At 50.5% G+C, this 142,800-nt stretch overlaps 1 protein-coding gene and 1 non-coding gene across 3 annotated transcripts; both read right to left on the reverse strand.

The window, feature by feature from the left end:
- Positions 1–6,255: 6,255 nt before the first annotated feature.
- Positions 6,256–88,584, reverse strand: Myh9 (myosin heavy chain 9). 2 transcript variants are annotated; one of them, XM_051159900.1, is made up of 41 exons: positions 88,401–88,584; positions 57,450–57,801; positions 53,025–53,181; positions 41,547–41,574; positions 40,698–40,791; positions 37,012–37,104; positions 36,467–36,530; positions 35,615–35,713; positions 35,238–35,381; positions 34,335–34,430; positions 33,462–33,580; positions 32,101–32,253; positions 31,150–31,323; positions 29,765–29,938; positions 28,046–28,160; positions 25,881–26,074; positions 25,639–25,760; positions 24,574–24,643; positions 22,495–22,655; positions 21,592–21,700; positions 20,432–20,563; positions 19,516–19,722; positions 18,888–19,025; positions 18,202–18,325; positions 17,516–17,687; positions 15,792–16,004; positions 15,155–15,299; positions 13,612–13,818; positions 13,335–13,439; positions 13,011–13,163; positions 12,594–12,842; positions 11,589–11,801; positions 11,286–11,498; positions 10,877–11,038; positions 9,917–10,045; positions 8,976–9,064; positions 8,773–8,896; positions 8,262–8,470; positions 7,677–7,785; positions 7,148–7,320; positions 6,256–6,450 (listed from the first exon to the last, which is right to left on the reverse strand). In XM_051159900.1, the coding sequence occupies exons 2-41, from the start codon at positions 57,780–57,782 to the stop codon at positions 6,333–6,335; spliced, it is 5,883 nt and encodes a 1,960-aa protein (XP_051015857.1). In that variant the 5' UTR covers positions 57,783–57,801; positions 88,401–88,584; the 3' UTR covers positions 6,256–6,332. The 2 variants fall into 2 exon arrangements, with proteins under 2 accessions (XP_051015857.1, XP_051015858.1); XM_051159901.1 differs by lacking the exon at positions 88,401–88,584 and adding an exon at positions 65,323–65,417.
- Positions 87,128–87,229, reverse strand: LOC127201936 (U6 spliceosomal RNA). The gene has a single exon (XR_007832271.1). It is a non-coding gene; the product is annotated as a U6 spliceosomal RNA (small nuclear RNA).
- Positions 88,585–142,800: the final 54,216 nt, after the last annotated feature.

A 142,800-nucleotide genomic window follows, 5' to 3' on the forward strand; every position in this document is an offset into this window, starting at 1 on the left:
GGTTGCTCCTCCTAAGGAGTCCTTGATGACCTCTTGGGGTCAAGTTGAATCCCTTTTAGTCAGCACTCCGGTCCTCAAGCCTGTTGCAGCCCCTCCCTTCCTCCCACCCAGTCGGTTTCCACCCTACACCTTCAAGGCCATCCTGCCTCAGTGACCATGACACCCCCATGTCTTTGCATAGCTCACCCTGTGGTGCATTTCCCAGCCCTCAGTGAGACATGTCTCTTCTTCCTGCTCCCTCACCTTCCCACTGTCCCTGAGGCTCCTGGCTCTCAATGCCTGCCATCTCCTGCTCCCACTACAGAGACTCCAAACCCATCCCATCCCTCTGGGGGTCCACAGCACAGGTGATCTACCCCTCAGCTGGAAGCACAGGTTCTCTGTGGGCAGAATGGAGACCAACACCGGCCCATTTGCTCCGAGACTGACGCATGAAGTGTCACCTTAAAAAGCCACACTGGCGGCACAAACCTAGAATCCCAGCACTCGGGAAGCTAAGATGAAAAGACATGTTTAAAGCCGGACTAGGCTACATGGTAAGTTCCAGGATAGTCTGGGACTAGGGAGATGCTATCTCCAAAAACAAGAAAACAAACAAAACAAAAAGCTGAGTTAGCCTGTGCCGCCTCGCGTTTAGTCTCTCCCCACACCCACAGTCTACCCAGAGATCTTAGATTGCAGAGCTGGAGTGGCTCTGTGGATATGCTTGGCAGTGTGCCCCTCCCAGTCCCCACACCTTGTCTCCTTGCCCATCCAGACACGCAGGACAGCTTCAGCTTTCTGCCTCTGTCCCCTACATACTGATGCCAGCCAGGAGTCAGGGAAGGCCCAAGCCTGTGATCCAACTGACTAGTCTAGAACCTCTGGCAAATCACCCTACTCCTGGACCCTCAGTTTCCCCCCACAGGACCTGAAACAGAATAGATGCTCAAAAGGAGGGCTGAATAAGAACCCTCTGGCCCCTTTTGGACCTCAGGAGCCAGACTTGGTCCCTGTCAGACAAGCAGGGTCAGAGCCAAGCTTCAAACTAAGGTAGACAAACATTCTGACATGTGACACTTGTGACATTCCCCCCCCCCCTTTTGCTTATGGTTATTTTGGGGTAAATTTTTTTCTCTATAGCTTCCCTTTCACCAAGCCTTCCCCTTTTACCAGAATTGACATTCATATTAACAGCCGAACAAAACTACCTCAAGATTCAGAGCCTATGTGAGCAGTGGGCATGCAGTGGTGGAGACCTCCTGGTCAGAGCATAGAGCAGAGCACGGTCTCTCACAGGATCTTAGGTGAAGCAGCCAGGACCTCACTGCAGACTCACCTGGCAGGGTAGGGCATAGAGGTCTTGAACCTCAGAAACTCCCAGATATCTGAAGATCCGCTGACAGCAGTTCGGCTTGACTGGTGACAGCCAAAGCAAGGCTCCCAGGATGTCTGCCCCGTGCACAAGGATCAGCATCTCAGCCCAAATCTATGGCAGTTACAGCCGTGGGATCCTAACTGCAAAGGAAACAACCCTGAAACTGCAGAGCAAGTCAGGCAGGGTGCAGCACCACCTAGTGGAGGGTGGAGGGATCAGCAGCCACAGCACCAGGCCACCAAGGCCACCCCTATCTCAGCACACATTAGCTAGGACACTTTAGGCTCAGATAAACTGAAAGCTACACTGGATGGCCCAGAACAGGCAGCCACCTCTATACTCGGGGGGAAGGGATCTTCCAACTGAGCATGTGACACGGCACTTTTGAAGTACCTAGGCTGTCAACCTGCCAGGACTGCAAAACACAGGAAAGGTAAACCATATCATCCACACTGACAGCCCTGGATAACAGCCTGGGAGTGGAAAGGGAAGCCACTGCTCCCAGCCACTGCAGCCTGGCCACCAACCTTGTGCAGAGAAGAACAGTCCTGTCTTTACTCAAATGGGCTACCACATCCCCAAATGTGTCGGCTTCAAGGTTTAAAACTAAGTATAAAGATGCCAGGATCTAAATCACGCCATGATAACCAAACTTTCGTGAGGCAATGCAGATAATGCTGCCCTCAGTTTGGTGTACACATAATGGTCAGGAATACCAAACACATTTGCTGAGTGAACACAGCAGCTTTGGGATTGATTTCAAACTGGACACGCAATTGACCCAAGGGGTTGTGGTTCACCTCAAGACTCTGAGTGCTAAGGACATTGTTGGTGAGCTTTAACCAGAGAATCCAGCTTCGAGCTCAGCAGACTCCCAAAGAGGAGAGGGGAAGAGAGCTGGGGAGCCGCCCCACTAGGCAGCTCTGCAGCATGTGCTCAGGGTGTCACCACAGAGGGCTGGACTGTCATGCCACAGCATGGCCTTGAAATTCCTAGCACCTGGCTGCTATACCCAGAATGGAGGGTGCAGTGCGACATAGCTGGGCTTTGTTAGTTCGTGGGTTCTTCTTTTTCCCTCCCTTTATTCCCCTGGCTTCACCCCCTATCACTAGATAGGGGAGGGAGGGGAAGAGAGGGAGAGAGGGAAGGGGGCAGAGAGAAAGAAGCCCTAAATCTAATTTCTTTCCTTTAGTTTCTTCTTTGAGCACCACTAATGCCACCAAGCCCCTGAACAACCACCAACCTCACCTATTGGGGCCCTAGCATTTATAAACCCTCTGGAAAGTTTCCTGAATTCCAAGCGCCAATCACTGAAACTATCTGCAACCGGCAAAACCTTGTCTCTGCCAGAGCACGAGAAAAATCATAGTCAGCTGCTGCAGACAGTCCGAAGCCCCATATCCCACACCTGGGATTAAAACAAAAGCATTCTCATTCTCATTCTCTCCCTCTCTCCCTCCCTCCCTCTCTCTCTCTCTCTCCCCCTCTCTCTCTCTCTCTCTCTCTCTCCCTCTCTCTCTGTGTGTGTGTGTCTAAAGAAACCCGAGTTGACACTACCGTGGGATATTAACAGAGCTTGTAAATTAAGAATCTAGGCTTATTTATATGGGTGGGCCTTAAACCCAAAGTCAAGTGTCCTTTTAAGAGATACACAGGGGCTGGAGAGATGGCTCAGAAGCGAAGAGCACTGGCTGTTCTTCCAGAGGTCCTGAGTTCAATTCCCAACAACCACCTATAATGTGATCTGATGCCCTCTTCGTGCCTTCAGGTGTACACGAAGACTGAGCATTGTATACATACTAAATAAATATTTTGTTTGATTGTTTTAAAAAGAGATACACAGAGGGACTGGCAAGATGGCTCAGTAAGGGCACTTGCTACCAGAGAGACAGACAGACAGAAGTAGAGTGGGAAGGAGGGAGAGGGAGAGAAAGAGTCTAATTTTAAAATGTTTCAGGGTCTGGAAAGCTGGCTCAGCGGCTTAGAGTACTTGTCTTGCAGAGGACTGCCATTCAGTTCCTAGCACCCCCCCGCCCCCCGATGTGTCACAACCATATGTGACTCCAGTTCTGGGAGCAATCTAATGACCTCTTCTGACCACCGTGGCACTAGACATGCAAGCGAAGCACAAGCACACATGCAGACAAAGCATTCATACACACACACAAACTTCTTTTAATCTTTAAAAAAAATTAAAGATGGGGGTAGGGAAGCAAGCCACATGAAGGCAAAAGAGATACTGGTGTGATGCTGCTACAAGCCATGGAGCACCCAGACCCGCCAGATTCCCCCCTCAGCTTTGAACTTGAGAGTAGCCTGCTCTCTGTTGTAGGCGACCTGGCATGTGGTACTGCTCCAGTTACCCTAGGGAAGCAGCAGCGCAGGCTGGTCTGGGAAGTAGGACTTGCTATTATTTATTTTACTCAGGAAGGGAATGGAAGCACCCATGGGGTTAGAGCAAGGGTTCCCATCTCTATCGTCCAGGCTGGACACCCCTGCAGGTCCCACACCAGGCTCTCGGAGCCTGGCATGCACCTGAGTCATCTGGAGCGCTGGTGGCATCCTGGGTGCAGATCCTCTGAGGTAGCAGGTCTGCCGTGGCTGTAAGAATGTACACTCTCAGAGGCCTGGAGCGATGGCTCAAGAGGTTAAGAGCACTAGCTGTTCTTGTAGAAGATGGAGATTCGATTCTCAGCACCCATGTAGTGGCTCACAGCTACCCTTAACTCCAGTTCCAGGGGATCTGATGCCCTCTTCTGACCTCCATGGGGACTAGGTACATTCATGGCAAACAGATATACATGCAAGGCAAAACACTCATACAGTAAAAATAAAGACAAAAAAAAAAAAAAAAAAAAAATTATTATTAGATACCATGCAGCCAGGCTGGGGCTCCACAGAGCTTTTGGCTCCGTCAGGCCAGTGCTTACCCCCAAAACTTCCTTCACAAAACTTGACAAGCAAAATCAGCACTCCACTCGAAAAGCCACACTTAGGAATGAGCAGAAGACTGGTGAAAACAGTGAAGATGAGCATAAAAAGCATTAGCCAGGCAGTGGTGGCACATACCTTTAATCCCAGCACTTGGGAGGCAGAGGCACGCAGATCTCTGTGAGTTCGAGGCCAGCCTGGTCTACAAAGGGAATCCAGGACAGCCAAGGCTACACAGAGAAACCCTGTCTCAAAAAACAAAGAAAGTGCATGTAAATCTAGCAGGATCCAGGCTGCTGTTGCTGTTGCCATCGAACGGACTAGTCTGAAGAGTGGCCCCAGGCCTTCGGCTTCTCCAGAGCACTGTTGGTCTGACACGTTCTGGGTCCTTTCCTTCTCTTACAGTTTCCTTTCCTGTAGCGTAGGGCGACATGCACCCCTGAGCACATAGCGCCCCTCCCTGGAGACTTCTGCTCACTGCCCACGCCTCCCCACTTTCTGCCTCCAGAATCTGCAGCGCCTCACTCCATAAGCTCCTTCGGCCTAGAGGAGAAAGGTGACCTCCGCATGTGCAAAGGGAAGCATGCCTGAACCATGGCTGCCTGGATGCTTAGCCTGCACGCAAAGTGGAGGCTCTCGCAGTGGAATCACATGTGGGCTTGTGAGAAGCTTGTGAAAGCTGGCCCAGCCCCTCCAGACCACCTCTGCTGTGGACAGACACCCAGACACCAGAGGGTAGGACATGGTAGTCTTTATTGTGACGCTCAGTGGAAACATCTGTAAACCAGCTTACTGTAGTGGTGACAGCTGCGACACATGCTAAGGCACTTTTATTATATAAAAAAAAGGGTGTGAGTCCCACTCACTCCTTTGTGACACCAACTGGGACCTGAATTCAGAGCTTTTCTGGCATATGTAGCTTCATGATTTGACTGATTTTTTTTTCTTTTAAAAAAAAAAAAAAAAAAAAAAAAAAGGCTTCTTGCCATAAGGGAGTCTAAATGCAGCATTTACAAACCAGTGAGGCGCAAGAAACTAAGCAACCAGTGTAGACCGCTGTAGGACAGGCTACTCTTCTAAACATGGTTCTGTGGCAGCGGCAGTGGAGACACCCAGAACTGCAGCACTTACTACAAGAAGGGGAAAAAAAAGAAAACCTTTTTTTCGTCCCCCTCTCAAAAACATCCACGTAGAAGGCAGATCTGAAGCTGGGGAGTAGGCGGCGCAGCTCAGCCACCCGTGGCCCCAGTCCTAGGAGAGGCACAAGAGCGCACAGTGGGGCCCAGCCCTTGGATATTCTGGCTACCAGGCCTGCAAGTCCCTTAACCATTAAATATATTTGGTCCCCTAGAGTGTTGGGAGAGGCCACGGGAGGCTGTGGGCCTTTCCAGAGTGGCCCTGATGCCCTGTCTGGTTTGCCCCAGTGCCAGGACAGTCTGCCGTCGGCAGGGGAGGGGCACTGCACTGAGACATTTTACAGAAGGAGCAGAGGCACCAGTGATACCCATAAGGGAGTAGGGGGAATTCCCAGAGTGCCCCATGTTCTATACCCAGCAGAGGCATGTAAGCCATATACTGCTCCTTCTGGACCAGGAAGGGCCTGGGGAAGGGGGCCATAGGGCAGGCATGAGGTCACCATGTGTGATTGCCAACAGCAGAGAAGGGAGTGGGGAGGAGCTGGCAGCAAAGGTTGGGGGAAGGTAACAACACTTCTAGAGGGCCTGAGCTATCAAAATCTTTATCTGAAGAAAAAATAGATTCATAGAAAACTCCTGTGCTCACTCCCATGGCCACCCGCCCTTGCCCACCACCTGGGCCTTCAGCACGTGGGGCATGACCTTGCGGGTCTTCCGGGGGAGCCAGCCTGGACTCTTTGGTATCAGATTCTCGAAGGGGATGGAGGACCGAAAGGGCTACAGCAGAGGAAACCAATGCCCTCAGTGAGGCCTGGGAGGAGGGAGCAGTCTCGAGGCAAGGGTGTGGAGGGCTAGGGAGGGGAGGTGGAGCCATCTGTCCATCCAGTCTTGAGCAGCAGCAAAAGCTTCTATTCAGCTGCCTTAGCCTCGGCCCCGTCCGCTTTGCCGTCAACCTCCTCATCTGAGCAGTCGCCAGTGCCTTTCCGGACAATCCGGCGGGTCATGACAAACGGCAGGTCCCCACGCCTGTGGGCAGAGGCAGAGGGTCAGTGAGGGCCAGCTAAGGAGGGGTCTTTAGAGGAAGGAGGCCAGGGATGACCCCTGCCAGGGGAAGAGAGCCATGAGAGCCATGACAAGCCTCTACCTGCCAGGTGTCTTTACTATAGATCACCAGCAGAGGGCGGGCGAGTGGAGAGGTGGAGCTGCCTTCTGCACCAGGTGCTTGTGCTCAAGCCTCTTGAACAGGTGGGGTGAATTCCAAGTGGCTCCCCAGTCTAACACATGTGGGACCCCAAGTTCTGTCCCAGCACAACAAAACTAAAAGAAATAGGTGGACCCAGCCTAGCTTTCCTTCATGCTGCATAGTGACCCCAGCACTCTCTCTTGGACATCTCCTAGGAGCACACTCAGGCCAAGAGGCCTCCAGCAGCCAATTCAAAAGGCCCAGTACGGAGACGCCCCATCAGGCATGGAGTTGCAACTCGGACTATTAAAAAAGGCTGGGAATGAACTGCCAAGAATCTGCAGTTCACTCAAGAGCCTGGCTAAGCCCGAGGCAAGGAGACCCTGAAAGGGCACACGAGGGTGCCCCTAGGCTTCTGTCACTTCACACACTTAAACACACCACCTTGCACACTGGCTCTAGAAGGAAAGGACTTTTTGACATGCATTCAGAACTAGCCTGAGAAGAAGAATAAGGTGCGAGGACGGTAGGCTGGCTCACCTTAATTTGTTCTTCAGGGAGCTGACCTCTCGGTTCATGGCATCGGCTGTCTCTGTGGCATCCTCCAGCTCCCGCTGCAGCTTCCGGCGTGAGGCGTTGGCCCGCTGGGCCTCCTCTTCAGCCTCCTCGAGCTGTCGCTTAAGCTGCTTCAGGCGGGTGGACGCCTTGTCGGCCTGCAGACAGGTGGCCAGGGGCGCTGCTGAGCGGCTCTGACAGCGCAGCCCACCCAGAAGCGAGGCTCTGCCCGCGTACAGACCTGGTCCACCCAGAAGCGAGGCTCTGCCCGCATACAGACCTGGCCCACCCAGAAGCGAGGCTCTGCCCGCGTACAGACCTGGTCCACCCAGAAGCGAGGCTCTGCCCGCGTACAGACCTGGTCCACCCAAAAGCGAGGCTCTGCCCGCGTACAGACCTGGTCCACCCAGAAGCGAGGCTCTGCCCGCGTACAGACCTGGTCCACCCAGAAGCGAGGCTCTGCCCGCGTACAGACCTGGTCCACCCAAAAGCGAGGCTCTGCCCGCGTACAGACCTGGTCCTTGAACTGCTCCGCGTTCCTCCGCTCGTCCTCCACTTGCAGCAGCACGTCCTTCAGCCTCTTCTCGGTCCGGCGGACCTGCTTGGAGGCTGCCTGGCGCTCCCTGGGTAGGACAGAAATGGTGGCTGAAGGGGGACACTCTCCACCAGATAGCACAGCCACCAAGATGGCAACTGGAACCTCGACTTCCTGGGGTCACACAGAGGCCTGGGGACTGAGATGCTAAGTCTTTTCTGGACACCCAGTAGCTGTGGTCTCAGGATGGGACCTGGGCTGGCCCGTGAGACCACTGACGAAGCCTGTCTATGGAGAAACTAAGGCTTGGGACCCAGAAAGATCCCATGACCTCCAAGCATCAGTTCTGCTGAGCGCAAAGACAACTAGACAGAATCTCTCACTAGAAACAGCTCACAGAGCCCCCGGGTTCTGGGTGTGAGCTATGGGTCTCGACTCAAGCTCCACATATTTCACAGAGCAAATAAAGATGGCTTGTTGGGCCTGGAAGACGGACCTGGCTCCTGACCCAGCCTGAGTCCACAGAAGGACCACCATCGTGCCCTCGGCCGGGTGGGTACCTACTTGGTCTCGTTGTCCAGTTGTTCCTCCAGCTGTGCAATCTTGGCCTCCAAGGCGGCGATGGAGGCCTTGTATTTGGACTTGACAGCGCTCTCCATTTCCTGCAGCTTGGCCTTGAGCTCTTTGTTTTGGCGCTCTAGCTGCTGCCGCATGTTCTCGTTCTTCTGCGCGTGGCTGCGCTCCAGGTTCAGGTCGGTGTTGATTTGGTCGATCTGCAGGAAGGGAGTACAGTGACCTCAAGCAAGGCTGGATCCCAGATGCAGGAGCATGCAGGGCCTTCTCATACACTAGGACCAGCAAACAGCCCAACACTCTCGGGAAGGGATCTGCCCATGAAGAGGACCCAGAAACTTCCTGAAACCTAATCTTAAAGGCACAGGCCTACATAGGGTCAGAAGCAATCAGAGAGCAGCAGGCACCCATATTTCGGCCGGCCGTGGCCTGCTGCACCACAGGGAGCACAGGTGCAGACAGAGAGCCTGGTGTGCAGGCCGGCCACTGTCCCGGTGCTCACCTGCAGGTTGGCCTTCTTCAGCCGGTCGTTGATCAGCTCCGTGTTGCCCTGCTCCTCCTCCAGCTCCTCCTCCAGCTGGGCGATGCGGGCCTCCAGTCGCCGCTTCTCCTCCAGTGCTAGGGCCCTGGGGAGGACCCGGAGAGGTGAGTGCTCGTACAGCGGGGAGGTCCTCCAGCACCCCGTGCTTCCTCCCTCTGGCTCACCCTTTGCCACTGCTGTTGGCGATCTCGTCGGCCAGCTCGTCCCGTTCCTGTTGGGCCTGGCGCTTCGCCCGCTCTGCAGCTGCCAGTTCCTGCCACAAGGACCCCAAAACATGACCCACTGGGACCAACACAGCCTCTAATGGCAGCAGCCCACACATATCCTCTCTGGTCTCTTAGCACATTCCTCTGCTCCTCCATAAAGCCCGTTCCCAGGGACTCTAGCTCACGAGGTCAGCTCCACCCTGGGGTGTACTCAGCTATGTGTTTACTAAACCCCTGTGCCTAAGTACTTGGAGTCAAGCCAGGAGCCAGGGCTGTAAACAGGAAACACCCAGGCCTAACAGGGAGGGCTGTGCGAACAGGCCTGCAGTGATGGTCCCTCCGCACATGCTCAGACAGACACTGAGAAGGCTTACGAAGCAGGCCTGAGTCCAGGCTGGAGTCGGGGATTCTGTGCCCACCAAGGGCAGCAGAGCAGCACCACACATGATGCTGGAAATGGAGGGAGCCACTCTAGACCCAGCAGAAGGGAAAAGCAGAGGGTCCGGCTGAGCAGTGACGGCCTCTGTGGCAAGTCCACCAGACCTAGACACACTACCCCACCCCACCCTGCGCACCGCATGCTTCCTGTGTAACCAACAGCAGCCCAGGGGCACTAAGGCCCCTCCTTGCTGGGAACAATCGATAGAAACACATAACCAACACCATGTCAGTTCATGAAATGGACTGGGGACGCGACAGTCACATGTCTGTGCCAGGTTCCTGAGGGCCGAATCTCATTGGTCTCCAATTACAGACGCGTACAAGCATGAACATCCACACTGCACCATGCCACGGTGTGCAGCTTAAGGGTGACACGCTAGAGGGACCCATCTATAACTGCCTTGCCCTCACTGCTGACCCCGCTGACAGGAAGGCCCGAGCCCTGACAGCTGGCCCACCTCCTGCAGCTGCATCATCTCAGCCTCCATGCTCTTGAGCTTCTTCTCATTCTCCTTGGCCTGCGCCAGGATCTCCTCACGGGAGGCGCGCGTGTCATCCAGCTCCCGCATGCAGTCTTTCATCTGGGCCTGTGTGAGGGACAGGTTGGCATCTCCACCTACTTTGTGCTCAGGCCCTCTATGCCTCAGTGATCTCATCCCCAAAAGGGACCTGCTCTAAGCCTAGCTTAATTTTAACCATCCTTTCTCTAAAGGGGCAGAAACTAACCAAAGTGGCTCTGCAACTATGTCTTCCTGTCTGGACTTACAAGTGTCTTGTGACAGCACACACCCCTGGATACAGTATAAGCTGTGCCTTTCTTTCTAAAACTTCTAGTTGACTTGAAAGTGATGCCAGTAACACCATCCAGTGGCAGCCGTGACGTGGTCAGTGACCAGGTAAGTCTGTTTCCTGGCAGGTTAGGCAACAACAAGGCAGAAAACCTGGTCCCCTCTGTTCCCATTCTGAAGAGGCTCCGTAACCAGCCCTTTTTCTTCTGCAGACAAATCTCACAATGGCACTCTCAGAGGCAGAGTGGGCTCCTGTTACATGCGGCTCTTATGAATACCATCAACAAGATGATGCTCTACACCTCACAACCTGGCCCACAGAATACTGAATCTTACTGCTAACAAACTGGGCATGATGGGCCAGCCACCCAGAGCTCTTTTTATCCAATATTAGTCTTTAATCACTAGTGAGTGACAATCCCCACACTCTGAGCCACTTCTCAGAACCATTAGCTTAGACAGTCTGACACCCAACACTGTCGGCACCCGGTTTCTTCTAGAAGCCTGCGCTTAAGTGAGCACCATCCCTGACTCTGTGCCTGTCCAGCTGTCCTCTCCCTGTTTAACATGCTCAGTCCCCTCTTGTCAGACAGGCCCTGACTCAGCCTCTGCCAGCCCTGCCTGCCTCACCTGGAGCTTCCGCAGCTGTTTAATGGCCTCCTCCCGGTTCTTGTTGGCTGTGTCGATGTGTGCCTCCAGATCCTTCAGATCCATCTCTAGTTTCTTGCGTGCTGCCATGGCCATGGAGCGCTGTTTCCTCTCATCCTCCAGCTCTGCCTCCATCTCGCGTACCTGAGGAACACCAGTGGCTCAGGAGGCGGGGCTCATGCTTAAGAGCTCACTGCCAAGTGCTGAGCACGGCCAAGCTCAGGCTAGTTCTGGGTTATCCGTGGGGCCACCAGGGACAAAGCACAAAGTCACTGAGCCCTGAGACAGACAGCTGAGAAATGAGTCCAGAAGTCCCTCCCAGGCCTAGGTATCATGCAGGGAGGCAGAAGGCAGTCTCTGGTGATTGCCGAAGTGGGGAGGCCACACACACCTGTCTGACCAGCTGCTTCTTCTTCTCCTCACTCTGTTCATCCCGGCCCTGCAGGTCCCGCTCAAATTGGGCCTTCATAGCCTGCAGGTTCACCTCCAGGCGGAGCTTGGCGTCCTCAGTGGCCTGGAGCTCATCCTCCAGCTCCTCCAGCTGGGTCTTCATCTCCTCTACCTGCTGCTCCAAGGCCCTCTTGGACTTCTCCAGCTCATGGACCTACCAGAGAGCCGAGTTAGTTACAGGGCGACAGCAAAGGGCCCTGAACTCAGGCCACACACACCCTGCCTCTCCTGAGCCCAGACTCACACTCTTGCCCACGTCATCCTTGGAGCTCATGAGGTCCTCCATCTCTGTGCGGAACTGTTTGTTGAGGCGTTCTAGCTCTGCCTTCTGCTCCATGGCCTCCTCGAGCGCCCGGGCCAACGACAGTGCCTTCGTCTCCTTCTCACGAGCCTCAGCCTCAGCTCTGTCACGCTCCTCTGCGTACTTGGCAGAGATGGTCTTCTCCTCTGCTAGGAGCTGGGGAAAGAGGTCTTAGTGTGAGGCGGAGACTTAAGACCACTGGGGTCCTACAGGCCAGACCCATGACAAAACAGGCCCCAGGCTGCTACCCAGGAACTAGCTGGCTCCCAGGGTGCCCGGCAGAAAAAAGACAAGAATTCCTCTAGCACTGTCCTTGGACCTTCACTGCTAAGATTTTTAAAGACTTATTTTCATCTGTGTGTGTCTATATGCACATGCGTGTGTACACACACGTACACACATATATGTGCATGTGCCAATACAGGCCAGCAGAGTGCGTTGGATTCCATAGAGTTACAGTTACAGGCAGTTGTGAGCTGTCTGGCTTGGGTCCTAGGAATTGAACTAGGGTCCTCTAGAAGAGCAGTAACTGTTCTTAATAGCTGACTCATCCCTGCAGCCCCTCATTTATGTTAGCTGGTGGCCCTTGGAAGAGAGGAGAGGCACAGGGGTTGGGGAGTGGGTGTTGTCACCACCCACCCTGAACGTGGCAAAGTCTTGATGCATGCACACAGTCCAAATAACTGAGGGTAAAATATATACAAGGTTCCAAACATGGCAGCACGGTTTGTCTATCGTGTGTTGACCCTGATGCTTCGGTCACTCCATCTGGACACAGTGTCTGCATCTCTATGGTGGAACGAGGACCGACTACAGTCTAAAACCTGCCCTAAACCCTTTCCTGGTTACTTCCTCGGCCCCTCACCACGATGCAAAGGGAGGCCTGGGTGAGCCCACCGCACTCCTCCATAGAAGAGAAGACATAAGGAGGTGGAAGGGAAGCCACACCTGGTCAAACTTCTTCTGCTTCTTTTCCAGGCTGGAGACGCTCTGGCGCTGGTGGTCGAGGTCCACCAGCAGGTCGTCCAGCTCCTGCTGCAGCCGTGTCTTGGTCTTCTCCAGCTTGTCGTAGGCAGCCACCTTCTCCTCATGCCGCTGGCTCAGGCCTTCCAGGTCCTTCTGGAGCCTCCGCTTCGCCTCCTCTGCGGTCTCCAGGCACCCTACCCCGTCTTCCATCTTCTTCTTCATGTCTGTCACCTGGGCACGACAGGGAAGTTAAGCAAACGCACCCAGTCTGGACACATCGTTCTCCAGGACAACTGAGGAGACAAGCCTGCTGCGCTCCAAAGGGGGAACCAGGATCTAACCCAGTTTTGGATCCGCCTCCATCACTTCTGTCTTCCCAGAAGGGAGAGGGCACCGTACCTGGGCATGGAGGGTGGCGATCTGCTTCTCCAGGTTGCGCTTGGCCTCCTCCTCCTCCTCCAGCTGCTCTCTGAAGGAGTTCTTCTCATCCTCCATCTGCTTGAGCTTGGTGCTCAGGCTCAGCTTCTGCCGGTTTTCCTCCTGCAGCAGCTCCTATTCAGAGGACAGAGGACAGGGGGCTGCTCAGGAGGTGCAGGGCCACAGCCCCGAACACCCCACCAGCCCGGTGAGAAGAGGATGTGTCATCAGGTGTGTCTGCAACCAAGAGGCACAGGTGTGGCAGCCAAGGCTCTTGGGACTTCTGGCTCCTGACACCGTCCTCACCTGCGTGTCCTGAAGCTGGGACTCCAGCGCAGAGAAGTCCTTCGTAAGCTTGCTGGACTTGCTGTCCGACTGGTTAAGGAGACCGGTCACACTATCCAGTTCAACCTGCATACGGAGGAGATGGGCGATGAGTGCCCAGAACGGTTCTGGCGAAGCTGGATTACTCCTGAGCGGAACCGCGCGGGCCTGGCTGAGGAGCCAGTATGAGGAAGCACACTTAGGGGGTGGCAGGTGAGGAGGGTCCACGCCCAGGCCCAGGGTCCGGCAGCAGCCTCACCTGCAGCTTGGTGACCTTGTCAGCCAGCTCGGTGCGCACACGCTCTCCCTCGCTGAACTTGACCTGCAGCTCCTGCAGCTGGGCCTCCACCTTCTTGCGCTTGTGCTCTGAGTCGCCCTTGCCCTGCAGCAAGGCCTTCACCTCATTGGCCAGCTCTCCTCGCTCATTCTCCAGGCTCTGTTTGGCCTTCTCAAGGGTGGCTTTTACCTGGGAAGGAGGCAAAGAATGAGCATCCAGGGTCTGGGATGTGCCTGGACTTTCTAAAGTCGCTGAAGACGCGGGGATGCTAGGTCCAAAGATGGCTGCCTCTGACTCAAGAGCCCTGGAAAAGGAAAGCCTAGGCTGCACCTATTCTCATATCCGTAAGGGTGGGTGACAGAACACTGCCACGCTTTCCCTCTCTGAATGGATGGAATATTCTAGTATACGAAGTTTCATGGGCGATCTCTAGGGATTTTAGCAAAATTCATAATACAAGGAAAACCAGTTCCTAAACTTGAAATCTGATGTTCAAAGCAATAAGACGACACCTTTCTAAAAACTATGAAGGTGTCCGGTGAGCGGCGTGCGCCTCCAACCCCAGCACCCAGGAGGCAGAGGCAGGAGGACCTACGTGAGCCCAAGGCCAGCCTGGACTACATAGTGAGTTCTAGACCAGCCAAGGTTACATACATAGTGAAACCCTATCTCAAAAAGCAAACGGAGCTGGGGACGGTGATGCATGCCTTTAATCCCAGCACTTGGGAGGCAGAGACAGGTCTATCGATGTGAACTGGAGGCCAGCCAAAGCTACACAGAGAAGCCCTGTCTAGAAAACCCAAAACCCAAAACAAAACAAAGCCAGGAGAGCACAGCTTATAATGCAGATGCAACAGTGCCTGTCCACACAGCACTGAGCGGGCTTGACAAGGTCAGGGGATCAGCGCCCTAAGAGAGTACAAAGCCATGGAGTAAGAACACTGGAGAATGGACCTCACAGTGCTGGAGGAGGTATGCTTCTGAATATTCTAGACTGCCACCGGAAGAAACTCTAACCAATAGTGTCAGGAGCTGGAAGCCAAAGAGGCGCAACAGTTCTCTGGAAGGAGCCGCCAGCTATCAACTGCCTGGATGGACAACACCAGGGTTTCCAAGTAAGACACCAGCTAAGTATTTGCCACGAGTGTGTAAGAAAGGGCCTCCAAGTCAGAAGAGACCACTGAGGCTCTGTAGGTTCAGGGTTCATGCTGTCCCTTGAGCATTCTGGTCAGGTAGGGGGTTACAGATAAAAACATTTCACTGATAAAGCATCAATCATCTAGACGCTTTGTAGTATGATTAATCCACCCTTAGATCATCACAAGACAGAGCAGCCACCATCCTCCTTTACTGGCAGGGAAACTGAGGCATAGAGACACTTATCTGCCCAGGCCTTCTGACAAAGCTGGGTCTATGGGTCAAAGGCAGCCTGACACTGCACCGCTCTCCTCTGCAGTGGTTTAGATGCAAAAGGCCCATTGGTGCCCTCCCCAGACACAAGCTACCTTTCCCAGAGTTCCCATACCCGCTTAGTCTGCTCCAGCTGCTCAGCCAGCTCCTCCACGGCCTGCGAGTGCTTCTGCCTCATCTCCTGGATCTGGGCATCATGGGTCCTGGCCTCATCCTCGAGAGTCTTCTTCAGGAGGCTCACTTCCTGTTCACGTTTTGACCTGGACAGAAAACACGCTCAGAGTGGAGACCGAGCAGCCCTAGGGGTGATCCTGTCCCTTGGCTCATCTCTGACTGCAGAGGCCTGAAAGGGACAGAATCACTTCATATAGGCCCTCCCTCATTGTTTTTAAAGACAAGTTCTCATGTAGTCCATGCTGGCCTTGCACTCTCTGTGTAGCCAGGAGGGACTTGAACTCCTGACACTTGTGCCTCCATCTCCCAAGTGCTGGATTACAAGTGTGAGCCACCACACCCAGACTCCCAGGATTCCCTACCACTGGCCTCCCTCCTTAACCTCAGGTCCAACCTAGCATGCACAAGCAGAGACTTGTGCCTTTTCAGCACTAGGGTCTACCCTGTCTCACCAGGTTCTTTGACGGGGCTTCTACTCGGTGGAGCATACACACTCCCTGGTTCATGCAAAGGCAGGCCAACCACCATGTGTGTACAGGCCTCCCAGCTTCAGCACGTCAACCCGCCAAGCGGCCTACCTCAGCTCCTGCTGGGCAGCTGTGGAATCCAGCGTGTCCTCCAGCTCCGTCTTCAGTGCCTCCAGCTCTTCTCCGAGATCCCGTTTCTGCTTCTCAGCTTTATTCCTGGAGGCTCGCTCAGATTCCAGGTCTTCCTGGAGCTCAGAAATCTGAGCTTCCAGTTCTCGGATCTTCTTCAGGGCCATATTCTTCTGGGCAGCTTCTTCCTCCACTCTGCCAGGGAGGTCAGTGACATCAGTATGAGGCCGCTCTCAGCAGCAAGGAACAGAAATGTGTGGAAGAGCCTTGGGAAGGTGCAGCCAAAGCGGCAGCTGGCAGTCACAGCCATGGCCTGAGGATCAACCTCAGCAGAGCTCAGCCACCAGGGTGTTTAAGAGCTGGAGAGATGGTTCAACGGTTAAGAGCACTGGCTGCTCCTCCAGATCCTGAGTTCAATTCCCAGCAACCACAAAGGAGCTCACAACTGCCTGTAACTCTTGCTCGAGAGGATCTGATGCCTTCTTCTGGACCCCAAGGGGACACACACACACACACACACACACACACACACACACACACACACACACGTTAAAAATATATATTAAAGAGAAATACCAATTAAGAATTGGACAACAAAATCACTTCATTTTCTAAATTAAGATTGCCTTAAATAGCGAGGCACAGTAATGTATGCCTGTAATCCCACCATTTGGGAGGCAGGGGTAGATGGACTGCTATGAGTTCAAGGCCAGCCTGGGATAGGACAGCCAAGGCTACACAGAGAAACCCTGTCTTGAGAAAAAAAAAAAGCAAAAAAACAAACAAATAAAAGATTTAGACAGGTGGTGGTGGTGCACACCTTAAATCTCAGTACTCAGGAGGCAGAGGCAGATGGAGCTCTGTGAGTTTGAGGCCAGCCTGGTCTACAGAGTTAAGTTCCAGAACAGTCAAGGACACAGAAAAAAGAAAGAAAGGGGGGGGGGGGGGGGGCGGTGAAGACTGCCTTAACTATAAAAAAATTCAAACATTTACTGAAAATATACAAAGAAATAAAACATAGGTCATGATGACTATAAGTACAAATGTGGGTGTGCTATATAAATTTACATGATTAAGAGCTGTTAAAGTCACCAGCTGAAACCACTGTACCACAGACATGGCAGAAGGAGGGAGGGAGGGAGGGAGGGAGGGAGAGAGGAGCTGCACATATGGGAGCAGAGCATGTATGAGAAATCTCAACCTTCTGGTCAATCTTGCTGTAAATTTAAAGTTGCTATTTAAAAAGAAAAAATAATTTTACAAAGAAATGTATACAGGGTAGTATGGCTCAGCAGGCTTGCAACCAACCCTGATGACTGAGTTCAATCCCTGAGACCCACATAATGGAAGGTCACTGACTTAGGCAAAATGTCCTCTGACCTCCACATGTGCACCATAACAAATAATGCCTGTGCCTCCCATCTCCCCAACAAATAAAGTAAATCAAAATATTAAAAAGGGAAAAGTATTTTGAATGTATGCCTATAGCCACAAAATGAACAAAGAAGGAAAGAGCAGGGGACAGAGAACGGGCTGTGGGTGGCTTGTTTGAGGATTAAACACCCTGGACCACACTGCTTGTGGGTCAGAAGCATCTTGCCATGGGCCAAGACAGAAGCAGAGAGCAGGCTCATGGCTCACTGCAGCACTAGGAGTGGGGCGGGAAGGCACTGCACAAGTGATAGCAGCCAGTAGCAGGGCCTCACCTGGCCAAGGCGGCCTGTAACTCCTCCTCCTTCTTGGCCAGCTGCATCTTGAGTTCCGCGATCTGCGCCTGGAGCTCGGCGATCTGGTCGCTGAGGTCGGTGGAGTCTCCCTCCAGCTTGCGGCGGGTCTTCTCCAGCTCCTGCCGCTGCTTCTCCTCCCTGCGGAGGCGCTCTGCCGAGGACGGCAGGAGGGGGCAGGGGCCTCAGTGGCCACAGCCTGTCTGCTTGCTCTTAGCTACTTGTATAACACCAAACACTGTGCACTTGTAGGACACACAGACAGTTAAAGGTGTGCGTGGACATGCCCACACCTAACTCTGAGATGAAGCAGACCCCAAGCTACCAAGACCTCTGTGTTCTCACAGCAACACAGCACCTGGACTTTGCTTCCCTTCCTTCTTCCCTTCTCAGCTGTCAAGAGTTCAACAGCTTCTGAAATAGCTGTGCCCGACATATGCCATATCAAACCTTCCTGCTCATCACTTCTCACACAGGCAACCGTCCTGCCATGCCGCAATGCGTCTGCAGCTATACTCCCAGGAGAACCAGATACTGTCCCCTGAAGCCCAATGGCCCCATCTTACGGCAATGACCTAGCCCTGGGCTGAGCCCAGCGTGCCTGTGAGCCGTGTACGGCTCCGCACTCCAGGTGGCTGGGACTCTCTTGGCCAGCGAGCATGCCTCACCTTCCAGGTCGGTGATCATCGCCTCGTGTTTGTTCTTGAGCTTGGCCAGGCTCTTGGACTTCTCCTCCTCTTCCATGAGGTTAGTAGTGAACTCGGCTACTCTGTCTTCCAGCAGCTTCTTCTCCTGAAGGTGGAGGAAGGTATCAGCGGTCATCGTGGGCTCACACCTTAGCTCTTCCAAAGGACTCGACCAGAAATGTGTGAGTCAAGGGGTAGAAGGCTTTAAACACCTGGCCAAGTTCATGAGGATTTACCAAACCAAAGAGATGGCTGATAAGTCACTAGCTGACCTGAGACATTTGGGTAAATTTACATCCTTAGACACTAAAAATCGAGGCGTCCAAGACCTCCCTGGGCTCAGGTAAGAAAGACTTCTGCATGTCAACCAGTTTAGGGACGGGACAAGAGGTCCTGCCCCTACCTCTCTAAGAGGCTGCCACATGGTGTTTCCTTACTCCCAAAAGCTGGTAAAGAGCTTTACCAAGGAGAAACGGCAAGCCTTTCCCCCAGCCTCCTCATTCATGAGAAACCCCTTGGTACGTGGTGCTGGTGCCCACAGGCCTTGGGTACCTAGGAGAAGCAGCTCACTGCTGAGCAGAGCCACGCCACTGCATGTCCACGGGCAGGCATGTCCTGGCCAGCTCTGACCGGCCCTCCCCGTGACTGCATGGAACACCAGGCCCCACCTTGGCCAGTTTGCAGTTCTGGTCCTCCATGATGATCTGGTCCTCCTCCAGTTTCTTCAGCTTGGCCTCGGTGGTCACCTTCTCAAGCTGCAGCTTCTGCCGCGCGCTTTCCTCCTCCTCCAGCTGCTCCTCAAGTTCCTAAAGGGAGAGGCGATGTGAGAAGGGCATGTGACTCTCTCTCTCACACACACACACACACACACACACACACACACACACACACACACACATACAGACACACACACGCGCGCGCGCGACTGGCCCCTAGTCCGGGAACCTGTATGTGAACCGGGGCACACGACTAACAGCATCACACTGTTCCCAGGGCTGCTTGAGCCAGCATGCCACAAAGAGAGCCATGTTAAGGCTGACGGGGCAAGGACCACAGAGAGAAGCTCAATGACCTCAGTGTTCAACTGTGTGGCACTCATGTGAGATGTGAGACGTGAGACTTGGATGTTGTGAGTGACCATTGCAGACAGGAAGCCTCCTCAGAGTTGCCCAAGTGGACAAAGTGACAACTGAATCTTTGTGCCTGCCTTGTGCCACTGGTTGCCCATAGCTGGCGACACAGCCCTGGTGCCCCGCCCTGGCCGGCAGGTGCAGGAGCCAGAGCTGCAGGTGGTACCTGGATGTTCTGCTGCATCTTCCTCTTCTCTGCCTGCAGGTGCTGGCAGCGCTCCTCCTCCTCCTCCACCCTGGCCTCCAGGTCGTGACAGATCTCCTCCAGCTCCTGCTTCTTTGAGGTCAGGCGGGCCCGAAGCTCCTCAGCCTCCGCACACAGCTCTGTTTCTGCCTGCAGCTGCTCCTGAAGCTGCATCTTCTCTGCCATTAGCTGCAAGGAACACATGCAAAGGCTGTAAGTCCCCTGCAGCTCCCTGGTAGTCCTGAAGGGAAATCTCCCCGAGACAGACACTATAGGCTTGATTGCCGGTTGATGTCACTGTTAGCAGCTGGAAACTTCAGAAGCAGAGACCTAGTTCAAGCAAGAAGGGGGGAGGGGGGGTGACGCACACACATCTTGGAGGGGATACTGAGGCCCTGGACCCTTCTTTCTCTATGCTTCCTTGGGACAAAGGCGTGAGCGACTCTGCTCCACCACACTCTCTCCGTCATGGCGTTCTGCCTTGATAGGGGCCAGAGACCACAGGCCAAATCTCTTCACCCCTTTCCAGGTTATTCATCTTAGGTACACTGTCACAGCAACAGAAAGCACATCCAGGGTGGGTGCTTAGGGCTCAGGCTCCCGGCCTCCTAGAACACGGACGAGAACAGCTTCCACGCAGAAGTGCTCGTGCGCCCATGCAGCCCCTACCATCCTTTACCATCCCCTAAGCGCTTCGGATTCCCAGAAAGCGGGCTGAAGGGTTGGTTATATGGCAAGCTGGGAGCCTAAACCAGCACTTCTGCGCTCTCCACTCCACTCTGCTCTCCCATTGGACTGCAAAGTGTTTTCTAAGCTGAAACCAGTCTGCAGGCTGCAGGCCAGTAGGGGGCAGCACTGAGAGTAACTGAGATTGATGGGTGGAACCTCTGACACCCACCTGGGACTGCAGAGTCTCCATCTCTGTCAGCCTGTTCTCTGCAGCCAGATGCTTCTCTCGAACCTTCACCAGTTCCTCCTCCTTGGTTAACAGCTCATCCTCATAACGCTTTGAGTTTAGCAGGGGCTTGACCTGGAAGAGAAGACAGAGGCAAGAGTGAAGGCAGCTGGGGGCTGCCCAACCCTAGAAGTTCCCTCACCTCTGGAATGCAAGTTCTAGAGATGAGCAGCAACCAGACCTGCTATGTTGGGGAGTGCAGGCCCAAGTGTACAACCTTTCTAGAGGTTGGTGTGGTGCTATCTTGGGGACTGCGGGCCCCAAGCATGTACAATCTTCCTAGAGGTCGGTGTGGTGCAACACGCCACAGACCTCTGACCCACTTAATTACATTGCAGGGAAACCATCTTTAATGTGCATAAAGATGCTCATGGCAGCATTGTTTATAATGCCAAGATTCAGGACTGATACACAGCTCCATCTATCCTCTAGGGAATGGTTCCAAAAAGCTGGTCCTGATAGGAATTTTAAATAAAAAGTGAAAAATACAAGACTATGTACACAAGTCAAAGCTTAGCTATGTAAGAATGCATACAGTTTACATAACTGAGATTTATTGTGAGTGAAAATAAATACTGAAACATCATGGCGTTGGCTCAGGGTGAAGCCTATGAGTGAAGTTTTATGTTCTTCCTGATGCTTTCTGTATTTAACATATGCTATACATTACAAGCTAAAGGAGCCAGGACAAGTTGCACAGGAACTTTTTTTTGGAGACAGGATTTCTGTGTAGTCCTAGCTGTCCTAACTATGCAGACACAGAGGTCCACCTGCCTCTGCCTCCTGAGGGCTGAGATGAAGGCGCACGCCACCACGTCCGCCTTGCAAAGGCACTTTTAAAGACTGAGGATGGAAGTAGAACGTCTGAGCAGCTAGCTGCTATGGGGCACCTCAAAAGGCTAGTGTCTCTCACACGGGGCCAGGTGTGACAGGCCCTTACCTACAAATGCTGCTAAGTCCCAGGCCAGGCATTGCCATCCACAGCAAACAACTGGTGCTGCTGGCACACACTCTGGACAGGACCAGGTTAGGCTCACACTGCTATAGAAAGGCAACAAGCCCTACATGAAGAGGAGGGGGCTGAGTTGCTCCTGGAGACCCACCTTGGTGAAGAGCCTCCACCACTGCCAGTTGCGCAGCCTGAGGTAGGCAGCGCAGTTCCTCTGTAGGACCTTCATGGCAGTCAGCTGCTGCTGCCTCTTGGCAAAGGCCCTACAGGTGAAGGGAACAGTCAGCAACTCAGGAGCAGGAAATTCATGCATGCACGCATGCATGCACACACGCCACACACATGCACGATGCACACACACCAGCAACCCTGGCTCACGAGTCACTGCACACACACTGGATGAGAAGGGCTCGGGTCATTCAGCCACTGCCCTCCACTGAGGCACTCATAAACATAAAGGGCAGTTTTTAAAAAAAAAAAAAAAAAAAAGCAGTGACAGACCCTGCTCAGTACAAATCTATCTGTGACCTTGGCCAAGATTTCCATCTGTGCACAGGGGGCGTGGGCTTAGGCTATTCGCCTCTGCTGCCTCCCTGCCTGAGCTGCTGGTGGTGCACAGTGTCAGCAGCAAATGTGCTGCAAAGGTGGGTAGAGAGGTATGCGTGGGAGAACTCCACTTCTCCGTGCACCACAAACTCATGCTTGTCTTCAGAGCTCATTCCGGGACATGCCCTGAAGCATGAGCAGAGACTCGGGGACCAGGATGCTGCTATTTTGCCTGCCACCCTGCAGCAGGGGAACTCTGAGCACAGGATGCCTCTGTGGAGCATAGAACTCCATGAAGACAGGCATTGACAGGCCAGGGCATCCTTGCCCACGGGGTGAAAAGTGAGGATTACAATAAGTAATCTTGGGACAAATCTAAGCTGTTGGCTGACTCCCACACATCTCTCTAAACTTCATAACAGCCATTTCTACCCATTGACAGGAGAGACTCAGGAAGCAAACAGGCAGCAAGAGCTTAGGGCCCATCCCCAGACAGGTCCCTGCAACTTACTTCCTGGCCAGGTAGCCCCGGCAGCAGGCCTGGAAGCCAATGATGACGTCAGTGATCTTCAAGTCCCGCTCCTCCTCCAGGTGGGCTAACACTCCTGCCCGGAAGAACACTTTGCTCTGGCCAATGCGGTACAAGTTGCTGTCAAGCTCCAAGGCTTTGATCTAGAAGGAGAAAAGCAGACTGTGCCACTCTGTACACTGGGAGGAATGGCCAGGACCTGCCTCAGCCCAGCCTTCCCAAAGTGGCTGCACCTCCTCTAGGAGCCTTCTGCCTCAGGACCCGAGAACACGGGACACAGGGACACTGAGAGCAGAAATGGCATGGGGCAGACTGTCAAAGAAACAGGGGCCTCCTCTGAGACTTCGTCTATCTCCTACCCCTGCACCCTGAAGTCACACCCACAAACACTCCACAGGACGCCCTCCACTGTGAAGCAGCTAAAGTTCACGGCACCAAGGTCAAAGCAAGGGCCCTCCTGGGCCTCAAGTCCCAATAACACCTGGAGACCCTCGCCTGTACCCTCTCTGAGACCATTTCCCACAACTGGCAGGGCTGTGGGCACTGCCCAAAGCAAGGCCAGAAGCACTCAGCACAGTGCCAAAGCACCCAGTGAGCACCAGGACAGCTTTAGTCAACATGACAAGTTTGAATAGCTCCAGCCAGGCAGCCCCGCTCCTTAGAAAGCCTACATGGTAGGTAGGGTGCTCTCTGCTGCCAACTGACTGGGTTTGAAATCACCCAGGAGACTCAGCTCTGGGTGTCTGTGTGAGGGTGTTCCCAGAGTTCACCTGAGGATGGTACAGGTAACACCACCCCACAGACTGGGGTCCTGAGGAAAAGGGGAGAAAGGAGGAAGCAGCAGGTGCCACTCATTTCTCCTGCCTAGTGCACATGTTGTGTCTTCCCACCACATTTTTTCCTCCCTCGTGATGGACTCCACCCTCAAAACAAGAGTCAGAACAACCGCCTCTCCCTGAAGTTGCCTTCGGTCAACTAACACAGGTAGATACGTGTACCAGTCAGTCAGCTTGCCTGCCTGCCTGCCTGCCTGTCTGTCTTGGAGGGATTTAGAATTAGCTCCCACTGGCATTGTCAATGAGTATTCTGTGTTGGTTCTGGGAGACACCTGTTCCTAAATAACCTTGTTAGTGTGTCAAAAACTCCTGGTATAAAGTCAGAAAACAAGGGATGGGGGTGGGCCTGTCCCGTGCCTGCCCCTAGCTCTCTTAGAGTGTGATGAGAGCAAGGAATAGTCATATCCATCTTCCCTGAAGACAGAGAGAGAGAACTCTGGTCCCTGGAGGAGGAACATAGCCCACCCCACAAGAGAGTGGCTAAGGGCCCTGGAGAAGAGGTAATCCAAACCCCAGGGAGACATCCCCCAGCCCTACCCTGCCCCCTACTGGCTGGCAAGCATCTGAACAGCAGGCAGCGTCCCCCTGCCCCACTTCCTTCCCCATCTTAATCCCCAAACCACAGCCCCTAAGCCTTCTGTACTCGGGAAGTGCTGAGATTTGTTTCTCTTCCAATTCCTTGTGCCAGCAGCCCCACCTCCATGGCTCTTCTGAGGCAGCAAGCAGCAGCTACTCACAAAGGCCAGGCTGGGAATAAGAAGAAGCATAAGAAATACAGCAAAGGGTCCAGGCTGGGCTGAACCCCAAGTGTGGCTATGGGCCACTGGGACCACTGGTCATGAAACCAAAATCCAGAGTGGGCACTGCACATCACACCAGGGCAGGGGAGTGTAGGAAGGAAAAGTCCAAAGGCACAAATTCCAGATGTTGGGTCGACCCAGGACCCATCCTGGCTGTTGAGCTGAGCACACTGAGCACAAACGCCAGAGGAAAAAGGCCAAGAAAGCAACAGAATGTTCCCCGAATAGAACAGACCAACTCCTGTCAGAATCCAACCTCCTATGGCCTAGTACTTGATTGCCCTGGTTCCAGCATATCCCTCACCACCCTCAGGGCACGGCAGAGACCACATGGCACAGACATCCACAGGTCAAAATGGCTATGGGACCCTTGTCACATGAACAGCTGTGACCCAGCAGCCAAAGGTTCCCGCCTCAGGACTCACCATGAGCACACAGGCCTGCTTCCCATCCATGAAGCCCTTTGGGATGGAGTTAGGTGTGAGGATCTCATACCTGAGGAAGGAAAAGAATAGCTGCTCTTCTACCCATGATTCACTGCTGCATGGACTAGAGCTTAGTCAAAAGTGAAGGCCGCCCTTCTGGAGTAGCAGGTAGCAGTAGTGCTGCTCCCTGAGTCTCCCAAAGAAGGAACCCATCCCAGTCATGCCCTGCTCCTTCTCTGGCTAAGTGTCTGAAAGGAGATGAGCTTAGAACGGACCCTGGAATAAGCTGCGGGGCTATGCTCTGCTCCCTGCTAACTGCAGTCCTCATCTGGGACCCAAGGACAGCCATGCTCACAGGTTCCCTGGGCACCGCAGATCAGCCCAAGGGATAAATAGCTGCATCGTGACAACAATCAGAACTAAACAGCAGGAAGCTGCAGCACTCCCCACCCCGACCCCCATTCTATAAGGACCCTCGGTGGCCAAGTGTCTGGCTGCTCCCTTTGTCACAGCACCAGCGACCATCGTCCCTGGGAATGTGGCCGTTCCTTCTACTCTCCTCACGACAGTGGTTGTGCTAGGCCGAATGGGATATCAGCTGGATTCTCACCACCCAGCTGGTGGCCCTGTTTGGGAAGCTTAGGAAGTGCGGGCTTGTGAGGAGTGTGTCACTGGGGATGGGTTTTCAGAGCTTAAAGACTTGGTGCCATTTCAAGTTTGCTGGGAGCTCCCAGTTTCCAAGTCCAGTAGGGGCCTGCCTGCTGCCATGCTTCCCTGCCGTGGCGGGGATGGTGATGACTCTTACGCTGAAACTGTAAGCCCCAAGTAAACCTCTCCTGCTTTACATTGCCCTCATGGTATTTTGTCACAGTTAACAGAAAAGTTGGGGAGACGGCAGTGGTACTAAGAACCATCTCCCCACAGGGCACAAAGGAAGGGTGCACAGAGAGCAGGCCAGACCCTACAGTTGAGAGATGGTGACAGCCCAGCTGAAGGGTCCTTCAGGAAGCAACCACCTGTGGCTCACCCCACATGTAGCCTGGGCCAACCAAAGGGCCGACTCACCTCTGCCGGAACTCCTGGAAGACCACTCTGTTGGGAAAGCCCTGGCGGCAGATGCGGATGCCCTCCAGGACGCCATTGCAGCGCAGCTGGTCCAGCACCAAGTGTGGGTCCAGCTTGCCAGCCTGGAGAGGAAAACATGCAGGTGGTCTCACTGCTGTGACCGGGGTCACAAGAACAGGGCAGGTGAACACTGCTGCTAGGGGGTCAGCTGCATCCTGCCCCGCCCTGCCAAGCATCCTCACCTTCTTCTCATGGTTGGGAATGATACAGCGGACAAAGTTGGGGTTAGTGTTCCTCAGCGTGGCCATGAGCTTGGCCAGCTGCTCCTTGTACAGCTGCCCCACAGTACGGAACATGCCCTTCCGTGTCTTGAAGGCACCGGGTAGGGCTGTCTCAGACATCCCGGCCACCTGGTCCAAGCCAATGATTCGATCCACTGTGAAGGACATAAAGCTTGTGAGTGCCGGCGCCACACCGAAGGTTCCCGGGGCACAAGAGAGACAGACGCCAAGACAAGGAGGAGGGTCTGTAAGGAGCTGCAAGACCCTTCTGCTCGGGACTGAGAAGTCAAAGGTCTCTGGGGAAGACACACCTGACCTAGACACAGGCACAGGGGGCGACAGCAAAGTACCAAGGCATGTCTCTAGTGCACAGTCAAAGCTGACCTGACCTTATGCTCATGTCCCCTACCCTAGCCAACTCTGGAGGCCACTCCTCCCAAGGAGAAGCAATGAAGTTGGTAATGTGTTTGGAATAGAAACAATCCCCTGAGGCTGGCTCTGGGGAGGTGTTAACCCTGGCTCAGAGCACATGTAGGTTCCTCTGGTCCCAGCTGCAAAAGAACTAGTATCTTGAGTTCACCACAGTGACCTTTGCTCCACAGGAACCAAGCAGTGGGATGTCCAGATATGTGAGTGCATCATAGCCAGGATCAGAAGATTCATTACATATAGTCCTCCCCAGCAGAGACCTGTACAGCAGGGCCCAGGGCAGCCCACGGTAGCACTGGAAACAGTTCTGAAAACCAGTGCTGGCCCATAATACTCCCAAGGGTCTCCCTGCAACATTTACACACTATCATATGGTACTTGGGTGCAGCCCGCGATCTTCATCCTTCAGATCAACCCCAAAAGACATGGCTCTTATCTGCATGGTTCAGGCCCAGCAGCAGTGCAGTGAACTGCTTTCTCCAAGGTAACAAAAACAAAAAACAAAAAAACAAAAAAACCACAACAAAACAAAACGAACCAAAGCAAGGAAGAGCCACAAGGATCAGTTTTGCGCAAGGACTAGGGTTAAATCTGAAGGCTTCTGTCACTGGAAATAGGTTATGCACTCTGTGGCAAAGACCAGTTTCTACTATGTGACCAGAGCTCTCTTATTTTGCATGAGGATAGTTTAAAAACAAAGCAAAACAAAACTTGCTAAAAATGGAAGCCACAGTGGAGCTGCAAGCCATGTGACCTTGGTGGCCACCAAAGCCTGGAGGTGAGAGGCTAGAGGAAACACTTGGATCCTAGAAAGGAAGGGGAATGTGGCTCCATGGCCGGCTGGTCCCTGTATGGACTCTGCTGCTGACAGACATGGCTAGTGCTCTCTGGATAACTGTTGAAGGATCATATAGCTGCCCTCAGCTAGACACGGAGCAGCACACACTGCACCTGACCCTCATGCAAGACACAGCTGTCCAAGCAGAAGACATGGCCTCTAGGGGGAGCTCTAAGGAGGATGGCAGCCTTTTCATGGTCTCCCTACATGTGAAAGTCATGCCAACATCCTTAGAAGCCTGGCTTTCTATTGGAGAGAGGCCTGCACCAGGCATACTAAGGCAGGAGCCCAGGGCAGCACAGGGAACAGGCATAGCCAGGCAGGAGGAACCACGGGGTGAGAACGTGCACGGCCCTGGGTACGCCACACAAGGGAGCCCACTCGGGGCAGCCGGTCACCTGATTCTAGGTGGAGAATGGGAAAGCGGCGATAGAAATAGGCTCTCTGAGTGCTCTGCATCTCTGCAACAGAGAGGTTAAAGCAAGACCCAGGCAGAGGAGAGGGAGAGAATGAGAGACAGAAGAACAGCTTCAAAGCAACCAGCCTACCAAGAAGGAGAGGAAGAAATGTACAGATGCTTGGGGACTGCGGACCTATATGGCAAGGTTGGGGCCGCCTGGGGATTGGCCACACGGGAGAGGTTCCTGGCCAGACAGCCAGCAAAGCCCCAAGGGGCCTCTGCCATGGAGGAGATGGCTAGGGTGCCGGTCAGGGGAAACTGTCCCTTTCAATTCAGACAGGCCTTCCTTATGAGAGTCACAAAGGACAAAAGACACCTGGCTGGTGTCAGGGGCCTCTGGATGATGGCTGGGTTCGGACGGGCCACGCGGGAGGCAGGGGTGGAGGGCAAAGGGCGTACCATCCTTCCACAGCTCCGAGACGAACTTGTCCGAGGACTGGTGAAGCAGTGTGGCGATGTTGTCGTTCAGAGGGTCCATGTTCTTCATCAGCCACTCGTCCGCTTTATAATCCACCTGCAAGAGGCAGAGACCAGACAGACCCTCCTGACTGCTGCCAGGGACACACAGACCCTTTGTGCAGACACCCTCTGACCTGCTGCTGCCATCCCCGAGAAGCAAGTGACAGAGGCCAACAAGGTATTGACAAGCTGTTCTCTGAGGTGTTGTCAATGGAGCTGACCATTAAGACCAACAAGGGACAGCTGAGAAAATGGTGTCACAGCTAGCCTTAGAACACTGTCTCCTTTAAAGTAGTAAGAACTTAAGCAAATATCCTCTTTATGCCGACATCAGAACAAACTCCTTGTTAACTAACATTTCTTTGTAGTCATAAGGCAAGTTATTTGTGCTTTTTCTTGTCTTCTTGGAACACCCACGTTTTCTATAATTGTGTTTATTGTTCTAACCTCTTTCAAATACATTCTCAATAATACAAGTTCTACTTTCATTGTAGAAGGTCCCAGAACAATACAGGCAGAGCAGCAGGCATCTTTGCCTCCCTCCCTCTCTCTAGCCCACATGGCAGTGGCTGCCACTGAGGAACAGGGTGGCGCTTCCTTTGTCCTAAGACCAGCACATACATGCTGTGAGATGGCAATCCAGAGCAGGTGCTGAGCAATACCACTGAGCACAGACATGGCCCAGCTAATTTCATCATTCAGACCCTGGGTGGCAGGCAGGGTGTCCCCTCCCATGTGACACATCAGAGGGCAGGAGAAGCATCCTGTGAGCCTCTGAGCTAGTAGTTGGGCACTGCTGGGAGGTGGGAGGGAACATAAAGCCAGGAAGCCTTCCGTGGGCAGCTGGGTAAACAGTGCTTTGGATTTTACTGTATTTTTCTGGGGAGTTTTAAGAGAGTTGCTTCAGCAGCCTTAGGAACCACACAGCCAGGCAACACAGGCCAGGAGAGCATGGGAAAGGCTTGAGGTTACCACTGAAGAGGTGCCAGCTCCATCCAGACTATGTGCCCCAGCTGGTACTGAAGACTGCAAAGAGCAGCTTTAGTCTCAGCAGAGTCTAGGTTAGGCTGAGGCCCCAGGAACACACAGACTAGGGTGAATGCCAGCCAAGGGGCAAGCAAGCGCAGCTCTACCACAGACCAGCTGTGCAGCCTCATGACAATGGCTGCTATCTACGGCGGGGACAACTCCCTTCCCCCTGGAATAGAACACAACTGATAATGTCTGGAGACACTGTGGGAGGGTGCTACAGCCAGAATTCTTGCAGGAGAAGCCAGGGGTGCTGTTCAACACTGCAGCAAGCACAGGCCAGTGTCCACAATAGACAACTGGGCTGCTAGGGGCACAGAAACCTTGCCTGGGAGTACTGACCCACAGGAGCTCATTTGATCCCTGTCTGCTCAGAGAGTAAAGCACTTTACCAAAAGCCGCTCAGTTCATAAAGTATCAGGGTCTCATTTCAGCTCCAGATTATAGCCACAGCCCTCCACCCCTAAAACACATTACGCCACAGTCTAGACACCCCAAACATATTCTACAAGTTTCCAAGACCACAGTTAGGCCTGTGTGCAGGCTTACTACTGCTACCAGCCCATTACCAAAGCTGTTTGGGCCACACCTCCACCCCAGAGCTGCCCTGCTTCTATGCTCCTGCCTCACCTTGCCAGCATAGTGGATGATGCAGAAATCAGCCTTATCCTTCAGCTGCTTGGGCTTCTGGAACTTGGGGTGGGTGCCCTGCTCCTGAACCACCTTCTCCACAAAGCTCTTGTCGGTGGCTTTAGGAAACCAGCACTCCTCATCCAGCAGGGCCAGGATGCCTGGGGGACCCGCCTGGAGAAAGAGGCACGGGTGAGCAGGGTGTAGAGTTATACTCAACCGTGGAGAATCCAGGGTGGGTGAGGCAATGCTCAGGCTTCTTACACAGAGGAGGGGGCATTCTCCAAAGAGGAAAAATAGTGTCATTAGAGAAAGGACTTGAGTTAAGAACGCTATTTCAAGACACTTCTGGAGTCTGGGCTCTGGCTGAGAAATAACGCACTGTAGCAGGTCTGCAGCAGTGGCAGTCACTAACAAAGCCACAGTGAGGCTAACAAGATGCACAGCTGGACTGCCACCCGCAAGTGTCTGGTTCTGGAGTGTGCGGGGTCTGCCAAAGTGACTGTCCCTGGACTAAGGGACCCTCCGCCTGAGCCCTAGCCCCCAAGCTGTGTCCACACTGCTGTTTAATGATGAGATGAAAGGCCGAGGACAGCTCCTTGAGGAGGAGAGGCCCCAGAGACCCAGGAGTCTTAGGTGAAGGTTACTCAGACACCTCTGCGAGCGTATGACACTTTGGAGTCAGTTGGGCTCCTGAGAACTATAAATTAAAGAAAAAACAAAAGCCCTCAAAAGGCCAGCATTACCAAAGTATGTGTTTCATGTTCTTCGGCCCACTGCCACTAACAGTGACCAGATTTTCTCCTGGGCTTTCTGGTCATCCAATTTTCTGTGTGACTCAATGGCCCAGATACTACAACTATTGTCCAAGCACATTCAGGAGGTGGCCCAGAGTTGGAAACAAGTCAGGCTTTGGTACAGTGCAAAAACCCAAAAGTCCAACCAGGTGCCCTAAGCTCCACCTGGCAGAAGCTATAAATATGACCTGCTTTATGGAGAAGGAAAGCTTCTTCTAGCCTCAGCCATCTCGTCAGTCAAGGCCATGGGATAAATGCTGTGGGGCTGTGTCAGTCCTGAGCAGACAAAAGCTGGGTTTTATGTGTATGGCTGCACAGTTCTGGGCTGTAGCAGGTGGGGCTGGGAGGATCCTACTTCACAGAAGCATGCAGTTTCTTTAAGACAGACAGGCCAGCATCTGCTAGGCCTGAGGAAAATGGAAAGCTCGGTCCCAGTCACCTCCCTACTGGATCAAGGCGACTTTGATGAGGGAGGCCTCCCAGGCTGTGAGCTCTCCAGACGAGACTGACAAGAGAAGGAACTAGATGCCCCACAACCAGGCACTGCAGAGAGGAGCGAAGATCCAGGCAGGCCAGCCTGGCTCTTACCGGCTTCTCAATGAGGTCGATGCAGGGCTGCAGGTCGAGGCCAAAGTCGATGAAGTTCCACTCGATGCCCTCGCGCTGGTACTCCTCCTGCTCCAGGATGAACATGGTGTGGTTGAACAGCTGCTGCAGCTTCTCGTTGGTGTAGTTGATGCACAGTTGCTCGAAGGAGTTCAGCTGCGGGGAGAACGAGGCATCAGAGAGGTCCCTCCTGCAAGGGCCCAAGGCCACAGGGAAGGAGAGCAAAGGGAAGGGATGCTGTGGACACCCCTAGGCACTGCCTGTAAGCAGCGTCCAGGATCTGGCATCCATGTGCCCTACTCCACAGCAGGAGACCTTTGCCGTCTGAGGGCAGCAGCGCTCTCCAGCAGGCTGACAAAGCCCTGCTTGGGATGATGTTATGAGATCATAAAGAGACTTAGCAAGAAACGGTGTTTTGCTGACTACGTTAATCAAAACACCAGGATGTGGCCATACACCTGTGCTCCTCGTGAGCAAGGGTTAGCTGTGGGCTTCCTCTCCAAAACTCTGACACACAGATGAACACAAGTGACAGCCTCAGATCCCTATGACTCCACTGTGATGTGGCAACACCTGGCATCTACTGCTGACACCACTGTGGGCAGCAATGCAGGATCTCACCAGCTCTCCTACTAGGTCGCAAAGCCTTCACGGACAGACACAATGCATGACCTCAAGGTGCGAATTTTGCCTTCGAGAACAGGTGACCAGGTATCTGTTCATGAAGTCTCCAAGAGCCTGACTCGGAAGGCCCGCCACTCTAAAAGTCTTTAACACACATACCAACAGTGTTCCAACGCAAAAAAGATTTGCCAGTATGAGCAGCTATGAAACTATGACAAAAAAAAAAAAAAAAAAAAAAAAAAAAGACTCAAGGAGATGGCAAAGAAGAAGCCAAGGGGACATCCAAGGGGTGTGAAGGCCAGAGCTTACATCAAAGATCTCGAAGCCAGCGATGTCCAGGATCCCGATGAAAGAGGCGCCCTGACGCTTTGTCTTGTCCAGTGCTTTGTTGATGCGAAGCACCAGCCAGCGGAACATTCGCTCATAGGTTGCCTTGGCCAAGGCCTCAATGGCAAAATCAGCCTAGGGACAACATCCAGGGGCACTGGGTCAGATGCAAAGTCTGAAGGCTGCATGTCCTTGCCCCATAACTCCACTGCAAGGCTTTCCCCAGAGAAACAGCCTAGGCACGGAGGATGGGGAAAGCGTCACACGGATCTCACTGCAATGCCGTACAATGACAGCAGCTGGAACGCCTCTATATCCCACAGCACGGTGGACCCAGATGTTTGCAAAGACCTTCGTTAACTGAGCAGTGGCATAAAACATTTACAGAAGTGCTAAGTTCCCAAGACCAGCTTCAAAATAACGCGGCTGGGAAGGAGGGTAAAGACTGACCAAGACTGGCCATCTGCGGAAGCTGCCTCGGGACAGGCACAACGGGTCACTCCATTGTTCTCTTGTTTTGCATGTTTCGAAAGCTCCATAATAAAAAGCCAGAATTGAAACTAAGTTAAAAGGAAAAAAAAAAATAATCTGCAGGAAATAATAATCCTCATGGGTTAAGACAATAAACACTGTTGCTTCTACTGCCTTCGCTGTATTTTCTAAAGTGTTTGTATAGCATTTTCTAATTGGGGGGAAAAAAAATCAAGGTTTCTCCTTAATTATTACGAACATGAACAGTTGGCAGCTATTACACACATTGGCTTTTGAAAACAGCATTCTTGTCTTTCCTACAATGGCCCTGTCCACGGGCTCACAGCTATCCAGTGGGATCCCTTAGGAAGAGCCTTGATGATAGATGCCATCCTCTAAGCGTTGGTGCCATTAAAACCCCACGACCCATGGATAAAGCCAGAGGAGGAGGTCTGGCCTCTGAGGGCACCAGGCCCAGGAATGACAAGCACATTTGCTTGGCACAGACAGGAAAGCCCTGCTTGTCTCTCAGCACATGTAGCAAGGCAGCAGGTGGTAGAGGAACATCTTGGACTGAGTTCCAATGATGAAGGAGCCACTGCTGGCACCGGGAAATCACACTACAGAAACAGTTGCCTCGTTCTAAGCATCATCTGGAACACCAGGCAGCCTAAAGTAACACTTTCCAAAGGTGGCCTTGGGCATATCCCTCTGCCTCTGATGTTCCCAGGAGCGCCACCGTCATCTTTGCCCTATTCAATAATGTCCACACGGTTGGCAGCCCAGAACAGGCCTTGCACTACACAGCTGTAAGATCATCTTCCCAGGAAATGTCCAAGTCGTGTGACAGAGAGAGACACACAATAGCATACCTGCTCTTTCGTCTGTGCCTTCTGCACATAGTCTCTCCCCACCTTGATGCGTGGGGTTAGGATGCCTCTGGTGAAGTCGGTCACATTGATCCCCAGGAGATGGGACACCTTTTGAGCAGCTGATATTTTCAAGAAATAAGGAAAGGAGTGAGAAACGGTTTAATTGAACCCATATGTAGCCTGTGTGCAAAGAAAAGTTGCAAAGGCAAATGCAGACTCACTGACTGAATCTAGCCACAGCGCAGGCCATGGACTCTTGGCCCAAACCAGTGTCACCGGAGATGTGTGCCCAGAACAAGAACTTCAAGGGGACAGCCCTGCCCAAGGCACAGCAGTCCACAGTGCCACAGCACAAGCCACACCACCCACGTCAATGTGTTTAGGAGGCTGTAAGACAATGCTGTGAGGCTCAGCAACTAAAACAGGAAACGGTAGTGGCTGAGCAAGCTGAGTTACATGGTGTCACATCCTGACCGGGGCAAGGACAAGGCTTGGGTTACTTTCTCTCTCAAGCAGAAATGGCTTTTAGCACCAGGACAAGTGGTTTGACTTCAGAAACAGAACTCAGGCCAGGAGAGAAGGTCCCCTAGCTCACTGCCACTTGTTGTGTATTCTACACCTGTACAAATGGCTCAGCTGGAGGAAGGCACAACAATGCACAGCTGTAGTCCCAGCCACTAGGACAGGTGACAGCAGAATACCACCAGCTCACAGCCGGCCTGAGCAACACGGTGAAATCCACCTCAAGAAAGGCCCAAAACCCTAAAAACAAACACCAGGGGACTGCACACCCACACACACAGACAAAGTTAAAAGGGGAGGGATCGGCTCTCTCCTAAGCATGACCAGAGTCCAGATGGGAGCTCGTGTTACCTGTGTTGTCTGGCATGGACGCCTGGTCAGTGTTCCGTTCCTTCTTGAAGACAATGTTGCCAAGCTGAAGGACTCCCGAGATGACTCGCAGCAAGCCTTTGTTTGGGAAATACAAGTCAGAGTGGACAGAGGTTAGAGAAAGCCTCAACCAACTAAGGGTAGCCATCCTCAAGGGATCCGTGCCTAAGCATGCGTACTGCGCTTCCTGGGAAGCCAGCATACAAGGTCTCATCTCCTGGTGTGGAGGTTACTGCCTTGGGGGCTCACTACCACTGAGGATGGCCTGTCTCTGCCAGACCTCAGCTGACAGCACTATTCAGACACAAGCTCTGAAAATATGTTTGACCCACCTCCCTGCCCCTCCTCCTCCCCCCCCCCTTCCCTCCCTCTCTTGGTTTTCAGGACAGGGTTTCTCTGGTTGTCCTGGACTTGCTTTGTAGACCAGACTGGCCTCAAACTCACAGAGACCACCTGCCTCTGCCTCCCGAGTGCTGGCATGCACTGCCGCTGCCACCACCTGGTCCATGTTCAACCTTTCTAAACCTACAGTAAGGACATGTTTCTGGCCCAAGACCCAATGTCTGCTTATATGAATACTGTTTTACTGGGATAGTTATACCCATTTGTTTAAAGATTGTCTGCAGCTAATCAGATGTTCTAGCCCACAAGCCTCTTCCACCCTTCATGGAGCCCGAGCCCTGTTTCCTTTGCTTGCCTGTGTAAATGCCTGTGGTGTCTCATGGAGCAAACCCTGAAGCCTACTCCTTAAAGACTGCCTTCCACTACACAGAGATCCCTAGGACCAAAGCTAACAGGAAGTTCTCCTAGGGCCCCTCATCTGCCTCAAGGCCCCAGTGACAGGACACCTCTCACCACCTCTGGCACAGGAGTCCCTGCCCTTACCCATCTGCTCATCCTCTGGGATGCCCATAATCCTCATGGCCTCCATTGTCTCCTGAAACATGTCTTTGTCCTGCTGCCCAGGGATGGTAACGTGCCCATTGGACAGGAAGCGGTATTTGTTGTATGGCTCTAACAGGAGGTCAGCTGTGAGAAGAGGAAGAAAGGCATGGGTTAGTGAGGTGTGAGGTGCACATGCTGCGGGCAATGCTGTGACTCCAAGATGTGATCCGCCTGGACCACTCTGCTGACTCTGCACGTGCCGCCAGCATTTACACAACGCAGAACATCAAAACTCTGAGACTACAACTCTGCCTACAACGCATGCCTCAAGACAGAAGCTTCTTCCCCTCCCTCCCTGCAGCGGGACCCTGACTCACTCTTGAGGTGCTCCCCGGCCCCAGACAGCAGGTAGTAGAAGATGTGGAAGGTTCGCTCCTCCTTGGCCTGGCGGATGGCACGAGATTTCTCCAAAAGATCTTCAAGTATGTTAAAGAACAACACACGCCTTTAATCCCAGCACTCGGGAGGCAGGGGCAGGCGGATCGCTGTGAGTTCAAGGCCAGCCTGGTCTACAAAGTGAGTCCAGGACAGCCAGGGCTAACACAGAGAGACCCTGTCTCGAAAAACAATAAATAAATAAATAAATAAATAAATAAAGAAAGAAAGAAAGAAAGAAAGAAAGGAAGAAAGAAAGAAAGGAAGGAAGGAAGGAGCAACACACCCTGGAGGAAGTAAGGGTTGCCTTGCTTCTGTTTCCACCAAGAAGAACTGGCTGTCACCAGGAAGGAAGGGTAAAAACAGCAAAGCAGAGCAGAGCCAACTACCTTGCCTCCAGCCTTCAGACAGCCTGCCAGACTAACAGTGCAGTTCACACTCTGAGGGAGCCATGTCTGCCTGAGGAGACCCGGCTGATGAGTTACATCAGACTGAAGCACTCACAAAGGCCATAGGATGGTGCAAGGGAGACACAAAACAACAGTCACCATGTGACTACCACTCTAGGACCCCACGGTGATTTTCAGTAGTTCTCTCCTAAGCCAGGAGGAACCTGTCCTCTGAGCCCCGTGTCACATATCCAGTCAGCTCCTCCTGAGTCAGATTTTCTTGATGTTGTCCCAATGCCACACAAGTAGCAACACAATAAACCCCAGGAGGGAAGGTTCTGCGTTCTGTGAGGGCTGCCACCTCCCCTAGTGCCCCTTCTCTTATTTAGTCAGCCACAAGGATACAAGTCTCAATGTTGGCACCGACGATGTAGCCATTGACATCAAAGTTGATACGAATGAATTTACCCTGTGGAGACAAATACAGAGGAGACAAATCTCAGAGAGGGAACAAGGGGCCCCACCCAGCCCTGCTCCTGTACCCAGAAGGCTGAGGAAGGCCACAAGCTGAGCCAACACACAGGACTTAAAGGCACTAGATTAATCAACGTGTCCAGGCTGGGGTGGGTTCCTTGCACGAGGGAAGGCAGAGAGGAGAGGCCTGTTATGGGCAGTGCTCGTTCCCACGTGACCTGACCCTGGGAACCAACAGACAACACCCCACTTCCTCGCTGGCTTTTCCCCGTCTTCTGTGAAGGAAGTTGTGGCCATTATATTAAGAGGGGGAGGGGGCAGGCCACGCTGACAGGAACTTGTACACCAACAGGAGGAGGAAGCGACAGACTCAAATCCTTGTTTAGGGTAAAAGCAGCAGGTGGGAAGTCATGGTGCCAAAACATCTACACGGCGCCTTGTCCCCCAGCAACCCAGGCAGCACGGGCACTACTCACAAATCGTGAGGAGTTGTCATTCTTCACCGTCTTGGCATTTCCAAAGGCCTCCAGGATAGGGTTGGCCTGCAGCAGCTGCCGCTCCAGCTCCCCCTGTAGGAACCCAGAGTCTCATGAAGGCCAGGCAGCAGCGTAGGCTGCTAAGGCCAGCATGCCAGGAACAGAGGCCTGCAGGATCTGGTAGTTGCCACTCTGGCCTCCTTCCTGCTGGACCTTTGCAACAGGATGATCAGAAACTGACCTGAGAGGAAATCAGGAAGCTATCAGCTCTGGGAACTGACGCTATTAGAGTGTTGAGAGTGGGGAGATTAAGCCACAGCCTATCTCAGGACAGTCTCGCCCTGTGCCCACTGGCCTTCTGTCCCCTCCTTGTATCTAATCCCCACATTTTCCCTTCACATACAAGGGAAGGTGTCAGGTCCACAGAAGGCACAGAGGGTCCCATGCAGAGTGCAGTCGGCTGTACTATCCCTAGCGGCTCCTACCTCCAAACCTTCCTTGACATCTACACGCAGGATCAGTGAGGCAGACTTTAAAGCCCCAGACAGTTATCAATCATTTTCACAGATCCTATCTGTGGAATCCTGGTGTTTGCTGGGCACCAGAAGACGCCCTCGTGCATCTCATGCCTGGACCTATGGGGTTTAGTTAGACAGAGAGCTGCCCTGTTTCACTGACTCAGGAGCTGAAGTTGGGGAAGGAAGGACCATCTGCTCAAGATCATCCAGCCACGAGTCAGCAAAGCTGACAGGCAAATTCAAGACTTCTCCCTAACCATCGCTGGTCACTTTGACATCCCCTGACCCTGCCACTGTCCTTCATGGGGGAATCTGCAATGCCAGGCCAAATCAATTCTGCAAGCAGTGGCCAACAACTGAGACTGGCTGGGGACATAGGGCTCTGTCCCTTCAACTGTTCATCAGCCAGGCTGATGTTTCTCAGCGGCTAGAGAGTGGCCAGGACTTTATGGAAACAGCAGCCACCTGGGAGGAATGAGAGCAGTGACAGCAGCTCTCCCAGGAGAGTCGGCCATACACCTGCCCTTCTAGCATGCCTACCACAGGCACCTGCAAGGTTCTGGAGTCCACCAGAGCCCAGAAGTGAATCAGGCTAAGCTTCCCTCTCCTGCCACCTGAGCCAAGGCTCCGCCTTCCTTCTGCAGAAGCTTCCATGGTCCAGTCAGGTAACTGGAGGAATCACTCTGCCTTGCTCCCAAGAAGAGGGTCAGTGAGGTCAGGCCAAAGGGTGAGGGCAGCCATGCCCTCAGAGATGGCTCCACATGTGCACTTGGCACCAATAGTCACCAAGCCACAGGCTCCTCCCATAAGCCTGGTGCTGGCCTGGGGATCAGCCCACAGGCAACCTACAGAGCCAGACTTGGACAGGAGCTGCTCCCTGCCCCGTGACACACGTAGCAAAGCAGAGGACAGGCTGACAGGATGGCTGGGCCACTCCTGTTCCCTCAGACAGTCTCTACCTGCCTGACTTAGATGTAGAACTCAGGCAGCTATCTGAGCCCACACATAGCTGCTGTGGAAAGTGAGTTCACTGGGCCAAGTAGGAGCAGTTACAGAGCCCTGCTGCCAGTGGTGATGGCGTGCTTTCAGGACACCTAACTGGGCACAGAAACTTCATACACAATATAAAATGTACAATGTATGATCCTAAGTTTGGATTGCTGGTGCAGTTTCTGAAAAGCTCTTCCTGGGTGGCATTTCAGCCAGGAGGCTCCAACTAGTACATTAAAAACAACTGAGCGGGACAGGGTCGCTGCTCAGACTTCAGATGTCCACCCTGGCTGTCCTCTCAAGAAAGTTCAGTTCTGAAAACCCAAGGCCAAGGCCACATGTCCTGTCTGGTGGGCTTGCGGGGGAGGCCTTGAGTCAATCACCGCAGGTAAGAGAGCTTTAGCATTATAAAGCTAGCCTGCCAAGTGTGGAAAATCACTGTACAGCTTCAGGCATGGTAAACAACTACACTGGTCAATGGCCTTGGCTGTGACTGAATGACAGAGGCAGCCAGTCAATCACTCTAGCCGGAGAAGGAGCCAGGCACAGAGTGCCCACCACATTTTGTGTCTTCATAGCTTTCCTCCTACTATCCCCCTAAGACTCTAGTTATTTGTATGTCTGAGGCCTGCCTTCCCTCTAAAGTTGGGACCTAGACATGCAGCACATGGGGCCATTTTACTGCTCTCCAGCTGGGGTCCTGTCTCCTGTCCTCCAGGGCAGAGACTCCACTGTGACCTCCTAAAAACCAGTCACATACCAAGCATTCAATAAATAGCTGAGATATAGATTCTACTCCAAATTCAGAGCCAAAAAAGAACACTGCCAGAGACCTCCTAACCTCATGGCCCTGGCTTTTAAAATAAGTCTCCTATAAAGAATGGAAAGTGGGAGGTGGAAAAAGAAAAAGAAACTTTATTAGTTTCTAAATATAACTCCTGACACCCCATGGAAAAAGTTTCAGAAAGTCTCGAGAAACTTGGCTGTGGAGAGTTGTTCCTGGTCTGGTTCCAGAAGGTGGGACACGGATGCCGTGCGGCTGCACCCCTTATGCATGCAGACACACCCCAACTTACTAGTGAGCACAGTGCATGGGACACCAGTGTGGTGAAGGCAGTGAGGGCTATAAAGCACCCCGATGACCTTGGGATGCCATCACCAACACACTGGGTGATTCAGGGAAGCCTAAGTATATAAGTGGGGTGAGGGGTAGGGGGACACTCCTCAGCCATGCTCAACACTAACCAATCCTTTCCCCAGGAAATTCCACTCTGGGACCTCCCAGTATCTCTTCCCAGCTTGTGCCAGGAGATGAGAGTCCAACCGTTTGTGACTAGTGTGTACCACCAAGCAGGTAGCACTCTGGGAAGGCAGGTGCACACCTCACCGTGCCGAGATCAGGACTGCACAGGGCCCAACTAGAATTCAGGCAGGTCTGGAGCTCTGAGAAAAGCCATGTGATGAGGCCGAACCCAGTCAGGAACTGCCAAGTGCGTCACACCCAGCCCTCCTCCCGAGACAATCAGTGAGCGGAGCCTCTAAGAAAAGTTCTAGCTGCAGAAAGTGACAATGTGTGGAGTGAAAAAGCTGCTCAGAAGAATGTACAGAACCCAAGGGCACACGATGGCAGAACACGCATTCCCGGTGCAGAACGTGCAGTAAAACGTGCATCTCACCTAGCCAGGGCACTGCTGAGTTCCACCAAAATCCACCAAGGGAGGAGGGAAAAAAGGAAGTAAGATGACTTTCCAACTGTCCTTTCTCCATGAGGGGGACTGTCCACCCAGAGGCATTTATTCACACAATGGAACAAGGATATGGGACTCAGAGGCAGGTCACCCCGAGTCCTTCTGGCCCCCATCAGATTGAGAGCCATGTCTCGGGCCGTCTCTTCCAGCATCCGAGATGGAGTGCATGCAGCAAGTAGCTGGCTGCCATGCCAAGCATTCTGCTAAGTAAAGCCTGGGGTGGTTCCAGTTTTCATAGTAACTTGGAGAGTTCGGAGGCCAAGAATGAAGTGGACCTGCTACTGCCTAGCCACTCCCAAGGCCACTAAGTGCTGCCTAGGAAAGCAGAATGGGCCTCTGCTTCAGTCCCAAGAGCACCCTCATTTAAAGCTGGGCGCCCCTCACCCCTTACCACCCTCTGCCAAAACCCTGCAGGGCACCAGGCACTCACCTGGTCCTTCTTGCTCTTGTGTGAGGAGGCCACATGCGCCAGGTACTGGATGACTTTCTTGGTGTTCTCTGTCTTGCCTGCTCCAGATTCACCCCTGCCAAAAGAGTTGAGGGAGTCCTCAGTAAGAGGTGGCTACGTCCTCAGCCTCCACCCGACTCTGCCCTTCTGTGGGGTACCCATGATCGAACCAACACAAAGAGAAAGCAACAGCAAGCCAAATGTGAAGCTTTGGAATCTTCTCTCAGTCTGTTTCCCGTGGCCCACCAGAGGCCAGGCAAAAGTTGATTCATAACCACTGCCTGCCTACCCTGGTCACTTGGCAGCCTTCAGAGCCAAATGTTTTAGACGTAAGGGGAGGCAGCTGTTGACCTGAGAGCCAAAGGCACTTCTATGTGTTCCCCTGAAATATCCCTGGGAGGCAGTTTCTGTTCCATAAACCACCCCCCACCTCCTTATTGAGATGGTAAGTGACCAGTATCAGACTAAATCAGATAAGAAAGGCCACCATTCAGAGCCAGAAGGCATGCTGGGAGTTCTGGAAAAGGCAATTGGTGGCTCTTACTCAAGTCTATGGTGGTCCTCTACTGTCACCCACCCACCCACACTTGAGGAGGGCTGACAAAAGCTCCCTGGGAGCTCTGAGCAGAGGACACATGGCCCTAGGTCCTGTCTCCAGGCAGGGGGAGGGGTCTAAACTGGGAATGAACCTACCAACCTGCTTCAACAGGATAACAATATTCTTTCCCCAAGAATAAGGGACAAGTTCAATCCCCAGCACCAAAAATAAAAACACCAGAGCAGTAAACAAGCCCCCTCCCACCCCCTCACACCCACTCAGAAAACACTCACGTGCACAGAATGGACTGGTCTTCCCGGTCTGCAACAAAGAGGACATTAGGTTACCTTGGATGGGAAGAAGAAACTCTCTCTTCCCACTTCCATGAAGAGTTGCCAAGATAAGGAACATAGACTTAAATGCTTCTCTGAAGGGACCCTTCCAGGCCTCCAACCTGGGCTGGGGCATCTGCAGTGGCAGAGTGCCGGGAAGCTGCCTGCTCCTAGCTCTGGCTGCACACCCATGCTGCCCACTCCATCCCATAAATATCAGAAAAAAATGCAATGGCAGAAACTCCCAACACTGCCTACATTTAAGCAAGGACTGCTGTTTAAGGGGCCAGAAATCAGAGTAGGCTCAGTAACAAGATATAGCTTGCAATGGGGTGGTCCTGGAATGGGACACTGCCTCCCTGAGTTTAGGACCAAGGACAATGAACAGCTTTCACTGAACCCCGTGCACTCCTCCAAGTTGTGAGGCAACGCATGCGTAAAGGACACACAAGAACACTGCGTGATGCCTAGCTCATGTAAGGTACACATTGATGACAGGATAGAGGGCGCTAGGCATGAATGACAGCTTCTGGCATGTGTCTGGGACAGCCTGCTCTCTCCACCAGGAACCTCCAACAGCCACCCTAGCTTCACGAACCATTCAGCGAGGAGGGATGGGAATGTTCTCCTTCGCATGTGGGCACTCTGAAAGCTAAGCTAGATGCTCACACTCGAGGACAATCTGCCAACCTCATGCCCTACAGAACAGCATCAGGATATTGGCAACAACAGAACTGCAGTGAGATACCCGACTGTGGAGTAAGCGCCACAGCACAAGGAACACTGGCTACTCATCCCGTTTCCTGATTATTTTGATAAATATAACACATAAAACAGAACTAGTGCTGACCCTGTGGGAACAGTCAACTCCTGAAGGGCCCCCTCATCTCCGTGATGGAGCAGCAATGGCAGAGGGGGAAAAGCAGAACCAATCAGGGGGCCTGCCTGGCTCTCACTGTGGCTGCCGGCCCCATGTGACAAGCTGCTGAGAATGACTCATAGCTTTCTGTGTGCATGGCCGCAGGACATGGAATTAGCCATCCAACACCCAGACTGACCAGGCAGATCACCTGCCCTCCTGTAGGTGAGCTTTATAACTCCACCCCACCTCACTGAGAACCACTCAGGGAGAAGCCAAGAAGGGGGCATGCAACCTTTCTCCCTCTTGCCCTGTTTCCAAAAACATGCATTTGTCAAGGCAAGGACCAAGATGGAGCAGAGCAGAGCCTCGGTAAGATAGCAGGAAAAAGGAAAAAGCAGGAGATGGCTGCAGACAGGCTGGAGGAGGGCCGTTTCCACTCTTTCTTGCCCACCAGCAGTGTGGCCCATGAGGCTGAAGCAAGCATTTCTGTCATCCCAGGCCTGCCCTTCCCCAGCAGCTCCCTGTGGTCGGCCCCAGCTGTGGCTGCGGGCGGGCATGTTTAGTCACTGCTCCAGAGCAGGCAAGAATGTACCTGCGTGTGCTGGCAAGGCATGAGCAGAAAGGGCCTGGTGCTACCATAAAAGGAAACATTCTCCATTCCTTCCAGAAGGAACTGTTTCCCAGGACTCTCCAAGCCCAGTTTGTGGATGACTGAAATTCCATTAACTGTGTGAGGAGGAGTCAGAGACTTCACTACTGACCAAGGATCAGGGTGGCCAACACACATGCACACATAGACACACATACACAGAAGTAGAGATGTGCAGGCAGCTGTGCTCAGCCCTAAATGTACATAGCACACTTGCATACACATGTGTGTGCCCTGGTGCACAAGAATGTGTGCACAGACATGTGAGCAGAAACATGAGTGCACAGAGCAGAACATACAGACGCTTGTGTATAAACAGATCTACAGCATATGTATGTACATATGTACACACACATACACAGAGGCCTACACACACTCCAAAAGCTTACACTTCAGCGCCAAACGTACCATGAAATGTCTGCCTACCCACTATCCCCAGCTCTTCCCCCTTGACCTGTCCTCTCCACATGCAGAGAGAGAACACTTCCACCACCAAACACTAGTTCAGAGGAACCCCCAACCTGATTCATCAGACTAATGAGCCACTGCTTTCACAAAGAAGACACAATGCCCACCAAGAGGCCGCCTCCCCACCTCAGGTAAGGCCCCCAGCACTTACCATGGCAGAGCCACCTACTCAGAGGGACTCACACACAGCCTCTTAACTCCTCAAGACCCTTACACTTGCTGGACAGTTCAGCCTGCCACCTGCCCTCCTGGAAGCCAAAGACAGGCCTCACCAGGCAGCTAAGGCAGGTGTGACTGCCACTTTGTCTCTTTTCATAGCAGTGTGTTTAAGATTTGCTCCTGAACTCAGGACATCCCTTACAGATAATGGCACAAAGTCCCAGTAGGTGGTGGCCCTGAGCCAGTTCATCCTGCTGCCTGCCGGTCTGTATGGTTCGGGCAGGGAGCAGGCACCCTCCTTGGCACTCATGCAGCAGCCTTGCCTCACACTGTCATCCCAGTGGCTGAGGACACTCGCAGGCAGATGAAGCTATTTGTTTCAGCTCAAGTCTTTTCTTGATCCTATGGGGTCTAACAGTTTATCTGAAATGCCCTTTTTCCTTTGTTCTGCCCTGGGACCTGGGGAGTTAACAGCCAGCAGCATAACCTTATTCTGAAATACAGGCTCTGAAGCACACAGGCTCTCATCTCAGCGGATGTGGGTTGAGGCAGCGCTCTGGGTTTCAACCATGGCTTCTAGAACTCTCAACAGCCACAGCCTTTCCTTAGTCAGAATCTTGACAAAGCCCTAGGGAAGAGGCAGTGGCTAGTAGAGAGCAGTTAGAGAGGAGGCCATTAGCTGTGCCCCTGGAGCTTTCAGTCCTGCCCTTGACCTCTGGGAATGGCCAAGGTCTGCTCTGAAGACCTGCAGAAATAAATGCTTGAGGCCCACTCAGGATGCTGTCCTTAACTATCCCCGTACTACAACTCCAGGCTCCCAGTGGAGCCTTCCAGAACCACAAGAAAGGCTCTCCTGAGTTAAACACTCAGCACTCAAGCTCTTCCTGCCCCTGACTTGACTTTAATCCCAGAAGCCCCAAGGCTGAGTCCACGGAGTGAGGTCACAGAGCTGATGTGGCCACCCTGCGCAGACAGGTTTCTAGCCAGCTCAAAAGACTGCGTGAGGCCTGGCTGCAGGTGTTTCATCCCAGGCACTTAGATTCCTATACAGATGGGGTGGGGGTGGGGGGAAGAGAGAGATACACACACTATGGCTCACTTCCTCTGTGAAAGGAGCTATGGCTGATTCTTGTCCATAAAAGGCATGAGGCTTGAGAATGCTAGCACAGTGGTGACATCAGCCAGACAGGAAGTACAGGAGGAAGGGCGCAGGCCTCTACTAGAACTGACTCATGGCCCGGCTCAGAGAGTACCTCCCCGGAGGAACTGTCATATGGCCCTAGCTGGGGGAGTGCCTGCATGAGGGACTGACTCCCAAATCCAGGCCCACTGGGTTCTCTGGAGCTGAGAATTAGATATGGTCAAGGTAGGCCAAAGTAGATGGCATTAGAGTAGGCAGGCAATGTGTCTACCTGACACAGGACAGTGACAAACACCCCTCCTGAAATGTGCTCTGGAGAAAATTACACAGCAGACCTGAGGGTGGCTTACTGTGTGCAGACCATGTGGGCAAGGTGATTTCTACACTGGGTCACGCTGGGCAAAGACTGAAGCTGCTCTCACGTTTCTGAACAGCATCTAGGTCTCAGGAAGCCACAGCACAAAGGATTTTTGCGAAGCATATAAAATGCAGGGGTTCGAGTTCAAAGCTAGAATTGGGAAGGCCTTCGTGAGTCTGGAGCCAAGGCCACAGGGCCTGAAGAACCTGAGGCTTTGATTCCAGTCCAGAGCTGAGGAGAACTCCGGTCTCTGTCCCAGTGACAGTGCCAACACGCTGGGTCCAGCCCCTGTGCAGAGAGATCATGATGAGAAGCCTTTGGATGGCTCTGATGCCATCTCCACAGCAGGCCCAGCCCCGGCCTGGGTGACAAGTACTTGGGAAGCAGACAGAAAGCTGAGAACAGAGGGTGCAAAGTACCACTTCCTACTTATTAGCAGAGGCTTGCAGACAGCTGAACAGAGGTCTTTAGCAGTCTCCAGCAGGCAGCCCTTTAAGAAGGAATCCCCTTGTCAGGGCCCCAAACATACAATATGGTGCTGGACACACAGGACCTGCTCACTCAGCAGCAGGGCCCACTTAGAGACACACGGACTTGGTCCCATGGCCGGTGCTCCTCAGGAAGACCTGGTCCAGGAGGCCAGGACCCCAGGAGCAGAAGGAAGGAGTCAGGCAGCCCTCCCTCCCTGCCCGCCAGGCCTAGATGATTAGAACAACGCTGCAGGGATGCCTCTTGACCGGCACTATGTTGAAAGTAAGTAAGCGAAGCCCCAAACAAGCCTTCCCTTTGACCAGATGCACCAGGGAAACCCAGGTGCACAACAAGTGGGCTTCCCACCTCTCTGCCAGCAAGGCCGAGACAAAATGGTCTAGGCTGGCAGTTCACCTAGGACAGGCAGCTCCAACAAGTTTGTGGCCCGGAAATCCAAAACCACATGAGTGCACACTACCCATGGCAAACACCTCTGGGAAACACTGCTATCAGCTGGGCATTGCTCGTTTCCAACAGGTCCCTGGGGAAAAGTAAATGTGAAGTGGAGGGGGGGGGGGTGGGGGTTGCTGAGTCCCAGACAGAGGGTAGGGAGCCACAGTGCATGGCTCTGCAGAGCTGTGCTCTTGGAGAAGGAACAAAAGGAGAACAAGACAGACGCAAAGTAGGACACACAGGAGCCAGAGGGGCACAGCCAGGCAAGACTCCGGGAGAGCTGATGCCCAAAAGACAACAACTCCACTGTGCCCGGGATAAGCCCAGGAGCATCAGTGAGAAGAGTGACACATGGCATGAGGGTGGTGGTGATCTTGAAGATGCCAGGGCCTCTAGCAACCTTGCCAGTCTAGTAAGAGGTATGCTAGAGGCTGTATTTCTGGGCCAGCTGAAGGTGGACGGACTATGACCCCCAAGCTGTACCATCTGAATGCTAAAAACATCTTAGGTCCTTGGGCGTCAACCCTGAGCCAGTGCCCCGGGTCAAGATTACAGGAACTTTGTGTGTGCAGGACCTAGATATCACAGGATCTTCTTTAGAGAGCAGAGCCTAGATTGAGAACAATAAAACTAGTGGGATTATAAGAAGGGAGCTCACTCCAGGAGCAGATCTGCCATCCAGGAAGCAGCTTGGAGCAGCTTGGAACAGCATGCTAGCTCCAGAGCTAAGTGGGAGAAGTGGGTGTGTGGCTGTGCATCTCAGTGCCTCTACTGACCCATCGGCAATGGGGAAGAAAGAGAGGCCTGGAGCGAATGGCACTCTCCTAGAAGACCCCAAGGCCTTCCTGCTGCAGGGCTGAAGCCCCTCTGAAGTCAGTTCTGTGCCTGTGGCTCTGAGACCGAGAAGTCCCTGGAGGGAGCACCCGCTCATTTGCCAGCGGTAGACAGGCTGGAGGGTAGCATCAGGCCTGGGCAGCGGGAGGGTTCCATGGAGGCTAAGTATTCAGTCTCCTGTTGCCCCCTCCCCAGGTACCTGCCACGCAGGCCTGCACTCCTTAAACTCTTTAGCCTGGCCATGTTGCATCAAGCTTAAGGCAGGGAAAAAAGAAAGGCTCCCTCCGCCCAGCCAATTAGCAAGAGTCCTACTCTATCCAGTCCAAACCCCATTCTTCCCAGAAACAGCTTCTCCCTACCACTGAGGCTGAGAGGCCAGCAGACCCCTGGCTGTAGCCTACAAAGTACTAGGTGGTATTCGAAACCCCATGCCTACCCCAGCAGCCCCCAATGTTCCAGGGAGCACCACCTCTGTATGGGGACCCTAACTGTCATCGAATCAGAAATCCTCTGGACAGGACTTGTGGTCTGCATGTGTAGACGCTCTACAGTGCACAGCACACAGGAGGCACAAGGCTAGCCATGAGCAAGGATCATGACACACAGACACAGGGCATGGCCCTCCTCAGGGAAGCCACACTGCCTCCTGAGGCCCATGGTCAGATGCAGGGCTGGCTCCATACCTCCCCAGCAGACAGTGGGGCCTTTGTGAGGAGGCTGGCAGGGCTCAGGCCTCCTGGCCGGCACATTCCTACTTAAGTGGAGTCATCATATCTGTGGCTTCCCGCTGTTCCAGCTCCAATGCTGCCACTCAAGACCTAAAATACTCTCCTGGCCTCTGATGAGCCGGGGGCTTTTCCCCAAGAAGACCTGGAACCATTTGACCAATACAGCAGTGTGTGTGTGTGTGTGTGTGTGTGTGTGTGTGTGTGTGTGTGTGTGTGTGTGTGTGTGTGTACACACACACACACACACACACACGCTATGCTGGAAAGAATTCCTTCAAGGACTAGCCAGAAAACAGGGCAACCTCCTTGCTCAGGGAATCAAAAGACTCCCTTTATACCAAGTCTAAAGCTTATAAGGCTTCTCTGGACCAGACAGCAGAAGGTGCTTCAATTGGAACACATTTTACTATACCAGAAGCATTTATTTTTAAACATGACAGTTGTTAATGTTTCTGCCATGGTATTTTAAGATTTTTAAATAAGATAAAGAAATATGACAATTTTAGTATATATTAGCATTATTTGCTACTGCAGGTACATTGTATTATTTTGAAATCTTTGATGAAATAAATACAAAGTAATATAGTTTAGAAAAGAAAATTAATATTGCTTCTAGAAATTAGTAGCATGTTCCTTATTAAGTTATTTTACTTTCATCAGCATGTGTGTGTGCGTGCGTACATGTGTATACATGCACATAAGTGTGTTTACATTGAAAAGGTTAGAAGTCTAAGTTCTTTACTTCAAAGCTTACAAGTAAAATAATAATAGAAAATTTGAGAGAGAGAGAGAGAGAGAGAGAGAGAGAGAGAGAGAGAGAGGGAGGCTCTGAGACTACCTTTAATCCTAGTGCTCAGGGAGGCAGAGGCAGGTAGATTGCTGTGAGTTCAAGAGTCCAGAACACAGAGAAACCTTGTCTTCAAAACACATAAAAAGAGAGACTCCCAGTCCCACTGGATGACACATCAATTAACACACCTGAGCCCATCACTTCCTCCTGAGCCGGGGGAACGTGCCTGGATGGGAAGGAAGCACACAAACCCCACTGCCACTGTTCACCCAGCAAGGTCAGTCAACCACCAAGAGAAATGCTGTCATTACTATTCGGTGACCACCCGCTTCCAGGGCAGCTTCCACAGAGAAGCAAAGGGATGGGGAGAAGGTAGCAGAGCGCAAAGGGCAGGTCAGCAAGCAAACGGAACTCTGCTGCCTCCCCCACAAACCTTGTGAGCTCATTAAAATGCCAGCGTCCCTGAGAGTGAATCAGGCCTGGCTGAGTTAATAATAAGCACAGCTTCTTTTCTACCTGCACTGGGAGATAACTGAGTTCAAGCCAAACTCTCTCACTGACCAGATGAACACTCACTTGAACCAACAAAGGCCCCAAGGCCCACAGGGGTGCTGCTGCCTGGTTACCACATGCAGCCCCCCATACCTGCCCTGGGATGCACCTGCACCCTACATGCTCAGGGCAGCAACACAAGTCCATGCTCTCATCTGGTTCCTAAGGTTGAAATGTCTCTTAATAACCAAGACGGCAAAAAATAGAGCAAATAGAGAGGCAAAGTTAGAGTGGTAAGCCGACCATGCAAACACAACTTTAATTAAAGCCAAGGCTGGAGATTAAAACAACAAACAAAACTGTGCAGGCACGTCTGGGCTGCAGCACAACCACTTATTAACACAGAGCAGCCAGGTTTCCCGTGGGCTCTACCTCTACGGTGCCTTGGCTGCCATTCCAGCCTCAGCAGCCACAACTTCCTTAAATTCCAAGGCACCTGACACCTGTTGCCACTGCACTGGCATTGCAGCAGCAGCTGCAGCAGTTTGCCTTGTTATGCAACCATGGCCCCAGATCTGTCGGCTAACATGTCTTCTCTCTGTACCTGGACTACCAGGGCCTCCAGTACCAGAGGGTGGGGAAGCCCTGTGGTATTCTGGCATCTCCTACCACCTGTTTGTGTGGCCAAAGCTGGGCATTGTGCCCTTCAATGCCCTATCCTATGCCCGTGGCAGACAACACTAACCTATCCCAGCATTCTTTAAGATTGACCATCCAGGGTCCAGACAGCTGCTGACTGACCATCTGTAAGCTTGGTCTGGGGATTTTCAACCGGAGAAAATCCTGTCTATCAGGGAACATCAACGGAACTGGCTGAGGATACTTTTTGTGGTCACAACTAGAAAAACTGAAAGGAGGCCAGGGTACTATGCTGCATCCCACAGCATCCCTAATGTCATGTTTGAGAAAGCCAGGCTTAGCCTGACACAGCTGGGTGAAACTGAAAGCGCCACAGGCAGTAACCAAGACTGCGCGGGCAAACCCCAGCACCAAAGGGTTCAAAGACAAGGAAGGGCCCTGGGAGGAGACAAAAAGCTTGTCTCATAAAAGTCCCCAGACAAAGCCACCAACTCCCCAATTTGGCAGAACAAATGCTTAGTATGCCATAAGCCACAACCAACTCAGGAAGGAAATTTCTGTCTAGTTCTTGGGGAGGGTGGAGAGAGGACCAGAAGAGGAACCATCTGGCAATACCTTTTGAGACACAAAAACCAAAGCAAACCTGGCCCCCCCCCCCAACTGAGTGGGCAGCAAGCACTAAGGCTCCACCAGCCCAAAGACCAAGGTCCCACCTACAATCTCTGGCTTAGGGCAAGAATCCAGGGTCCCTTTAGGATCCACAGTGACACAGGCAGGCTGTGTGACTAACTTCCTTCACATCCCAGACACCTACCCCTAAGGGCTCTGTGGGCCCACTGTGTACAAGGACTTTTCAACAGCCTAGAATGGGCTTATTAGTAGGTCCACGTGGGGGCTAAAGAGTCCCAGCAAACCCAAAGCAAAACAGATTGTGGGAGCCTCCAAGGCTGAGGGTGAGAGAACGCGTGGCCCCAACAACTGCACAGACCATTCCTAAGATCTCCACGCTGCCAACCACTTCCTCCGTCTGGTCTTGCCTTCATGGTCCAAGCAGCTCCTTCCCTACTGAGGCTACCCTGCTACGGACAAGACTTTTTTTAAAAAAATCTCTTTCCCTTAACCATTTCTAATCTATATGACTTCCAGGAACCCTCCCCCAAACTATCTTCTTGTGAACAGATGAGAACTAGTGACTCTTGGGAAAGAGCCCTCCAGGTTATCAAGTGAGAGTGGCTACTGGAGCCATTCTCCATCACTCTCTCCCATGACAGGCTAGGAGAGGGTGGCTTAAAGCCAGTAAAGAATGAACATGGCCTGCTCTGGAAGACCCCAAGTGCCCTTCTCACAGCTCGACCAGGGAGAGCCAAGTGAAAGTGACTCATAACCTCTAGAGACAGAGACTCAGATGCCTCTGGAACATCACAAAATGTTCTCCCACCAGACTGTTCCCATTAGCACTTCCAAACAGACATCCTACTTTCAAACCAAAGGGCTGGCTTCCACAAGGAATTCTGATAGAAGCGAACATACGCCGAAACATATGCCAAAGGCTAGGCCAAACTTGCACATCCTACCTAATTAATAACCTGACCAAGAAATACCTTCTACATAGCACTGTGGGCAGAATGAAGGATGCACGCTGCCATTGTAAACCACTAAACAAAGGCAAAGTTAATACAAGGGGCATCACCATCAGTGCGTGACGTGCTATAGCACTTTAGGACAAACACAGAAGAAACCACTATCAAAACAAGACAGAGACAGGCATGGTGGTGCACACCTTTAATCCCAGTACTCAGGAGGCAGAGGCAGACAGATCTCTGTGAGTTCGAGGCCAGCCTGGTCCACAAAGTGAGTCCAAACAGCCAAGGCTACACAGAGAAACCCTATCTCGAAAAACAAAGCAAACAAACAAACAGAAAACAAGATAACCATGCTGGGAGCTGGGTTTGAGTTAGGATTACATACACCAGGGCTTGCCTACATTCTAAGAAGACATGAGCAGCCTGGGCCTCGTCCATACTGAAAAGAGAGAATAAAATGCCTGAGTCCAATCAAACATTGTCAGGCTTTGGTGGAAATCTCGTGTGAGTCTCTCCCCTGTGGGCTTCCACAAGGCTGTAGAGAGTAGCAGTGACCCGCCAAGGACTGTGTGCAGATGCGGCAACTGTGGTGCTCCAAAGCCGAAAGACCAGCTAGAGAAGTGCGTGGAGTGCCCCGCCCCCCTCCCGGCGCTGTGGTGACAGCTCTGCATGCGTCTAAGTCTGAGATCTGTACCCTAGAAAAGTGGTCAGCCGAAGAGGCAGAGGCTCTATTAGAATGGAGGTTAAGAGGCCAACAGTGTAAGGAGCTGCCAAGCCAGACCTAAGCCAGAGCTGTGAGAGTGGGAAAAAAGTGGGATCAGAAACAATAAGAAAAAGAACAAACATGGGGAAATACAAGCAGGGGAATTCTGCATTTAAGACCATCCTAGGCTACACAGGGAGCTGCTATCTTTGACCTCAAAATCCAAAAACAAAAAGGAAAGTAAGTGTTGGCTGATTTGGGAAAAGGGGTGAGGGCAGGCAAGTGCGTGTGACAAGCCCAGGTTCCAGGCTTCAAGGTTAGCAACCTGTGAGGACCGACTGTGGGCAGTGACACTGAGCCAGGCGTGGACGGCAGAAACCACTCCAGTGGCTGAATGGAAGTCTGAGGACTAAGCACCAGCATAAGAGGAGCACCCACAGGCAGAAACAAGAGACCCATGGAGACAAGCAAGCAGACAGGGGAGGAGGGAGCCTCGGGTAGCAGAGCGACTACTGATGGAAAGGCAGGGAGTGAGAGACTGGCCCACACTAGAGAGGGGAAGAAGGCAGGAACACAGAAGTACAAAGCTAATGGGTGATCTGTCAGTCTGTCTAATCAGGAAGTGGCCATGGGGTGTGGCCAGGAGGAGAAGGAATTAGTGAACAAACATGCTCCCAAAGCACTTCACTGTGATGGGACAGAGAAGGCAGGTGGGTGGAGGGGCGCAGCCACCAGGGCAGACTTCACATCTGTTCTCTAAAAAGGAAAAGTACTCTAGCATATCACCAACCCTGTGCCAGGAACACAGAAGGGAGAAAATGAGGAGGAACTGAAAGACAGACCTAGAACAGACCTGAAAACTCTTAGAAGGATGAAAAAGTAGAAAAAACAATCACAAAGTGTAGTCTTTAAAGTTTCTAGACCATTTTATCAACACATAGACATGTCCTTTACATATATATGACCATTAGCCCTTGCTCTTGTATGACACCAGACACTAGAGCAATGGGACGCTAAGTGTGGATCAGCTCTTGTAGTGTCTGACAGCACGGGTAAGGATGGAAGCCCTGGAGAGGCCAGGCGAGGACCTCACTGCCCCAAGCACTCACCCTGCATCATGCTCCTGTAGGCAGTGTCTGTGATGGCGTAGATGTGGGGCGGCATCTCATGCCTCTTCTTGCCCTTGTACATGTCCACGATCTCCTCTGAGTAGATAGGCAGGTTCTTATATGGATTGATGACCACACAGAACAGGCCGGAATAGGTCTAAAGAGAGCAGGAGAGGACTGTTTTAGCAAGTCTGATTCTCAGCAGCATCCACTGTCTTCTCCAAAGGCACAAGTCAGCTGTGGGGGACCCTGATCCTGCTGAAGCTGTGGGGTGTACTAGCACTCTCTCAGCACAGGTGGCTGCCAGCTTTGTATGCTTACAAGTGTGCACCAGACAAGGTCCACATCAAAGCATATAGAAGTCCAGTTACAAAACTCAGATTCCAGCCAGTTGTGGGGCAAGCGCCTTTAATCCCTCTTTAATTGGGAGGCAGAGGCAGGTGGATCCCTGAGTCAAGGCCAGCTTGGTTCTACAGAGCAAGTTCCAGGACAGGCTACAAGGAGAAACCCTGTCTTGAATAAACAAATAAAAAAACAAAACAAAACAAAAAACTCAGATTCTAGAATAAAATGTATGTCTGTCATTGTGAGAGATACACAAAGATAAAGGATTCAACTGTATCCCAGAAAACTGCAAAGAAAAACAAGTTACTTTACACACACACACACACACGCACGCACGCACGCACGCACACACACATCCTCTAACACTGGGAGAGCTCACCATCCTCCTAAATCCACTGGCTAAAAGCCAGCTCATGCCCTGCATTCCTGTGCAAATCTTTCAAAAACATAAAAGCCACTTTGGGGTCCTCTAAGGCCTTCTCCAGGGCCAGAAACTATAAAGTGTCAACACCCTTAATGCCAGACAAGTACAACATACCCAATGTTCCAGGTCTGCTTTGACCTTTAAAAGCAAGGCTCTGGAGTCAGATACCCAAGATTCCATGGGGCAGGGGTTCTTACCCTTTTCCCTGCACTTCCCAATCTGTAAGACTGCAGACTGAAGTCAGCACCTGACTGCATGGGGAAGAGTAGGAACACTGTGTGGAGAGCTACTGTTCAAGGCTCAGGAGAGCTACATAGCTCATTCTTCCATGTTCTTGAGGAAGCCCATAATGCCTTGTGACCAATTCTAGTAAATTCCCTGCTCTTTCCAAACACACAGGTGGCAGACTCCTAGACAGCACATAAGAACTATCCCTGCCAAGGGTACCCACGAAAGCTCAGTTTAGGGGACATGGCTGTCCCTCAAGCAGCCATAGCAAACCCAGCCCTATCTTCTTAGGAAAATAGATCCCAAGCTTGAGGGAAGTCTAGAGAGTAAGGCTCAGCACCTGAAGTGCACTGGTCCCCACTCCACTCCTACCCAGGAGCACTGGTCCTCACTCCCGCACTCCATTCCTAACCAGGTGTGCTGGCCCACACTAGGGAGAGCAGATAACTTGGACCCTAACATGAGGGTCAAGCTGCAGGTGAAACTACAGAGACTTCCTTCTTCCCAGGAAGCTAGGGAGTGGGATAGAGGGCTTCTGCCATATGCTCTGCCTCCAACTACTCTCAAGGGACCAGGAAGGTCAAAGCAGAAAAGCCCAATGTGACAAGGGCTTGGGTGCTGCAAAAAGGAGGGAGCAAGGTATCCCCTATGTGGATGTCAGATAGTATCAGATGGGGACGAGATAGAAGGGCAGAGAAGAGTGAGGTCACCCCAGGATCTCCTTTGTTCTTGAAGAAAGCCATGCTCTAGGAACTCTAGCCTGATAAAAGCCAAGGACACATGGTCTCACATGTAGGCTGTGCCACAGAGTCAGATGTTTCAAACAGCTGGCAGAAACAGAAGGGGACAGAGGGTCATTAGGACAATTCTTTTGGACAGCTGGATGGGCAGATGACACGGCAGAGGGCTCTAAAAGACTCTGGGCTAATTCTACTACCCCTCCCCAAGCCTGAAACACTGAGAAGAGGGCACGCAGCTCAGGTGGGAGGAAGGAACATATTAAACACTCATGGAAGCACAGACACTGAGCAAATGGCTTTGCTCCCACAGGGCCACACGAGGGAACTGCTCCATTCACAGGCCACAGAGGCTCTTTGTCCCCAATCACCCCATCCCAAGCATCGCCTCCCTACAAAGGAAAAGACCGAGCAGCTGTGGGGTGGAATTGGTGATGCCGCCCACAAAGCTGGGCAAATGCAGCACGAAGGTTCCTGGAGTCACAGTGTGGAACCTTGGTGCACATATATAGGCTGAGAGGGAGGCTGCAGTCCCACCCTGCCAGCCACCACAGTTCTGCATCTGCTGGGACTTCCATGAGCAGCCCCTAGTGATGCTATGTGGGGTTCATCTATGGCAGAGGGGCCTGCCTGGAGAAGGAACCAAGCCCAGAGCTAATGCCTACCACCAAAGCTCTGGAAAAAAGGCTTGGCTGCTGTACACCACATCCACCTACAGATTGAAGCCCGTCATGTCACTCACAAGTGATTACCACTGAATGTACTTTGACAGCCTCGTGTGTGAAGGAAAGACCACTTGGAGCTAGCTAGAGGCAAGTGCAGGTGTCCAGCCTGCTTCCCAGCAGGGGCTCAGTTAAACAGAAACACCAGTAAGAGGCCAAGTAGAAGACCGTCACTTAAACAGTGGCAGCCAGAGTTCAGAGCTGCTGCAAGCCAGGAGCTAACGGAAGCTTTACAGAGAACGTGAGGCTCTGCAGCACATGTAACATAGTAAGGGACAGAGCGGATGTGACATCAGCAACAAAGCCTGCTGAGAGCGCCCCACACCCAGACAAGGGGAATATGGCTCCCCTGTTACCTAGGCAAATACAAGGCTTTCTTCCTTCATTTTTCTGCAAGTCCCCAATTTGAATTTCATGTTTGATGCTTCTGAGGGACAGGAGTTTTTAATTTGTTTAATACATTTTCTCACCAAAAACACTAGGTTCTAGAACTAGAGAGATGATTCAGTGGATAAGAGCACTGATTTTGTTATGATCTGGCCCACGCAGTAGACACATACCGCAGTTAATGGCTTTGGCACATGGGGTAGCAGCAGCTAGCGGGGCAGGAAGCACCCTGTGGAAGTGTGACGTCACCCTGGCATCTCACAGAAAACTCAATGGCTCTCAGCCCCCGCGGCACAGGAGCCTGTTCCTCCCCAAGATGAACAGCAAGCCTGGGGCACGGAGGCATGAGCTTCCCGTCTAGCGGGTGAGAGGACTATAAAAACGTTGAGAAGGCCCCTCCCTTGGGTTCGGACCTGTGTTGCTAGGCCTTGATAGCAAGACCGCAGTGGCTATAGCAGTGTATTCAAACAAAAAGCAATTTTAGGAAGAACAACAGCCACATTACTCCTTCCTAAACATTTCAACTAAAAAGAGGAAATCTGGCCTCTTTGGCCTTGGCAGAAGCAAGGTGACAGTGGGAATGTCGTTTGTAGAGCGTCACAGACTATATACAACTGAACTCTGCTGTGGTTCTAGGGCCCACCACCTTCAGAAGCCCACCTGTGCCAAATGCGGCCCTGCCGAATACAAGGGAAAGCATAACTGGTGCCAAGGTTGAGAGGCAAAACACTCCCAGGACCAGCAAATGGGGCACGTGAAAATTGTTTATGGCGGATTCAGACATGGATTTTGTGGCAAAGAAACATCTTAAGCTCAAGAGGGTGGCGGATGCAGCATCTGGTCCATCTTGAGGGTTTCAATGATCAGTCATAAAATAATGTTCCGTTTTCAAAGACTGTTTAAGGGGGGTTAAGGACAAATCTGGGGTTGGCACTAGAAGAACCTTGAGAGCTCCAGGCCAGCACAGTTCATAGCCTACAAGAGGGGCTGAGGAAATGCTCTCCTCTCAACATGGTGACAAGGCTGCCCACCTGAAAACAAAACAAGCCCCAACAAAAGAAAGACGCTCCTGGTCTGATATACTTGGGGTCTTTGCACACACTGCTCTCCGGATTCTAATGCCACTTTTCTGTAGGACCTGGCATGGGACCAACACTAACGTGTTGACGTGTCACCATTCCACCCTTGATAGCTCAGCTCTGTTCTACAAGCAGCCCCTAGGAAGGAGGCTTTGCTGGCAGGAATCTACAAGGGGAAAATGGCAGAGGTACCAAAATGGGACTGGATCCATCTGGTGGCCAGTGGTGGACCAGGTGGTACGGGAAGAGTAAGGGAACCAGGAGACAGCACCACTCCGTTAGAAGGAACCCACGCGTCTCCACACAAATCTGAGGTCAGAGGCTGGCAGGTTGGAGCATGTTCTTCCTTCATGTGGCCAAAAACAGGGTGGGCAGGGAACAGGTGGGATGAGCGTATCCTCCGGCACTCCTTGAAGCCCCCTTCTCACCTGGAGAGCTGGAGCCTGGCCCCTGGGAGTAAAGAGACACCACCCCCCACCCCCCCGCACCGCGAGGCCACTTACGTAGATGAGCCCTGAGTAGTAGCGCTCCTTGAGGTTGTGCAGCACCGAAGCCTCGTTGAGGCACGTGAGCTCGGCCATGTCCTCCACCTTGGAGAACTTGGGGGGGTTCATCTTCTGGATGTCGTCCTTGTTCACCTTCACCTTCTTCCCATTCTCCACCAGCTCCACGATGGCCTCCTCGCCCACCTCCTCCTTGAGGCTGGCTGGTTCAAAGCCATTCTTGTCGGAAGGCACCCACACCAACTTCTTGGCAGCCCAGTCGGCCTGGGCCAGCGGGTTATTGATGAAGTTTTTATCCACGTAGAGGTACTTGTCTGCAGCCTGCTGCGCCATGGTGACTTACGGCCGGGACCTAAGAGAGCAACAACAACAACGACATGAGCCACCCAAGTCCTCCTGCAACCGCTCACGCATGTTGAAATTCTACAAAATCAGACTGAGCAACTACACATCTGGCAGGAAACAAAAATGAGTAAGTAAGTGCATCACTCTATGGTGAGCACACAAGCAGTTCTGCAAACCAAACTGCACAGGAAAGGATGCGTGTAAGAGTCCTCTCAACAAGGACAGACTCAGCCACAGTCCACTGCTGAGGCAGCGGAGCAACCACAGCGCCGAACACGTCCAAAAACATAGGTATCTATTAGCCAAAATGGCGATGCATTACAAATGCCCAATGGCAGAAATAAAAACAGAAGCCAGGCTCTGAGATACTCCATGAAGAGAAAGGGAACAGGCATGACTGATGGCTCAGGGGGGCACAAGCACTTGGTGTGACTTGTTCCTTTCAAAGTTCTTTCGCAGAATAAAGATGAGAAGCTAGTACTCATCACAGAATCACAAATGGCATAGGCACAGCTGACAACACCCATCTGTAAGCACAGTTCTCTGGGAACCAGGGCCTTGCACAGAGGGGTGCAGGGCTCTAGGCCCTGCCATATGGCCTCCCTGTGTACAGCAGGGCAGTGGCTGCAGCCCAGGGCACAGGCTGGCTCCCTGGGTGGGTGGGGGTGGGGGGTTGTTTGCTACTCTGGGTGAACCAAAACTAGGACCTGAAACCTGGTGTGAAACACTGAGCCCGAAGCCACCAGAGGAAGCAACCAGAAGCTGCTCCAGGGCCCCCAACAGACACAAGTAAGCCCTTCTCTGTGAGATCAAATCTGGCTACCCTATTCTGGAAAACCACAAAGGTCCCAGTTTTGAACCCAGAGTTGCTCAGCTTTCAAGTTTCCGGATTCCAACAGGGACTTAGATTGTCAAAGAGGCCGTAGGCCGTGGCTGCCCAGGCCTCCTCCTCTGGCTTGTTAAACGGTTTCCAGACCTAGGCTCAGGGGCTCCCTGCTCACTCCACCAGGGACTGTTTTCCTGGAAACCTGGTGCTCCCAAATTCCCTGCCAAGAGGGAAGCAACTTCAGGGAGCCCTGACAGCCTCGCCAGCTCCCTCAGCTGGTGGCTTTCCTTATCCGACCCAGCATTAGAGAATTCTGCAGTCCTTGCAGCCCCCTAGCCCCCTGCACAAGGCGTCATCTACCTAGCAAGGACTGCTAGAGAGAGGCCAAGGTCCAGCATCAGCAAGTAAGACAGAAGCAGGCAGCTGTGAAGTGTTGTCAGCCCTCATCTTTTCTGTGGAGTAAGCACCAGCACCCCAGCACCTGGTCCAGGCGCTGCCTGATTGGAACAGGCCACTGGACAAATCTTGTCTGCCACAGTAAACACCCAGAGGTCCTCTGCCTCCAAAGACACCTGACCATGGACCAACAGCCTCCTCGCCACATCCCTGCTATGCTCACAAAACCCAGGCTTCCATCAGCTCCTTCAAAACTCAAACTTATAAAGGATAAGGCATCTCTGTCATTGTATTTCTCCAAAATCCTAAGTATGTGGCTGGATGACAGTTTTACCACGGTGCTTGGAATGTTGACCCTTGGAAGGCTAAGGCAGGAGGAGTGTGAGTTAGAGGCCAGGCCGGGTTACAGAGGGAAACCCATCTCACCCAGTGAAGACGCCTGAGGGCGTGTGCCACCTCCCTGCACTCGGTCCTGACACTAGGAGGTGGGACAGCTGTTTCTAAGCGTCTACTACAGATATCAGGCTTACCAACTCACTGCCCATCGATCTCCCTGGAAGGCAGCTTTTCTTACCTCCAATTTATAAAGGAGAGAACAGGCTCAGAGAGGCTGAGTCACTGCTCAGGATCCCCAGCTGAGACACGCGCCGAGGCTCTAAACCAGATCTGCCTTGCCTCTGTGGCTACAGTCCTAGAACTGGGCTATAACTGTCATAGCTGGGTGTGACCAAGGAGGCAGGGAGGCAACGTGTATATGCAATCTTAAGATATTTTTAATCAAAACAATCAGTTTTCTGGGAACTAGAGAGATGGCCTAGCAGTTAAGCATGCTTGTTGCTCTTGTGGAGGACCCAGGTTTGGTTCCCAGAATGCACAAGGAGGTTCACAAGCATCTATGGAACTCCAGATCCAGGATCCAATCCCCTCTTCTGACTTCTGGGAGTACAAGGCACACACATAAATGACAGTACAACACTGATGCACATAAAATATTTTAAAGCCATTTACTCTCTTTTTTACTGATCCTCTCTAATTTTGACTCATGGAAACAATTATCTGTCATAGGCAGAGAAAAGAGATCCACTTGGGGGGGAGGGGTACTTCCCTTTTCCCTCAGGGTTTTGTGTTTATCCCAAAGCTCCATTTACAACTGATGGAAATAACTCTACTAGGTCACAGGAGCTAAGAGGACTAGGACTCAAACCTATGGGTCATTCAATGACCACATAGAAGTCTAAAGCTGCTTTTGTTTGGTGTGAAGTGACACACCTGAGGGGGTGTAGGTTTGACTTGGGTTTTTGTCTTTGTTTTTGTTTTTCATTTTTGTTCTTTTCAGTACTAGGAATTCAACTGAAACAGGGCTTCGTGCATGACAGGCAAGCACCCTACCACTGGGCCATCCCCAGAATAGTTTTTCAATACCACTTTCAGGAGTTTGGTTTCCCTTATTACCTATAGGCCTATAAGCCTCCTTGCAGTGAGTGAGGCCACACCATTTCTGCAGTAGAGCAGGACCACGGCCCTGGGATGTGCGGTCTAACCATCTCCTAAGAGGGCAGCTGCCATTAGGGAGCATGACTGTGCCAACACTGCCTGCCCTGGCACTCACAGGGACGCTCCTGTGGCTGGGCTGGCAGGCAGCACTCAAGGAGTTAAGGGACACAGCAGCTCTGGCCCACTGCAGACTGGCCGGGCTGGGCGCCTTCCCCAGCAGCTTCCTGCGGGTGCCCATCCAACTCCAGAAACCCAAGCTGTTGCCTTTTTAGGCCATAACAGAGCAGGACACACCAGAAGCTAAATCAGGACTCTCAGGAAATGCTGAAACTGAAAGCAAAGGGGTTGACCAAAAACCTCTTCTTTCAACCCACAATGCAATTCCCTCAGTATCTGTCCTCCCATCCTCCCCCTTAAGCATGCACTAGGTTGTCACTCCCAGGCCCACTTCCTGCTTCTCTTTTTACTTATTTGTGTATTTATTCAGAGAGCAAATTGTTGGTAAAGATGGGAATTACGCTGGTGGAGACGCTGCGAGCTTTCCCATTTCCTAGACAAACAACCAGGATTGCTCTAACATCCTCCAAGGCCAAATTCCAGGCTGGCAAGCCTCAAGTTGTCACACTCATCAAGCCTTGGCGCTCCAGAACTGCTAATGAGTGCTCAATTTCCACTCCATCCTGTCGTCTTTTCACAAGGGATATTTCATCACAGCCATTTTATGGGTGAGGGAGGCAAGGCTCTGATGGGTCTCAAAATCCAGGTTAACTTAGATCTGTGTGGCCTCCAAGTACTGTGAGTGCTGTTTCCATTTGAGCCACTGTCCCCCTAAGTCACAGGACAATGGAGGGAAACAAATGGAGAAGCCCCTGGTGAGGCAGACATAATGGTGTCTCTTCAAAGCTGTGGGCCTGGCTCCCCTCCCTAGCTTGCACAAGGATTCTGACTGAAAATGAAAATGCCAGAGCAAAAAGTAAGGTGACAGTGTAGCTGGACCTGGTAGTCACCAATGGCTTAGAAGGCCAAGATTCTAGTCCTGACCCTGGCAGCTTTCACTCAGATTCTGTGTTACGGTTTGGCATCAATGTCCCCCAAGAAGGCTCAGGTCCCCAGGGCAGAAATGCTCAGAAGTGGGCTTTGGAGAAGTGACTGGATCATCCCTCTTCAGTGGACTCATAATTTGATGTCTTTATTGGGAGATGACAGTCATTTTCAGAGGTGGAGCCCAGTGACTGCGGATCACTGAGGGAGTGTCCTCAAAGGCCATGGCTTGTCCCAGGCCACTGCTTGCTATATCTGAGCCTCCTCACTGCCATGAGGCGAGCAGCTTTCCTCCACCGCCCACAGTGATGCTCTGCCACACCGCAGGCCTAGAAAGACAGAGCCAGCAGAAGAGGACAGATGAGAAGCCCTGCGCCTGCGTGCCAAAGCCAGCTCTCCCTCCTTAAAGCATGTCTCTCAGGTAATCGCCACATCGACACACAGCTGAGTGGCACACACTGGAAGCCTCGCTCCAGCTTCATCCCAGGTGGGTGAGAGGGTCCCCTGCGTCTTCATCTCCCCATCTCCCGAAAACATGGCTGGGAACATCCTTCCTCCCTCTCCTCACATCTATTGGTTTTGAGGCTGGGGACATTATCAAGGCCATGAATCCCATCATTAATGACAACGGTTCTATAAAAGTAACTGCTGTAACAGCCTTCAAAGCCATGAGCTCCATTTACTCAATCAAGAAACACATATTTCCTCAAATATAAAAAGTCACCACAAAGGTGCAACAGCCCCTGGGGTTTTACAATGCAGAAACATAGGACAGATTGCACACACAGCTCCCTGAGGTGTCCATGTGGTCAGAGGAGGGCAGACAGGGCAGACAGAAAGCAGTTTTGGTCGCTGCTTTCCTAAAACCCAAATGCAGCAGGTGCCCACTGGATAGATTTGATGGCTGAGGACAGTATTGCTTGCCAAATACGCTTGGGCCTCGACACGGCACCATACTGCTTTCTCTAGGCACAGGTTGTTTAATCCCACATATGCTCCTTAAAGTATGCACACAGTGGAGCACTAGCTATGGAAAGAAAGTACGAGTCATTTTTCAACTTCAGTGCTAGACCCAAGTCATGCTTGGCAGGACTGACCTGTGCATTGTTAAAATGCTTACAAGCACCCCTGGCCTCTGCCAACTAGATGCCAATAGCATCCTTCCCCAGTTTAATAACCAAAACAATGACACCAGATATCAGCAAAGATGGAGGAATTGAAAGGCAAGCTGCACCTCAACATGAGGTCCACAGCTAGAAAATTCTCACTGGCTCTGAAGTGCCTAACACAGCAGTCTGACACAGAACCCAAGGTGCTTGGCAATGTGGCAGGACCTATATTCAATCCCCAGCACAAAAGAGTTGAAGCCAGTCTGGTTCAAGGTTACACAGCAAGAAAGTAAAGTTCTGAGACAAACAACGGTGAGTATGAACAGCACTGTCACCAACAAAGGACTGTACTGTAAGGAAGTCGCTTGATCTGCATGTTAAAGGTCCTGGGGCTTGGGGATGAGCACGCTGAGGGCTGATCTAGTGCACAAAGCCTCAGGTCCAACCCCTACAAGTACATATTCTAAATAGCCTCATTTACAGCAACACACAAGAGGTGGTGGGTGAGCCTCCCGAGAGGGCACGAAGCTCCCTCAGAACTCCCAGCACAGGCGATCAGGCGATGATTCATAAGCAGAGTTCACCAGCATCAAACAGTCCAGGTGAACAGCAGAAAACGGGTGGCACTCGGGAGGGAGAGCCAGGGCGGTTGCTCCTTTCGGCGCCAGTCACCCATCTGCAGATTTCCATAGCAAATGCTGTTTGGTGAGCAATGCTGTGGGTCATCGGGATTAGTCCCAGGACTCCAATTCACCTAAGCACCTTCCCATGAGCTCCCTCCACCTGCTGAGCGCCCCAGGTCAGTCACTGTGAACTCCTCCCCAGTGGATGGACAAGCCCTCCTTCACCAGTGCCCTGTGCACCCACGCGTATCCCTAGCCTCGTTTCCAGCTTCCGACTCCCCAACGCATGTGGCTACTTACACCTTCTTCTGCTCTACAAACTGGAGTAGGTTTACCTCGTAGGTTCAAACAGACTGGATAACTCCACACCCTCCTCAGAGTAAGTCTAATAACCTCAGTTGGTGAAGTGAGGCTACCCTGCCCTCCCCGTCCTCACTGTCCTTCCCCGTGCTTCATGCCACTCCATGCACATAGCCCATCAGGACCCAAGAGGCTGTGTCCTCTGCATCGGTAAGCCCTCAGGTCTCTGTTCCCTAATATAGCAATATGTCCTGTTTGATGTACCTCCCCACTGTGCCCTGGGTTCATTTCCACCACACTGACCAACAGGACAAACTATCATTACTTACAGTCTTCATTTACAGACAGGAATTTGGTCTCAAGTCGTCTCAATTCCAATGTTTAGTATGATGCATGGCCCAGGGCAGGCACTCGGCTAAAGCTTTGTGAATGGATGGATGGATGGATGGATGGATGGATGGATGGATGGATGAATGAATGAATAGAATTGGCTAGGAACTCACCAAGCTTTGCAAAGGGGCCAGGAAGAGTATGGAGACACACTGAAACAAGGAGTGGGTGCTTGTTAATGCATCTTCAGGAAAACTAAGCCATCTGTGGGCTGACTGCATATGCTTAAAACAGAAAGGGAAAGCATGACTGAGGCTTCAATCTACCAAGAAAAAAATGGAGGGGAGATCATTTAGTGGCCCCCAAAAAGCTTTACATAGGGCTAAACTATGTTTTCTAGAACCTTCTGGTACCCCAACACCAAGACAAAGCTGAACCTATCAGAACAATATATCAGAAAGGATGTGGACAAGGAGAGCCTGTGTCGTGGGTGCCGTGAGGAGCTGAGCCTTCACCTGTCAAGCGACGGCTTCAACCATCAACCTTGGCGGTCAGCTTGGAGCCAAGTCTTAGAACTTGGAACAATCAATGGGGGGAATCTGTTCAAAGACCAGATAAATACTTGGAGTACAAACACATAGAATGGGTATGGTTTGGAGCCAAAGGGACCAAGGCTTGACTTCCACAATTCTCTGTCCTCTGCTCACACCTCATGAAAGCTATTACTACCTCAGACTTCACTTACAGAATTGGGGAGTCGGGGGAGTCGCTATTAAAAGAGCTGTAATTCATACTCCCACACAGACTCTCAATATTTCACATTCCTCTACTTTGTCCTGACTCCCTAGCCTCTCTAGGAAGGGTCACTGTGACTCTGCCTACAGGCTCTGCTCCCCTCAGAGGAAGTGTACACCACCACAGCCTCCTGATGCAGGCCGAAGGAAGCCTGCCTGAGTTATCAGGAAAATCCGGGGGGGGGGGGGGGGGGGAGAGACTGCTCCAAGCTGATCTGGGAAATACTGACAGGATGTGCGCACAGGTTGTGCGCAAAGGCTGTTCAGAAGAGCTGGCCTTGAGCCTAGCCTGGCACTGACCACCTGTCTGTTACCTAAGCCCAGGTCTCAGCTTTCACATTTGCAACGCGTCTACTGGGGCGGCTGTTAAGCTCAAAGCTGACAAGGGGCCTGGCATAAACACCTAGAACAATAGAGGGAGAGTCCACAAAGGGGCACTCCACCCCAGAGCCAGCCTCGGGAGACAGTACTGACCGCAGGTTGAGAGGGGTGGAGGCAGAGGCTGCTGAGCACCAGGCCAACCCCCCTGCCCTCAGGAATGTTGTTTGCTTACAGAAGACGCTGGGATCTGCTTGTATTAGCAGTTTTCCAACCTAGGCCCAACCTGATGCTCACCAGATAAGAACAGGCAGGGAAAGGCCCAGAGGAATTCAGCCCAAAGCCTGCCTTCTTCCTCAGCTAAACATGTGGCCCATTGTCGTTTTCAACGCCCTACACCCTGCAAAGGACACCAGCATGAGAATTTCATGCGCAGATTCCATCCTATGCACTAAAGGCAGGGGTTAATTCTCAAAAGGGCTGCAGGCATCACCAGCTTAAGCAGGATCTTATCAGCCATTCAGGAATGTAGACTTTATTCTAGGGACAATGAGGGAAGGGTGATGACATCAGCAGCTCTGTATTTTACAGTTTCACCCAACACACTTCCCTGAGGGGGTAAGTAGCCACACACAGGAAGTCAGCAGCTAGAAAGTCCTGGACCTGGCATGGAGGGTACTTCAGTTAAGGGGGGAAGCCCACCTTCCGGTGCAGTCAGAGTAAGGTAATCAGGGGGGGATTCAGCTCCCAATGCAGGCAAAGTAGGAGGCTCAGGGGATCCACTCCCAGTGTAGACAGGGCAGTAGGCTCAGGGGATCCACTCCCAGTGTAGACAGGGCAGTAGGCTCAGGGGATCCACTCCCAGTGTAGACAGGGCAGTAGGCTCAGGGGATCCACTCCCAGTGTAGACAGGGCAGTAGGCTCAGGGGATCCACTCCCAGTGTAGACAGGGCAGTAGGCTCAGGGGATCCACTCCCAGTGTAGACAGGGCAGTAGGCTCAGGGGATCCACTCCCAGTGTAGACAGGGCAGTAGGCTCAGGGGATCCACTCCCAGTGTAGACAGGGCAGTAGGCTCAGGGGATCCACTCCCAGTGTAGACAGGGCAGTAGGCTCAGGGGATCCACTCCCAGTGTAGACAGGGCAGTAGGCTCAGGGGATCCAGTTGCTAGTGTAGACACTGGTAGTGGACTTAGAGGACCCAGTTCCTACTTTAGGCAACATAGGGGAGTTAAAAGGGATCCAGCTCCCAGTTTAGACAGGGTAGGGGATTAAAACGAGGAGAAACAAAGATAAAAGCTGCAAGACTTCACCTCTGACCCCCACCCCATCGCCTTGAAGTCCTACAGTTACAAGCTCCCTGAGGACAAGTGGCCAACCCTGGGCTCTATGTAGATGTTTGCAGAGTGTCAGAAGCAGCTATGTGGCACATGTCACAGGAACTACAGGATAATTTTACCAAGTGTCCTCCATCAAGATAGCTAGCTGTCTCAGGCTCCAGGCCTCGGCGTGCAAATGACTTCTAAATGAATGAATGAATAATAAGTCAGCTGGGGCAGAAAGCACTATGAGCCACTCCCCTGAGGACAAATTGCCCACACAGGCGTCTGGAGCCCAACCCATCGATGGCCCGATGCCTTCAATGCCCTCCTTGTCACTCCATGCTGGACACCAGTGTGGGCTCCCCTGATGGTCTTTCCTCACATCCCATTCCTCGCCCAGCAAGCAGCCCCTTCCTAATACTGTAGTGTGAATCATCCTGTCCTCTTCTCCCAAGCCCAGCTCAGTCCTGCCCCAGAACCCCTGTTCCTCTGCTTATTTTCAGGGATGCAGAACTGTTTCCTCTGCCCCTCTTTACAGACAGGGTCCCCAGGCCACTGCTGTGGGATCCTAGCAGACCTCAGTGACCATTCCAAAGGTAACTAACTAAGCCACCCCACTGCCACCCCACCAGCTCGTGCCTTGGGTCTAGAGTCTCCAGGACAAAAGGAGAGAGCGAGGGAGATTAGTAAGGACAAGGACAGGAGAGGAGAAAGGGGGAGAGGGGCAGGGAAAGGGAGAGAGAGAAGGAATCAACAACAGGTTAGGCAGCCTTGGCCCAGAGCTGAGGCCAGCCAGGCAACAGGCAGAGCTGTGGCTGCAGATAAGTCATTTACACTGGCCTCTGGCTTGAGTTTTAATTGGTTCAATATTTGCACAGTGACATCACACAGGAGTCTCACCTGTGTGTAATGAGCTTTCACTCAGCCAGCCAGGAGCTATTCCAGGAAGAGATTCCCTCCTGGCAGAGCTGGGCAGTAGGTCCCTACCCCTCACCCCTCCTGCGTGTCCCCTCCCCTCAGCCTCAGGTCTGATAGGTTGACAGAGAACTTCTGGGTTGCTTTCTCCCACGTGAACACCTGTGGTGCCCGCTCACAGACAGCTTCTCCCAGTTTGCTGGCAGCTGCCCACACATGCACGAGGGCAACTTGGAGCCCTTCAGACAGTGAGGTTCCTTCCTTCTTCCCTTTGGTTCTGCTGAGAGAGGGTTTTTCTACCCTCAAGCACGTGAGCATGGTTTGCTGAAAACCAATGCAGAAAAATGACCATACTCGAAAATTTTAATTATATGCCACTGTCTCCGGGGAAGTGTGGAATGCCAGTCTCCTGAGCCCACATTGCAACTGTGGAGCAGCACAACCCAGGGCCAGAAACAAGGCGCCCTGGGCCTCGTGGTGGCTCAGGCTCAGGCCTCCAAACACCTGCCCTGCAGCAGGCTCAGGCAGAGGGATCTGTGAATCTGAAGCTAACCCAGTCTCCATGGCAAGTTCCATGCCAAGGTCCTGTCTATAAACAGGTAAATAATAAGCCAGCTGGTTTTTGAAGGCCACTCTGCCTCAAACCCACCAGATCTGCAGCAACATATTTTCTCTTACTGACAGTTAAATAAAATCTTTTTCTTTGTGTCTTTTAACTTTATTTGGGCGTGGTGCTGAAAATTCTAACCCAGAGCCTTACACACATTAGGCAGATGAGCATGAGCCAAACCTCCAGCCCCTAAAGGATATTTTTTAAGCTGAATTACAGAGCCACATCCCCAAACAGCCTCATTCTTCTATTCCTGCAGGGCTAGGAACTCTGGTCACCAGCAGGCCCTTGCTGCCCAACACAGGTGGGTGTTGAATAAAGCTTGATTTGAACTGACCACAAGTGAGGAGGGTCTAATCTTTCTTTCCTAAAATAATCAAAACTCCAGGAATCTAGTCCAATAAAAACATATCTCCCATTCTGTCTCCCTTTTGCTCTGTGTGTATATTGAAATCGGGGAAGGTATTTCTGACAGAAGTCAGTGTCCAATATCTTCCTCTATCTACCACTCTCCACCTTATTTTTTGATAAGACTCTCACTGACTCCAGATCTGCCTTGCAGACTCACCTAGCCACACCATCTGCCACAGCTCACTGTCCAGACACCAGAGTGACTACATGTGCAAGCAAAGGCCAGACTGCACAGAGAGCTCTAGAACCAGAGGATCAATGTCGCTATAGCCCCTCCACCTTATTGCCAGCTGTGTGAAATACACTAATATTTATTTCTAAAACACAAGTGACAGTCACAACAGTCTCTCTGAACTGATCCAGCAACTACTGGACCCTGACCACCATCCCTGAAAGGCAAGGGACATAGTATGTTAGACTCATCACGCTGATAACTCAGGGGACTCAGGGCCTCCGGGCAATCCCTGCCTTGCTGTGGTGACTGGAAGGGCAGAGAGGTGAGGGAGACGTGGCAGGGCTGGCTGACAGCACTAACTCTGGATACAAGGTCATGGGCAGTGTTTGGTGGTGCCCCAGACAAACAGACTCTCCCCTGACAGCATGGCTCCGTTCTGTCATGGCTGAACTCACAATGAGTCAGACATAGACTCTGCACACTACAGGGGCTTGAAGTCACACCCTGCCTAGCCCAACATAACATGATTTATCTCCTCCAGGAATGCAATTTTTTCCCAGAATTTTGTCAAAAGCTCTAGTCAGAAATTTGGCCTTGCAAGGAAGGGGCTGGCTTACTGACTGGTCTCCCCCAGAGCAGATTAGCTCAGACCTGAGGGAAGGAACCCCACAAGGTCAGAGCTTGGAGAAGCCCCCAGAGTATCTCATCCAAGGAGCTCCAGTTTTTTGTTTTCCATCTCAAGCCACAGGTGGACAGACACACGGACATGGACACACAAGTGCACTTGAACACACATTTTCAGCTTGTTTTTAATGCAGATTGGTGGTCTGCCTACATGTATGTCTGTGTGAGGGTGTCAGCTCTTGGAGTTACAGACAGTTGTGAGCTGCCATGTCAGAGCTGAGAATTGAACCCAGGTCCTTTGAAAGAGCAGTCAGTGCTCTTAACTGCTAAGCCAGCTCTCCAGCCCCAAACACACATTTAAAAAAAAAAAAAAAAAAATCCCAAAGATTTATTTATTTTCAAAATGTGCCTTCAAACTTTTTTTGACAAACATCAACCAGCTTCATGAAATGATGACCACATACCGTTATTTTTCACTGGAATAAACTTTATTTCATTTCTAGAAACACCAGTGGCACCCATAAAAAGTCATTTCAAGATCTACCCTAAAAGCTGGACACAGTGGCGCATGCCTGTATTCCCAGCAATCAGGGAGGCAGAGTCAGGCAGATCGCTGTGAGTTCCAGGCCAGCCTGGTCTACAAAGTGAGTCCAGGACAGCCAAGGCTACACAGAAAACATTAGGGGGAGGGGGTGGCTGGTGATCTACCCTAAGCCTAAACTGAAGGTCTGAAAACAACCCACCTGAGGCAGGCAGATCTCTGTGAGCTCAAAACCAGCCTGGTCTACAGGCTGTCCAGGACAGCCAAGGGTAAACAGAGAAACTGTCTCAAACAAAACAAAAACACCTGACTCAAAACAGAGGAGAGACACTCACTAGTCAAGCTACCTGCTGGGCCAAGTCCCACCTTCAATTAGGCAAAGCAGAAGGACTCCAAGTCCAGAGCCAAAGGGGGCTCCAACCTCTGGCAGGCCAGAAGACAGCAACAGCAAACCCAAGGCCTGCTGCTTGCTGGACACATGTATTTCACCATATTCCTCTGGCTTGATCTTGCCAACTTGGACCAAGCCAAGGTGAAATCAGAGCCTCTCGCGTTTAAACAAGAGACTCAGGAAGCACCTGACTTGCATTCTAGCGCATTCTTTAAGAATCAGTAAGGCAACTGATGGGGCGTGGTGTAGATACCTGCAGCCCATGATCTTGGGAAGCAATAAGAGGCCAAAACAAGACCTTTTCTTTTTTTTTTTAAAAAAAAAAAAAAAAAAAAAAGCTGGGCGTGATGGCACACGCCTTTAATCTCAGCACTCGGGAGGCAGAGGCAGGCAGATTGCTGTGAGTTAGAGGCCAGCCTGGTCTACAAAGTGAGTCTAGGACAGCCAAAGCTACACAGAGAAACCCTGTCTCGAAAAACCAAAATTAAATAAATAAATAAATAAAACAAAAAACCCGGGGCTGGAGAAAGGGCTCAGGGGTTAAGAATGCTTGCTTATTCTTCCAGAGGCCCAGAGTTCAGTTCCAAGCACCCATATAGGGCAATTGCCTGTAACCCCAGCTCCAGGGAATCTGACACCCTCTTCTGAGGTGGTCAGGCTGCATTCCACAGCTTCCTGCCTCTCAGGAAGATGATCAAAGTAGGAACCATAGCATAAGACCAAACCTGATTTGCTACACACATAAGGGGGGGGGGGGGGGGGAATAGCAGCTCCTAGGGTGGGTGGGTTACATAGCACTCTTATCTAAAGGCAGGCCAATCCCAGCTGCTGCCCTTGAATAAGGAGTCTGGCTGGCAGGAATGACCTCACCCTGTCCTTCACCAGAATTGCCCCTTTACCTGAAACACAATTAGGCTTCAAAGTAATCAATGCTGGCCAAGGTTGTACATAAAAAGCAGGGACCCTGCCGGGCATGGTGGTGCACACCTTTAATCCCAGCACTTGGGAGGCAGAGGTAGACGGATCGCTCTGAGTTCAAGGCCAGCCTGGTCTACCAGGCAAGTCCAGGACAGAGGGGGAATAAAAGCAGAGACCCTGTAGACCCTGCACTAGGGACCTTCAGGGCCGGCCCACCTGTTCTGGGAATGTTCTGAGTCCTGTACCCACAGCCTCTATACATGCATACCCATACATACATAAAGGCCGAGGTGCAACCCAGTGAAGTGGCTCAGGGAGAAAGTGCCTGCCACCAAGCCTAGCTGGCACCTTGAGTGTGAGCATCAGGACCCACACGTTATAAGGACAGCGCCAACTCCCATAGCTTTCTCTCACCTCCAAACATACTAGCCCACCCACACGCATACACACAGAAAATAGAGACCTAGATACAGACACATATGTACACACAGAGACCTGTACACATAAACAGATACATACACACAAAGACACATACCCAAAGACCTGGATATAAAACTCACAGAGAGACAGGTACACACAAAGACCTAGTTGCACACAAACAAGTGCATACACAGACCTTTACACACACTCTTACACATGTACACACTCAAAGACATGTTTATAAAGGCATGTGCTCAGAAAGACCTGGACACACAGACATGTGTACACACCGAGACATATACAGATCCGGATACCCACAGATACTTGCACACAAAGACATGTGTAGAGCTCTGTGGGCATAGACATGTACACATACAACACGCCCAGACATGGCAGCACAGAAGTGCCCCCAGAGGATGCTGGGATCAAAGCAGGTGATGTTCCTGAGTTGGCTCTCCTGGATACAAGCACCGGACAGTCTCTGCTGGCTGGGTGAGTGTGAACGGGCTACTCTATCTCCCTTACAGGCCCCACCTCAACGCACACATGGCCAATGAACTTCTAACTGCCTGCTTCCAGAGCAACGGCCTTTATACGCAGCAGCCGCATAAGGTAACTTCTACTGGAACCCTGTTTTGCAGGAGAAACAACTGGTACATGCTTGCTGTTGGTGTCTGTATCTTGCAATCTCGTTCTGGGCTTCAGAGTCCTGCATCCAAACCTTTTGCTCCCTGCCTCCTAGGATGCAATAGGCAGCAGACACAAGATCAGGAGGAAGAAAGCGCAGGGGTGACTCTGGTTTCCTTGTCTCATAGCTAAAGCAGCAGAATTGGTACCCGGGCCTGATGTCAACATTTCCTGTACCACAGACTCCCCCCTGGCAATCCCTTTGAACTTGATTCCTCTGAGGTAAAACAGCTGGGAGAAGAGGGCCATCTCCCTACTGTAGTTCCTCCCAGCTGTCCCAAAGGGGCCACACCAAATTGACGGGAATTTAATAAGCCTGGAATTGTCATGACTCTAAACAAACCACAACCAATCCGGAATGTCCCCGTCAGTCTGGGCTTAACAAAGCAGCCTGTAAAACCCAGAAGAGCCTCTGAGTCCCACCCGGGCGGCCAGATGGCCTAGGCACCCAGATGGCCCCAGCACCCAGATCTCTACTCAGGTCCACAACAGAGAGCCACATTCTTCACATTCTTGTCTGAAAAGGGGTGGGCGGAACTGGGGGCAGGCGTGCCCCCCCCCCCCACACCTCAGCTATTTCAACCTAAAGATAATTAAAGCTCAGGACTGGTTTTCCAAGAGAAGAGGGAGGCCCACCCCACAGCAGCCTCAGGCACTTTCACACAGTGCTCCCCAAGTGCATGATACTGCAGAGTGTGTGACAGAACTGAGCTTTGCCACCTGTGAGCATCCCTACTATCTCCTCGCATGCAGGACATAGTGCTAAGAAGCAAGGGGGGGGGGGGCCCTCTGTCAGACCTTCAGCTTGTCCCATGTGACATAAGGTTGGAGATTCTAGCCAGATAAACCTGAAACTCACCACCTGTGGCCAGGGTTTGGGAGGAGAAGAGGCAGCTAGCTTGAGCAGCACAGCACTGCTAGGGCAGGGGCATGCCACGTGCTCCACACAGTGTGGGATAATAAGGCATTCCTCCTGAGCACTCGACTATACACCCACTTCCTCCTCCTCAGCCTGATAGGGACAGGAAACAGGGCAGGCAGCAGGCTGTGGGCAGGAGGCAGGCTGAGAACAGCACGCTGGTTGGTGGGGGCCAGCAGGAGGAGGCATGCTGGGAAAGAGAAGCAAAAAGGCTAGGTTCTCTGAAGAAAGCAGGCTAAAACCATCTCCTCCTTCCTAAGCAAACCCACACACACACACAGCTGCCGACCACCTCTGCCCTGGCCTCCCATGCACACCCGGGGCCAGATCGCATTCTCAGTAGCAAGAAGTCAGTAAGCCAGAGCCACGGGGAGAACAGGATCTTAGCCCTCTCGTTGTCTACCTACAGCTTGTCTCTTAGGTTCCTGGAGTGCCAACGTGCCCTGCTATATAAAGTGAGAACACTAATCCTGACAGCCGTTCTTGTAGGAGACTTCAGCCACAATAACCTGGATGTGACTTCAAGTTTCCCACAGTCATAATGAAAACATACAAAGCTAACGTACAAATAAGTTTCTATATGTGTAGGGTGTGTGTGTGTGTGTGTGTTCCTGTGTGTGCAGAGGCCAGAGGTCTGCAGTGGGTGTTTTCCGCCACCGCTCTCCACCTTCCTTTTACTTGTATGAGTTGTTTGCCTGCATTGCTTGACTGTGCACCACCTGTGTTTAGGTCCCACAGAATCCAAAAGAGGACACTGGACCCCCTGGAACTGGAGTTACAGACAATTGTTGGCTGCCATGTGGATGCTGGGAATTGAACCCTAGTCCTCAAGAAGAGCAGTGCTCTTAACACTGAACCATCTCTCTGGCTCTCCATACTATTTTTTTGTTAAAAGAGATTTGTCACAGAACCTACAGTTCACCAAGCAGGCCCCCAACCTTGCTGGCTCTGCCCTCTCTGGCTGGAATTACAGGCAAACACCAACATATCTGACTTGCTTTTTTTTTTTTAATGTAATTGTTCAAGATCCAAACTCAGTTCCTCATGCAAGTACCTTACTGACTGATAACACAGAGAAACCTTCTCTCAAAAAAGTAAAAAAAAAAAAAGAGAGAGAAACAGAGAGATAACTTGCCACTGTGCTGGGCAAACTATATGTCAATAAAATGCAAAAGAAACAATAAAGCTTCACTGAGCAGCAAAACCCCGAGACATTGCTTCTTTTCCGCAATCCATAAATTACAGGAGGAAAACTGAGACACAGTGGTCCAGTAACTTACCCAAGGTCAAAGAGCTTGCAAGTGAGAGAAAAAGGATTGACTGGGTCAGAAGCCAGGGCCCCTGCCTATTTATGTAAGTACTAGACAGTAGCAGGCCTCAGAAGCCAAAGAAACACAGCCACCCACCCAAGGCCACCGGAGTCAAGAGAGGTGCTGAAACTAAACTCGTGTGTTTAACCAGTCTGGTATAAACATGTTCTCTTGTTTTCCCAGTCCACCATGGGCAAAGGGCTTCACAAGGGTCCTGGTGGTGAGGCGAGACCAGAATAAAGCCAGATTTCCATGAAAGACAGGAGTGGAGCCTCAGTCTGGCTAAGCACCTAGCAAAGAAACTTCTATAGCAGCCACTCAGCACCAGCCAACCCCAGGAGTTTTAAGTTTATGGTCCTGAAGCACTTTGCTCATCTGGAGAAGAGGCCATATTGAGTGAAAGGCTGAACAACCTGGGCGCTGAAAGGGCCAGCCTGACCGCTAAGGGATTTGATTGGAGGTGGAGGGGGACACTGAGGGCAGGATCAGGATGAGGACTAGAGCGCCTGCTACATGGGGTCAAGTCCAGACTGTCCTAAGGGTGCTCTATCTTTCAGCTGCCCACAGAACACCAAGACAAGAGTCAGGTTTGAGAGATGCAAGGGCAGAGTTGTTTTGTTTGAGACAACATTTCAATACATAGCCTAGGCTAGCCTTCACTGAGCTCCTCTTATGCACAGCTAAGACATGCTAACCCAGTGGTTCTCAACCTTCTTAATTGCGATCCTTTAATACAGTTCCTTGTGTTGTGGTGACCTCCCCCCACCATAAAAGTATTTTTTGCTACCTCATAACTGTATTATGAATCAGAATGTAAATATCTGATATATGATCCCTGTGAAAAGGAGGGTCGCATATCAAAGGGTTGCGACCGAGAGGTTGAGAACCCCTGTAGTAACCTGTTTTTTGTTTTTTGTTTTTTTTTTAGATTTATTTATTATAGCCGGGCGTGGTGGCACACGCCTTTAATCCCAGCACTCGGGAGGCAGAGGCAGGTGGATCGCTGTGAGTTCGAGGCCAGCCTGGTCTACAAAGTGAGTCCAGGATGGCCAAGGCTACACAGAGAAACCCTGTCTCGAAAAAAAAAAAAAAAAAAAAAAAAGATTTATTTATTATACAGTATTCTGCCCACACGTGTGCCTGCCCACCACAAGAAGGCACCAGATCTCATTACAGACGGTTGTAAGCCACCATGTGGTTGCTGGGAATTGAACTCGGGACCTTTGGAAGAGCAGCCGGTGCTCTTAAACCTTTGACCCATCTCTCCAGCTGTAGTAACCTGTTTACACATGAGAAACAGGAAGCCAAAGCAGACTGAGACGTAGAAGGAGATGGGGTGGAAAAGGCTTTGAATCCTGGCACTAGGGAGGCAGAAGCAGAAGCAGGTGGATCTCTCTCCTTTAAGGCCACCCTGATCTACAGAAGGATTTCCAGGCCAGCCAGGGCTACACAGTGAGACCCTGTCTCCAAAACAAAGGCAACGGCTCCTGGAGGTGCTCATCCTCCCTGACCTAAAGGGGTCACCAGAATGTCTGGGCTGCGCTGGGCTCCTCCACGGGTTGTAATCCACAGTAGACACGGAACCTTAACCAGGGTGACTAGTGAAGACTCAGTTGTTGGAGTAGGTAAAAGCCAATATGACTGATGTCCCCCTAAGAGGCGGGGGTGCAGATACGCAGGACGACCATGTGAGGACATAAGAACTGTGAGATTAAACTCTGCTGCCTAGAGCCAGTCGGTAGCACTTCACTGCAGCTGTCCTTTAGTTCCCTCTTCGGCGTCTTCTCCACTGTGTAGACTGAGGACAGAGAGCCAGTTCCTGCCTCCACCCCCTAGCATGAACACTGCAGAAGCTTCCCAGGATTTATTCAAGGGTGCAGACCCAGAACCTAGAGCAGCCTCTAATGCTCTCCCAGCCTTCAATGCATGGCTAATGAACAAATGAGCAGTATAAAAACTGGGGTCCAAACTCAGCGGCTGCCCCTAGTCCTCCTGCGCCATGTACTCCTCCTTCCTCCTCCCACTTTCTAATCCTTACAGTCCCCTCCCCACCTCCAACAGGACAGCTAGTAAATAATGTAAAATAGTATAAACGCAAAGATAATCTTTGGCCTGCTATTACCAAACAGCAGAGTAAACAGGAAGCGAATAAAGATACAAAAGGGGAGGGGGGACTGGAGAGATGGGACAAACCATCCAGAGCACCTCTTGTTCTTGCAAAGGAGCCAGATTCAGTTTCCAGCACCCACAGGGTGACCCATAACCATCCATCACTCCACACCCAAGAATCTAACGTCCTCTCTGGACTCATCCGGCACCAGGCATGCATGGAGTACACAGACTTACATGCAAGCAATGTAGGTCAACTACTCTTTTTTAAGTGCCTTAACTAGGAGCGTTATAATCCACCAGCTGCTGGATTCCTCCAATTACATTTCATTAGTACCAACTTCAACCCATGTGCGAAGAGAAAGCCAGATTAAGCCTTCAATTGTGTTGCTTTGAGTAAACCAGGGGGAAGGGGACACTGTGAACCGTGACAAACGTCAATGCCAAGAGGCCAGGGGCTGCTGCAAATACAAACTGCAGGGTGGAGAGAGGGCCCAAACCAAGAAGGTAAGCAAAGCTTGCAGTGGCGAGTCCCGTCAGCATTTCCAGGGCCACCCCAGCACCCTTCATTCCCCCAGTGGGGCAGGTGGCGACAAGCTTCTGGCTCCTTGCCTAGCAACAAAAGTTACCTCTCCTGCTCTCTAAGGAGACCACATATTTCAGAAAGCCTTGAACTAGAGTGGGAACTGAGGGGAGGGGGTAGAGAGGACAAAGCACAATGCCAGCCCTCCCTGGTGAAGGCTGGCACCCACTTTCCTAACACCCAGCTGCCCTGCAAGTACTTCTCCACTGCAGATAAAGATCTCTTCAAAAGCTGCAACAAGATTCTGAAACTTCCTTTTTACAACAAAGCCAAACTGTTGCAAAGCATTGCTACAGTTCTTACAACATCTAGGCAAGATGGGCGCCTGAGCACAGCACTGAGCCCCTGGCAAGGTAACCTAGATGCTACCAGTACCCACCCTCATTAGGAGAGGCCCTATCTCCTCTTCTTTCCTTCCCCTCCCTTTCTCCCTACCCTCAGCAGTCACTGTCCTACTCAGTAGGGTCCTCAGCAATAACTACCCTATGAAGAAGGACCCTTGGAGTCTTCTGGTCCCTCGCCTCTTCCAGATAGATTTTGTGACCCAGGTCTTTAGTAAACACAAGAGACAGGAGGTGGTAGAGCTGGGAGGCAGCAGGCACGCCTTCCTCTATAGAGCCTAGAAAGATCTCCCAGCTCTTGGCTCGGGCTCCTGAGCTTTCTGACAGCTCATGAATGACAAAGTGGTTTTACCAGCTTTCTATGAACCTGACTGGGCACCCACTGACTCCACATCCTCTGCAAACCCCCATGTCTCAAGCCACAGCAACAGAAAGCAGTGATCATGTTCCTAGCACCAGACCAGAGCCCAGGGAGCAGCCCAGTGATCTGACACCTGCATCTTGATGTGCAAACTATCTCTGGACAAGACCTACAATAGATGCTCAACAGACACTCACTGAGTGAATACATTTTAAGAGTCAATAAAACTTATGGCACTTTCTGACAATGTAAATTCAAGTGGACCACAACATGGCCAGGAAATACCCAGTGTGGAGAATGTTGCAACGTAGGAAACCTCAGATTACAGCACTAAGTAAGAACTCAGAGTACACAATATCACCCTGCTTGGGGGCTAGAGAGAGCTCAGAGGTTAAGAGCACTGGATACTCTTCCAAAGGTCCTGAGTTCAATTCCCAGCAACCACATGGTGGCCCACAACCATCTACAATGAGATCTGGTGCCCTCTTCTGGCATGCAGGTGTACATGCAGGCAGAGCACTGTATACATAATAAATAATTAAGTCTTTTAAAAAGCAACTCACTCTGCTTGGGATTTGAAGTGCATGCAGGTGTAGGTGTGTAGGGGTGTGTGTGTGCGTGTGCGTGTGTGTGTAAGGAACCCGGAAACTCCAATGGTGGGGTGCTCCTTGCCAACTCTGTTGTCATACTTGTGTTGTACACAACAGGCTCCTACTTCTTCTTTTTAACTTTAGTAGGACACTGTCCCTAGTAGCAATGGTGTTTCTCAATACTGTGAAAAATCTCACCTCCAGTTCTTTGATTGGGAATGACATGATGTCTGACCACCCAACCAGAGGGCATGGGCAGCCTGCCCAGCACCCAGTCAGAAGTTAATGACCTGGGAGTGCAACACAGCACTCCACTTCCCAGGAAATGGTGCAAGGACACAGGCCTCCGCCTCCACAGCTACCTTGGGCTCCGAAAAGCCGAGGGCTTACTAGACAGGGGACCTTTCACCAGTCCTGTGAGTCACGGGGCCTTCACCAAGCTGAATCACTTCTAAACAAAGCAAAATGCCTGAGCAAGGTCCCACCCGTGCTCACTGTACACGCCATGCACTGTCCTCTGATTCTGCCACCAGCTCAAGTGCCACCTCCCCCAGGCAGCCTTCTCAGACTCAAGGCCTGCTCCCCTGTATGAGCTGGAGACCATCAGCTCCTACAAACAGAAACCACACTTCCTGTACCTCTGTTCTCCCAACACACCTGGCCCTGGGGTCCATCTTTGTAAAAGGGAAACCCATGTTATCCAGTGCAGTTACTGAATAACTAAGGTGTGGACAGTGGACCGACAAAGGAAGCAGTGCAGTAGTGCAACATGCATAGGCATCAGCAGGAGCCCACCTGCTAAGACAGCACTGGGCACCACTGGGTCCAACAGCAACAAAGTCATCCTGGGCTCAACTTCATGCTAGCAGCCATGGTCCTCTCACCTGCCTTCCCCATGTCCCTGAACTCCACACTCATGAGAAAGGGAGCGGCAATAAACACCATGGCCAAGGAGGCCTCATTGAGTGGCCAACAGCAATGGGATGATGATGCTCTTTAACGAGCTCACAGCCAGAGAAGGAGAAAGCCATAGGGGCCAGGCCACCTTCTCTGCAAGCAAAGCTGTGTAGACCCACAGTGAAGGGTATCCGCCAGGCCACAGGAACCGAAGCAGTCAACCCCCACCCCCACCCCGTCTGAATCTCTGTAAGGTAACTTCATGAACAAAATGACTGTGATTCTACCTCCTGGCGGATGAGCAAAGAGCTCAGAGGCACATAGCGTGTTTTATATATAGTGCTCAATAAAATCTAACCGTCCTCATTGGTGGAGCTGGATCTCAACTCAGACATCCTGAGGCCTAGGCTGCAACAGAGGAGCAGCTGGGCCAGGCGGGCGTGGTGGTGCAAGCCTTTAATCCCAGCACTCGAGAGGCAGAGGCAGGTGGATCTGAGTTCGAGGCTAGCCTGGTCTACAAAGCAAGTCTAGGACAGCCAAGGCTAAACAGAGAAACCCTGTCGGGGGTGGGGGGTGGGGGGTGGGGGGGGGAACGACAGAGGAGCAGCTCCTGTGCTGGCTAATTTTTTATCAACTTGACACAAGCTGGAGCCGTTTAGGAAGGAAGCTCACCGGAGAAAAGGCCCACCAAGCCAGATGAGCCTGCAGGAAAGCCTGTGGGGGCATTGCCTTGATTAATGACAGATGTGGGAGGACCCAACTCACTGGAAGTAGTGCCACCCTGGGCAGGTGGGCCTGGACTGTATAAGCGAGCAAGCTGAGAGAACTGTGAGGAGCAAGTCAGTAGTGAGCAGCACCCTCCCGCGGCCTCTGCTTCAGCCCTGCCCTGGCTTCCCATCACCATGGACTACATATAGAAGCCTAATTTAACAAACCAAACCAAACAAACAAAACCCAAATTGGTCGTGGTATTCTAGCATACCAATAGAAACCCCTAAGCCAGGCACCACGAGACCTCAGTTCTGTTCAAGCAGCAGGACTGAAGCTGACTCAGTGCCTGGCCCTACACTAAGGCAGGGATCACAAAGGAAAGGGACCAGCCTTTAACTTCCCAGGCCTCACAGTCCAGTGAGCTCTAATATTGCTAGCCCTCACCCCCGTTCTGGCTAAGTCAACCATTAGGTTAAGTCATCCAGTGTTCCGCGCCCCGCTCTTGGTGTTTATCACACAGGAAGCTGCCTTCTCCAGCCCAGTGACTTAACGTGAAACACAGGAAACTCATTCTACATAATGGTGGCTCTGCTGCTTTGTAAACCCTTTCTTCTTAATGCTTAACCAGCTCGGCTCAGAGCTGGGCTGTGCTGTATGAAGAAGGGTACCCCAGGGGCTGGCCTCAGACCTCAGCGTCAAGCCTAGAACCTGCCCGCTGGCTCCTACCTGCATCACTTAGCTACTACACCTTGTTACCAAGGAGCAGCTTTGTGGGATAAGGTAAAACTCTTTAAAACTTGAACATGTATTTCCTACCACCTGAGGAGAGGGGATGTCAACAGCAATGTGTGCAGGGAGGAAGACGGGGCAAAGATGAAGAGAGCACCATTTCAAAGCTGGCCTCTCTCTCCATGCCGCAGATGGAGAACTGAGCCAAGCAGCCATCGGCAAGGTCTGCCCCAAGCCGAAAGGCCTTGGTTTGTTCCTTCTACCACATCTGCATTGAAAACTGAAAAAAAACAAAACAAAAAAAACAAAAAAACTGATCCTGAGACTTGGAATTACTAGAAATTCAGACTGGCTGGAGGACAACAAGTACCAAAGTGGCTTTCTGGATGGCCCACCCTTCTGCTTGCTTGGCACTACCCCATAAGAGATACTCATTTCTTTCTTTCTTTCTTTCTTTCTTTCTTTCTTTCTTTCTTTTATTTTTTTATTTTTATGCTTTGAGAACTTTTTCAGGCTGAGAGCCCCACCCAACTGGAAGAAGTTCAGACAACCTCAACACCTCCCCCATTCTTTAACTTTCTGACTCTAGGGGCTAGAGAGATGGCTCAGTGGTTAAGAGCACTGCCTTCCAAAGGACCCTGGTTCAATTTCTCAGCAACCACATGGCAGCTCACAACTGTCTGTAACACCAAGATCTGATGCCCCTACACCAACACACATAAATTTTATAAATAAATAAACTTTCTGACTTTCAAAGCAGAAGATGTTTTAGAAGAGGGAAGAAGGGTGTAGAAGGAAGGCTAAAGAATCTGACTGTGAGGCTGGGCGGTGGTGGCACACGCCTTTAATCCCAGCACTCAGGAGGCAGAGGCAGGCAGACCCCTGTGAGTTCGAGGCCAGCCTGGTCTACAAAGCGAGTCCAGAACAGCCAAGGGCACACAGAGAAACCCTGTGTCAAAAAAAAAAAAAAAAAAAAAAAAGACTCCCTTCAGCTCAGACACTCCACAATTCTAAACAAACTGAAAAGAAGGGACTTTTTGTTTGGGTTCCTTTCTTCAAAGACAGGGTCTGTCTATGTAGACCAGGCCGGCCTCTCCTCCTGACTGCTGGGATTAAAGGTGTGAGCCACCATGCCTGGCATTGATGCTGATGGCTTTTCTTTAGTCAGGACATCACTTACAATCGGAAGTGGAGTGGAGATAGCTCTGGGAGAAGCTCAGTGGCAAAGTAGTTGCCTGGCATATAAGCCTTGGGGTTGACTAATTCCCAGCACTGCAGGGAGGAGAAAACTAAAAGTAAAAAGAAGAAAATCTAATGGTCAAATTTCCAAATTGTAAATGTCCTCTTGGTCAGTGATACCCTTATAAAAGAAAGGAATTTGCCTATGGCTATCTCAATACATAAACATTATGGAGACGGGAGTCTGGCCCACTGGGACCATAAGAGGCCTCTCTGGGAGGCCCACTTTTTCCTCTGCAAAAGATCAAAAGGACCATGGGATTGGAGAGGCCACAAGGAAGTAACCTGGGGGATGGAAAAGATAGGCCACCTGCAGCAGATTGGCTGCAGCCCAACCTGTCCAGCAGGAAGCCTCACCCTCCAGAGACTTCCTTCCAGAGAGCACTGCGAGCTCCTCAGCCACAAGGAAGGGTTCCTACCCAGGCTCAATTACCTCAGGCTTGGGAAACTGGTCAGAGAGGAAGCAGACTAACTGTACCACAAGCCCACCTCGGCTCCTTTTTAGAGAGACTCACATCAGATCCCCTCTGCCTCAGAGAAGACAGCACATGGGCATCAGCCTTCAACGGGCTGCCCATGTGGTGGCAGGCCTACTTTAGAGCCTGGCTCATCATCCGTGATCTTGGGTGACTCATGCCACTCTTACTTTCCACACTGTCTGGCAGGGGGACAGGTCCTGCTCAGAACCCTGGGAGGCTCTTCCTCAGGCGTCATGGGAGAAAGGAGCCCAGTGTGCAAGGAATAGAACTGACAGCCTCTCCAGTACCCAACCATCCAAGGCTGACATCGGCCCTTCCTGGAGGCCAAGGTCAGGGTCCCACCAAGTCACCACTCGGCTTTGATCATATTGTCTTAACCTGAGCTTTCCCACTGCTAAGGCATTAAAAACCGCACACCAGATGTCTAAGCACTAACTGGGCAGAGCGGAGTGTACTTTCGAATGCTATGACCCCAGGTTAAAAAAGAAGGAGACGTGCACCTTTAATGCCGGCACAAGAGGCAGAGGCAGAGGCAAGCAGATCTCTTAGGAACTCCAGGCCAGCCCCATCTACATAGTGAGATCCTGTCCAGCCAAGGCTACAGAGTGATACCTTGTCTCAACAAAAAAAAAAAACCCCATGCAAGCTTCTCTTTCTCACAGCCAAAAAGAAAGTAACCACCCCCATATTTCCCAGCCTGGGCTGGGTGATGGGATCCTGATCAGAACAGTACATCTGTCACTCCAGTGAGATTGACACAAGCTGAGGAAAACAGGACCCAAAGTGTTCTAAACCCAAGAGCAAGTCCATCCATTTCTAAGCCAGGAGTGATGGCAGGGGCCTGCAATCCCAGCATTCAAGGGGTCGGGGTGAAAAGTCAGAGGTGAAGCTAAACCCATGCAGTGAGATCCCGTCTCAACAAACAAGCAGAGAAGCAAAAGGTTTCCCTCAAATGCGAACACAGTACACAGTGTCTAGCTGTGCTTTCGTCCTCCTCAGAGAACCATAGTGACCAGCTTGTCTTCTAAAGGCTGCAAGGACTTCCGCTGCACAGCTGTGCCATGATTACGGTGACCTTTCTAATGGGCGGTGAGCCTGCTTCCTGTCTTCTTCCCTGACAATGCCACAGTGGCCATCTTTGGACATTTCCTTCTGCACAGTCAAGTTTATCTGTGGGGTAAATTCCTAGAATGCAGTTAGACTAGACTGTTGAAGGGGACTGTCAGACTAACTTAGAAAAAGAGGTGCGTGTGCCTGGAGCTGGAGAAATGGCTCAGTGGTTAAGAGTGTGCACTGATTCGGCAGAGGACTGGATGAGTTTAGTTCTCAGTTTCCACACTTTGTAGCTCACAACTGCCTATAACTCCAGCTAACGGGGGAACTCACACACATACTCGTGTACACACACACACACACACACACAATGTTTTAAACAATATTTATTTATTATGTATACAGCGCTCTGCCTGCATTACACGTGCAAACCAGAAGAGGACATTAGATCCCATCACAGATGTTGTGAGCCACCATGTGGTTGCTGGGAATTGAACTCAGGACCTCTGGAAGAGCAGACAGTGCTCTTAACCTCTGAGCCATATCGCCAGCTCCCCACAATTTTTTTTTAATCTCTACAAAAAAGAAAAAGGTGTGCAGCATACACCTGGCCCATAAAGTACTAAAGGGGAAAGCAGAGGTATTTGGAAGGAAGGCAGTCCCTCAACTGTAGTTTCCCAGGCACTCCTGTGGGCTAGCAGGCACAGATGCTGCTCCAGTCTTCTAGGGGACATGGTCCTCACAATCAAACCTATCTTCTACCAGCACCACAGCTAGAAGACAGGCCTCCAGACACACAAGTCCACTGTTGGTCAGTCCACACCACCCTTGCCTATCACCTAGAACATGGGAAGCCGTGTTTCAGAAAAGGGAAAAATAAAAATTAAACACACACACACACACACACAGCTAGTATGAGCAACTTCTGCCTACACCAATACCTCACAGCAAGTCATCCGGCCCACATTCATAGGCAAGTAGTGCACTCAAAAGCATCAGCAGAAAAGCCTAAGGCCACTGTATCTTCACCATTTTTGGCCGCCTAGCCAACCACAAGTACCACATGATACATGTACCTCCCCTTTTTTGGTGGGGGGTGGCGGGGCTGGTTTTTTGAGACAGGGTTTCTCAGTGTTATCTTGGCTGTCCTTAACTAGCTTTGTAGAGCAGGCTGGCCTCCAACTCACAGCAATCCGCCTGCCTCTGTCTCCCCAGTGCTAGGATTAAAGGCATGCGCCACAACATCCAGCTAACATGCACCCCGTCTTAGAGGTGGAAAAAAAGCTGAGTTGGGAATCAAGGAAAACAGTCTACCCTCCACCCTCACATAACCACCTAGGGAGGAGGCAAGACCGGTAAAAATCTATGATTAAAATAATAGACAAAAGAAAAGATGTACACAGCCACGGTATGCCAGGCTTTCACACTGGTTCCTCCTCCTAGCTCTTGCATCCGGCTCTGCAGAGTAGGTCTGAATGATTCCCAGGTTCCAGATGAGAAAAGTGAGGCTCGTGGCATTATGTAATGTGTGAGATGTAGTCACAAAGCTAGTGGGGAGGGTTAAGATTTGAACTCTGCCTATCGCCACTCTTCCCAACTTTAGAAATGGGATTCCGGGCCCAATTCAGTGGATTGAAGACCCTTGCCACCAAGTCTTGAGTTGTATCCCAAGGGCCCACAGAGTAGAGGAGAAAGGCCAACTCCCCTAAGTTAGTCTCTCTTATACACACATACACACTAGCCAGTTGCCTAGTTCTGCTGTCACCAGAGGACCTGAGCCCAGGGGCTCAGAGCACCGAGGGTTAAAGCTGAGAGGCAGTGATTCTCTGGAGCAGCAGACAAAAGGAAAATGTACTTCCTGCCCTTTCGGGCAGTGGGAGATGTTGTTTTATGCTCAGTAAATTAGGACGTTTGTTTAATTAAGAGAACACGCAGATTTTGTTATTCTAAATATTTTTGGAACATGATGGTTAGAGGAAGCTGTCAAGGCAAGGACTTTTCCCCCTTGCTTTGGCCTGCCCCCCCTATAAGAGAAGGAAAACAGCAGCTAAGCCCTCCTCTCCTTTTGAAAATAAGGATGTCAAGCTGGTAGGGGCTGTCTTAAGTGCTTTATTGACGGATTAGTGGGAAGAGGAAGTGAGGGAAACTCCAGCCGGCCGTTTCAAGCAATACCCTACCAGGCTAGGGACAATGCTGCCTTTTTTTTTTCCCCCTCCTGTGCTTCTCCTTCTTTTAAAGAGCTAAGAGATGCTTGTTTTGGGGTTTTTTTTTGTTTGTTTGTTTTTTGTTTTTTTTGTTTTTCCTAGAGCAAGACCAGGCAAAAGACAGGCTGTGATTAACATGCACCCTTCATTCCACAGGAGAGAAGTTGCCTCATCACCAAACCCTTCCTTCGGTTAAAGAGTTCAAAAATTAAGAAAGAAAATAAAAACTAAGAAAACCAAGACTCTGTCCTTTCCCTCCTGTCCTCGGTCAATCCCTTCAGACCAGCAGACCCCTGAGAGTCCATCCCCGCCCCCAGGGCTGAACAATGCCTCCCAACACAACTGGCTAACGCTGGTTTGAGGGAAACCTTGGTCTGCCCACCTGCCCTTGCCAGGGCCTGTGCAGTGTAGGAGCAGAGCTAGTGTCACCCACACAGCACACCAGCTCTCAAACTACTCTGAGCAATCCCTCAATGCTTTTAATGACTCGCCAATTATCCAGTAAATGACTCCCCACTTTCCTTCACCACGTGCTTGCCTCAGTTTGCCCTAAAAGATCTTCCTTCCTCACGGTGGCTTCCTTGCTTGCCCCGGACAGGAGTGGCTCTTAGCTTAGGAATTCTTTGAGTCCTTTATCCGTGGCTTGGTGAGGAAGGACACAGTCTACCACTGTTGGTCTTTTTTTTTTTTTTTTTAATTTTCGAGTCAGGGTCTCTCTGTGTAGCCTTGGCTGTTCTGGACTGGCTTTGTAGGCCAGGCTGGCCTCGAACTCACAGTGATCCGCCTGCCTCTGTCTCCCAAGTGCTGGAATTAAAGACATGCGCCACCATGCCCGCTCCACTGTTGGTCTTTAAAGCCTTCAAAATTTCCCCAGGACACAAAGCCTCTTTAGGAGGCCTGCCAGCTCTCACTGGGTAGTTCTATGCCTCACAGTACAATTTCTGGAGTTCCTGTCATCTCCACTTCATACTAGAATCACCTACTGATTTGTCTTGGCTCTCCCCTAAGGACCAGGTCTTGCTCAACTCACACACCCCCACCCCCACCCCCCCCCCCACACACCACCTGGCAAAGTCCCTGGCAGGAGAAGCCAGCTAAATATTTGCTCAATTACACATCTATAAGTCCTCCCCCCCCACCACCACCCATAGCAACCTTGTATATAAATTGACTGATAGTGAGTGATTGTCTAAGCAGGCCTTCAAGCAGCCTGTCTCCTAAACAGACAGGGACATAGGCATTCAGGTGAGGTTATCAGCCCAGACTCCAGACTGTAGAGTCAAAAATGGCTACAATGTTGCTGTGCACAAGTTATCTTTTATTTATTTATTTATTTATTTATCTGCTTCGGAAAGCTTTATTTTTGCTTGGGAGGGGCTCTGGGGCAGTTACAAAGCTGCCTAAGGGCTTGAGAGGTTCAGGTGGAGGTCCTAAGGCTGGCTGGCACACAGCAGAGGAGGGAGTTCCTTGGAAGGCAAGCATGACATCCTAGTCGCACTTCAGAGTGAGCCGCTCTTAGAGATGCTTGCCCAGAGATGACTGGGACACGCCAGTCTGCGTTGGCTAAAAATACGGGACGATTAACGAATTTGCTTGTCATCCTTGCGCAGGGGTCATGCTAATCTGTATCACTCCAATTTTAGTATCAGTATTGCCGAAGGGAGCACGCAATAGTTACTCTGAAATCTTGCTAAATCCAGAAAACAGCTCAGAGAACCAAGGAGTCACTGCCCAGGAGCCTCTGGGTCTCCAAGCCCTGGGACTTCCCAGGAACCTTTTCCCTAACACCGCTGGGTGGGGCCTCAGGCACACGCCCAGACCCACCTACCCTCAATTTCACTACTGCCCTCAAGGAAGGCCTGGAGAGTACAGACTGCAGTGCCTAGGAGTAGGGTGCAGTTCCTGTCCTGGGCGTGGCTCCAAAACAGATTGGGGTGAGGACCCTAGCACAGGGGAAGTGGAGGGTGTCTTCAAGACTCCGCATCTAACCCAAACAAAAAAGCTGCAGCAGCTGGGCCAGGTCCTAAAATCAAGACCAGTTGCCAGAACCTGGCCCGGGCGTGGCGTCCCAGGATGCGGTGGAATCAGGTGCACTCCTAGGCGGCCGGACAGCTGCCGGGAGACCCAGGCCTTCTGCCCTCGGGCAATAGAAATCCAGGATTGAATGAGGACAGACCCGGATCTTTCCCGAGCCCTGAGCCCACGGCAGCTGGGTCCCCTTTTCCCACGCACCCAGCGCACCTCTCCCCGCCCCCTCCCGGCCCGAAAGCTACCCGACAAATGAGGAAGTCCGCGGCGGAGGGCGGAAACCGAGCCGGGTGCAATGTCTGCGGCGGGACCGACCGATCCTGACTCAGGAGGGACGCCCTGACAGCTGCCCAGCGGTTCCGATCTGCCCGTTACCTCCCTTTGCCAAACTTAGAGAGGAGCCGCTGCCCCGTGCCCGCGACCTCATCCCGGCGGGCTCGGCCGGGGGCTCCGGGACTGCGGCGTCCCCGAAGGGGTTAAAAAGTTTGCCCGAGCTGGCCGTCGGGGAGGCCGGAGTGCACAGCGACAGGAGCAGGCCGAGCTCCCAGTGCCCCGACCGGGAAGGCGTCCGGGCGGGGCGGGGGCTGCGTCTCCCCAGTGCCCAAACCCCGAGGCCTCGCTGCCTAGAGCCTCTCGGGCGAGGATGCGGAGCCGGGTCCGAGGCGTTCGCGTCCCACCGCGATGAAGACGGCCACGAGGAGGCCGACAATCACAGGGCCGCCGGCCCCAAATGCCCAGCGTCTTGTCGCCGCGCGCCCGCGCGCGCGCTCCGCAGCCCCGGGGCGGGACACACCGGCAAGGCTCGCTCACCTGAACCTGGGTCTGCCCGGGAAACAGGCGCTGGTTCTTCCGAGAGGACTTTCTCGAGCGCTCCGGCGGCGCGACGGGGTGGGGCAAACGCGAAACTGGAGCTACAGCAGGTCAGGTTCTGGAGCCTTCCGTGCCCTGCCCAGGAACCGCGGTGATCTGCGCGCCTCACCGCACCCAGCTCTGGAGCTCGCCGCCCACCCCGCCCCGCCCTGCCAAGCCAAGATGCAGCCCGCCGCTTGCACGGGGCGGAGCTTCCTGGAGCGCCCGCCCCTCCCCACTCTGCCCAATCCTGCAGAAGTCTGGCCTAAACTGACAGATTATCGGCCTATAATCGGACCGGGTATCCTTCCCTTCACCCCATCTTCCTCCTCCTCCTCCTCCGCCTTGTGGGGGGCGGGTCCAACGGACAGCCAGGTTTACAGGACCAGGATTGACGTGGGCTGCATCCAACCAGGAAGGGCGGCTCCGGCGGGTTTGACTCCCAGTCCCAGCACTGGTGCGCAGCCTGGGCCGCGCCGAAGCCGGAGGGAGCGTGCTGGGAAGGTCTGAGGCTCTGTCCCTCCGCCCCGCGAGCCGTGTTTTCCCTTCCTCTCGTCCTACCAGGAGAACAGATATTAAGTACCATATATGGGAAAAGTGGTATTTTACATAATTATGATGGCTGTGGGGGCGGGCATGGCTTCAACCCTGCATTCCATGTGGGCGTCCTGAGTTCGATTTTGGAGCCTGCTCGCGGCTGTCCTTCAGCCTTGGAACCTTTGCTCTGGCGGGTCCCTCTGCTTGGAATGTGACCTAAGCCACCCTTTACCTCTGAGTAATTAATTCGTGCATATCTTCTCAGATATTTGTCGCTAAATTATCTTTAAGGGTGGACTGCATTTGTTTTATTTTAGTTAGTAACCACGAGAGAAACTTTTTCCATTTAAAAAAAAAAAAAAAGGACTCCTGTTTTAATCCATCATGAATCTGTCTACACATTATTTTCTGTTTCCGGGTTGTAGAACCCGCAGTACCTCTTTGGGGATAGTTTTCAAATCGCTTTATGAGGGCAAATTTCTTGTCGTTGGTCTTAACTGTTGGAATGTTCTTGCTAACACAGCTAAAACAAATGAACTTCAGGGAAAACTGACATTTTTGGGGTTTGGTTTTGGTTTGGTTTGGTTTTTCAAGACAGGGTTTCTCTGTGTAGCCTTGGCTGTTCTGGACTCGCTTTGTAGACGAGGCTGGCCTCCAACTCACAGGAATCCCCGTGCCTCTGCCTCCCGAGTGCTCGGATTAAAGACGTGCGCCACCACGCCTGGCTGGTTTTGGTGTTTCAAGGCAGGGTTTCTCTGTGTAGGTGTGCAGGTTGGCTGTCCTGGAAAAAAAAAAAAAAAACTGACATTCTAAAACCAAAAGACAACTAAAAGAGAGGAGAGACAGAGAGACAAAGACAAGGGGTCGGCGCTCAAAGCAAGGAAGTTAGTTCACTGGGGAACACCGAACACCAGGGTATGTGGGGAACTTCTTCAAACACTGCCCTATAGCTCCCCTGTAGCTCCCCACCCTGCCCCCACAACATCGGGGGGGGGGGGGAATTGAGGCAGCATTTTTCAATTAGGGGTAGGGGTACAAAGGAAAACCTGATTGCTTGAGAATGAGAGAGACAGAGAGAATTTTGCAGCCCAGGTGGTGATTGCTACCAACAATACATTAAAGACTGCTTCCCAGTTGATAAGCAAACCCCAAATGCTCCAAAAGAAAAAGAAAACAAAAAACAAAAAAAGACTGGCTGCAACATCCAGGAGTTTCGGAGTTGTGGGTGGTGCACCAGAGCTCATGAGGTTGAGGCAGGAGGAGGGGGAATTCAAGACCAGCCTGAACTACACAGACAAGCAGGTCAAAGGTGTGAAATACAAAAGGACAATAATTACTTTTAAAAAACTGACTATCAAGAGACTGGTGCTGTAACTCAGCCACAGAGCATTAGGAGGCTAAAAGAGAAGCGCATCATTAATTATCACAGACAAATCACATGAAAACGGCGAGGGAGAGCAGCATGGTGGCACACAGCTGTAATCCCAGGCCAGGTTGGGCTACATAGCAAGACCTGGGCTCAAAAACTCACCGCCCATGAAAAGGAAAATATGACACCATAGCAACACACCTGGGTGACTAGCTGAGATGAGATGCCTAGCATTACTAGAGATGGGGGGAAATGAGACTCATTAATTGCTTGTAGGAGAATATGTTTCTTCTTCTTCTTCTTCTTCTTCTTCTTCTTCTTCTTCTTCTTCTTCTTCTTCTTCTTCTTCTTCTTCTTCTTTTTTCCGAGACACGGTTTCTCTGTGTAACCTTGGCTGTCCTGGACTCGCTTTGTAGACCAGACTGGCCTCCAACTCACACAATCCTCCTGCCTCTGCCTCCCAAATGCTGGGATTAAGGGCATGTGCCACCACACCCAGTGGCCCAGCTTTTTTTAACACTGAAAAAGTGTGTGTATGTGTGCCTGTGTATGTGCATGTGTGTATATGTGTGCACGTGTGTGTGTAAGTGTGTGTATGTGCATGTGTGTATATGTGTGCACGTGTGTGTGTAAGTGTGTGTATGTGCATGTGTGTGTATGTGTGCATGGGTGTTCGTGCTCACGCACGTGTGTGTGTGTGTGTGTGTGTGTGTGTGTGTGTGTGTGTGTGTGTGTACATCAGAGCACATATGGGAATGGGTTCTCACCTTTGCCAGGTGGGTCCCAGAGATAGAACACAGGCTTGGCAACAGGCATCTTTAGCTGTTGAGCCATCTTGCTGTTCCCTTTGGGGGGGTTTTAAGCTTCTGTGAACATTTCTGAACATCCTTTGATGGATCTAAACCGTCCTTTTTTGTTGGACATCTGTTTAATAGTGGAACTGCTGACTCTTAAGGCTAAGCTTTAGTACATAAAACCAAGGGCTGGCTTTCTTTGGCTCTTTGTTTTTTGAGACAGGCCTTCACAAAGCCCAAACTGGCCACAACCCCACTATGCTGCCAAGGGTAGCTTAGATCTCTAGATTCTCCTGCTTCTACCGCCCCTGTGCTAAGACCACAGGTGCGTGCCACCATGCCTGGCTTGCATACTTTCCCAAAGTCATTGTAGAAACACACTCTCCTGCTGGGCGTGGTGGCGCATGCCTTTAATCCCTACACTTGGGAGGCAAAGGCTGGCAGATCACTGTGAGTTCAAGGCCAGCCTGCCAGCCTGTTGTAGAGAGAGTCCAGGACAGCCAAGGCTACAGAGAGAAATCCTGTCTCGGGGGGGAAAAAAAAGCTGGGCATGGAGGTGCATGCCTTTAATCCCAGCACTCAGGGAGACAGAAGCAAACCAATAGTTGTGAGTTCGAGGCCAGCCTGGTCTACAAAGTGAGTCCAGGACAGTCAAGCCTACACAGGGAAACCCTGTCTCAAAAAACCAAAAATAAAAAATAAAAAGGCCAGGTTTGGTGACATATGCCTTTAATCCTAGTGCTCAGCACTTTTAAGGCAGAGATGAGGTAGATCTCTTGAGTTCCAGGACAGTCAGGGTTATATAGTTAAATCTTGCCCCTTCTACCCTCCCACCAAACAAACAAACAAACAAACAAAAATAGGAGAAAATTCAATCAACAGAAAAATGCAATCAGATGTGATAACTCATGTCTGTAATTCCAACACTCATAACACTCAAAATGCTGTAGCAGACAGTGAGTTTAGGGGCCATCCTGGGCTATATAACTTTTTGTTGTTTTGTTTTGTTTTGTTTTTTGGTTTTTTTCGAGACAGACTTTCTCTGTGTAGCCTTGGCTGTCTGGGACTAACTTTGTAGACCAAGCTAGCCTCGAACTCACAGTGATCCGCCTGCCTCTTGCCTCCCGAGTGCTGGGATACATGATTTAAAAAAAGAAACTAGCCGGCATTGGTAGCCCACTTCCTGTAATCCCAGCACTCGGGAGGCAGAGGCTGATGAATCACTGAGTAGGAGGCCAGCCTGGTCTATAAAGAGAGTCCCAAGACAACCAAGGCTACACAGACAAACCTTGTCTGGAAAAGCAAACAAAAGCTTGTAATAAACACTCTGAAGGAATCTAGGTCAGCCTGCCCCACAGAGAGATCCTTGCACATCCATATTTACTATGGAGCAAGCCTAGATGCCCATCACCAGGTAAACAGCTGAAGCCAATGTATATTAAATACACAATGGACGTTTAGCCTTAAAGAAGAATGAAGCACCGGGCACGCCTTTAATCTCAGCACTCAGGAGGCAGAGGCAGGTAGATCGCTGTGAGTTCGAGGCCAGCCTGGTCTACAAAATTAGTCCAAGACACCCAAGGCTACACAGAGAAACCCTGTCTCAAATGCCCCCCCCCCCAAGAAGGAGGAGGAGAAGAAGAAGAAAGCAAAATGATGCTGTTCACATGGAGGTGAGTGGGACTGGAGACCATCATGTTAAGAGAAATAAGCCAGGCTGAGAATGGCATTACCAAAGGTTGTCTCTCATAAACTGAATCTAAGTTTAAAATATATATACTTATAGTCAGATATGGTGGTGTGTGCCCATAATCCCAGAACTTGGGAAATGGAGACAGGAGGATTAGGAATTTGAAGCCTAAGTTTCTAATTTTAAACATGAAAACAGGAAGGGGGCTATGTAGGGCATCAAAGGGGTCTGAAGGAGGGGACAGGGAAGAAGGAAGAGTAATGGGGGGAGAAGAGACATATTGTATGTTTTCTCTTTTTATCTGTGTGTGTGTGTGTGTGTGTGTGTGAGAGAGAGAGAGAGAGAGAGAGAGAGAGAGAGAGAGAGAGAGAGAGAGAGAAAGAGAGAGAGAGAAAGAATCAAACATCTTGTAGAACTGTCTACCATGTGGGTTCTGGGATCAAATTTAGGTCTTCAGGCTTGACAATAGGTACCTTTACTCACTGATCCATATCTTTTTTCTAGATTTAATAATTATATATAGGAGAGTAAACAAAAGACAATAGTAGAGGAGTGAGTGAGCAAAGTACAGTTATGTGTGTGTGTGATCACTAAATTCATTATTTTGTGTGCTGACAAGAAAATAAACTAAAACAAAAATATAAATTATAAAAAATTATGCAAGTGTGGTGGTACACACCAATAATCTGAGCACTCAGGAGACAGATAAAGGAAGATTTCTTTGAGTTTGAGGCCAGTCTGGTCTACATAGCAATCTCCAGGACAATCAGCAGTTCATAGAGAGACTGTCTCAAAAACAGAAAATGATAGATAGATAGATAGATAGATAGATAGATAGATAGATAGACAGATAGATGATAGATAAATTGTGTTAAAAATATATACAATAACTTTACCATTTTAGTCTTTTTGTTTTGTTTTCTGAGACAGGGTTTATCTTTGTAGCTCTGGCTGTCTTGGAACTTGCTCTGAAGACTAGGCTGGCCGCCTCTAACTCACCTTAATCTGCCTGCCTCTGCTTCCCAAGAGTGCTGGGATTAAAGGCGTGTGCAGCCACCCATGGCTCTGAATGTCCTTTTAAAACAAGCAATCCAAAACCCAAACCAAAAGCCAGGGCCCTAGCCTTTTAATCCCTGCACTCAGGCAGCAGAGGAGGGTAGATCTTGTACATTTGAGGCCAGCCTGGTCTTCATAGTGAGTTCCAGGACAGCCATGGCTATGCAGAGGCCATATCTCAAAAAACAAAGTAAAAAAAAGGACAAAAATTAAAATTAAAATAAAACAAATCCAGAGCCTTCCTTAACTCTTCATTTGTTTGTTTGTTTTTTCTGGGCATGATGGTTGAGACTTTTAATTCCAACTCTTAGGAAACAGCCACAAGGACCACACCTGCCTCTTCTGCCCCCAGAAGGATGCTCACTCAGAGTCCTCTCACTAGCATTCAGTCAACAAACATGACTGTTTGGCTACACTGTCTAAAGCCCAGCTTGGCCTCCATGTTTCTGCCCTTCCCCCGGAGCCTCTGTGTGTGGACCTCCCTCCAGGGACCTCTCTGCATCCTCCCACCCGGCATGGTGCCCTCCTCTTCTCTCCCACAGTTCCCTGGGCTCCCTGTTAGCCTAGCACTCTCTTCACTCCTCCAGCTTGCCTGCCTCCTGATGAGAACACATCAGGGTATGCGTGTGTGTACCAAACACGGAATTCAGAATCTTGAAAAGGCTTGCAATAAGTGTCTATAGAGTGAGCGAACAAACAAATAAGCCAATAAAAATTGCAAGAGTACATATGAACCTGCTACACTAAAGCCACACTGGAGAGCACAATTCTTCATTTGTGTGGGCCCACACATGGGTGCTGGGAACCAAATTCACAAACATGCTGCTGGCTCTTCTAAGTAGGTTTATTGGGCTATAACTCCCATTCCACAGATTTCACTACTTAAAGAGTTCCATTCTGTAGATTTTATTTTGTTTAAAATTGTGCAATCATTATCATCGTCTACTTCTAGAATACTTTACTTCCCCTCCCCCACCCCGCCCCATAAGAAACCCCATATTCATCAGGAGTCACTCCCCATTTCCCCAACCTTCTCTACCCCCACCCCACCCCCAACCCTTGTCTGGAAGTAGACAACCATTAATCAACTTTCTGGATGGATTGGCCTCTTCAGAACATTCCACAGAAATGGCATCACAGTGTGTGGGCTTTTGCGTCTGGCTGCTCTTATTTAGCTTAGTGTTTCAGAAACATGATTGCATCAGAGCTTCTGTCTGGAGTGCACTCCTTCCTATTCCTGAGCGGTGTCTCCCTCTGCAGAGAGACCATGATGGATTGACCCACTCCTAAAATCCGGTCATAAGCAGACTGCACAAAGGAGTGCCTGGGGAGGTGGGGGGGGGGGGGAACAACTTGGCCACAGTGTTTTCTCGAGGCCTCACTTCATCTTGGTGTTTTACCGTTTGTTCGAGGAGGGTTGTACTTTCCTTCTTTTCATAGATGAGTAAACTGAGGCCTGCAGTGACACGTTGAGACATGCCGAAGATCCCAAGAGATTAAATGGCAGAAACAAAAGGCTAAGCCCTTCCCTGTGTGTCACTCTGCCTCCCTCCCAGGTGCAGGTTTCACCTCTTTTTCCCTCTTGAACCCACTTGCCTATGTTCACTTTGCCTGTGTCCACCTGGCCTTGGGATTCCTGACGGTTTGGGAGGAAGGGAGTCAAGCCTATGTTCCAACTGGTTTGCTTGACTGACTGACTGACTAATTGATTGATGATTGTGTATGTGTGTGTGTCCAGGTCAGAGGACAACTTACAGGAATGGGGGTCTCTTCTTCTTCCATCATGTGGGTCCTTAGGCTTGGTGGAAAGTACCCTTATCCTCTATGCCATCTTGCAGGCTCCTGATCTGGATTTATAAGTCAAAGACTACTCCATTTCCACCCTCAGTGCAGACAGGCCACTTCTGAAACACTGGCCTGGGTGAAAGTAATAGTAGAACCCTGAGGAGTCTCCGCCCACTCCAGGAGTCCCTGGCCCTCCCATCCACCTAGCAGAAAAGAGGCCCCTGTTACCTGCCCTGGCACCACCCAGCCCTTCCCTCACCACTTCCTTCTGCTTGAGCCATCTCACCACACCCTTCCTCTCTACCTGCAGGGAACTTTAAGCAGGCCTCTGAGACAAAGGTTGTGACACGGGGGCATGGCTGACCTCTTCGGTATCTATTCCTCCAAAGCTGGCAGCTGTATACCTCCCAGGAGCTACCATCACACTCACACGAACTCAGTCTGGCGTGGTAGGATGGATGCTTTGTACTACGTTATGGCAGTGCAAGCCACGAACTGAATGCTTTCTAAAAGCCATTTGATCCTAATAGCCCTGGGAGGTGCGTCTAATCTCTTTTTTATAGCAGAAGAACTGGACACTCAGGTGAAGTTTACAACCCAGGCCCAGGGGGAGGGGTGATGAGGGAAGGAAGGAGACACAGAAGGTCTGGTATCTTCAACCTCCCCTCCCAAGGCCTCCCCTCCAAGGGCATGGAGTGGCCCACCACTAAGAAGCAAGTGTCAAATTTAGAATCAGAGGCTGAGGGAAGAACATAACTGCCCTATGATTTTAATCTTAGCACTCGGGAGGCAGGAACAGGCAGATCTCTGAGTTCAAGTCAGTCTGGTCTATATAGTGAGTTCTAAGACAGTCAGGGCTACATAATGAGACACTGTCTTGATTTAAAGCTTGGAAGAAAGGAAGAAAGGGAGGGAGGGAGGAAAGAAGGAAGGAAAGAAGGAAAGAAAAGAAAAGAAAAGTTGGGCACAGTGGGGCATGCCTATAATCCTAGCACTTGGGAGGCAGAAGCAGGGGAATCCCTTTTTTTAAAAAATATATTTTATTAATTTTTTCATATTACATCTCAGTTGTTATCCCATCCCTTCTATCCTCCTACTCCCCCCTCCCTCCCATTTCCCCCTTACTCCCCTCCCCTATGACTGTGACTGAGGGGGACCCCTCCCCCTGTATATGCTCATAGGGTATCAAGTATCTTCTTGGTAAGGCGAATCTCTTTAAGTTCAAGAGCAGCCTGGTCTACAAAGCAAGTCCAGGCCAACCAAGGCTACACAGAGAAACCCTGTTTCAAAAAGAAAGAGCCAGCCAGGCGGGGTGGCTCACGCCTTTAATCCCAGCACTCAGGAGGCTGAGGCAGGCGGATCACTGTGAGTTTGAGGCCAGCCTGGTCTACAAAGTGAGTCCAGGACAGCCAAGGATACACAGAGAGACCCTGTCTCAAAAAAAAAAAAAAAAAAAAAGCAAAAAACAACAGCAACAACAAAAAATCAGAGGCTAAGCCTGGCAACCAGGGTCTATCATTCTAGGTTCTCAGGAGGCTGAGGCAGGAGAATGGGAAGTTCAAGGCCAGGCTGGGCTACAGAGCAAATTCACAGCAAAACTAGCCTGGGCAGCCTAGTGAGTCCTGTCTCAAAATACAAAATCAAAAGAGGTTTCAGTTCAGTGGTAGAAGACTTACTCAACATGTGTGAGAGATGCCGGTTCAATCCACTGTAGTTCGGGAAGGAAGGAAGGAAGGAAGGAAGGAAGGGTTTGAAAAATCAAGCCCTTGAGGAGGGGTAGCTTTGTAAAATGGACCCATATCATGTCTAAGAGAAAACTAGGGCTGCAGAGATATAGAGAGAAAATGAGACAGAGAGAGAGAGAGAGAGAGAGAGAGAGAGAGAGAGAGAGAGAGAGAATACGCTCAGAGGTTACATGGTTCACAAGAACACAGCGAAGGAGGATCCTCGCTTGCCTTCTCCAGGGCAGAAGTGCTTTAGCCCACAGCCACTGCAAACCACCCCACCGTGCACAGCTTGGGCGGACGTCTGTTTCCACAGGGAAGCTTAAAAAAGAAATGAAGAAAGCAGTCGCATCCACAGCGTCTTGAGAGGAGCAAAAAGGATAAGGATGCTAAATGCCTCTTGATTCTGATAGTGAGCCAACCTCACCGATTTGTTGTTATTATAAGACCAAGTGGGTCCTCCCAACTGGAAAGATGAGTCATCCACAGACTGCTCTAGCGGTATAAGTTTGTCCTGTGTATTTGTGCGATAAAATTACTTTAAGTAAATAAAAAGAAGAAAACATAAAAAGTTAAAAAAAAAAAGTGGTGGGTGGGAGGCTGGAGAGATGGCTCAGCAGTTAAGAGAACTTGTTATTCTTGTGAAGGATCCAAGTTTGGTTCCCAGCACCCACATGGCAGCTCACAGCTGTCTCTGATTCCAGTGTCCCAGGATCCAATGACCTCTCCTGTACTTTGTGGGCAACCAGACACAAACATGCAGGCAAAACAACCACACACATAAAGAATATTAAAAAAAAAAAAAATAGTGCTTGGATCTCCAACAAGGCAAAATAAGTGAATAAACAAACAAATACATAGGGAGATTCCATTGGAGGTGTCATCCATCAGTACAGGTCAGGAAGACATGCAGCCACCTTGGAGACAAGCATGGCGGTTCTCCAGGTGGTAAGCAGGTTACCGCTGGGCACAGTGGTGCACGCCTGTAATCCCAGCACTCGGAGTGGCAGAGACAGATGGATCTCTGTGAGTTCAAGGCTAGCCTGGTCTACAAAGTGAGTCCAGGGCAATCAAGACTTCACAGAGAAATCCTGTCTTGAAAAACCAAAAACAAACAAAACCCCCAGAGTTACCACAGGCAACCGTTTGAATGTCTTCCCCAACTCATGTGGAAATATTACTCTCAGGATGAGATCAGAAGGTGAGAGCCTTTTAGAGGTGCACTCCTGTGATTGTAACATTTGAGAGACTAAGGCAGAAGGATTGACACAAGTTTGAGGCCAGCCTGGGCTACAGTGTGAAACCCTGACAAAATAAAAAAGGTGATGCCAGGTGTCCTGTTAGATACCTTTAATCCCAGAACTCCTGAGGAAGAGGCACGCCTGGCCTGAGAGTTCAGAGTTCGAGGGCAACCTGGTCTACACAGTGAGTTCCAGACCAGCCAGGGCTACATATTGAGACCCTGTCTCAAAACAAACAAACTTTTTTTTTTTTTAAAAGAAAGAAACCCATAATACTAGGTTGAGGTTGTTACAATGTGTTAGGTTAAAAAAAAAAAAAAAAAGCCACTTCTTTCCTATGTGATCGTAGGCTAACCACGTGACTACCCCTTAGCATTCTTCACCTATTAGAAGATAATAGTGTGAGCCAGGTGTAGTGCAAATCCCTCTAATCCTAGTATTTGAGAGGTGGAGGCATATGAAGCAGGAGGTAAAGGCCAGCCTTGGCTACATGGCAAGTTCTGGCAAGTTTGAGCCTAGCCTGGATTATGTGAGACTCTTTCCCAAAAGAAAGGATGGAAGAAAGAAAAAACTGGCAACTGTGTGCAATGCCTCACCAAGTTACACACTGGGTTTGCTCATCCAGGGAGATTTGTGAGAACGCAGTTTAGAAACTGGAGAGGCCTGAGTTCTCTTGACTAAGTCAGAGAGTGACTTGCAGGATTCTAAAAGGCCATAGGCCTGGGAGGGAGAGGACGAGAGGAAGAGAGACAGAGACAACAGCACTGTTGCCCAAGAGAAGCCCCTCAACCTCGAAGTCATTCAACCACGGAAATGAGACAAAACCATCCAGGGTGGTTGGGCAAGAGAGGGAGGGGCCCGGCAGTGAAGCCGGAGGCTCAGACTGAGCGACTCCCAGTGAACAAGGGCCAAAGTATCAAACTGCCTGGAGCAAGCCCAAGGGACAGAGACAACCCTCCTGTAAATATCCTCAACTCAACATGAGGAGTTTCCCAGGACTGGAGAGTCCCAGTCCCTCCACCAGTGGCTCCTGTGGCTTCAGAGGGACAAGAGCAGCCCACATTTACAGGGACAGAACAACATGCCAGGCATTTTCTGAGACCATGTCCATGTTGCGTCGGCCTCTCATATCGGCAGGTTCTACACCAGGTATTCAAGTGTGGGCTAAAAATAACTTCAAAATAAGGAATCCCTCCTGAACATGTAGGCAGTTTCCTCATTGTGCCCTAAGCATGACAGCCTATTTTGGGAATGAGATAGGAATATGAATAGCTTAGCCAGACATCACATTATGGTTAAGAGTGTAATAATAACCAGGATGTGAGGGCACACGCCTTTAATCCCAGCACTCAGGCAGGCGGAGGCAGGAGGATCGCTGTTAGTTTGAGGTCAACCTGGTCTACAAAGAGAATCCAGGACATCCAAGGCTACACAGAGAAACTCTGTTTCAAAAAGCTGCCCCCTTGCCCCCCACAAAATGAGTGTAAGAATACAAGCTAAAGAGATGGCTCGGCGCTTAAAGGCTCTTGCTACTCCTCCAGAGGATCTGAGTTCAATTCTCAGCACCCATGTCAGGCAGCTCACAACAATCTGTATGTAACTCCAGTTCTAGGGGATCTGATGATTTCTTATGGCCTTTGTGAGCACTTTACACACAAGGAGCATGCACAGACATGTGCACACACATCCCCCCAAAAAAACTTTTTTTCTTGAGACAGTGTTTCTCCCTGTAGCCCTGCTGTCCTGGTCTCTCTTAGTAGACCAGGCTAGACTTGAACTCAGAAATCTGCCTGCCTCAGCCTCCCCAAATGCTGAGATTACGTGCATGTACCACCATGCCCTACTTTACATCCATTTTTTTTTTTTTTTTTTTTTTTTTTTTTTTTTAGTTTTTAGTTTTTTGAGACAGGGTTTCTCTGTGTAGCACTGGCTGTCCTAGACTCACTTTGTTGACCAGGCTGGCCTTGAACTCACAGCGTTCTGCCTGCCTTTGCCTCCCGAGTGCTGGGATGAAAGGTGTGTGCCACCAAGCCCAGCTGACCAATTTTCTTTATTAAAGTATCCTAATAGATACAGTCCTCACACTGCACCAGCATGGTGGCTGTTGTTACCCGACCTATTGGGTTAGGGACTTAGAATAAGTAGACTTAGCAGCTCCTAAGGTCACATGACAAGGGCCAGATCAAGAATTCGCTTTGCTAGATGGTGTGGTGGCGCACGCCTTTAATTCCAACACTCGGGAGGTAGAGACAGGTGGATCTCTGTGAGTTCAAGGCCAGCCTGGTCTACAAACTGAGTCTAGGACAGCCAGGGCTATTACACAGAAAAACCCTGTCTTGAAACCCCCCCCCAAAAGAGAGAGAGAGAGAGAGAGAGAGAGAGAGAGAGAGAGGGAGAAGAATTCTCTTTCCTGAAGTCCAGAGCTGCCTCCTGAAGAAGCGAAACTCACTGGGCATGGCTTCCAAATATTGCACTACTGGTTGCAGCTCAGTTCAGTGGCCGGAGTGGAGGTCATGCTGGCCACTCTTGGGAAATACAAGGTCCCACACTGTACTTTACTCTTTCATGGGCTGCCTGTCTCCTCCTCCTCTGCCCTTTGTGAGTCAAGATCCATTTTCTGGGGCTGCTCCTTCTTGCTGTCCCCAGCCAGGAGTACTCTCGTCTCAACCGCTGTCTCAACCCATCATTCAGGTCACTCCTAAAACACTACCTCTACTCAAAAGTCACCTCTAAGCCCCTAACCCGGGTCCCCATCATGACCCCTTCCCAGGGGAAGGCTTCCCTGCAGCGGTGGTCTTCCTTCCTTTCCTTCCTGTTCCATTGCTGCCTGACAAATCGTGCTCGCTACCAGCATACCTACTTTGTCTTCATTAAACTGTAAACTTCAAGAGGATGGGGACTTCCAGCCTTGGCTCCCTGCCCTAGCTCTAGTGCAGAGAACAGAGGCTGACGGACAGCAGGTGTCCCATACATGTGACTCAAGGAATGACACAGAGGCGGGTGGTGGTGGTGGAGGCGCAAGGCTCTAATCCCAACAGTCGGGGAGGAAGAGGCTGGCAGATCACTGAGTTGGAGGCCAGCCTGGTCTACAGAATTCCAGAACAGCCAAGACTACACTGTGTAGAAAACCAAAAACCAAAACAAAACACCCAACCAAGGTCTAGAGAGATGGCTCAGAGGTTAAGAGCACTGATTATTGCTCTTCCAGAGGTCCTGAGTTCAATTCCCAGCAACCACATGGTGGCTCACAACCATCTATAATGTAATCTAATGCCCTCTTCTGGCCTGCAGGGGTACATGCAGGCAGAGCACTGTATACATAATAACAAAAAATAAATCTTTTTTTAAAAATTAATTTATTTATATATTAATTCATTCATATTACATCTCAATTGTTATCCCATCCCTTCTATCCTCCCATTCCTCCCTCCCTCTCACTTTCACCCTATTTCCCTCCTCTATGAGTGTGACTGAGGGGGACCTCCTCCCCCTGTATATGATCATAGGGTATAAAGTCTCTTCTTTGTAGCCTGCTATCCTTCCCCTGAGTGCCACCGGGCCTCCCCATCAAGGGAAGGTGGTCAAATATGGGGCACTAGAGTTCATGTCAAAGTCAGTCCCCACTCTTCACTCATCTGTGGAGAATGTCCTGTCCATTGGCTAGATCTGGGTAGGGGTTCGACGTTTACTACACATATTGTCCTTGGTTGGTGCCATAGTTTGAGCAGAACCCCTGGGCCCAGATCTACCCATCATAATGTTCTACTTGTAGGTTTCTAGGACCCTCTGGATCCTTCTATTTCCCCATTCTCCCATGCTTCTCTCACCTAGAGTCCCAATAGGATGTCCTCACATCTATCCCATTTTCCTTGTAGGTGAAGACTTTCATGGGACATGTCCTTTGGGCTAGTGTCTAGTTGTAAGTGAGTATATACCATACAAAAATTAAATATTAAAACAAAACAAAAAACATCCAACCAAATAAAAAAATGACATGGAGTAGGAGGAGGCCCTGGGAAGACAGAGCTGTGGACTTAAGATTGACTCTCCAGGACCCACGTGAAAAAGCCAAGCACAGTCACAGGCACTGCGCTCATAGAAGCTGAGACAGGAAGATTAATGTGGCTTGATGGCTATCAGCTTAATTCCAGATTCAGTGAGAGACCAGGTATCAAGGTAATAAGGTAGAGACTGATAGAGCACGACATTTGACGTCTTCCTCTGTCCTCTACATGTGTGCATCAACACCCACACTGTGCATATGTGTGTACATACATACATACATACATACATACATACATACATACACATATATATGTGGAAGACTGCAGGCTTTGTCCCAGGTGAAAGCAATCTTGGCGGGCTTTGCCCCAGGCTTTGCCCCTTGGACTGTTTTCACCTGGGACAAAGCCTGCAGTCCTTCCACACACATAAGTAGAAATAACAGGGATACCAAGCTGTGGAGCTGGGCTCAGAGCAAACAGGGCGCAGGGAGGCTCCCTGTATTGCTGGGGTTTTCACAACAGTCCTTACCTGAATACAAAACAGGTGTCTTAGGAGTGTGGGGGAGCCAAGCGTGGTGGCACACGCCTTTAATCCCAGCACTTGGGAAACAGAGCCAGGCAGATCGCTGTGAGTTCGAGGCTACCCTGGTCCACAAAGCGAGTCTAGGACAGCTAACGATAAGACAGAGAAGCCCTGTCTCAAAAACAAAAACAAAACAAAGACAAAACTAGAAAAACAAAAAGGACTGTGGGGGAGAGGATTCCAATGAGGAATGGGGAAAAGAAACATCTAAGACATCACTGAAGACAAGAACTCCAGATGGAAGGCCTCACAAGAACAAAGGAAAAGAAAACGCTACAGAGGCAGGGAAGTTGGCTTGGGCAGTGACCACCAGCATATATGGTTGCTGCTTTGGGCTCAGGGTTCATGGGCAGGTGGGAGGAAGGTTAGAGTTGGCTGCAGAGGGTAACATCCTGGCCGTCCAGGAATATATAGTGAGACCTTGTTTGGAAACAAGACAGTAAGAAATAACGCTGAGGTGATCGGAAGGAAATCTTTACACCTTTAAGATTTTCTAGCCCTTTTGGTTAATATCAAGAACACACACACACACACACACACACACACACACACACACACACACACACACACACACACACACACACACACACACACACACACACACACACGAGATCTGGTAGGGCCCCCATGGTTTAGTTTGGGCATAAAATGTTTCCAAATGAAACCTGCCTCCTGTGCCTGCCCTCCGGCTTCCATAAGGAACCAAGTAATTGCTGTGTCTTGCTTCAGTCGGTTTACACCCACAAGGAGCGGCCAGGGTGCGTGCCCGCGGTTCCCGCCTGACTTTTGAGCCACAGCACGCCTGAGCCCTGGCACTTCTTCTGTCGACAAGCTGCTAGTGTTCTACCCGCAGGCAGGTGTAGTTGGGTAGACCTGCCCACTTCCGCATCACTAGCCAATAGACAACGTGTATGTAAATTATGTCGTTCCTACCGCCACCAATGATTGCGAAGGCGCAACAGGTCGGCCAGGTTTCCGCCCTGAGCGAGTCGGCTGGGTTTGGCTCCGGAATCTGAGAGACCATGGAGCAGGAGGCACCGGGTCGATTGGAGAGAGGCCCTTGGAGCCAAGAGGGAGGCGGGGAAGAGGTTGGAGGCTGAGGTCTGACCTTGGGCCTGAATGCCTGTCTGCCCCGCCCCACCTCGCCCCTTTCCTGCCACGTGCTTTCCTGGGTGGACCTGGCTCAGCTGCTGTCCTGTCTACAGGTTAGCTCTGTGACCTTCCTCCGAAGCTTCAGTTTAGAAGCTGGAAAAGAAAGCAACAACGCCCTCCTAGTCTGTGCTTGAGGAGCCGTGGGCAGGTCAAATGGAAGATGCTGGGTTGCTCCACTATTGCAAACCAATATACTTGTCAGTTAATAAAGTCATCTATTTATGAGTGGACGTGGGAAAGGCGCTTGGGGACAAGCCTGATGCCCCAGTTCCATCTTGGGAACCCTCGTAAAGGTGGAAGGGGCGAATTGATTTCCTAAAGTTGTTACCTGATCTCCACACGCATGCTGTGGACCACACACACATACACACAATTATAAAAAGAATGAATTTAGCTGGGCGATGATGGCGAACGCCTTTAACCTCTACAAAGTGAATCCAAGATAGGGCTCTGTTACACAGAGAAACAATCAAATAGCTTGTGCTACAGTGCCCGGCTTAAAAAAGAATGAATATAAGACAAACAGGAAAAGTTATCTCTGGATGAGTGGCTGGTACATCCATAAACTCACACCATAGCTTGGCTACCAGCACAAGACTGTGCCAGTCAACATCCATCCTGGATTGGGCCAGGACCCCACCTCACCCTTAAGAGTTATAGACAGTAAATGTTTACTGGGAGAGGCGATCGTATTCGTCGGTGGTATAGTCATCCGTAAATTGCCATTGCTCAAGTAAATCATCCATTTCATTAAGGCGACACTAATTAAATGCTATGGTTAGTTTACCAGAGAAGAAATAGGAGAGAGGCTGTTGTTCAGAGGGAGGGAGAAGAGATGAGAGGAGAGAGAAGAAAAGAGAAAACGGCAGACAATGATCAAAGTGTGTGTGTGTGTAAGTGTGTGTGTGTGTGTGTGTGTGCACGCGTGCGCACGCACGCACGCACACGCGTAAAATTATAAAAGAATAAAATAACCAAAAGAAAAATGAAGCCTGAGAAACCCCTGTCTCAAAAATAAAATAAAATCAAAAAACAAAAAACAAAAACAAAAGCCTGGCCTGGTGGCGCAAACCTTTAATCCTAGCACTCAGGAGGCAGAGGCAGGCGGATCCCTGTGAGTTCGAGGCCAGCCTGGTCTACAAGGTGAGTCCAGGTCAGCCAAGGCTACACAGAAAAACCCTGTCTCAAAAAAACAAAAACAAATAAGAAAGAAAAGAAAAGAAAAGGTGTCCACCAGAACATGCTGGCACACACCTTTAATCCTAGCACTAAGGAGGCAGAGGCAGGCAGATCTCTCGGTCGGAGGCCAGCCTGGTCTACAGAGTGAGTTCCAGGACAGCCAGAGCTGCTACTTGCATCTCTGTTACAGGCAGGCACATCTGTCTTTGCAGCATGAGGTAGGCACAGAAGGGACTTGGGGGGAAGCTCTGGGAAGGAGCTAGGGTGCTGGGATTGTAGTGAGAAGGGGTCACCTCTCTCCTCACATCCTCTGCACCTTTAGCATCTTAAGTTGGGGCTGGAGAGATGGCTCAGAAGTTAAGAGCACTGGCTGTCCTGTGCTTTTCCAGAGGACTAGGATTCAATTTCCAGCACCCGTCTGGTGGTTCACAACTGTCCATAACTGCAGTCCCTGGGGGATCTGATGCTGTCTTCTGACCTCAATGGCCACTAGGTACTCAGGCAGTGTAGACAAAACACACCAACACAACAAACAAACAAACAAACAAACAAGCAAAGAATGATTTTTAAAAGTGTTATAGGGGAAATGTTTATTATTATTATTAGTAGTAGTAGTAGTAGTTGTTGTTTTCTTTTTATCTTCTGAGGTAGGGTTTTTTTCTGTGTAGTCCAAAGCTACACAGAAGCTCACTCGATAGACCAGGCTAGCCTCAAACTCAGAGATCTGCTTGCCTCTGCCTCCTGGGTGCTGGCATTAAAGGCCTGCACCACCACTGCCCACTGTGCAAATGTGTTAGTGGGAGTTTTGGTTTCTTTAAAAACTCAGTTGTGTTCTGTAAACATGTTTTCATTTTAATCCCAGGTGTGTGACATTGGGCTGCATCACATTGTCTGCCTCCTGAGGGCTCTGAGAGGGGCGTGCTCTTTGGCAGCTGCAAATAGTTTTGTTCTGGGGACTCTGAGAGGGTCTAAATGCCAGAGCTCAGAGAGGGAAGGGGGGCTCTCAAAGGAAGAAGGTGGCAGCTACTTCTCCTCTGTTGTTCCTGGTTGCTGTCCTTGCAATTTGATGAGAGTTGGAGACATTGTGACTATGAAGATTCTACTTGCTCCAAGGGACCCAACAACCCTAACCAGCAAGAAGTGGTCCAAAGAGGCACACACTGCCCATCCCCCCTCTAATCTACTTTCTCTCCTATCTAGTGTTGGAGAGTTGGAAGGGGTTAGGGTGGATAAGGGTTAGAGGGGAGATAGAAGTATAAGAACCCCAATAAAGTAGATAAAAAATAAATGCACACAGAAATATGTTTTAAGCTATTGTTTTCAATGTAAATACAACGCCTGTGAGATGGTTCAGTGGGTAAAGGCTCTTGCTGTCCAGACTGACAAGCTGAGTTTGAACCTGAGTCAGACAGGGTGGAAGGAGAGAACTGATCTCTGGAAGTTCTCTGACATTTATAAGCATGCCAGGCACACATGCCTACCCTCACACATATCATATATACATACATGTGCCTGCCCTCATATACATCATATATGCAACACATATGCCTGCCCTCACACACATCATATGTGCGTACATACATGCCTTCCCTCAAACACATCATATGCACACACACATGCTTGCCCTCACACACATTATATGCACATACACACATGCCTCCCCTCACACACATTATATGCACGTACACACATGCCCACTTTCACACACATCAAATATGCACACACAAAACCAATCAATGCAACAGATTTGAAGGGAAATACAAAATATGAGTGATAATAATGAATAATAAAGGTGTACCAAACTAAAGCTAAGGTTCCATCTCAAGCTGGATGAGATCAAATGTGACTTGCTGTCTTCTGGCCTGGAATTCACTACAGAAAGCTAGAGTCGTGATCTGTCCTTAGGTTTCCCAGGACTACCCCAAGCACCACCAAAGGTCACCTCTGAAGGAGAGATCATGCCTCGGTGTAAACATTCTCCATGCCTCTGAAGTCACAGGCTGTAGAAGGAAATGAGCTGTGTGGAAGTCTCTCACTGGATTTCCCCAGCACCCAAGGTATTCAGGACTGAGTCACTCCTCCCCTCCGGGCTTTCCCTGACACTCCAGTAAGGGAAGGAGAATGTTCCCTAAGGGACAGTGGCTCCCCCTTCACTCTAATGCCTTACATGGGCAACTACTGCCAAGAGCCAGGAGCTATTCACTTCCAGACTTCTCCAGCTGTTCCAGGACACCACAGGCCTCAGATGAGTTTCTAGTTTCTCTGCTGCTGGTCCTGGAGTAAGCCCAACTGCCACACTCCACCCTGGAGAGCTTATTCCACTGAACAAGGGAGGGGAGGACATGAGCTAACCAAGCCCAACCTTTCCCCCTTGTGCCTGTCATGGTACCCTGTAGGTTGGGCTGAGTCTTAGCTGGGTTTTGTATTGCTGTGATGAACACAAGGACCAAAAGCAGCTTGGGTTGCAAAGGGTTTGATTCAGCTAAGAGGTTACAGTCCTTCACGAAGGAAGTCAGCGCAGGATCCCAAGGCAGGAACTAAAACAGAGGGGTACTGCTTACTGCCTTGTTCATTAGTGCTTGTTCAGCCTGTTTTCTCTTTCTTTCTTTCTTTCTTTCTTTCTTTCTTTCTTTCTTTCTTCCTTTCTTTCTTTCTTTCTTTTTGTTTTTCAAGACAGGATTTCCCTGGAGCCTTGACTGTCCTAGACTCTCTTTGTAAACCAGGCTGGCCTTGAACTCACAATGATCTGCCTGCCTCTGGGATTAAAGACATGTGCCACCATGCCCAGCTCAGCCTGCTTTCTTACAGAACCCAGGAACACCAGCCCACACGTAAGACTAACCACAGTGAGCCAAACCCTTCCACAACAATCATGGAAAAAAAAAGTACTGCAGGCTTGCCCACAAGCCAATCTGGTGGAGGCATTTTCTCTTTTGAGGTTCCCTCTTCCCAGATGACTTCAGCTCGTGTCAAGTTGACATGAAATTAGCGAGCGCAGACTCCCACATCATTCATCAAGCAGGGGACAGAGGCTGCAGTGTGGGACTTGACTGTCCACTGACCCACACATCACATTGACTGGGACTCCATCCAGGTACTTGTGTCCAGGTCATCCTGGATTTTTCTCTGTGTGATCCAATGAACTCCTCTTTGGCTTCCTGGCACTGGGTCCCGTCCTTGCAGTGGGAAACAGCTGGGGACAGAGCACTCAGGTCCGGAAGTACCACTAGTGAGATGATGCATGTTTATTACAGGGCTTCTGGGAAGGCCAAGTGCAAGATGCTGAGTCTGTCTGTCTCAAACTGGCACTGCCAGCAACAAGGGGTGCCTATAACAACAACGTTCCAAAGAACATTCTAGGTTCTCAAGATCTCTGAATCTCCTTCCCAGGATCTAAACTGGGAAGTATAGTTATCGCTGTGCCTGAACGCCAGCCACCTCAACATCACATCAGAGTCTGCATCACCATGCCCAGATTTGTCAGCCTGAAATAGAAAGATCATATGCATGGAACAGTGTGGGCATTTTGAGGACATCGCGCTAAGGAAAACAAGCCAGTCACAAAACACACACATGATTCTCCCTATACCACGGCCCTAGAATAGTCAAAATCTTCCCCCACACAGAAAAGGCAGGAGGGTTTCTGCCAATTCAAGGCTGGCCAGGGCTGCATAAGGGAGATCTGTGCGAAAATAGAAAACAAACAACAGCATCGTAGTTGACATAGAGACAGCAAGGAGCATGGTGCCTCCAGGGTGGAAGGAGCAGGGCTGGGACCTCTCTTGTTCAGCTCATAGTGAGTTCCAGGTTTGTAAACTGAAAAGATTCTCAAGATATGTCACAGGAGATAGATGATGTGACAGTTGACAACAGTGTGAGCAATTCCAGGGATCACTAAACGTTCAAAGATGATAAATTGAGCCAGGCGGTGGTGGCGCACGCCTTTAATCCCAGCACTCGGAAGGCAGAGGCAGGCGGATCGTTGTGAGCTCGAGGCCAGCCTGGTCTTCAAAGCGAGTCTGGGACAGCCAAGGCTACACAGAGAAACCCTGTCTCGAAAAACAAAACGAAACAAAACAAAAAAAGATGATAAATTGAAAATAATTTGTTTTGAGACAGAGTCTCAAGTTGGCCCAGAACTTGTGATCTTTTTGCTTCTGCCTCCTGAATGCCAAGAAGAGCATTAAAAAAAAAAAAAAAAAATACACACACACACACACACACACACACACACACACACACACACACATTCCAGGGCTGGGCATGGGCATGGTGATACAACTTGAATCCTAACACTTGGGGTGGCAGAAGCAAGAGGATCTCTTGTATGTATGTATGTATGTATGTATGTATGTATGTGTGTGTGTGTGTGTGTATGTATGTATGTATGTATGTATGTGTGTGTGTGTGTATGTATGTATGTATGTATGTATGTGTGTGTGTGTGTGTATACCTTTAGTTCACTATGTAATTAAAGATGATCGTGAACTCCTCATCCTCTTGCCTTTGCCTTCTCAGTGCTGGGATTATGGGCATGACCACCAGTCCTACCCTTTCACCCCAACCCACATCGAATGCAGTGCTGAAGATAGAACTCAGGGCTTGGTGCACACTCTTGGTGAGCACTCTGCCAACTGAGCCATAGTCTCTGTCCGTAACCACTCTTCTTCTAAGCTTAATAATTCTGGTAGAGAATACATAACAATAACAACAACAAAACGTTATTTCAAACAGGTGTGGGGATGCACATTTGTAATTCCAGCACTCCAGAGGCCAAGGCAGTAGAAGAGCTTCAGGCTCGTTTGAGACTCTGTCTCAAACAGCAGAGTGGACTCTGTAGCCTTGGCTGTGCTGGACTCGCTTTGTAGACCAGGCTGGCCTCGAACTCACGGCGATTCGCCTGCCTCTGCCTCCCAAGTGCTGGGATTAAAGGCATACGCCACCATGCCTGGCTTGGTTTTGGGTTTTTGTTTTTTGTTTTGTTTTTGGTTTTGGTTTTGATTTTTTGAGACACTGTTTCTCTGTGTAGCCCTGGCTGTCCTGGACTCAATTTGTAGAGCAGGCTGGCCTGGAACCCACAGCAATCCACCTGCCTCTGCCTCTGCCTCTGCCTCTGCCTCTGCCTCTGCCTCCCCAAGTGCTGGGATTACAGGCAGGTGCCACTATGCCCAGCTAAATTCCTCCTATTTTATAGGCAAAAGTCAGGATTAAAAAAAAAAAAAAAAAGTCAGGGGGTGGCGGGGAGGGAAGGAGGAGGCTGGAGAGATGGCTCAGTGGTTAAAGAGCACTGGCTGCTCTTCCAGAGGACCCAGGTTCAATTCCCAGCATCCACATGGCAGCTCACAACTGTCTGTAATCCATTTCCAGAAGACTTGACACCCTCATACAGACAAAACAGCAATGCACATAAAACAAAGATAAATCATCCAAAAAAAATCAGTGGAACTGACCACAAATATGCATATCTGTTCCTATCTTCTTCCATTAAACTAGGACTTGGGGCCAGAGCTGTGCTGGCCCCTTTCCCAGGCTGTGAAGGACCAGAAAACGTTCGTCTCCAAGGACTAGTGCTTTGGTCCACGTGACCAGGATGAAAGCCCTTAACAAAAGGCCAGCCTGGCCTCTCTTGTCAGTGGAAGAGCCTTTGCCCTCCTTTCAGAGCCTCAGCTGGGGGCGGTCAGGGAGATGTCCGGAAGGATAAACAAAGAGGGAGCAGAAATAAAACCCCAAATGTGTTTACTCTGAGATGAGAGAGCATTGCTTCAGGCTGACGGAAGGGACGTGTGTACAAAACCACATATCTGGGGACATTCTGGAGTGTTACAAATTGCAAGAACAAGCAAAGGCTTCTGGGGCCTGGGGCAGGCAGGACCAGGACTTCACCATGGAGGACCCTTCCTGGTGCCTTCTCTGATTTCCAGGTGGGTTCACAGCCACAAGTCCTTGAATCACACACACCCAACGTCAGCTAACCCGAGCCAACCTCTAGGATGCCCCATGTCCTGAGGTCCCTGTCCACTGGCTCTCCCTGCCTCCTCCTCTGTCTTTAGGACTCTACTGTGTCACTTTTGCTCATCCTCAGTTTAATATTTTAAGTCCAACTCATCCTTTCTTTTGAGACAGAATTTTTCTGTGTAGCCCTGGCTGTTCTAGAACTTGCTTTGTAGAGCGGGCTGGCTTTGAACTCAGAGATCCACCTGCCTCTGCCTCTGAAGAGCCAGTTAGGAGCTCTCAATACCCCAGCTGGGTGATGTTAAGTGGCATCACTTATTTTCTACAGTTCTGTTCTCCCTCCCTCCCTCCCCCCCACCTCTCTCAGGATCTTAAGGAGCCCATGACCTTGAGTTTTTTATTATTCTTCCTCTATCTCCAGAGTGCTGGGATTGCAGACATGCCTCACTACACCCTGCTTATAAACTGCTTGGGACCAAACCCAGTGTGTCATATATACTAGCCACATTGTCTACCAAATGAGCCACATCCCAGCCCTTTTAAATCTCACTTCCCCCCCCCCCCCCCCCCGAGATAGGTTTTCTCTGTGTGGCCCTGGCTGTCCTGGACTGGATTTGTAGACCAGGCTGGCTTCAGACTTACAGAGATCCTCCTGCCTCTGCCTCCCGAGTGCTGGGATTACAGGCATGTGCCACAATGCCCGGCTAATTCTCACTTTTTAAAGAAGATTTGGAGCTACAAAGATGGCTTATTGGTTAAGAGCACATTGGTTAAGACCTGAGTTGGGGCCCCAGCACCTACATGGTGACCCACAACTATCTGTAACTCCTGTCCCAAGGGATCTTAATGGCCTCTTTTGGTCTATACGGGCACTGGGTATGCACATGATGCACAGGCAAACCACCCCATAAGTCTGTGACTCAGTGGTCCATGCCCCCAGAAGGCACATCCATGTTCCGGTAAGCTGTTCCGTGCCTCCTATGTGGTAGATGTCCCCACCCAGCCTTCTGTTTACCCTTCACATGGAGAATGAAAGGCTCACATGGGCACTCCTCCTGAGCTCTGGGAAAGCTACTGTCAAGAATGCGCAAACCAAAAAATAAAAATAAGTAAAAAAGAGTAAGCAAACCCGAGAACAGAAGTACCACTGGAGTCTCAAAGGCAAAGCCAGAGGAAATTACCCCAGCAACTCTCAAGAGGAAATGTGAAGAGGTGACTGGACATGTCCCAGGAAACTGCTCAGTGTCTCCCACATAGAAGATGCCCCCATGCATCTTCACGTTCTCACTGGGGCCAAAGAAAAGCCATTTGAGAAAGCCCAGGCTCTCTTGAGACAAAACAGAGTCTGGTTGGGGCCAGACAGAGTCTCCTGGACACACCCCTGTGCAGAAGGGGATAGGCTCTGCAGCATGGACCTTTTCCACACATATTATTATTATCATTACAGTTTCTTTATTTGGGGTATGGCAGAAGGCATACACCCACCTCTGAGTTCTTCTAACAGGGTCTCCCAATGGGGCCCAGACAGAGCCACTGAGTGTCAGGGCCATGGATGCATTTTTCTATTGGAAGCCTCAGTTTCCTCATGTGTAGAGAAGGAAGAGAAAGTGCCTACCTGAGTTGATCCATGGAAAATGCATAAGGTGGAGTTGGAGAGATGGCTCAGAGGTTAAGAGCACTGGCTGCTCTTCCAGAGGACCTGAGTTCAATTCCCAGCACCCACAAGGTGGCTCACAACCATCTATGATGAGATCTGTCCTCTTCTGCAGGTGTATATGTAGGTAGAGCACTGAATACATAATAATAAACAAATAAGCCGGTCATGGTGGCACACGCTTTTAATCCCAGCACTCTGAAGGCAGAGGCAGGCGTATCGCTGTGAGTGCGAGGCCAGCCTGGTCTACAAAGTGAGTCCAGGACAGCCAAGGCTAACACAGAGAGACCCTGTCTCGAAAAACCAAAAATAAATAAATTCTTTCTCTCTCTCTCTCTCTCTCTCTCTCTCTCTCTCTCTCTCTCTGACACAGGGTTTCTCTGTGTAGCCTTGGCTGTCCTGGACTTGCTCTGTAGACCAGGCTGGCCTCAAACTCACAGTGATCTGCCTGCCTCTGCCTCCCGAGTACTGGGATTAAAGGTGTGCACCACCATGCTCAGCTTCAATAAATAAATTTTTTTAAAAAAGGAAAATGCATGGGGTGTCAGCACTTAACAAAGGCTGTAGACCGACCTCAGTCTGGGAGGTGATAACTGTTAGGAGAACACAGGGCTGGGAGAGTACCTGGCCTTCTTCAGGTGAGAAAGGCTGTCATTCTTTCTGTGGCTCCACTTCTGGGACTCCCATAGGACTTCCTTTTTGTTGTTGTTGTTTGTTTGTTTGTTTTTGAGACAGGGTTTCTTTGTGTAGCCTTAGCTGTCCTGGACTCACTTTGTAGACCAGGCTGGCCTCGAACTCATGGAGATCTGCCTGCCTCTGCCTCCCGAGTGCTGGGATTACAGGCATGCACAAACCGTACCTGGCTCTCCATAGGACAGTCTTATGACTCAGTTATCTCCTGTACTTTTGTTCATTCAGTTAACAAACTCAACCCTCAGCACTAAGGCCAAGATTCTGCTGTGAGGCCCATGGGGCCAGGGATGCTGGACAGAGAGACAGGACTGTGATCAGGAGTATACCTGCCACCCGAGCACCAGAGCCTGGAACCCCTACATGCTCCCCTCTGCCCCTCACCAGCCAGCTCTGCTTCACCTTGCCTTCCTCGTCCAGAAAACAAGACTTACAAGATTATTTTCAGGTTCAAATAAGCAAATGGATCGATAAGAAAGAACTTTCTAGACTGCTAAGTACATCTAGGCAGATGGCCAGGACTGGAAGGACAGAGTTAATGGCTTGTTCCCGGACAGTTTAAAACCCTAAGATTTTTCGGGAACTTTGAAAGCATAAGGCTCTTTGCAGTGGAATGTGGGTGTGGAAAGGGATGGCATCCTCTAGGAGGTGCAAATAGGGCTTAAAGGTGGCTGTTCATCCTGTTTTCCACACTGTTGGGCCTACCTGGGTGACAGGAGGATCAGGAACAGAAGCTGGTGGCGGGGACATGGCCAGTCTCTAGTCTCTAGGACCCTCCCTAACAAGCCTCACATAGACCCAGAGGCCAAGGAGCCTGGAGTGAGAGGACAGTCCCTGCATCAGCAGTGAGGCTCTACCACAGGACAGACAAAGCCCCTGTGACAAGAGTGGGAAGTGTGTTTGCTATGGTTGGACTGAGATATCTGCCTTCCCAACGGCACGGCACAGCCTGGGACAATACCCCAGGGCCAGCACCGAGAGCCTGGGATGCTGGGCTCCAGGCATTTTGTTGTTCGGTCACACCTAGAAGCCCACTTTTTGTGCTTGTACTCTCAAGACCCAGAAGCCAATCCGTTTGTCATCCAGAGAGAAGAAAGCAGGTGCCACACTGCCTTCCTAACAAAGGAGCAACGTGGCCAGCCCCAGAGACCGTCCAAAGTGATCTTTGATTCTTGGTACTCATGGCCTGTGCAGTCCCCTCTTGTGTTGAAAGGGGTAATATAGGTAACTCTCTTAGCTTCTTTTTAATTGCTATGATAAAAACAGTCCGACAAAAGCAATTTATGGCTGGGAGTGGTGGCAGATTCCTTTAATCCCATCACTGGAGAGGCAGAGGGTTGTGGATCACTGTCTGAGTTTGAGGCCCGTCTGGCCTATGGAAGGAGTTGCAGGACAGCCAGGGCTACACAATGAAATCCTGCCTCTAAAAACCTAAGAACATAAATAAATAAATAAATAAAATAAAATAAACCAACGTGTGGGAGAAAGAGTTTTATTTCTGCTCACATTTCAAAGCAATCATTATTTTGAGTCAGTGCAGGGGCGGGGGATGTAAATGGCAGTAGGCACAGGAGGGAATCCCCTGGTCACATACATGTGCTAAAAAAGAAAAAAAAAAAAAATTCTGACACTTGGGAGGCAGGCAGAGGCAGGTGGACCTCTATGAGTTTGAGGCCAGCCTGGTCTACAAAGCTAGTCTAGGACAGCCAAGGCTACACAGAGCAACCCTGTCTCAGGGGCTACAAAGCTATACACATGCACACACAGACAATGCCTGCTTGACTGGCCAGCAAGGATGGTGTGGTTTGTACTGAGGCGATTTTCTGGGTCTGACATCTTTCTGTGCTGTGCAAGCTGTTAACTCCAGGGGAGGCTGAGCTGACAGTGCACTGCTCACCAAACTGTGCTTCTTATATTGCCATTGCCTGTGTCTGTAATTAGTCAAAACAAAGAATTGCATGTTTGGTTGACTTCTTTTCTTTTTTCTTTTTCTTTTTCTTGTTTTGTTTTGTTTTGTTTTTGGAGACAGTGTTTCTCTGTGTAGCCTCCGGAGTGCTAGGATTAAAGCCATGTGCCACCATGCCTGGCTGTTTGGTTGTTTTTTTCTTTTTTTTTTTTTTAATTACATTTATTTATTTTGTGTATGTGTGCATGTGTCACTGTGTACATGCAAAGAGAGGTCACACATGTGCATATGCCTGTTGGGACACATGTTAGTCCCTGTGCCCATGTGAGCATGTGTGTGTAGAGAGGCCCCAGGTTGGTGTTGGGCATCTTCCTCCACCATTCTTCACTTTATTGACAGAGGCAAGGTCTCTCACTGACCCAGGACCTCACTTGCTCCAGGGATTACCTACTTCTGACCCCTGAATGTTGGCGTTATAGGCAGCCTTGAGGCTTGGCCAGCTTTAAGTGGGACCTGGGCATCTGAACTTGAGTCTGTGAGCTTGCATGTCAGGTACTTTATCCACAGAGCCATCTCCCTGGCCCATCACAGGTTTTCAGGTATTTCTATTTAAGAGTGAAAGTGTGACCTGGCCAGTGGTGGCGCACGCCTTTAATCCCAGCACTTGAAAGGCAGAAGCTGGAAGATCTGTGTGAGTTCAAGGCCAGCTTAGTCTACAAAGAGAGTCCAGGACAGCCAAGGCTACACAGAGAAACCCTGTCTTGAAAAAGAAAAAAGAAAAAAAAAGTGAAAGTGTGTTAACTTCACACTAAATTGGGTGGACTCCCCACTGCCAGTAACCAACCCATCTAGGTTTAGCTGCCCCAGTTCAGAGAGGCTGTGCAAAGGTGATGTGTCCTCTGGAAGCAGTTCTTAACCTTCGCCCCCACCCCCCACCCCGCCCTTTTTTTTTTTTTTTTCTTTTGAGACAGGGTTTCTCTGTGTAGCCTTGACTGTCCTGGATTCACTTTGTACACCAGGCTAGCCTCGAACTCACAGTGATCTGCCTGCCTCTGCCTCCCGGTGCTCCACCATGCTCTCTCACTTTTGACTTTCTGATGGGTGTTTGGCATCAGAGCCGGGCACTCAGGCACCAGATGAACAATCAGGAGCTGTGTGTCCCGCGCCCTCTGCTTGCCAGTAAGTGGAGCTGAAGGTACCTGCCTTAAAAAACTGCTGGATAGTGGTGCTGCTACTCCTCCCCTGTGTTGTCTGGGCCAACAGTCCAATTACACTGCACATGTTCAAATTCCCATCTCCAGCTCCACTTCCCTTGGAACCAAGTCAGAACCTTAGGGGTTGAGAAAGGAAATCCCAGCTGTGGCCCCAGGAACAGGGTGGTGGCTGCTATGCCATTCAGGAGAGCTTCCAGGGTCCGCTCCTGCCTGTATTAAGCCAGAAGAAAGCATAACTGGAGGGAAGCCTCCTGCACCTAGGCACAAGGCCAGAACCCTCAGGCGACAGTTTTCTGTTTCTGTCCTCCACAGTGACCAAACCCATATCTTCCCCTTTCGCCCTAGACCATGTTCCTCCTTTAAGTAATAAAGGGACCCAATGAGGATTGCGGTCACTTTCTTATCACACTGTGGAGGAGGCGGTGGACACACATCAGGCCCTTCCAGCTACCAGGGCTGGACATCTCAGTTTCACTGGGGCCCATTCAGGATAACTCCCAAACCTGAGCCAGTGTGTCACGAACTCCTTACACAGGACTTCTACACAGTGTCCTGAGGCCTTGACATTGGCACACCACCAGCTGGCTTTCTTTTTTGTTTTTTCAAGACAGGGTTTCTCTGTGTAACCCTGGCTGTCCTAGACTCACTTTGTAGACCAGGCTGGCCTTGAACTCACAGCGATCCATCTGCTTCTGCCTCCCCAGTGTTGGGATTAAAGGTGTGAGCCACCATGCCTGGCTCAAAGACCACCTTTCAAGCTACACATCTATTCCTGTGAGTCCTCTGCCCCTTCAAGGTGTAGCTCAGCTCCACACCACTGCATATGGGTGAGTGGAAGCTGAGTACTAGGGCAGGCACACAAATCTCATTTCCTGTGGACCACACCCTTGGGTGACCTCCTCCCCAAAGTATAAGTAAAGGCTGTGCTGCCTTATGTTTCTAAGCGACAGAGGATGTCCAAGGTGACGCTGTGAATGGGCTGATGTTACATAAAGCAGGACAGTCATCCTGAGAGGAGCCCTTGCTCACTTGGGGAAAGCAGGTACTCAAGGAGTGAGAGACCATGGGGCAGGGAAGTATGGTTAGGATCATGCCGAATGCCCTATGAGATCCTACAGTGCACCAGAGTTCCTGCCTGAACTGTCTGTGCTAGCAAAAAAAGTCCCCAACCCTCAGAAACTGTGAAATAGCAAATGTTTGTTGCTGTAGGAGCCTACGGCGACCAATTCTGCAACAGCTGGCCATGGAGGCCACTGAGCCTGCAGCAATCTATTCTGCAGCAGCTGGCCATGGATCCACCATCCCATCCTCCATAAAGCCACAGGCCCATCCTCCTTAAACACACTCTTCCCGATTTAGCTTCCTGGATGGATCTTCTTTGGTGGAGTAGGCATGTTGCCTTTGGCTTTGTCAGCATTTTTTTTTTTTTTTTTTTTTCCCCCCAAGACAGGATTTCTCTGTGTAGCCTTGGCTGTCCTGGACTCCCTTCATAGACCAGGCTGGCCTTGAACTCACAGCGATCGCCTGCCTCTGCCTCCCGAGTGCTGGGACTAAAGGCGTGTGCCGCCACGCCCGGCTTTCTCAGCATTCTTTTCTTGGGCTTCTTACATTTTCCCATTTCCAAGTGGGAAACCAGTCGCCCTTCCCCAGTCTGGTCCACTTCATTCTTGTGAAGCTGCCTTAGATCTTGGAAATCCAGGGCTTGACACATGACATGACACATGTCAGTCAATCAGAACTCTTCATTCGTCCAGCCACAACCAAGAGGCTCATGACTGAACAGGTAGCCCAAGCTGTGCTTTCAGAGTTAACTCTGGACCTTCTCCCACATTGCTAAGTGGATAGACTATAGTGCCATATCTCTAGGCCATTTGTGCCACTGTGGAGGAAGGACACACCTTAGCCTGGGCCTCATAAAAGGGAAAGTGAATAGAGACAAGACCGGTGACAAAGGCCTCATAATATTGCTCTCCTGATTACCTGGTCACACCCTCAAAAGTAAATATCTACCCCAGGATGTTATTTTTTTTAATGTGAGCCAATGTGTTTCTTTGAGCTTATTGAGTCTAGTTGCTGCCATTAGGGAAAAAAAGAAAGTCCACTTTGGTGACTATACCTTTACAGATAAAATCAAGTATACTCCTGGTGTTAGTTAGATTTCTGTTGCTGTGGTAAAGACCATGGCCAAAAGGAACTTGGGGGAGAGAGGAAAGGTTTGTTTCAGCTTATGGCCCTCAGGTCACCCTGCATCGCTCAGAGATGTTGAGGCAGTAATTCCAGGCAGGAACCTGGAGGCAGGAACCGAAGCAGAGACCATGGAGGAGCCCGCTTACTGCCTTGTGTTCCATGGCTTGCTCAGCCTGTTTTTTTATACAAGCCAGGACTGTTTGTCCAGGGGTGGCACCACCCATAGTGGGCTGGCTGCGCCCTCCCATCTCAATCACTGGTGTGCATGAAGACAGGGTACTCAGATACATAAAATAACCTTTTTTAAAAAGAGATTTATTTATTTATTATTATGTATACAGTGCTCTGCCTGCGTGTACACCTGCAGCCAGAGGAGGGCATCAAACCACATTATAGATGGTTGTGAGCCACCATGTGGTTTCTGGGAACTGAACTCATGACCTCTGGAAGAGCAGTCAGTGCTTTTAACCACTGAGCCATCTCTACAGCCCCCAAATAAATCTTTTAAAATGTCTTGTAGTTAAAAATAAATAAGTCTCGAGTCTAGAGAGATGGCTTAGTGGTTAAGAGTACTTGTTGCTCTTGTAGAGGGCCCAGTTTCAATTCCCAGCACCTACACAGTGGTCACAGCTATTCTTTTTTTTTTTTTTTTTTTTTTTTTTTTTTTTTGAGACAGGGTTTTCCTGCAGCCCTGCCTGTCCTAGACTTGCTTTTGTAGACCAGGCTGGCTTCGAACTCACAAAGATCTGCCTGCCTCTGCCTCCCAAGTGCTGGGATTAGTGTGCCACCATGCCCAGCGATCACAACTATTCTTAACTCCACTTTGAGGGTATCCAATGCCCTCTTCTGACCTCCACAGGCACCAAGTATGCATGTGGTATGCATACTACATACAGGCAAAACAGACATAAAATAACATACATAAATCTAATTGTATGAGTTCAAGGTCACCCTGGATTGCAAAGCAAGTCTAAGACAGCCAAAGCTACACAGAGAAACCCTGGAGAGAGGGCGGGGGTGGGATGGGGTGGGGTGGCTCAAAGTAAGGGAGTTCACTGGGGAACACTGAATACCAGGGTATGTGGGGAACCTCCTCAAACACTGTTCTATTATTCTGTAATTCCCCAACCTGCCCCCCACAACATCCAGGAGACATTGAGGCAGCATTTTTCAGTTACGGGATTCAGGTATAAAGGAAAACCTGATTGCTTGAGAGAGAGGGGGCTGGGGAGGGGGAGAGAGAGAGAGAGAGAGAGAGAGTGTGTGTGTGTGTGTGTGTGTGTGTGTGTGTGTGTGTGTGTTTGTGTGTGTGTACTGGAACAATGGTTCTCAAACTCCAAGGAGCACTCACATCTGGTTGGCTTGTTTTGTTCTGTGGCACTGAAGGTGCACTACGAAGCAGGCAGTCTAGCATTGAGCTTTGCCCCCTAACCTTTACTTAACAGACTGCTCTCCCCTCCCTCTCCTCTCCCTGGTGTGTGGTTGGTTGGTTTTGTTGTTGGTCTTCAGTCAAATTCTCTAGCTAAGAGTCACCTTGAATTTCCGATTCTCCTGCACCATGTCATCCACGTCTTGAGTGCTGGGATTACAGGTGTGCACCACCACACTGAGTTTATGGAGTGCTAGGAATGAAACCTAAGGCTCTGTCCCCAGTCTCTGATTCAGCCAGAGTCTGAGAATACATCCGAAGTTCCTGTGGGGTCTGGAGAAATGGCCCATCAGTTAAGAGCACTCACTTGCTGTTCTTCCAAAGGACCCAGGCTCACTTCCCAGCACCCACATGGTAGCTCACAAGTGTCTCTAACTCCAGTTCTAGGAGACCCGAGGCCCTGGTTCAATCCCTAGCATTGAAGAGACACCAAAAACGTTGTGCTTAAATTTTAATTCTTCACGTGAGGTGTTGAAGGGTGGGGTCTAGTTGGAGGTGTTTGAGCCAAGATGTGGAGCCAGACTGATGTCTGTCAAAGCAGGTTGTAAGACCCCACCCGTGATGGGCTCCCCTCTACCTGGCCAGCCTAGTTGCTTTCTACAGTGAGTTGAAGCCGCCAAGCAGCAGGGTCTTCCCTAGAAGGCCAGCAGACTCCAGGGCCTCCCTCTTGGACATCCCAGTCTATAGAATCACAGTCCCCATCAAACCCTTCTCCTTCATAACTAACCCTGAGAACTGTCACAGCAGCAAGAAGTAGCCAGTCAGTTCCTGGGGATGGGAACGCCAAGTGTCTAATAGGCATCTTTGTTTGTTTGTTTGTTTGGTTTTAGTTTTGGTTTTGGTTTTGGTTTCTGAGACAGGGTTTTTCCGTGTAGCCTTGGCTGTCCTTCACTCCCTTTGTAAACCAGGCTGGCCTTGTGCTGCCTCCTGAGTGCTGGAATTAAAGGCATGCACCACCAAGCCCAGCCTAATAAGCATCTCTAAGGAGCTCTTTGTGGCACTAATAGCGTTCTAATTGTTGATCTCTGGATCACACTTTCAAGACCACTGGAGAAACCGTATTATGAAAATTACAGAGCCAGCAAGGGGCAACCCCCTAGGCAGCCACAGGGCAGGGAGAGCATCAATTTAGTATGCCTATTTGACAAATGCCAGGAAAAATGGGTCACATCTCCCTGGATCATCTCTCTCTCCCTCTTGCACCTTTAAGGATTCTTGTTTTTTGTTTTAAAGTAGGGTCTCACCGTGTATCCTGGGCTCATGATCCTCCTGCCTCAGCCTTCCTGGTGCTAGAAGTACAGGCATGCACCATCATGCCCATTGTAAGAATATCTTCCAGGCCTGGTGGCGCATGTCTTTAATCCCAGCACTCGGGAGGCAGCAGCAGGTGGATCGCTGTGAGTTCGAGGCCAGCCTGGTCTACAAAGTGAGTCCAGGATGGCCAAGTCTACACAGAGAAACCCTGTCTCAAAAAACACTAGACCTACCTACCCAGAGACCCAGACAATGTCCCTATTTTAACAAGGTCATGTGATGAGCAGCCTTAATTCGTTTTGATGACCCCTTTGCGTCGTTTTTGTTTTTCAAGACAGGGTTTCTCTATGTATCCCTGACTGTCCTAGACTAGCTCTGTAGACCAGGCTGATCTCAAATTCACAGAGATCACTCTGTCTCCCCAGTGCTAGGATTAAAGGCATGTGCAACCATGCCCGTCCCCCTTTGCATGTTTATCTGACCTACTTTTCCTCTGGTGGCCCACGTAGAACATGACCATGTTTCGGGGCCTTGTAGGCTCCTCAGAAAGCTTTCAAAGGCCAGGGCCCTGATTCATTTTGATCTTCCCAACATGTGTGTCTGGGGAAGTGTGTGTGTGTGTGTGTGTGTGTGTGTGTGTGTGTGTGTGAGCACTTAGTGTTGTTAACCCATTTTATACATGAGGCGATCAAGGTCACTTTTGACTATCACCCTTAAGTTAAGAAGCTGATATTCAAGTCTAAGCATGATTTCACTTTTATCACAATCCTCCCAGGATATTGCAGAAAAACAAGATGGCCTTTCATTCCTTTTAGTAATTGGTGGAGCCCTCATTATTCACAACACAAAATGTGGAGGGCTCTGGGAGCATTCACAGGTCATGGAAACGAGGGCTGTGGTGCTGGAAGAGTATGTGGGAGGACAGGACGGAGGGGAAGAAGAGAGTGAGAAAGGTCTCCAGGGTGCTTTGGGGTCCTGGTGTGAGAGCCCTGGTTTCGAACTGAAGCTCAGCTCAGCCTCTCCGGGGCATGTGTCTTGAAATGAAATTCTTTCTCATGTGCAGAATGGGAGTGACCTCACCTGCTTCAGATAGACTTGCCACGTGGGTCAATCAGATGTGGGGGAGGGGAGGTGGAGCTTGAAACAGGTGCCTGGAGTAAGAACTGCATCAAGATCAAGGCAGTGCTTTTTTTTTTTTGGTTTTTCGAGAAGGGTTTCTCTGTGTAGCCTTGGCCATCCTGGACTCACTTTGTAGACCAGGCTGGCCTCGAACTTGCAGCGATCCGCCTGTCTCTGCCTCCCGAGTGCTGGGATTAAAGGCGTGCGCCACCACGCCCGGCTTGCTTTTTTTTTTTTTTTTAACTTTTTTTCTTTTTCTTTCTTTTCTTTTTTTTTTGAGAGAAGGTCTCTCTGTGTAACCTTAGCTGTCCTGGACTTGCTGTGTAGACCAGGCTGGCCTCGAACTCACAGCGATCCACCTGCCTCTGCCTCCTGAGTGCTGGGATTAAAGGCGTGTACCACCACTGCCTGGCTTTTTTTTTTTTAAACTTTTTATTGATTCTTTGTGAATTTCACATTGTGCTCCTCAATCTCACTCATCTCCCATCCCTTCGTATCCACCTTCCATCCTTACAACCTTCCCCACAAAAGAAAATTTAAAAATAAAACAAAACACCCCAAAAGAACCCAAAGAAACCATCTTTTCGTGGAAGCTGTAGTGTGTCACAGTGTGTCATATAGCATATACCCTTTTGTCTTCACACCTTTCCTTTCAGATGCTCATGGCAATGAGTCATTGGTCTGGTTTGAGGCCTCTGTCAATACTGGATCTCACCCGGACTCCTCTCTGACATCCTGTTGTTGCCCTGTGTCACGGAGATCCTGTAGTTTTGGACCTGCAGGACCCACCCTTTCACACACTCTAGGAGTTCATTGATGGGGTATATGTTAGGACCGGCCAACTCAAAGCCCTGCGTCTGGGCCTGGGTGTTAGCTTAATTGGTCAGCCTTGCAGCTCTTCTGCACCCTTACCAGTGGGACATGCTCTCCAGAACTGCCTCATAAGCTTGCCCCAAGCCTTAGCTGACGAGGGACAAAGCCAGTTCTCCCTGCTCTCATGCCCTCATGGAGGCTCACCCGCACCCAGGCACCCAGGGACAGCTCTACTGTGCTGCCCAGCTGAAGTGCAGGGCCCTCTCTCCCAAATCCTACAGCCAGTGAGGAGCTGGGTTCACTCCCCAGAATCCCACAGCCAGTAAGGGGCAGGGCCAGCTCTGCACAGCGTTTGGACATCAACATGGTTCCTGGCAGCAGCCCGGACCAGGGACATCAGCATGGCTTTTGGTGGTGACATGGGCCACGGATATCAACATAGACCCAGACATGGCCCTCAGCAGCAGCACAGGACAAGACTTCACCATGGTCTCAGGTGGCAGTTCAGGCTGTTCCTCATCGCCTTTGATTCCCAGCACTCACACAATAGTTCACTACTGTCTATAACTCCAATCCTGGAGGATCTGAATCCATCCAGAGCAGTGGTTCTCTCTTTCAGAGGGGTCTTAGATGTCCTGCATATCAGATATTTGCATTACAATTCATAACAGTAGCAAAATTACGCTTATGAAGTAGTAACAAAATAATTTTATGATTGGGGGTCACCACAACATGAGGAACTGTATTAAAGGATTGCAGCATTAGGAAGGTTGAGAGCCACTGATCTGGCTGGGCATAGTAGTACTTGCCTGTAACCCCAGCACTCGGGAGGCAGAGGCAGGTGGATCACGGTGAATTCGAGGCCAGCCTGGTTCTCAAAGAGTCTAGGACAGTCAAGGTTACACAGTGAAACCCTGTCTTGAAAAACCAAAATAAATAAAGAGGGAGAGAGAGAGAGAGAGAGAGAGAGAGAGAGAGAGAGAGAGAGAGAGAGAGAGAGAGAGAACCACTGCTCTAGAACATTCTAAGGGATGCTTTTTTCAGGCTTCTGTGAACACCAGGCACACATTTGGTGCACAAACATCCATGCAAGTGAACAACACATGGTCATAAAGTAATAATAATAATAATAATAATAATACACTTGAGATCCTTCTGCCTCAGCTTCTCAAGTGCTGAGGTTACAGGTTGATTCACTGTTTATAATTCCTTTTTTAAAAAGATTTATTTATTATGTATACAATGTTCTGCTGGCATGTACACCTGCACACCAGAAGATAAAAGTGAGATGGTAATGAGCCACCATGTGGTTGCTGGGAATTGAACTCATGACCTTTGGAAGAGTAGACAGTGCTCTTAACCTCTGAGCCATCTCTCCTGCCCTGTTTATAATTCTTGTTATCTTTTATTGTTATTTGGATTCCAACTGGAATTCTGAGTCACACTGTGAGCTCACTGACACTAGAAAACAAAGTGTTTGTGTGAGAGGTAGAAGAGCCCAAGTAGGGATCCAAAAGACAGGAATGGGAGCCTTGTTGCTCCCTGGTGACAGGTGAAGCCTAAGCAAGGGGCTTCTCCACTCAGAGCTTCTGTTTCTTCATTCTTTCAACTAGAAGATGAGTCATTCCCTGTTGGCATGTGGGTTTGTGTAAGGATCAAATAGCATTCACTACATAACTGTTTTCTGCAGATTGTAAAAAGCTACTGAAACCGGCTGAGAGGGCGTGGCTCTGGGTCATTGGGATGACTAAATTGTGGAGTCAGGATGACTGCCCAGCACTCCCAGCAAGTGGTTATCTGAGGCTCAGAGTAGTCCTGTGACCTGCCTAGGGTCTCACTGCTTGCAGAGTGGTGTTTAAATAGAACAGGACTCTCAGCCCCCAGCCCAGTGTGCATGCTGTCCCTACCCAGAGCAAGCTGCCATGTGTCTTACTGCAGACCTGACCCCAGTCTGATTAGACGGTCACGTTGAAACCTTATAGAAGGGTTTTAGACGTTGGCTGACCTTTTTCAGTCAGCCTGTCATTAGTTAACCATCTCTCTAAAGCCTAGATGCTCAGAAAACAAGACCCATGAAAAGAGACACTTGTCACTGTGTCCTCTATAGTCCACCTGGCCTGGCCCTGCAGACCTGCCTGGCCTCCTGCTTTCCTATGTCCCTTCACCTGCCACAGCCCTGGGACTCCTTGTCTCTCTTACATATCTTGCTCACTGCTCTAACGCAGGCCTGTACTTTTTCTCCTCCATCCCTAGAGGCAGCGAATCTCCTGCTTAAAGCCAGGCGTTCTGGAGTCCAAATACAGCTTTGCACTACTTATCTGCTGTGTGTCCTTGGATAAGTTACTTACCCTCTCTAGCTTCAGCTCTTTAACCTGTGATGTGTGCGGTCACAAGGCCCTGTGTAGAATAAATGGGGATGTGGCTGGCTTATGCAGTGCCCCACCCTGGGTTTGAGCTCCAACCTCTCTTTACTGAGGTCACAGCATAAATGTGGCCCTACACCCCACTCCCTGACCTTACCCTCACTCATCCACTCTCTAAGGATGGAATGCCTCCTTAGTGCTAGGGCTAGGTTGGGCATTTGGAGGAGAAAAGCTGGCACCAGGCCAGGACTGTTCTATGGATGACCCCCTCCCCCTCGCCATCCCCCAGCTCCCGACTCCCAGTGCTGCATGGGGTCAGAGCTCTTCCTGCAGGCCCAGGGTTGCCCTGTGTGGTTCTGAGGGGCCCTCTGACCAACAGCAGGGGTGGGAGTTGAGAGCCTGGGAGAGGTGTCAAGTTCCTACTTCACATGGCTCCTCTGGGTCTTGCTGGTGCTGACCAAGAAGCCAAACCCAGCCCTCTGTCAGCCGGAATGCTAGGAATTTCTTAGCACCACTAAGAAGGAAGGCGCAGAAGCCTCCAGAAGGAGCCAAATTGTTTACTAAAACCCCAGCCTTGGAGAGGTCCCCAGGGCACCAGGGGGTCTGTGGAACTGGGCAGGTTTCCTCGGTCTGACTATTGGTGACTGAGGAATCAAGAAAGTTAATGGGGGGTGGGGGGCTGGAGGTAGGATGGCTTGGGGAGGGATGTAGGCCGATGGATACCTAAGAGCGAGGGCAGGATCTCTGTCCAGTTGCCCTGCCTATGGGCTGAGTTGGTGCTCGCCCAAGGCCAGGACTCTGGTTTTCCCAGGACCACCGCCCCCTTCTCTCTTTCTCTCTCTCTCTCTCTCTCTCTCTCTCTCTCTCTCTCTCTCTCTCTCTCTCTCTCTCTCCCCCAGCTTCTTTTGCCTCAGGCCTTGCTGGTCACACGCCACCTTTCATGGCCTTTGTTGGCAGCTGAGGCGCCATCACTCATTGTCACTCCTTACATGCTGACCCTGCTCCCTGGTATGGGGAGGGGGAGGTGTGTTCTATGAGGGCTGAGGTCTTCTTGTCCTCTGAAGGGTCCTTAGAGCCCAGTGGAACCACAGGACTGATCAGATGAGTTGAATTTTCCAGCAACTCTCTTCCCCAGGGACTTTCCCCTGAGTCCCAAACTCCAGGCTTTGCCTCTGCCTTTCTGTCTTTCCATATCCACCCCACCCCCTCCCACCCTGAAGCTCCAATACTGGCTCCAGGTGTTTGCTCAGCTGCCTGGGGGCAGGGAGGTGGGGAGCCTGCACTTTCCTGCCTCCTATCCACAGCCAAGGCCATCTGGGCTAGCCTGCTATCCCTGAGGTCATTCTGACAACACAAGCCCTAATCCAAGGGCCCAATGTTAGCATACCTGCTCCTGTTTGCCTAGCAACCTATGACATCGTCACAGTCACCTGCCTGCCACTAGGTGTGCCCCTGTCCAGGATATAAAAAGGGCAAACCGCAGCAGGGCAGTGGTGGCGCAAGCCGTTAATCCCAGCACTCAGGGTGGCAAAGGCAGGCGGATCTCTGTGAGTTCGAGGCCAGCCTGGTCTACAACACTATTCCAGGACAGCTAGGGCTACACAGAGATGGAGATACACCAAAGAACCGGAGCACGTGATGCAGGACTTGAGGGGAGTGCACAAGCAGGAGCAGGAGGAGCTCTGTCCAGCCCTGGAATTTCCTCCCATTCCAGGGTCCTTTTGTTTACTCCCACCAGCAAAGCCTCTTTACCATGTAAGGCAAACCCTTAGGTTTCAGAGATAGGACTCACGCATCTTTGGACCAAGATTGTAATGGAAACGATGCAATGAGCTAATTGCAACAAGAAGTTACAGCATATAAATGCGGGTTTATTGAGAGCAGCTCCTGGCCACCATGCAGGGAGAGGGAGGGAGGAGGCGGGGGGGGGGGGCAACGCAGAGAGAGGAGAAGAGAAAAGGAGGAGGATGAGAGGAGGGGGAGAAAGAGAGAAGAGAGCAGGGGTGGGGGGTGGGGGGTGGAGAACAGGACAGACCAAAATGTCTGGGCTGCTAGCAGAGGGGAAGCCCCGCCCCTAGGCTGGAGAATTCAGGGAAGAGGGCAGGGTATGCTAGCCACACCCTGTAGCAGGTAGGGACATAGGGGTGTCTGAAACCCAGCAACAGCCTTCACCACTCACCCACTCACTCATTTCTTCAGGCACAGCCATCTGTCCACGCACGGCCTGTCCTGTGCTAAGGGCTGAGGCACAGAGGGAACAGTGGTGGCCTGCCTCCTGACCAAGGCCATCCCACATGGGGCGGCAGAGCAGGCCACTGCGGTATGGATAGAACAGTTATCTAGTGGCAAGGAGGAGTAAGAACTGAGGGGGGAGGGGGAGAAACTGAGCACCTCTCACTAGTCTGGGAGTGCTGGTACCTGAGCCTCTGTCCTCTGTTTCCTCACTCCCTTCACTGGCAGTGAGGAGGGAACCAGTTAGATTAAAACAAACACAGACCGGCAGTGGTGGTGGCGGCACACATTTTCAATCCCAGCACTTGGGAGGCAGAGAAAGGTGGATCTTTGAGGTCTGAGTTGGAGTCAAGCCTGGTCTACAGAGTAAGTTCCAGAGCAGCTAAGGCTACACAGAGAAACTTATCTCCAAAAAACAAAACAAAACAAAACAAACACCCAACTGCAGGGCAGTGGTTTTAATCCCAGCGCTTGGGAGGCAGAGGTAGTTGGATCTCTGAGTTCAAGGCCAGCCTGGTCTACAGAGCGAGTTCCAGGACAGCCAAGGCTACACAGAGAAACCCTGTCTTAGCGGGTTAAAGGAACAACAATACAAAAAGAAACCCAGCCAACTAACCAACCAACCAAACAAATGCAGACATAAAAAGGAGTGAAATGAAAAGGACAAAGTGTCTTATGAAAGCAATGTCCTCCAGGGGCGTCGGTGCAGCTCCTAGACCCCCTATTCTCACTCACCACCTCCTTTAGTAAGTGGGCCTGGGTGGGTTTGGGTGGAGCTGGAAGGGCCAGGAGATGCCTAGCTCCAGTGTCTCCCTCCCAGTCTGTGGTCTCCCTAAGGAGGATCTGGCTGGAGTGTATTGAAGAAGGCCCATAAAAGGGTCTGGTTCTAGCCAGGCGGTGGTGGCGCACGCTTTTAATCCCAGCACTTGGGAGGCAGAGGCAGGCAGATTGCTGTGAGTTCAAGGCCAGTGTGGTCTACAAAGTGAGTCCAGGACAGCCAGGCCTAACACAGAGAAACCCTGTCTCGAAATACCAAAAAACAAAAACAAACAAATAAACAAACAAACAAAAGGCCTGGTTCTTCACCATGGTCAGTAGTCCCACCCCTCCCTCCCATCCCCCCTCCTTATTTTGTGACAATGGCTCATTCTGTGACCCAGGCTGTCCTAGAATCTACTATAGATCCCAAAATGGCCTCTAGAGTGCTGGGATTATGAGTGTGGTGCCTTTGCCTTCTTATTTATTTCACATACTGACTATGGAACCTAAATCTGCATACATGCTAACCAACCACTCCCCATACCCCTTTTTTCTTCTCTCTCTCTCTCTTCTTCTTCTTCTTCTTCTTTTTTTTTTTTTTTTTTTTTTTTTTTTTTTTTTTTGAGATAGGGTCTTAAACAGCCCAGGTTGGCCTTGATCTCAACGTAGCCAAGAATGACTTTTAGCTTCTGATCTTCTTACCTTTACTTCCTGGGTTTGGACTGGAGATTTGCACTACCATACCCAGGCGTGGGCAATGCTGGGGGCCTAATCCAGGGCCTTGCGCAATTTAGACAAGACCCTACAGCCCCCCTGCCCAACTCCAGCCATAGCTTCTTTCAAACCCAGCTTTATTCCCCTCCTCATTCTGTGTCATTAATCTGCAACAGGCCAGACTCTGCCAGCGCTGGGGACAAGGAAAGAGCAAGAGTGACCCAAAAATGCAAACCCCGGTTCTAATCCTGACTACCTGGAAAAGCACAGTGACCTGGAAGGGCTCCTTTCTCCTGTCAGATCTGGATAATTTCCTGCCTCACTGTTTGTCTGGTCCTCATCTCCTGTTGGGAGTCATAAAGCTTCCAAAGTTCACGAAACCTCACAGTGCAGTTAGCCACACCCTCCCCATGAGGCAGCACTCCAGAGACACAGTTCCTCAGTCAGCCAGGCTCACCTCCGTGTCCACAGAAACTGGAGTCCAGAGGGACCTGGCACATGGCATCAGCCCCACAAACATCTCTCTTTCCACCAACCAACACATACAGTCAGTGAACCAAGCTGAGTGAGACTGTTTAGAAAGGTTAAGGAGTTGCCCAAGGTCGCACAGCAAGGAAATATCTAAATATTGGCTCTAGTTCTGCTATTTGACTTTTTTCCCCGCTTGGCTCAATATGGCTAAGAAGGTGCTGTGGAGGCAAGGAAAGGGGGTTCATCAAAAGCAAACCCAGAACAGCAGGGTGAGCCAGAAGGGCTGGGGAGTCACTGTGGGCACCAAAGTCAAGTAAGGAGGGGTGAGCAGGATTTTCCCCCCCTTCATCCAGTGAGCCACAGGGGCAGAGTCCTGCTTTGAGTCCATGTAAAACAAAAGTGGTCGCAGGCAGAAGAAGGCTTTGTTCTAAGTGCTTGGTTTTCTCATGGAGAGCAGGGCCTCATGAGGGTTGGTAATCTCTGTGGAAGGGTCTAAGGCTTGGAGTTAAACATGCCTGGGTGAAAATTCCAACACCGCTACTTCCCAACTAGGAAAAGGCTGGTGAAAGATGATATGGCTTACCCACAAGCCTCAGAGTCCGGTTCAGGGGAACCAGCCTGGTCTACAAAGAGAGTTTCAGGACAAATAGAACTATTACACAGAGAAAACATGACACACACACACACCCAAAAAAAAAAAAAAAAAAAAAAAAAAAAAACAGAAGAAAAAAAGAAGGAGAAGGAGAAAAAGAAAGGAAGGAAGAAGAAAAGGAAGATTAAAGAGGGGGTCCCCTCATAGACTGAGGCATTCATTTCCTGAGGTCACCACCTACCTACCCCTAACCCTACCCCGCCAAACACTTCCCTGCCCCCAAAGGAAAAGGGGCAGGGGGCTTACCAGTGCAATGAGGGAAGGGTCATTTAACAAAACCACAAGATGCTGTTAAACTTGAGGTTCAGCTTTGGGCTAGGTCTATCCTGAATCTTACATGAAACAGATTAATACAAAGAAATTAACTATCAGAAACTCACATAATTCCAGTGCAACTGGGCATCCTGTACCCTCATTCATTCATTTGTTCATTCACTTCTTGGTGCTGAGGGAAGAAGCCAGGGCCTTGGCAATACTAGGCAAGAGCTCTATCACTGAACTCAAGTCCTTGTCCCCTCTGTAGTCTGTCTGGCAACCCAGGATATAGTTAATGAGAATTTGATCTCTCTGTTGCCATGACATGCTCTCTGCCCATCTGTTTAGACTGCCATAGTGAAACACTTTAGCCTGGTCATTTATTAACTGAAGTCGGGTTACTATATTCTGCAGGTGGTGAGATGCAGCAATGGCAGGTTTTATTTATATATATCTCATAAGTCCTTTTTCTATACACATGGTGCCCCTCACATACATAGCAGAAGGGTCCAGGGGCTCCCCAGCCCCATCAGGCTCTTGATTGTGCACTAATCCCAATGGTCACACACTGGGGAGTTTCATATATAAACTTGGGGGCCATGGACACCCAATGCCAACATTCTCAAACACATATGGTTTAGTTTTATGTGTGTCCCTGAGTGCCTACATGTATGTATGTGTATCAGGCGTCAGGTATGTGCCTGGTACCTTCAGAGACCAGAAGAGAGCCTGGGACTGGAATTACAAGGGTGGGGCGGTGAGTTACCATGTGGGTGCTGGAAACAGAACCCAGGTCCTCTATGAGAGTATCCAGGACTCTTAAGCACTGAGCCATCTCTCCAGCCCCTTAAAGATATATTAAGGGGAAAAAAAATAATAATAAAGTGAAAAATGGTGTGAATGACCGTTGGTGTTGGAAAGAAGAGAAAATAGCCCGAGCAGGCTGTGTCTGGAGAGGGGTACAAGACAGATGGTGGAGAATGTCCCATGGGTGGCATTCTGAAATTTAAACCATGTGATTGTGAACATTTCATCCAGGCCAAAAAAAAAAAGCAATATAACTGAGCAGTTTTGTCCTGACCCGGTTCCCCACCCCCTAACCTCTGCATTCTAGAAATACCCCAGCCTTTTTGTCTTATTCTTATCAGAATTCCTGAAGGCCTCTGATGCCTGACTCAGCCTGTCTGTAGCTGCCCCATGGTCTGCAGGGGTGGGGTGAGTCACGGCCACCCTAGCTCCAGCTGTCTGCCATGTGTAGACCTTCCCTTTCCTGCTGGCCCTGGACTACCAGTCAAAAGAATCCCATCCCAATTTATTGGGTATGCCAGACACTGGCCTGGGAGCTTGAAAACAGCACCCTGGTTATCTGAAAGGGAAGCTCACTAAAGCAAAGGGAGGTGCGGGGGGGAAGGCTGTGCAACCATGCTTACCAGAAGAAGGATGTGGGAAGACTTCCTGGAGAGGATGGTATGTAGACTGAGCCGGGAACAGACCTCCAGGCAGAGGGATCCTCATGAATAAAGGGGATGAGAGGAGACAGGGCTGGTCCTGGCCGAGAGAGAGTTGAACCGAAGCATACTCTAGCCAGCGCTCACTGAGGTGCCCTTGAAATATCATGCAGACTTTGTGGCACCTGGGGCTTGATTTAACAGTTCATGGCCGACAAAGGAGGAGAATGAGCTGTCCTGAGCAAAGCAGGGTTCCCAGTCACTGCCCATACATTGGAGTGTGGAGCTCAAGGGCACTTACAAATGTAGAGGAAAAATTAGCCCTGCATGGGGACGTTAACACCAACAGATATATATATCTCAGAGTCATGTCTGAGAGAGAGGCAGGGCTACAGGGCACCAGCGGAGATGGAACATCACATCTTTTTCTTCTTCTTTAAAAAATTTTTTTATTATTGTTATTATTGTTGTTACTATTATTATTATTATTACTATTATTATTTGGTTTTTCAAGACAGGGTCTCTCTGTTAGCCTTGGCTGTCCTGTACTTGCTTTGTAGACCAAACTGGCCTTGAACTCACACTGATCCACCTGCCTCTGCTCCCGAGTGCTGCGATTAAAGGCGTGTGCCACCACTCCTGGCCAAGATTTATTTATTTGTTTGTTTGTTTGTTTGTTTTTATTATGTACACAGTGCTCTGTCTGCATGTACACCTGCAGGCCAGAAGAGGGCATCAGATCACATTATAGATGGTTGTGAGCCACCATGTGGTTGCTGGGAATTGAACTCAGGACCTCTGCAAGAGCACTCAAGGCTCTTAACCATCACTCCAGTCCCATTTTTTTTTTTTTTTTAAGACTAGGTCTCTGCATAGACTAGGCTGTCCTAGAACTTGCTATGTAGACCAGGCTAACCTGGAACTCACAGAGATCCTCATGCCTCTGCCTCCTGAGTGCTAGAATTAATGGCATGTGCCACTATGCCTGGCACAGCTTCTTACCCTGATTTTCTAGATAAGGCTTCAGGCCCAAAGAAGAACAGAAAACTGTGCAACACTCGGCAGCTAATTAGAGGCAAAGCCAGAGCTAGACCGCAAGCCCTGGACTCCCAGCTCAGGGCTCTGCATAGCCCTCACCACCTCCTATCAGAAGCCGGGCATGGTGGCGCACACCTTTAATCCCAGCACTCGGAAGGCAGAGGCAGAGGCAGAGGCAGGCGGATCGATGTGAGTTCAAGGCCAGCCTGGTCTACAAAGTGAGTCCAGGATAGCCAAGGCTACACAGAGAGACCCTGTCTAGAAAAAAACAACAAACAAAAAAACAAAAAGAAAAGCAAGCAAGCAAACAAACAAAAAGCCATATCTATGATCTCATTTTGCCAAACACTTGAGAAAACCCACAGCTCTTTTCCAAGGCATTCAGATTTCCCCTGGGACAGTCTGGACAAGATGCTGAAATCCTACCACCATCTTCCTTCCTACTTCCAAGGAGCATGTCCTAAAAAGGAACAGGCAATCCCCAGCCCCAGTAATGATCAGCCATTTATATTTGAGGGTGACTTAGTCATTAAACTCTAAAAGACTGGCAGCTGCATGCCAGGGCTCTGCCCCCCAAAAAACGACACAGGACAGGTGAGGAGAGAGCGAGGCTTGAGCTGAGCCTTGGGAGCACCTGGGTGGGGCTGCCTCTGCAGGAGCTGGCCCTGGGCCCTGTGTCCAGGTGGCAGTGGGATGGGAGGGGCTCAGGTGGATACAGGTTTGTGCACAAGCTCTGCCTGGGTTGCGGCCCACATGTCAGCTTCCTACCTGTGTAGCCTTGGGCAGCTTCTCTCTTCCAGATCTCACAAACAAGTTGCTCCATGGCTCAAATACTGCTGGCCCTGAGACAACTCCTGAGTGTAAAAAGATCTCTGAGAAAGAAGCTAGGAGCTGTGGGTGTCACAGAGCCTCGGACACTGAGGCAGACCTTACCTTGTAAGGCAATTGCACACACATACACATACACACATGCACACCCCCCCCCAACTCCCCAACATCACCACAGCCAGACAGAGAGGTGCCCAGAGGAAAAGAAGAAGGGTTCAGGGACGCCCAGGCTTCTCTTTGACACCTGGGCCCATGAGTACCAAAGTCTTCCATGAAACTCAACATCCAGGGATATAGAATTCAGGTGGCAGAGAGCTTGCCTGGCACTCAGGAAACTCTGGGTTTGAGTCACAGCACTGCATCACCGCACACACTAGGGGGGTGGGTGCGGGAGGATCAAGAATCCAAGGACCACGGTCTTTAATCCCAGCCTTCGGGAGGCGGAGACATACGGATCACTGTGAGTTCGAAGTCAGTCTAGACTATAAAGTGAGTCCAGGATAGCCAAGGCTACACAGAGAAACCCTGACTCAAAAAAAAAAAAAAAAAAAAAAAAAAAACCCAAACAAAAAAGATCCAAGGTCATCTTTGGCCATATAGCAAGTTTGAGGCCAGCCAGGGTTAGGAGTATTGTGTCTGGTCCCACTCTGACTCACTTCTTGTGGTTGCACATATGTCGATCTCAGCACTCAAAAGACAAGGGAGGGGGATTGTGACTTTGAAGGCAGCGTTCAGGCCAGTGTGGGCTACTGAAGGAGACTCTGTCTTAAAAAAAAAAAAAAAAAAAAAAAAAAAAAAAATATATATATATATATATATATATATATATATATATATATATATAAAAAATTATCATCATCTTCATCATCTGGAGGTGCTGGGTTCAGGATACCATGCTGGCCTGCTGGTGACCTCAAGGGATCTTGTCCAGCTTCTGTGCACTCAGAATTCTCAGAAGTTGAAAGGTGAATGAGGGACTAAGTCAAACCCTCCAGAGCTGCTGCGGCTGCCCTGTGGCAGGCACTTTCCATAGCTGTGTTGCATGGATCTGTTAGTTCAGTTTGGAACTGTATGAAGCGCTTTGTCTGCGGTCTCTGAAGGTGCCTCTCAGAGGGACCTGAGGCCAGTGTGCTCACTGCCTGATGCCTCACACTGGACCCTCAGGCTCAGGCACTGCAAAGAGTCCCTGGGATTCTCAGGGCCTTCCTGCTGAGGTTTCACAGAGCTGAACAGCTGTGACCGTGACCGTTGGCCTGCTCGTTCTTCTAGAAAAACTGTCGTGTCGGCGTGGGCTCTTTTGATTGAGCACAGGGAGGTGGAGGTGTGGGTAGGGATTCATCTGTCCTGGCTGCTGGAAGCGAGGAGGAAGGGCTGGTGTCTACATTCATCGTCAAGGAGAAGTGTCTTTCCAGGCTGAATGCTTTCCATGCGGTGCTTTGAGTAATGGGTCCTAAACAGGCACTTTATTTTATTTTATTATTTTTGTTTTTCGAGACAGGGTTTCTCTGTATAGCCTTGGCTGTCCTAGACTTGCTTTGTAGACCAGGCTAGCCTTGAACTCACAGCAATCCGCCTGCCTCTGCCTCCTGAGTGCTGGGATTAAAGGCATGTGGCACAAAGCCCGGCAAAACAGGCACTTTAGAGCTGGGGTTCTCAGCCTGTGACTTGCAACCCTTATAGGGGGTCGAACAACCCTTTCATAGGGGGTCTCCTATCAGATACTGTGCATCAGATATTTAGATTACGGTTTATAACAGTAGCAAAATTACAGTTATGAAGTAACAATGAAAATAATTTTATGTTTTGGGGGTCACCACATCATGAGGAATTGTATTAAAGGGTCACAGCCTTAGGAAGTTGAGAACCACTGGTTTAGGGCTTTAGGGCTAGAAGTATCTTGTGAGCCTTTGCAGGATGTGACATGACACCGTACAACCACTGCCTTCTATCTGAGTCTCTTGAGGTTTTCCAGTCCCTGGGAAAGGGACTCCGTTGCCATGGGTCACAGGCCTGCGCTGCATACCAGGGGAAGTCCCATCATAAATAAATAGAACAGGAAGAGATGGGGAGGGGATGACTTCTGCAACAGACTGAATGTCTGTGCCTTCTCAAAAATCCTTAGGTCGAGATCCTGTGTCACTCATGGGACCTTAGGGTTAGGCCATGAGAGTAGTAGGATTGGTGATTTTTTAATTTTTTATTTATTTATTTTTGGTTTTTGAGACAGGGTTTCTCTGTGTAGCCTTGGCTTTTCTGGACTTGCTTTGTAGACCAGGCTGGCCTTGAACTCATAGCGATCCACCTGCCTCTGCCTCCCGAGTGCTGGGATTAAAGATTTTTTTTTGTTGTTTTTTGAGACAGGTTTTCTCTGTGTAGCCTTGACTGTCCTGGACTCACTTTGTAGACCAGGCTGGCCTCGAACTCACAGCAATCTGCCTGCCCCTGCCTCCTGAGTGCTGGGATTAAAGGCATGCACCACCACGCCCGGCAGAATTGGTGATTTTAAATACTTATATAACTTAGTTTTTTATTTTAGGTGCATTGGTGTTTTGCCTGCATGTATATCTGTGCGAGGGTGTCAGAAGTTCTAGAACTTGAGTTCCAGACAGCTGTGAGCTGCCATGTGCTAGGAATTACACCTGGGTCCTCTAGAAGAGCAAACAGTGCTGTTTGATTTTTGTTTCAGTTTGTTTGTTTGGTTCTTTTGGTTTTTCGAGACAGGGTTTCTCTGTGTAGCCTTGGCTGTCCTGGACTCACTTTGTAGACCAGGCTGGCCTCGAACTCACAGTGATCCGCCTACCCCTGCCTCCCGAGTACTGGGATTAAAGGCGTGCGCCACCATGCCCAGCTTTGTTTTGTTTTTTTGAGACAGGGTTTCTCTTGTAGTCTTAGCTGTTCTGGACTCATTCTGTAGATCAGGCTGGCCTTGAATTCACAGGGATCTGCCTGCCTCTGCCTCCCAGAGTGCTGGGATTAAAGGCATGAGCCTCCAGCTGCAAACAGTGCTGTTAACCGCAGAGTCATCTCTCCAGCCCCAGGATTAGTGATCTTCTAAGACATGAGAATGTCCCCTCCCTGCTGCTATCTGGTCACAAAGAGAAGACCAACTCCTGCCCCCTCCCCCCCCCATAGCACCCCCATGCCCATTTAGAGAGACAGGGCCCCTCCTCAGACACAGGGTCTGCCAGCACCTTAATCTCACACTTCTAGCTTCCAATGAAGCTGTGAGAGCTATGAGAAATGAACACACCTTTTGCTTGTAAACCACCCAGCCTCTGGGAATTTGTTACAGCAGCTTGAATGGACTAAAACAGTCCTTTAGGAAGAGGCTGCTTTGATCTGAAGAGGAGCTGGCCAAATGGCTCAGCTGGTAGCCTGGCAACCTGAGTTCCATGCAGGAAACCCGTGGTGGACAGGGAGTAGGGACTCCTCCAAGTTGTCCTCTATTCTCCGTCTGTGCAGTGGTTTGGGGTGCATTCTCTCCATAAGTAAATATATGTAAAACAAACAAAACCAGAAAGGGCTTGGAGATACCTAGGAAACTAAGCAAAAGAACTCTTTGTGGACTCTGCCAGAACCTTAGTCTGGATTCCACCAAAAAGGAAAGCTTCCCTTTCCCCTCCCTGCTCCCCCTCTCCCTCTTCCAAACAGGAATTGTGTGCTAGGCCTGGGAGCTAGAACCAGAGCCCAGCAAGTTTGGGGCACTACTGCTTCCCCAGAGCAGGCATCACCAATCAATCACAGTACTTCAGAGTACTGTAATCAATCAGCTTCACCTTGTCTTTACAGAGCTCCAGGCAGCCAGTTCTCACCAACTGGAATTGGCCTAAATATGGAAACTGCTGCTCCTGGCCAGCACCAATCTTCCCATGATGATTCTTTCAGTGTTTTAAGAACAGCAAAATTCCCCTTTGCCTTCCCCAGGGAGTGGTTTTGGTGCTTGACCCTGGCCGGTTGTTGAGTCAACATGCTTGAAGGGTTTGAACAACACGTACATGCTCCATCTTAGTCCCCCCTCTCCCTTCCTCCCTTCTAGAGACAGGGTTGTGGACAAGGTGTTTATGGCCACTGCAGCCAATCAGTGCATGCTTAGTGGCTTTAAAACTATCAGGGGAAGTCTATGGATATATATAGCCTTTGCCTTATGCCCAAGACTCAGGGTTCAATACTCAGTACTGCAAAGGGAAAAAAAAAAAAAAAAAGGTGGGGGTGTCAGGAGAAAAATAGAGAAAGGAAGGAAGCCAGGACCAGGTAGCTAGCAAGATGGCTGCACAAGTTGGTTGTCATGGTACATGCCAGTAGGATTTGCTGAAGGAAGTGGAGGCAGGAGGATCACGAGTTCGAAGCCAGCCTGGGCCACACATTTAGCCAGGTGTGGTGGCATACGCCTTTAATCCGAGCACTTGGGAGGCAGAGGCAGGCAGCTCACTGTGAGTTCAAGGCCAGCCTGGTCTACAAAGCAAGCTTGGACTGCCAAGGCTACACAGTTGAAAAACTGTTCAGTTGAAAAACTGGGAGAAAAAAAAAGGCTCCACAAGTGAAGGTGATTGATTGCCATTAATCCTGACAACCTGGATTTGATCCCCGAAACCCACATAGTGGAGGGAAAGAGAAAAGCAACTCCTTCAAGTTGTCTTCTGACCTCTACACATCTGATCTGAAATAAGTATGTGTAATATTTTTTTTAAAAGGGGGGGAGGGATGGGGAGGGAGGAAGCCTGGCCAGGTGCGGTAACAAATACCTGTAATTCCAGAAAGCTGAGACAGGAGAATTGCTATGAGTTCAAGAGCAGCCTGGGCTACATCCCTAACCCTAGACATTCCCATGGAAGACAAGAAAGCCTTGAGTTCAAGGAACCAGGAAGGCTGGTGGTGGGTAGTGGGGGTAGGAGTGGAGGAAGCAGGTGTCTCTGCTTAGATTTCAGACCCTATCTAGTGTCTACAAGGGGGGGAAAAAGCCTGGAAGCTACCCACAGTCCTAATCCTGAGGCCTCAGGGAAGCAGCCACTTCCTGAGAGAAAACAAGTTCCCACAGGTTTTATCTTCCTCCTGTTGTCTTCAGGCGGAAGAGACCGCACCCTCACCCCATATCACCCTCACCTCGTACCCACTCTCATCTTACTCAACTCCCCCAACACACACACACACACACACACACACACACACACACACACACACACACACACACACACACGAAAAGTGAGGTCTTAGGATAGCTTAGAACCAGAAGGGCTCCAGGATGTCCTGGTCCTGTAGCCCATGTGGACACAGAGGGTAGTAGAGGGTGTGTGTCTCAGGGTGTTGGCCTCCTAGGCTGCTGAGCACAGGGCATAGCCCCTCCCAGAGGGCTTTTTTCCCTCAAGTCCTTTCCCTGGCCCCCCCCACAACCTTATCCTCAGACTGCGAGCATGAAACAACACAAATGTTAAGCGCCACAGCTATACCTGAGACCCCACTACCCTCTGAGGCAACTCCTCTGGAAGCCAGATGATTTCTTCCCCTCTCTGGGCCTCAGTTTCCACATTGATAAACAAAACAAAAAAAAAAGGAGAGGGTTGGATTCCATTACCAAAAGAACTTCTGGCCCCAAGACTCCAGACAGATGGAAAAAAAAAACAAAAAACAAAACCCAAACAAACAAACAAAAAAACTGAACAGAGGCGTGGACTGGGGTAAGAGTAGGAACCCTGACTCCTGAGTGTAGCTCCTGAGAGCCAGATGTCAGGCCTGGAGGCAAGGTGGCTGGAATAGGCAAAGGCCTGGCCTGAGGATAAAACTTAAATTACTGTCTTGCCTCCCACCCGACCCTCACTGGCCTGGTGGCAGAATTGGAGGTGGAGGGCTGAAAAGAACAATGCCCTGATGTCATATCTTCCTTCTGCTTGGCTCCCGGGCCACCTGGTGCCTTCTGATGACCAAGGCTGGGAAGGGAGTAATGGGGGAAGACTGGTGGGCCTGTCTCACCCTTTTAGTCTACAAGTTAAAATAGGTGTAGGGTGAAGGGTTATCTCCCAAGAACCTAAAAGAAAAGACTGAATGAAGCAGGAAGGAACTATAGCCACTAAGAGAATGGGAATGAAAACCTGTTTGTTTGTTTGATTCTTTACTTTTATTTTTTATGTGCGTTGGTGTTTGCCTGCATGTATGTCTATATGAGTGTCAGCTCTTGGAGTTACAGACAGTTGTGAGGTGTCATGTGGGTGCTGGGACTTGAACCCGGTCCTCTGGATGAGCAGTCAGTGTCTTTAACCGCTGAGCCATCTCTCCAGCATGAAAGAATTTTAAAAAGTATTTTAATTTAGATTTAAAAATGATGTGTAAGAACTGGGTGTGGTGGCGCACACCTTTAATCCCAGCACTCAGGAGGCAGAGGCAGGCGGATCATTGTGAGTTCGAGGCCAGCCTGGTCTACAAAGTGAGTCCAGGATGGCCAAGGCTACACAGAGAAACCCCGTCTCGAAAAACCAAAAAATAAAATAAAATAAAATAAAAACCAAAAATAAATAAATAAATAAATGTGTAGTGTGTGTGTGTGTGTGTGCGTGTATGTGCACGCGTGTGTGTGTATCTGCGTGTGTGTGTGTGTGTGTGTGTGTGTGTGTGTGTGTGTGTGTGTGTGTGCTTGGTGTTTGCAGAAGAGAACATCAGATCCCGTAGACCAGCAGCTATAGACAGTGTGAGCCATCACCACACCCAGTTCTTTTTTTGTTTGATTTGGTTTGTTTCGTTTTTTCGAGACAGGGTCTCTCTGTGTAGTCTTGGCTGTCTTGGGCTCGGTTTGTAGACCAGGCTAGCCTCAAACTCACAGTGATCCACCTGCCTCTGCCTCCCCAGTGCTGGGATTAAAGTTGTGTGCCACTAACACCCAGCTCTCTCTCTCTTTTTAAAAATCAAAACTGTTTTTTTAATGATTTATTTTTATTTTTTTATGTACCTTGGTGTTTTGCCTGCATGTATGTCTGTGTGAGGGTGCCAGATGGCCTTGAAGTGGAGTTACATATAATTGTGAGCTGCCATGTGGGTGCTGGGAATTGAACACTAGTCCTCTGAAAGAGCAGCTGGCCTCAAACTCACAAAGAGCTTCTGCCTCCTGAATGCTCAATTCTTATGCTTTAGCCTAGGCTATCCTGAAACTCACTATGTCCCTCAGGCTGACATTGAACTTGAAGCAATCCTCCTACGTCACAATGCTGGAGTTATAGGCACATTTGAATCAAGTCAGTAATTTGGGGGCAGGGGGGAAGACCATTGTGGCAGTGTACGGGGATAGAATCGAGTTCGAGGACAGCCTGGTCTACAAAGAGAGTCCAGGACAGCCAAGGCTACACAGGGAAACCCTGTCTCAAAAAACAAAAACAAAAACAAAAAAAAACCCAAACAAAATAGCCAGGCAGTGGTGGCACACATCTTTAATCCCAGCACTTGGGAGGCAGAGGCAGGCAGATCTCTGTGAGTTTGAGGCCAGCCTGGTCTACAAAGAGAGTCCAGGACAGCCAGGACTACACAGAGAGACCATGTCTCAAAAAAAAAAAAAAAAAAAAAAAAGAAAGAAAAAAAACAAACAAAAATATATATATGCGCGTGTGTATATATATGTATATATATGTATATACACACACATATATGGGTGTACATTCACATGCAATAGCAGGGGAGGTCAGAGAACAGCTTGTAGGAGTCAGCTCTCTTCTTCCACCATGTGGGTGCAGGGGATGGTCATCAGGTCTGACACTTTGTCCCTGACTGTTGCTCTGTTTCACAGGCCCTTCAAGTTAGTTAATCATGATGGTGCTAAGACATAAAAATCCCAGCATGCATCGGGGCAGTAAGAGAAAATTGATGAAACTCATTTTGGTGTTATGGCCTGTGCCAGCTTGTGATGTAATGTGCTTCTTATCCCTGGTCGCTGTCAAAACCCTGAAGAGTCACTGCCTTAGATCTGAGGACAAAGGGAGGCTGCTTGAGAGGCCTTCCCACTTGGCTGCGATTCTTCCTCCTTCCTCACACACCTGGGCACCTGCTCATGAGCAGCCCACACAGCCACACACGTTTATGCCCCTTTATTTCAAAAGACTCCACTCAGCCTGCAAGCATCCTTTCCTTCACCTAGGGAGGCCTACCAAAGCATCCCTGGCCCCGTACAAGGCAATCTGTCAGAGCACAGGGCTCCCCTGTAGAATTAACCTGGCCAAGGCAGGGTCGGACAGGAGGCGGAGCTTGTTGGCTCTGATGCAGAGATCCACTGAGAAACAAATTGTTTGAAGCTGCA

Source organism: Acomys russatus, chromosome 17 (genome assembly GCF_903995435.1).
Source record: "Acomys russatus chromosome 17, mAcoRus1.1, whole genome shotgun sequence".
Lineage (NCBI taxonomy): Eukaryota > Metazoa > Chordata > Mammalia > Rodentia > Muridae > Acomys > Acomys russatus.

Excerpts from the sequence above, each read along its gene's own strand:
- Myh9 (XM_051159900.1), bottom strand. The coding sequence starts at position 57,782 with ATGGCGCAGCAGGCTGCAGACAAGTACCTCTACGTGGATAAAAACTTC. Across the intron at positions 12,843-13,010 it reads TCGCCACCCTCCATGCCCAG|GTGACAGACATGAAGAAGAA; the intron begins GTACGGTGCCCT and ends TGTCGTGCCCAG. Across the intron at positions 9,065-9,916 it reads AGATGATGCAGCTGCAGGAG|GAACTGGCAGCTGCAGAGCG; the intron begins GTGGGCCAGCTG and ends TCCTTGTGGCAG.